This window comes from Anser cygnoides, chromosome 3 (assembly GCF_040182565.1).
Source record: "Anser cygnoides isolate HZ-2024a breed goose chromosome 3, Taihu_goose_T2T_genome, whole genome shotgun sequence".
In the NCBI taxonomy this organism is placed as follows: Eukaryota; Metazoa; Chordata; class Aves; order Anseriformes; family Anatidae; genus Anser; species Anser cygnoides.
The window spans coordinates 17,393,644-17,513,335 of NC_089875.1; the positions used below are offsets into that span (position 1 = coordinate 17,393,644).

Sequence of the window (119,692 nt, forward strand, 5' to 3'; positions counted from 1 at the left end):
GCTCTTCTGAAACAAACTGTAATGATACCATAAATAAAGAGTGGCACACAGGAGGGCTCAAATTGGATTTCAGCCTTAGTCGAGTGATAAAATGACAGTGCCTTTTAACTAGGATACAAGAAACCTTTCTGCAAGGGGTCCTCCAGAAATGAAATCCAATAAATGAACACAATTAAAAGAGAGGGAGAAAAGCAAGGGGCTGTGCAAGGACAGTTTTCCCAGGTAAACTGGAGACAAAAAGTGAATATGCAAAGTACCCGGTTATAAGAAAACACATATGAGCTCATCAATCACTTTAAACCATAATCCTCAAACAAAGACAAGTCTTTTTCTTACCTCTAAAAATAGAGCTGGATCTTTAACCATGTCAGAGCAGCAGATAATAGCCATCAAGAACCCACAGAGATCCAACTACCAGCATGAAGATTTTATTCCTTATGAGAAAAAGCACAATTTCAGCTTTCCAAACATAAATGGGAAACAGCATAGGGGAAATCATAGTTTGCTAAGGGGAATATTTTTTCTAGGTGGGATAATAATAGTCTTTTCAGGCTATGTCACATACATAATTGGTTCTCTTTTTTCATTAATGAATTTCTATCTCTGGCTCACTGAACTGGACCACATGAACAAAGGTGATCTAACAAAACATAATACACTTCACATTAGTAAAAATCATTCGTTTGTAAGGATGTATGGGAGAGGAGAAGCAGACCAGTGGAAGAAAGGCCTCCTCTCCATATATCCATAGAAATGAATGATTTTACTAATGTAAAGAGAAGTCTGCCGCTGTTAAGCCTTGTCAATGAGATTAGAAACAGGGCCCTGCTGTCTGCTCCTTAAAGTATATTATTTTTTGTTAGATCACCTTTGTTCATAACACGGTCATTGAAAATTTAATGTTCTTACATATATCACTGTCAGACTTTATTGCACATTCACGGAAGAAAGTAATTCCATCAAGTGATAGACTATGAAGGCTACTAAATATAGATTTATTGGAAATTCCTGTTGAAGGTAAGTGAATCCTTTCTGCCAGCTGGAATAGAGAGCTACAGTCAAGACATTTTCTTACCTGTCTTGATGTAGAAAAAATGATGACTGCTGAATTCTAAAATCAGATTATCACTGCAGTGCCTATAAGCTTACTTTTTAGTATCCAGTATTTGTCTTACCTCTCAAACAAAAGTGATTTTAGTCCCTAGACTAACCATTTGTTCAGAATCTACTGATTCTGAAGGCAAATCATTAGGGAAAAAAAAAATCCCCTTTGCAAAAAGGTCCAGTTTCTGTATGTTACATTCAGCACATAGTTCCCAAGCCCAAACCCGAGAGCTGGTGATCAGCAAGGTGATGTAGGGCATGTGAAGATGACTTCAGCTCTGTACCATAAGAGAATCTCCACCATGAAATGCAGCCTGGGCAGATGGGTGTGCCACAGGCTCACGGTCTGATTCCTTGGAAGGAAGGCATGCAACTGCCAACCAGAATAAGATCATCAGTAAGCCAATTTGCTTTGGTCTCTGTCTTTCACTGCAAACCAGAAAGACCACAGTGGGGCATGTGGAGGCTGCAGCAGACCTGCTGATGGGAGCTGGTGGTCAGAGAAAGGCTTGCTGCCACAGCCTGCATCACGATCTTCCTAGTGCCCCATCTTTTGTCAAAAAGGGCTGGGTCTATAGCCATATCCTCGCTGTGGATCAAGATGCCTGCTGCTGGATGTGTAGCTGTGGTTGTCTCTTTTACACACAACTCAGCACTCACTGAAGGCTGCTTTGGGCAGAGTTCACAATAGAGCCAGGATGGGCTGTGGTAGGTTTGAATCAAGCCAGTTGTAGAAAAAAAAAAAAAGGGTGCCTCAGCAATACCACACTCACAGATTTTGGTCTCAAAAATATATTAAGTCATCCACTCCTCCATTGATAATTACTTGTATCAGAATCATGAAACTGACCTTATACATTAATATGTATAAATAGGGAATTCATTTTAGAGCATTTAAAGCTTTCTCAGGAATGTGATTCTCTGCCTCTCCCCCGCAGTTTTTGCATCATGGTTATGCATGGCCCTTGTGTACTATTAGGTTTGATAAAGAAACCTGCGTCTTTTGACATGCAGAGGAAAAAGTTTTGGCTTACTGGGCTTTATTGATGGCATATATTATCAGGTCTGCTGTTTCATAGTTCTTATTATCTTCTATTTTCTAGTTTGAAAAAGCTGTAAAGTGGGATTTATTTTGCTTAACTTCTAAGATCTAAAATAATTAAGTTCTTTTTTTCACTCTATTTTCATCAGTGGTCAGGAATATTGTCTGAGTGAATCTATCTTAGATTTTTTCTGTTTGAGTTCAAATTAGGCCAGTTAACTAACAGCACATTGGTAAAGGGATGGGTGTAGTCTCCAAATAGTGATTCCAGACCAGTAATGCCAGTGGTTTATCCTAAGGCTCAACCTTGAATAACAAGTGTCCCCATCTAACCATATTACTAAAAGAATGAACTCTTTTAGTATTTCAGTTGTCTCCAAATGTCCGTTTATGGATCAGTGTACCTTTCATTCCATTTGTCCTATTTCATTCCTCTCCAATCTCTGTAGCTTTATCACGAGTTGTCTTTCTACAGGAATGGTAAATCCATCCCAAAGGCAGTACATTTATTTGAACCATGGCCACTACAGCAAAAGGATCCCCAAAAGCACTCAAGTCCTAGCACAGCTCACTGATTAAGCCTAACTGGTACCTTCCCAGCAAGGTTACAAGAGACAAGCCAGTTATGCTATCAAAGCTAAGGGGGACAACCTCTTCTGTTTAAAAGTCAGTATTCAGAGCATTTAAAGTGCCCCACTAATGTGGACCTGAGTCTCAAACAGACTGTGAAACTGTCCAAAGCATTCTGGCTTCTCGACAGTATGGAGCCATGTTGTAATTGCAGCTCTTTTAGTACGCCCAAGAATAGTATTTAGCCTGCAAGAAAAACAAGCATGCGAGGAGAGAACACCTTCCTCCTTGGAGATATTCAAAAGCCATTTGCATAAGGTCCTGGGCAACCCTCTCTAAGTGTCCCTGTTTGAGCAGGGGGATGGACCTCCAGAGGTGACTTCCAACATCAGGTATTCTGTTATTCTGTGATAGATAAGGGTACAGATGCAGATGGCTTAGATATCATATTGCCATCAGAGCTAGAATAGGATAAGAATAAATATCAATTTAGAATATAAATATCAATTTAGAATACAAAGCACAGCAGTCAGACTATATCAGTGTACCATTGTCTAGGCTAACCTGAGTTTGGATATCCAGGAAATGATATAAAACCCAAGCAAAGATCAGCTGGATTTTTTCCACCAACAAACAAGAAAAAGACTACATGGTAACCAGTAATAGATTTTTTTTTTTTTTAATGACTCTAAATAAGGCAAAAATAAGTCCAGGGAAGAACATTCACCTACCCTTGAGCCACTATTTTTATCCAGAGGTTCCTGTTTGCAGATACCCCTATTCATCTCAAGAATTTGCTGTCTTTTCTGCATAGCAGGTGAATATTAGTATTCTTTAGGATAATCTTTCCTTATTTGAAATATCCATTCAACCCTTTACATTTATTTTTCTTCTCGTTTAGCATCCCCAGCATAGGACTGAGCCATGTTGTGCAGTATGGCACCACTCATTACTTACTTTGTGCACTGCATAATTACATAATTACTGGTTACATATAATCCTTTCCATCTGTTACCACGACAGCGCAGTTGTCTTTAGAAGGCTTCCTTGAACTCTCGTACTTCCCGCACAATGGAGTCAAATAACAATTACTTCATTTAATGACATCTACTGTACACATGGAGACTACACCATTTCCGACAGCATCCAGTGAAGAGTTAAGCTCAGTGGATAGATAAAGATAGAGCCTAATGCTCATAGAGCATACAAATTGCACAGTGCGTGTGTAGGCCAACTAACTGAAAGGCTGTCTAGCCTGCCAGATTTCACATCCACTGGGTAGCTTGGGGGGACATGCAGTAGCCACCAAATCTGACTTACACCCCGTCAGTGTCAGCTCAGATCAGAGAACTGGCAAGAGCCTGGAAAGAATGTTGCTGCTATCTGATTCTGTCAAAAGGGGTTTTATTGTAGTGGTTTTATCTTGGGGAGATGTGATCTGAGAAAAACAGAAGATGCTTAGATGTACTTTCAAAGAGAAAGCGACAGACATATGTAAATGCCTGAAGGAAGGGGTAGGGGAAGGGGACAGGACATATGAGAGGCAAGAAGGATCAGAAGACTCACATAAGGGATAGGGATGCAGAAAAGGGTAATAAGAGGTTAAAAGCAGTGTGAGAGTAGGTAGCTAAGCAAGGTCGGAAGAAAAACAAAATAGCATCTTTTATGCTCTTTTTCCCTCAATCAGATGAGTTAAAGGATCATAGAATCATGACGGTTGGAAAAGACCTCCAAGATCATCTAGTCCAACTGTCCACCTACTACGAATATTGCCCATTAAACCATGCCCCTAAGTACCACATCTACCATTTCCCAGCTCCCCACACCTTCCTTTCAGGTAGTTGTAGAGAGCAATAAGGTCTCCCCTGAGCCTCCTCTTCTCCAGACTAAACAACCCCAGTGCCCTCAGCCGCTCCTCACAGGACTTGTGTTCCAGGCTCTTCACCAGCTTCATAGCCCTTCTTTGGACACACTCCAGGGCCTTGATGTCCTTCTTGTAGTGAGGGGCCCAAAGCTGAACACAGCACACAAGGTGAGGCCTCACCAGAGCCAAGTACAGGGGGACGATCACCTCCCTGGTCCTGCTGGCTACACTATTCCTGATATAAGCCAGGACACCGTTGCCCTTCTTGGCCACCTGGGCACACTGCCAGCTCATGCTCAGGAGAGCATCAACCAACACCTCTGGATCCTTTTCCTCCGCACAGCTTTCCAGCCACTCTGCCCCAAGCCTGTAGCGCTGCATGGGGTTGTTATGGCCAAAGTGCAGGACCTGGCACTAAGCCATGTTGAACCTCATCCCATTGGCCTCTGCCCATCTACCCATCCTGTCCAGGTCCCTCTGCAGGGCCTTCCTACTCTCCTGCAGATCGACACTTCCCCCCCCAGTTTGGTGTCACCTGCAAACTTACTGAGGGTGTACTCAATTCCCTCATCCAAATCATCAATAAAGATACTAAAGAGGATCAGCCCCAACACCGACCCCTGGGGAGCACCACTCATGACCACTCTGGGCCTGGCCATCCAGCCAGTTTTTAACCCAGCAAAGAGTTTACCTGCCCAGGCCATGGGCTGCCAGCTTCTCCAGGAGAATACTGTGGGAGACGGTATCAAAGGCCTTGCTCAAGTCTAGGTAGACTATGTCAACAGGCTTTCCCTCATCCACCAGGCAGGTTTCCTGGTCATAGAAGGAGATGAGGTTGGTCAGGCAGGATTTGCCTTTCATGTACCCATGCTGGCTGGGCCTGATCCCCTGGTTGTCCCGCACGTGCTGTGTGGTTACACTCAAGATGATCTGTTCCATAGCCTTCCCTGGAACCGAGGTCAGGCTGACAGTTATGTAGCTCCCCAGGTTCTCCTTACAACCCTTTTTATAGATGGGCATCATATTAGCAAGTCTCCAGTCATCTGGGACCTCTCCAGATGACCATGACCGCTGATAGATGATGGAAAGCAGCCCAGCAATCACATCCACCAACTCCCTCAGCACTCTCAGACTGATCCCATCTGGCCCCATGGATTTGTGACAGTCCAGGTGGAGCAGCAGGTCTCTAACTGTTTCCACCTGAACTGTGGGGGGTTTCTTCTGCTTCCTTTCCCAGACTTCCAGGTCAGGAGGCTGAGTACCCCAAGGATAACATATCTGACTAGTAAAGACAGATGTAAAGAAGGCATTAAGAACCTCAGCCTTTTCCTTATTCTTGGTAGTTATATACCACACCATGTCCAGTAAAGGATGGAGATTCTCCTTGACCCTCCTCTTACTGTCAATATACTTGTAAAGACATTTTTTTGTTCTCTTTTACCATAATGGCCAGATTGAGCTCATGCTGGGCTTTAGCCTTTCTTATTTTCTCCCTGCATGTGCCAGCAATTTCCTTGTACTCTCCCCGTGTTTTCTGTCCCTTCTTCCACTGGACATAAGCTCTCTTTTTCTCATGGAGACCCAGGAAAAGTTCCCTGTTCAGCCACACCAATCTTCTTCCCCACCAGCTCATCTTACAGCACACAAGGACAGCCTGCTCCTGCACCTTGAAGACTTCCTTCTTGAGGAGCATCCAGCCTTCCTGGACCCCTCTGCCCTTCAAGACTGACTCCCAAGGAACCCTCCCTACCAGCGTCCTGAAGAGTTCAAAGTCTGCCCTCCAGAAATCCAAGGTAGAAGCTTTACTGCCCGCCCCGCCCCCCCCCCCCCAACTTCACCAAGAATAGAGAACTCTACAATTTAATGGTCACTCAGCCCAAGACAACTCCTGACCACCACATCTCCCACCAGTCCTTCTCTGTTTAAGAACAGCAGGTCTAGCGGGGAACCCCCCCAGTAGTCTCACTAACCAGCTGAGTCAGGAAGCTGTCTTCCATTCACTCCAGGAACTTCCTAGACTGCTTTCTCAGGGCTGCATTGTATTTCCAGCATATGCCTGGGAAGTTGAAGTCCCCCACAAGAGAGAGCACTGGAGACTGTGTGACTTCCACCAGCTGCTTTTAGAATGCTCATCCATCTCTTTATCCTGGTTTGGCAGTCTATAACAGACCCCCACCAGGATGTCTGCCTTGTAGGCCTTCTCCCTGATCCTTATCCACCAGGGACTTGACATTATCATTCCCAGCCCTGAGCTCTACAGCATCGAAACATTCTCTAATATAGAGAGCCACACCACCACCTACCCCTTCTGAAGAGCTTATAGCCATCCATTGCAGCCCTCCAGTTGTGGGAGTGGTCCAACATTTCAGTGATGGCAACTGAGTTGTAATTTGCCTGCCCCACCATGGCTGCCAGCTCCTCCTGCTTGTTGCCAATGCTGCATGCATTGGTGTAGAGGCACTTCAGCTGAGATATTGGCCTCACCCTCACTCCTTACCTTCTTCAAAGGAAGGGGATACAAGAGCTGGGGGGGCTAATCTGCAGTCACAGAGAGCTGGCTGGCAAGCAGAGAAGCTGGACTGGACAAATGAGCCCACGTTTGTACACCACAAGGATGCCCAGCAGCACAGATAAGGGACATCTAAGTAAGGGGGGGGAGTCTAGCAATATAATGCCTAAATTTGGCTAGCTCATCACAGCAGTATGAGAGGTGTAGACAGCTGAGGAAAGTGCTAGTCAAGAACGAATCTATTTCATGGGCAGGGGGCTGGTGTGGTGGGAGGTCGGCAAGCTGTACCAAGTACTCAAAGAGTTACAATTACCTTCTTATAATAAAATAAGCAGGATTTTCAATACTGCACTGGATAAATTGGTTTGGGGGGGATCACGGCACCCATTTCACTGACTAAAGTATAAACAAAATAGGGTGGAAAACACTCAGAAATGACACATCCTTTATCCAAGCCACCATGTGAACTGAAAATGTGGTTGGCAATTACAGCCCCCTCTATAATCCTAACTCTTACAAATAATGCTTTTATTCCCACCAGAGAAAAGGAGGGATTGAACTGCAAAGTGAAGAGCTCAGGTTGGCTGATGGAACTTGCTAATTCTGGAAAAGCTCTGTCTTGAAAATCAGAAATTGGTAAATGAATGTAAATCCACATAAAACCTTAATTCCACTATGTCTGAATGAATGTCTGTGCATTCTCTTATATCTTTACTGCAACTCTGCTTTTGAACTGAGCTATCAGGAGCCAAAAGCTCTGGTCCTGTAGGCTACCACTTAACTTTCTGCACATACAGAGCAGCACAGCTGCTAAACTGCACAGCCCTCCTCCCCTGCTATAGCCCAGCAGCCTTTCGCATGAGAAGCCACTTACGAAAGCACATTCACCTATTATAATTACATCAGCAACCCATGATCACCTCCTACCAAACTGCTGGCAGTCCTTTGGCTAGAAAAGCTTGGTGGCCTTCGATTGACACAAGTCACACAGTGCAGCAGTGAAATAAGAAAAGGCATGCCAGATCTCTCCAGGGACACTGTGATATCTGTATTCGCACAGAGGTCAGGCAGAGGGCTGTGACTTTCCCAGATTGTTTCAAATCAGGCTGCTCTAACATATCTACCAGCTATGCAATGCAACTGCCTCTGACACTGAGAATGCAGCTGGTGTGTTGGCCACTGCCAGCTTCAGGGAAGCCAGCTCACTTTGGCATGTCTATGTGCCTTAATGCATTGCCACCTGCCTTGCTGAAATATGGAATTTGCAGAAGCAGACCTTCTGGGAGGACCCAGGCTGGCTGAGACATTGGCTGTGCAAGTGAAGGTTCTCTTTATTTGATCAAATTTGAAACCCACTGTAAAAGAGTGTAGTGAAAAGTTTTATTCACACATTAAGTTTTACGAGTTTGTAGTCTGTATAGGACATAATATATGAGGGAAAAGGAGTAGAGAAGGAAAAAGCAAGATAAATTATAATGAGTTCTGAAATGCAGTTAAATATATTACATACAAAGAAAGCCACTTGTGCCAAACTAACTTTCTGGGAACGGTCTTTTCCTGAAAGAGCACAGGCAGTTTTGATCACCTGCGTTGAGAGGGTTGAGATTTGTATTATTTCCAAATTAAATTAGGGAGAAGAGTCTAAGTGCAATTTGTATTGCAGAAGGAGGGACTGGTGGTGTGTTTTGATTTGAAAGCTGCGTGAAGCAGGGTAGGGAATTGCTGTTGGTGTGATGTGCACAGTGTGCAACACACCAGGGGTTGGTATCCCTGCAGAAAGAGTCCTTGTGCTGGCACAGTGCTATCAAGAGACTTGGTCCTGTCCCACTGCCCTGTGGACAGGCACAAAATACACCAGGTAGTTTTTACAATAGTCGCACATCACTTATTTCATGAGGATTTGAAGGGCCAAATACCTCCTTCCAGTGCTTTTGTGCATAAAGATCCTTGTTGCCTTATGAAACATTTTAAAAGCATGTCTATCCCCAGGATCACCCCTTTCTCTTCTTCAGATGTGCTGTGTGTTTTTTTGCGTTATGATGCACAGTATTGAGCACTGTCTGTCAGATCATGTTAAGCTAAAGCAGTGGCCTGCAGCAGAGACTCGGTGTGATTCCCAATAAATTGTCAGCAGAGTGGAAAGCAATAGCTGCCCATAATTTGAATTTCATGCCTGCTCCTCATGGAAATCCTATGTGACAGTTTGTTGTGCCTAAGAGCTAGCTCAAATAGATGCCTGTGTCCTTAGAAAGTCTGTCTACTGGTCTGTATTGCCCACACAACTTGCTGGTCACTCATCTCATGGCATAACATTGCTATATTGGCATCATGAATGCTTAAAACAAGAGGTTCATCAGTAGTTTAGAGTCCTGGATCCTGATTATAACAGCTGTGTAGAAACGGAAAACTGAAAACAACTGAAATTGAACTAACAACTGAAATTGAAATTAACTTGGCAAGAGAAAATAAAGAAATTTAGATGCTTTTATTCTGGCTCAAACAAGGAGTACACACACTGTCCTTCTGGGCTGCTGCTCTATTTTAGGCTTTCATGCTGCCCAAGAGAGTTTCTTGAGGCAGCTCTCTGCCTGGCCTTTCCTTAGGGTAAGTGCTTCTGCAGGAGACAACTTTGTCCCCTCCAGGTGTGCAGGAGTTGGCCCCTCACCTGTCCACGTTAGGAGTTCCTGAGCTAGGATGAAGGCATGGTCATGGCTAGGACCACACAGTCATGCTGTAAACATGCAAGATCAGAATCCCGCTGTTCACTCAAGAAATGAGATGAAGGCAATATAAAACTGTGTCACTTGATGGAAGGGAACACCGATGTGCTGTCACTCATCACAAAGAACAGCAGTCTTCACACCTGGTCGTCTGTTATCAAGGGGTTTCTTGTGGAAGAGTTTTTAAAAGGGGTTTGAAGGGAAATAATGAGGGGGTTACTGATTTTTTACAGGAAGTTTATTTAAGCGTGAAAGGCAACATGGAAGAAGACAGAGAAGTGTTTACAATGTTAATAAAGCAAAGGTATTGGAGGCTGCTGTTTGGGGCAGGCAGAAAGCGAGAGTCAATGTCTTACTGAGAGATAACACAGAAAGGTTATCAGAATGTGTCACTGAAAGTGAGGGCAAACAATGTGTATTTAGGGCTTAACAGAAAAGGGAGATCTGTAGAGAAGTACAAAATGAAGGGCACAGTCGAAGAGACTGATTAGAAGAATTCTCTTTGCAATGTCATTTGGGACTGATACATGCAAGTCATAAATAAAAGATAGTGCTTGACCAACTCAGGTACTTTGCATGGACATGTATGAAAGTAAGGGTCCTTCACTCTGGAAAAAGCTCTTATGAATTCTGTTCTCAGCATTTCACAGGACAGCTAAAAAGCCTCCAAGATACTCTGTTTTGTTCTCCAGAGCTTTGGAGCAGTATCTACCGAAGCTTTTACTTTTAACATCTGGATATCCTGTAGGCACATTTGCTACAAAAGATGGCTCATTCCAGCCAGGATTTGTAGTTACTGTGCCCACTCCAGACTGAATTCTTTCTAAGCCTGTTTTCACCTCTAGTGATCAATTATTTGAGAGAGAAAGCAAACCTCCATAACATCAAGAACGCCTTTCAAAGCATTCACACATTCTTCAAGCTTTGTGTGAACACTACCATAAATTTCATTCACAAGATAAATAATGAGAAACTACCTGAGTTGGCACATTCCCTCAGTTTTATTTTAAGAAAAATCCAGAATCTCAGATCTGAGATAGGTCTTCTAGATACAAATGCAACACTGCTGTTACTACTGTGATGACTGCTTCCACTACTAGTTGTAAGTAAAGAAAGAAACGTCATAATCTGTGATTCTATATGTATATAAAGGTGAGAATGAAGCTAAAAAAATGGCAATCTCTGATCTCTACTGCTGATACAAGGCAGAAAGTACATGCAAGCTCTTTACTTATAATAATAAGCAGACGGCAAGTAGCACCTCCACATTTTACCAGGGAATACAGAAGGTGTTTTTCTCTCACATTGCCAAGGAATCTGTTTATAATGCCTGGTAGAAGGCAGGTATTATCTGCTTGGGATGCCAGGGAACAGGTAAGTAGCATTTGCTCATCATGCCACCCAACTGCGGGTCAAATCTGACACCAAGCTGAGTGGTGCAGTTGATAGAACAAAAGGAACGGACGCCATCCAAAGGGACCTGGACAAGCTTGAGAATTGGGCCCACATGAACCTAATGATGTTCAACAAGTCCAAGAGCAAGGTGCTGCACCTGAGTGAGGGCGATCCCAAACATGAGTACAGGCTGGGAGAAGAACTCATTGAGAGCAGCCCTGCAGAGAAGGACTTGGGGGATCTGATGGACAAAAAGCTCGACATGAGCCAGCAGTGTGTGCTTGCAGCCCTGAAGGCCAACTGCGTCCCGGGCTGCATCAACAGAGACATGGCAAGCAGGTCGAGGGAGGGGATTGTCCCCTTCTGCTCTGCCCTCGTGAGGCCCCACTTGCAGTGCTGCGTCCAGGTCTGGGGCCCCCAGCACAAGAAGGGTGTGGACCTGTTAGAATGGGCCCAGAGGAGGGCCACAAAGATGATCAAGGGGCTGGAGCACCTCTCCTACAAAGAAAGGCTGACAGAGCTGGGGCTGTTCAGCCTAAAGAAGAGAAAACTCCAGGGTGACCTCATTGAGGCTTTTCAGTACTTAAAGGGGGCTTATAAAAAAGATGGAAAGTAACTCTTTTCTCAGATAATGACAGGATGAGGGGGAAAGGTTTTAAACTAAAAGAGGGGAGATTTAGATTAGAGGCTAGGAGGAAATTCTTCATTCATAGGGTGGTGAGACACTGGAACAGGTTGCCCAGAGAGGTTGTGGATGCCCCGTCCCTGGAGGTGTTCAAGACCAAGCTAGAAGAGGCCCTGAGCAACCTGATCTAGTGGGTGGCATCCCTGCCCATGGCAGGGGGTTGGAACTAGATGATCTTAGAGGTTCCTTCCAACCCAGGCCATTCTATGGTTCTATGATTCTATAAATTAACATTAGGGTTGCAGTTTAAAATTCTTTAAAAGGATGAAAAGAGAAGTTAATAGTTAAAAAATAAATAAAATACATTTTTGTCCCAACTTGTTAACCCCTAACAGTTCTATGACAATCCCTAACTCTCCTCAAGCTATTGCAAGTAACTAACTTTGTAACTTACTTTTGTAACAAACTCCTTCAGGCTCATCTTCTGCAAAGTTTTGTTCACCCCACCAGCACTAATGCACCCAAGAAGCTGAACAACTGGGTGATATGCCTGGAAGCAAAATACTGCAGTACTCTTACAGGGTAAGAGTGTGCTCAAGGCAGAAAAGTCAGCATGGTCTGGTCCCTCAGCACATCCTCATTTTATTCCCAGTTCTGACATATGAAAGCCCCAAATGTTAAGTCCATCTAGTGTCTTTATTCCTTTGTAGTAAAGTAAAATGCTTTAAGTGGCTTTCTGACAAGCTCATGCCCTTGGACAGAACATAGTTTTCCCCCTTACCCTCCTCAAAAAGCAGAAACCACGTGAGAAAACTTTAGACAAAATTATACTAACAGTTTGCAGAAACCACGTGAGAAAACTTTAGACAAAATTATACTAACAATTTTTGTGTTTTTGTGTTTTTTTTTTAACAAAATTGAATATTTAACTTTGCATCTGAAGCTCAAGGTCTAGGTTATTTCATTATAATCTATCTGGACCATTTCCCTTCACCAGCTTCCCAGGATGTCTTCTCAAAAAAAAGGATAAGACATTTCAGAGGACAGGGTGTTTACATGTAGGCCAAAAAGTAGATGCAGAAATAGCAGAGCAGTGTTTCAGCCAGTCAGACTTGGACTCCTAACAAAGCAGTAGACCCTTTTGGAGGGGACAGGAGGCTTCAATCAGTGATGACAGACAAAAGTGAAAGAATGAGGATTAATACCACTTCTCTTACAAGCTGACTCAAACCCAACGCAGAGAATCTATAGGAGTGCATCAAATTTCTGAGCCCCTAGAAGAACCACCCAGCAGAACTATTTACTACCACAAAAATAAACTCTCATGAACTCTCTCATTACTGCTTTATCAACGTGAAGACTAGAAGTAGTTTCCAGACCTGATACATTTGAGTATTGTATAAATCTTCAGTCTTTTAATTAAATGTTTTCCGAATTAGCAAAACTACAGCTATTGCAGGAGATGGTTAAAGCCCTGTTTTCAACTAGCTCAGGTCACCATCTTTTCAGGCCTATAAATCCAAACAAAAAGGATAGAGTGCTTAAATTTGATAAAACCTAAAAATACTTTAATTTCAACTAAATTTTCAGATTCTGAGACAGCTTCCTGCCTGACCTATTCTCACACCTCTGCCACAAGTCAAACCAAATCTGCATTTAATAAGTAAAGCCATGTTAAATTATACAGGTCTAGCCCATTCAATGTGAGGCTGAATATATTTGATAAAATCAAGAAGAAGCAGCATTAGCACATCATTTTTATGTAACATCAGTAGGCACAAGCTATGGTAGTGTGTGATTTACAGTGTAGCTGAACATTACCTATATTTGACAAGCATGCATTCAAATCCATCAGCTCAGATGAATTTCAGTGCTTTGCGAGGAACAACTCCATTTATTGTTCTTTTAATCTTTTAATATAGATGTTCTTCTAAAGTGAACTACACCAAGTGTTCTTGAATATGTTGCTTCCTCATGATTTTATAGGAATAATTATCCACTATGGAGTGCAAGTATTTCTGAAAGATGTTTTGATGTTTTAAGGTGCAGATTATAATTATGTGTTCCCAGCAGATTAGTGAGAAAACAGGTACTTCAGCCTGCCTTCCTTTCCCTTTGTCCCCTGCTTCCAGCCCCAATTCTCTAAATATGCACAGACACACTCGAATAGGCAGGAAACTAATCTTATTATAGTAGCAGGAGGTCTAGGGGCTTCTGATCTTTAAAGTTCTAAGATGCTGTTTAGGAACTATAAAGCAATATGTGAAGAGAATTCTAAGTTGAAGTAGGAGTAAAGACTCACAAAGGTATTTACAGTCCCTTTTAGGCTCTTCTGGGCAAGGATGGTGTATTGCTTTCCTTTTCAAGGTTTGCTCATTTGTTTTTCTGTATGTTATGCTGCACATTTCCGTAGCAACCTGAGCTCTTCCATGGTGACATTGCTGATCTCCCTTTAGCAGGGCTGCTAGCACTGGAGGATAGAAGAAAATCCTCAGCCTTCCTGCCCCCTTCATGCAATATCCTTCTCACTTTTTGCCTTTCTCAGGCATGAGTGAAGAGAAGAGGACACCAGAGTCTGTATCATGGGTCAAGTTCTGTGGCAGAATCACAGCATGGAAGAAGCACCCTCACTACTCACAGAATTACATCCCTCCTTATAACAATGCAGCCAAAAATATGCTTCCACATCTCCCTTATGCTGGAAGAAGAAAAAGCATAAAAACAACAAAACAAACGAAACAAATAAACAAACAAAAACACACGACAAATCCAAAGCGGAATAGAAATAAAATGCTGGCTTTGTGCATGCACTAAATTATTGATTTTTAAAATCATTCTTTGAGCGTTGCTTCTGTATTCAGCTTGAAATTCAGATAACCCAAGAATTTTTAAGCACACTCATTTATATTCTTAACACCTATTCATTGCAGCCATGTTGATTTCCCATGACACTTAATATTGGCTGCAACAAAGTTTCGTGCAAAAGGATCATTCTTCATGCAAGTACCCATTTATCCCCACAAGAAAAAATTTTAGCCTGCAAACAAGAGTATATGTGATTAATTATTTAGCAAATGCTATCTCCTAATCTCCCATTTAAGAAGTTTAAATTATCCAACTAGAAGGCAGAAACAATGCCACTTGAGGTAGCTGTTCTACTAGGCTAAGTTAACGTGAAACAGTGAAGATGAACTGCGTGAAATCAACACAAAAACTACAGGCAATTAACTCAGACTGGCAAAGATTTATAACTGATGAATACGTTCACAGAAAAGACCTCTCGTTTCAGCAGTATCATGGCTGCAAAATTCCAGGGATGTTGATATTATATACTTTGTTCCAGCAATATAGGCACAGCATACTCCTCAGCAAGCCTTGTTTGACAGAATATGATTGTCACCCACGCACTTCTACACCTATGTCCCCTGTGTTTGCACATGCATGACTCCAGCACTAACTGTTGCTGCCCCAAGTCTAAAATTAATGGGATTTTCTTCAAAATGATGGGATAGTCTTCAAAATGCATCCCAAATCGAGAGCCAGTCTTCATTAGTATTCCCATCCTATCCTCAATCTAATCAATCTCTCTGCATTGTAATTCAATAAATAAATAATTAAGGATGAAAATCCTCCACAGGCAATCCATAACATTGCTGTATGACTGTGCATAAGTGCCCAGTTATTACTGTGTGATAGTAACCACCTCTGAGCCTGAAAAATGAAACAGAGAAATTAGGTGCAGAACCATTTCGTAATCACATCCACAAGGCTGACGATATTTGGGTCTCAAAAACTGAGTTTTGATTTTTATTATTTCTGTTTTAGCAATAATTGCTTTCTGTTAGAATTACTGGTTGGATGTCATCCCAGTGTCTACCTCTAGTACCCTTTCAATTTATCAGATAACAATGTGTCTTTTAATGATGTTCACAAGTTCAGTCCAAACTCTTGTTGATAGTTACAAAAATTAAATGTTTCTCGGGAGCCCATCCATGCTTCGCAGGGTCTTTCCGAGAAGGCAACTCACCAATCACTTGATTAATTTCTTTGTTTCTAATAGAAATGTCCATTTCTTCCACTGGTTTTGATGAAAGTTTAGCAAAAGCCCATTGTTAAAAAAACAAAAGTGCTTACCTCCTGAATAGATATCTGAGACAGAGGGTCTCATAATATCTTCAGAACCACCAGCCAATTTCCTAAGGAACCTTAATCCCTCATCCGTCTTATTTCTTCAGTGAAGGGATGGTCACAGAATTTTGTGAGGGTTATAAATCCCCTTAGGATTGCCACCCTGTGCCACCTTGAGCAAAATATTGCAGTCAAGGTATTTTTCCCCCTTCTTCTAAGTTGCAGAAATGACCTTCCTGTGGAAGCAGCAAGAGGTGCTGTTAACCAGTGCCTGAGATCAATCGGCTGTGACAAGACTGACCTACTCCTCTAATTTGATAAAGGATGCTGGAGCACTGCTTAGACACTTGAATATTATTTTTGCAGATCTTAGAATAATTTAGCCTTTCTCCTCTCCTTTAAGACATATTTAACATATCTTCTGCGTAATGCCTCCAAAGCATCCCAACAGCAACTGCAGGGAGCTGTAGAAACTGGCCTGAGGCCATATCACCTTATGCCATGATTCTGCCCAATTTCAGGGAGCAAAGCTGTGAAATCACCCTGAAGACAAGCACCGGCACAGGAAGCAGCTCCCTTTGAGAAGCCGTGCCAAGTGCTGAACATTCCTGCATAAAGGGGATTGGAAACACCTACATATACACCCGCATAACTTCAGATCAGCAAAGGTTCCTTCCTTAAGTCATAGTCCCTAAGTTTTACTGTAAGTAAATTCCTCTTTTTGCTGAATCACATAAATAGGGAAAGTGGTCTGAAATGAAAATGTAAATGATTGTGCCCAGGTGTTGTATAAGTAACTGTTGTCATGGAAAACTCTCCAAAATGGAGTCCTGGAGTCTACCAGTGACTGGCCAACAGCCAGTCTTGTGGCAGACTTGTGGCATGACAATACAAGCTCAAGGCAGCTCAACATCTAGTTTCCAGACCTAGTGGTGGTAGAGGATCCCTGTCTCTGAAAAACTGTGTTACCTCTCCATCTCTGCCAAACAGTATTTCAGTGGGGCTGGCAGTGTAGGCACCACTGGGTGCCTAGCAAGGCACCAGAGTCATATTTGCAGAAGGCTGGAGCAGGTGCAGCTGCAGCCAAAGGCAATATGCTGGATAGTCTTGGATCACATCCCTGACGCCTCCTTGTGAGTATGCAACCAGAGATATTTTTGACCTCTATCCCTGTCTCATAGTTCCTGATCACTAAACTGAAGCTAATACTTCTCACAGTGAACAGTATAAGAGTAAGTACATTAATATTTGTGAAGCATTTGGATACTGTAGCAATGAACATCAAAGGAGAGCCCAGGAAGAAATTAATAATTGTCTTCTGAATATGCTTTGAATAGTGTGCGTAAATAATTCATGGAGCTGCACAGCGAACAATGAGGAAAACAGCACTACCGAATATCTGCTTGTTCCCTGAGCACCACATCTTCTGTGCACAGAAGGTGATGAGGTTGGAAAATAGTATGCAGACATGTACTGTGCTATTGTACACAAAAGCAATTTATTAGATTTGGACAGGTAACCTAATTCTCTAAATTTTCCTTTTGCAGGAAGGGGACTTATAAATGGAAAGATAAGCAGGTGAGAAGGAAGAAAATATAACGGGCACATAATCCAATCACATGTAAAACTGTTTGTGCCCATTCAAATCACAAGTATAGTTTTGCAGCACTCCATTTCCCTATAGTACAGAAGGGCTACGTTTGGTTCAGGTCCAACTTTCTGGTACAACTGAATATTACTTACTCCCCAAACTAGCAGAAATGAGGGGAGAAAAAAAAAAAAAAAAGTGATTCTAGAAAGATAAGTGCCAGGTCCTCTACTGCTGACAGAGAAGTTAGACATAGTCCAAAGATTTTTGGTAGAGCAATTCTGTACACAGAGGAAATGGTTCAATACAGGTGAAGATATTTCGCATTAACTTTCTAACTGGGTACAGCATCTATTTGTATTCATTTAAAAAAAATACTCTGTGCTTTGAAATGCCAACTTGTTGTATTTGATGACGAAATAATATAATTCTAATTATTTATTCTTCCTTAACTTGAGAAATTCTACTGAAAAATATATATCTATATATATTGCGGATTTGCTTTAATACCTTCCTATCAGATGCTTGACATATGTTGCAGAATGCAATTCAAACTATGTATTAGTGCAGGGGACAGACCTGAAGGAACAGGTGCTGGTGGCCTCTTCTGATTCATTAAAATCAGTGGAAGTATTGGGATGGATTTCAACAGGAACAGACAAACACATTCATAGAGGAGGGATGGCTTTATGCTAAAAGGACTCATAGACCCATGCTCTGTTTTTAGTCCTGAGACAGAGTCTCATTGCAATCCTGATTTAAGTCACTTAATCTGTGGAACTGTGACATTAATCTTGTGCTTTATAAACTCACCTGGCTCCTGCATAGATTGCTCTATGTGCTTTTACAAGACTTAACATGTTTCTGGCTATCAGTGATCACATTCAAATACACAGGCCAGAAAGAAAAAAAAAAAAAAATGCATCAAGAAAATTCAAATTCCATGAAGGTATGAGGAAAAAATATATTGCAGGAAGAAATGTCTATTGCAAATACCTGTCAAGAGATGCACTTAATTTTCCTTCTTTTGGACCTCTCTGCTTTCAAACTTTTCAACCTTTCTCATGCAGGACATTCTTTTGTGTGCCATTCCTGTTGGCCCAGGTCAGATACAGTGTTCACCATGTCTAATCTCCTACCTACCACGTTTTTGTACAGCAAGGCAACAGTACAACCCCAGAAGCACGGTGTGAGAAAAAACACACTCTGCATGTGCATGACAACCAGAAATGTCCAGCCTTGGATCAGTGTTACTGCTCTGAATGTTAGTATTGATGTCAATGAGAGGAACATGTAATACTGAAATTCTCATTCAACATACAAAGCCACAGCACCTTCCTGTTTTTCTATCTGTTTTTCTTCCTTTAATACCATTTGATTTTACTGCATTTATTCTCTGTTTCTCTTGCATGCAAGGTCCTGGCCATGTAAAACTTCCATTCTCTTGTGAGCCAACCCACTATAAGTCAAAGAACGTCCACAAATGGAGTACTGAAAAATGATCACATCCTTTAGTTCCCAGCATCAGAAGCAGTGGAGTTGTGTTAGCATGACACTTGGCCTATGCTTTGTTTTACTGACAAAGCATGAAATTATTCCCCCCCAGGTTACTTCAGATTCTCATGTTTTCCTGTACTCTCTGACTTTCCAGCTCTCAATTACTTAAATTCAATTTTATTAGGAAGGTAAAATTTTATGAAACCAGAACAGGCAACAGTTAATAAACCACCCAAATCCATTTAACAAAAACATAAGACTCACAAGTTGTCTTGGCAATAGCTTCAACCCCCTCCTCACAGCTGCATACAAAAAAAGTAGATAACTAAGCAGTTCCCTCCTTCCCTTCCTTCACTGAACCCCAGCTACGGGCACGATCCTGTTTAGGTGGAGTTTGACACTGGTGTCCTACACACCCTCCAGCATCACACACTCCTGGTACAGGTTGCTGGTTGCTACCCATCACACAACACAATATTCTTAGTTTTTTTCTCAAAGGTTCACAGCCCCTGGCTTGCCGTCCTACATGCCGTCAGACACATTTCTCTGCTAAAGTAAATGAGGCTCATCCAATTTTCACCAAAAAAAAAGATAGTTCCTAAACTATATTTATTTGTCGTTCTGTTTATGAGCAGTTTGAATTTAAATATTTTGCAAGCTAGGCAGTAGATATAATATCTATTATTTTGAGCAACCTACAACTATAAAGACCTTATTTTAAACTTAGAATGATAGCAGTCATTCTGTCAGAGTAAACTGTAGAAACAATGGCCATAGGGTGGTTAAATGGTTGTGTACTGAGTGCTGTTTTACTATAATAGCTACCATTAAACTGAAGTTTTATCTCCACCATTATTGATTTATTTTGCTGAACTTCCTAAATACAGCCCAGTTAAAATTTCAGTTCTAGAAGTGCGGTGGGTTTTGCTCATGCCAAAAGAAGAATAATTTCCACTTAGATCAGAGGCAACTGTATCAACCACGCCAGACTGCAAAGAGCCCACTAAAATAATGTTCAAGCTTTCAATTGCAGGTAAGGTACTGGGCAGGACTTAGCCCCCACGCCCAAGTTGATACAGAAATTTGGAGGGGTTGGTTTGCAAAGGCAGCTTTGGAAGTAGTCAGGGACAGGGCTGTGACTCTGAAGGAGCTCATTCAGCATTAATCGCCTGGCTGAGGAGCCAAGCCTGGCAATCTCCTAGCCAGGCTGACCAGAAACCTGAAAACACCACCCAGGATGACTGTCATGTGGGACACCTGGTAACGTCCAGAAGTTAACCCTGGGAAGTAGCTGGTAACTCTTCCAGCAAAGCCAGTACCATCTTCTAACAGACTCTACACCTTTGAGGAGGGGATCTTGGAGGTTCTTACAGATCTGGAGAAGGAGACCTCATAGCAGCCTTCTAGTGCTTAAAGAAGGCCTACAGGAAAGATGGGAAGGGACTCTGTCAGGGAATACAGTAATAGGACAAGGGGTAATTGTTTTAAACTAAAAGAGGATAGATTTAGACTAGATAAAAGGAAGAAATTCTTTACTATGAGAAATTCTTTACATGAGAGTGGTGAGGCACTGGACCAGGTTGCCCAGAGAAGTTGTGGATGCCCCACATTCCTGGAAGTGTTCAAGGCCAGGATGAATGGTGCTTTAGCAAGCTGTTCTAGTGGAAGGTGTCCCTGCCTATGGCAGGGGTGTTTAAACCAGGTGATCTTCAAGGTCCGTTCCAACCCGAACCATTCTATGATTCTGTGATATATTAGTTGGATTGGAAATGGATGTTGTGTTCCCAAATTCAGCAGATGTTTAACTCAGAAACTCAGAACCTCGTAAAAAAGGTTAGTTTGGGCTCTGGATTCTTAAGGCCTATCATGCCTCAGCTTTGCACAAACACAGATGAAGCAATTGAATGAAAGCAGGGGAAAGAGAAAATTGCCCAAATTTATCATAAGCCTTGTATTTATATAAATATTGAGGGGGATAGAGAGAGCCCTGCACTGTTCACCCATGAACATCTTACAAAAATTTGTCTCATTTAAACCATCTTAAATTTTCTGTTAATGGTGGCAAGGACAACAGTGTACCTACACAAACAGAAAAATTAATGAGGAAAAGGTCTAGCAGCAGGGTCCTTGGATGATAGATCTCTGCTACTGTTGTAAAAGCAAAAACGGTAGCTATGTAGGACAGAAGACTGCTTTGCTTTTGCTACTCTTTTCCAGTGCGGTGCCCTTTATATATGCAGACTGAGTGGAATGCATCATAAAAGGTGACATTTTATAACAGCAGTTTGTAAATTTTACAGAAGCTTACTGCCTGTAAATCACACAGCTTATTCCCTCACCGACTTTATTACTGCAAACCCAACCGTGGGTAAACTCCATGTCAGTTTACTTGAAATTTATCTTTTTTATTCAGACTGAACTAAGGTCCTTTAATATTCCTTTTCTTCTAATGATAAACCTATCCTGATGATCTTATTTCCTTTACAGACATTTTGAAGGACTCTAACGTATCTTGAAAAAGCAATTCCTGTTTTTGGTAGTTTCTATCTTGCTCCTATCTTCACATGCATTTCTGCTGTCAAAAGATGTTGTTTTCCCCTTATTTCAATTATGTGTATTTATTTTTATTCCAAATCCCCCCCAGGCACCTAACCCTTTTCAGATCTAAACTATTTCCCTTTGACTTGCCTTGATGTGCTTCGACTAGCTTCACAGCCAGACATCACAGACTGTTTTTTACAGGATCTGTGCACAGACCTGTTCTTTATTTGGTAACATCCACATTTATTTCATAGTGGAGCTACACAATTTATTCTTCCATCTGTGCAGAGGATATTTTCATGGTTAGTGTTTGCAGGCTTTGATGGAAACTGATGGCATGAATTCCTCATGCATCAGTGAGAATTTTGTGAATGAGGTGGTAAGTGAATTAACATATTTTACCAAAGAGCTTCATGGAGCAGAGTGCCCCAACAAATTAGTTTCTCTCTGTTTACAGCAGTTCTTATGTTCTGCTTATGGCCCTGTTCATACTCTATTTTCAGCCCTAATTGAAAACAAGCCTAGATTCTGCTCATACTCCTCTTTTCAAGTGTAGACAAGACCAAACTGTTTGGAAACCAATATGGAATGCTAGTTCTTCAGAATGGTTCTTAATGCAGTTGTTGGAAAGTTTGATCTTATTTTCCCTGGCAAGACAAAATTTGCACTCAGGTTAGAATTATTTCAAAGCACTTGCTTTAGGAGCTCAGAAAGATATTAGCTGTGAGAAGGTATTGATTGCAGTGGAAATTTGCCAACATGTAGCAGGATATGACACAACCCTTCTTCAAACTTAGCTGCTGACTCTGTGCCTGTTCTGAATTCATATCATTTTTAATAAGGCTGGTATGAAGTTTTACTAATCCTTGCACATATATCCTGATTTGTATGGAGTGTTTGGCACCAGAAGATGGCCAGTGGCAGAAGTCCCTCAAGATTCTGAAGAGCAGCTCACAGCCAAAGCCCCTTTTGGGGCTCATGAAACGTTTTAGTCCTTAGCTAAAGAATGCCAACAGTGTTCAGGAAGATTATGTTTTACTGCATGGATGAAACAATCTCCTCTTGTGGCTATTCTAGCCAATGACATGAAGCTAAAAATTAAATTCTGCAGTGCCTGATGGTCTTCTCACTTATTTCACCAGTTTGGGAATACTTTGACTGAAATAAACTTAGAGTTACATTTACTCAAAGAGGGGAAACAAAAAAAAAAAAAAAAGGAGCTTCAACATGTTTTGCTTTGTAGCTGCATAGCTCAATAGAAATTGGGCTCCAAGACAGCCCAGACAAGAATAATCATTTGTTTATATACTTGAGAGATCTGCTACAACTTTGGAGTACAACAGGTTAATACCTTAATGTGAGATTTCGGTATTTTAAAAGGCACTGTTAGTCCTACAGATGAAGGGAAATGCTTACTGGGATATTCTAAAATCCTGGAATTCAGAGGGTTTTTACACTAAAAGGTTGAGACATGCGTATTTTGGCTAGGTTAGTGTGGGAGTGACATTTTGCTCCATCATCCCATCCATTGACCAATAACCTCAATATCTTGAGAAAGTGTCTAGCAAACATGATGGGCTCCATTTATTTAGTCCTTATACACAAGGATGTCTGTCAGGCAGACATCTAGACATTCAAAATAGACAGTTTGTCCAATTAAGCATGGCACGCTGCTAAATGCTACAGCTCTAGCATGAAGACTTCCATATCCTTCAGAGGGAAACCTCTGGCCACATATACAGCTTTCCTTTCAGGTCCAGTGTTCCCTACTAAAAGGAAGCCAGCCCCATGGCAGCAGTCTGAACATACCACAGAAGACTTTGTAAACATACCCTAGGGTGTCCAACCTGCAGCCTTATGCTGCCATGGTGATCATGAAGGTGTTCAGATAATATTTACTGCTGATTATGAAATGGATATTTCATTTCCCAAAAGATTTCCCCAAGGTATCCACAAGCAAAATCCATGTACTTCATCTTGGGTCCTCAGAGATCAACATTTAAAGGCACTTAATTGCTGTATTTTAAACAGTCTACTCAGAGATTAAATATTGCATAGAAAAAATGGTTTCAATAAAATGGAGCACAAATCATGACAATTCCGAAACATAAATCTCTTTGTTACTTCTCAATACTGTTCTGTTGCTGCTGCTGCTAAACCTTTGCATGTTTTATTGAAGCTCTCTTTTTGGCTTTCTTTCTTTTGAAGTATGTAGAAAAGAGGTTGGGAGACACAGGTGGAGAGTGAGGACATTTTTTCAACTGTCTACATTGAGATAAGGAAAAAGTTTTGCTTCATAAAATCAGATTTTTGCAGGTCCTGGTTCCATATGTGAAACAGGAGGGGTTGGATCATTCAGAAAGGAATTCCTAAAGATATTCCCAAAGAATGAACATTTTGAGATTATCCTTTGTGTGTGTCCAGGGCATCTTTTTTATACATAATTTAATTAGCATTGAGTAATGACATTACATTTTATATCACTAATCACATATTATAATTACCTAATTACAAATTGTAAATATATGATTACATGAATTTGCACCAGAATTCATAATTACACTTAATTACACTAATTGCATCAATCTAAACTAATCAACCAGAGAACACCAGGAAAAGTCACGCAAACAAAGCCTACAGAGAATAACTTTTTGAGAGTGAGCCCACATTCCCAGAGACACAGCACTGCCTTATACCTGAAAAATAATTTAGAAGTACACCTGCATGGGCAATAATTTCTCTGACCTAAAGGTGATTTTATGTTCTCAAAAATCTGCTTCTGCTCTGCAGTGGAGCAAACACACCTTCAAAACTTGCTGGAAATTTTTGTTTTTTCATTTGTTGTTATTTTTGTTGTTGTTTGTTTACTTTTCCACATAAAAAGTCAAGGTGGGAACATGTGCTCCCAGTGAAGGAGTTGGTTTCAGAGGATTGCCAGCGTCCACCAGAAAATCAGATATGTTGGATGCTGGCTTCACTGAAAGCAACAGGTACTTCCCATTTCTCAAAAGTGAGCCCTAATGTCCCACTTCAGTAATGGGAGAGGATTTACCGCTGTTCTGTTCTGGGTTACAGGCTGAGGAGCCAATTCCTCTCAAGAGCACAGCCTTGGCCATGGGGTCAGGGCTTTCACCCAGCACCTTGGCCTTCTGGGGTCCATCTTGCAACCCTTGTCCTTAAGCACTATTTCTTGCAAATCAATACCAACACTTTCTAACTCTATTAAAGCAGATATTGCCATGTATGAGTATCATTTACTTTCTTTACTAATTAGTGGCCTATTTTTCTGTCAGATGCTTATCATGACTCCAGGGAAGGTTTCAATCAAGGAAACATATAAAACTTTTGATGTGCTTTCAGTAATTAAATCTCATCTTACATATTTATATACTTTTCCTTCCTTTGGGGAGCAATTGTGAGGAAACTGAGTGGAGTCCTGCTGATCAGAGAGAAGGACAGACAATTATGGAGTACTCCCTTCTTTCTGTCCCTTTTATCACTCTGGTATCTGTAATTAAAACTGTTGTACTGTAAATAAGGCTTTATACATCTCAAATGAAAAGGATCTGTTGCCAATAAAGCATACAGTGTATACAGTGTCATCATGAGGGAAACAAACAGAGAGATGAAGTGTATTTCCCTGTGGATGCACTCTTGTAAGTCCCATTAATACTCATAATTTAATGATGGGGTGGGTAAGCGTTCTACTCCAAGGCATTTAGAAGTGACATGACTCAGCCGGGGTGTAGTAGATGTGCTTTAAAATGTCGCATTCCTTCTCCAGTGCTCCATTTCCCAGGAAGATAATCTCTTTGGCAGTTTTTCTTATGTTCCTAATGGATTTGAAAAAATAGAAGAGCCTTTTCTCTGCGAGCAGCTGGAGGTGAGTATATGCCATTTGTCACAGGAGTCCTTTGCAAAATGTTCCCTTCTTCTGACCCAAGGCAGTGCTTCCCAAGGGTGTTGTGACCTTGGGAGTATCCTGAACGATGACTGTGGGACTGGGAGGTGTTAGAAAACCTCACATTCTGTACCCCCTATTTACTTTGATCTTTAACGGCCTTTGTCAGACTCTTAAAACTCAGTGAGTTGTACAGTGTTATCATTATTCTCAGCAATACAATTGTGCTCTCACATTCAATGAAAACATGAGGCAATAGCATGATGCCTGTTCATGCAGAAGCTCCTACCCTGAGAAGACTCAAGTCACGCAAAGCCGTTACATTAAATACTGTTCATGCTCAAACCCAGCAGTGCTCATCTACTGCCTTTCTAAAACAGCATCAGTCACAGAAAATATTTTCAATATAGCTAAAATTTATGGCAATGTTTCTATTCAAGTATGTAAAAGCTAGGCCATCCTGCAGTTGAATCTATGCATATGATCTCAGTCCACACCCTGTGTAACATACTATTTAAGCACCCAGCTACACATTATATTTTCCACAGAATTAAGCTCCTTGGAGGCTTTCAGCAGGGCACCAATGATTGAATGTTTGGTCTAGATCTGCAAAAGTACTTAATCTTCTGGAGTACAAAAACCGTGTCTTCAAAATCCCTTCTCTGATTCCACCTCACTTGGGAGATGTCTCAGGTTCTCAGGTCTTAATTATTCCACATCTGTCAGTAAATATCCTTAAGGATCTAGGCATGCTCCAAGGATGTTTGTCCTGATTATGCAGAATGGCTTTGCATATTCTTCATTCCTAGACCCCACTGAGATAAGCAAACTCATGGCTCTCCTGCCTGCTTTCCCCGAGGACTGCTAGAGCACGTTTATGGGATCGGACTCTTCACAAAAGAGAAACAGAAGAGCAGAGTGTTGATTCCCCTTTTATCTGAGAGCTCAGGACAAGGTACACAAGAACCACGTGTGGTTCCCTCTCCACCCAGAAAACATTCGAACTTCTCTCTCCCCTCTCATTCAAATACAGATCAAAGCAGAGGATGAAAGGGTACCAGCTGCAGCTGGGCTTGCCCTCTCTATTTCTTTGAAGCTGTTCCACTGGACATAACCTAATCCAATACCTACCAAATCAGACAAGAAGCAAGCACAAGTTTCCATCTGTCTTGCAGTTACACCTCCAAATGGGAGCAGCAGTGCTGGGTGTTACAATGTGTAAGCCTTTCCCTGTCTCTCCCTGGGTGAATTTTCACAAAACTTGAGTGAGGTGAAAGGATGTTATTTCACTTCACAAAGATGGGCAATGAGTCACAGAGATTAAATTATCTGGAGTGTCAATCAAATTCTAGTGCCTGGTTTTCTCCTCTGAGTGTTGCCCTGTTAATTACCTAACCTGTGTTATTTTAGGTCTGTCAAAACATCTTAAGCTAGGATTATGGAGGAGGTACTGGACAAAAAGAAGGAGACATTTCCAATGGCAATTTACCCCACTCGTCCTGGGATGGGGTGAACCTTCGCTCTTTGTCTGTTACCACGCACAACGCATCAAAGTGGGTTTACAACTATTGCTTTCAGTGGCTTTTCACATAAGTGAAAACATGATCTTTGCCTTCCCGTCACCTGATACTTTGTACAATGCTAGCTTAAAGACCTCCTGAGTTCTGCCTCGTAGATCAAACTGTTTTGTGAAGTCAGGAGTGAACTGGATGATTATGTTTCTGAAGAAATTGTTTCTGCAGTATTCTGTTCTCACAGTGTCACACTTAAATCTAGATAACTACAAAACAATTTTCATTTTAATATCTGTTCTTAAAAGAAATATTTTTATATACTGGGTCAAATGCAACTTCTCATTTTGATTTTAAGTTAGCATAAAAACTTTTTGCAAAAAAAAAGTTTTTTCTAAATAATTTGCTATTGTATGTTTAGAAATTGATACATTTCCACTGTTTTCTCAGGCTGCTTTGAAAAAAAAAATGAACAAAATGTAAAGAAATTTATCAAAAAAAAAATAGCACAGAAATGTCTCTAACTGTGCTGCTAATTGTGGTGAACCTTTTTACACTGTCTGCCACTCGCAGGTCTGGGAGTGATGATCTCAGATGTCTTTGCTCATTCGCTTCATTCTCTGACCAGTCTGCATGCTCTACTATTCCTGACAGAACCAATGATGGAAAACTAAGTGCTCAGATGAATCTCAGCAGCTGTTTCTGTGTACAGTGCTGTACCAGGCTGTTAATATTGTCATGAGATATGCAAAGTTATGTACATAGAGAAAACAACTTAAGGCGTACAAGGAAAACAACAGGATATTAGCTAACTCAACTTAGTGCTACTCTACAACCTTCTCTGAAAACATCAGCTCAGTCGTCAACAGGAATAAAAAATACTGGTGTAATATTTAGAATGATTAGGAAAGAAAATGAGAAAAAAAATGCACACATCATCACGCCAAATTATATTGCTTCATAGCATACCTTTATCTTGGGTATCATGCAGTTCTGCTATCCTCTTTTGTCCCCAAAGGAGGAAGCATCATGAACATAAAATCTCATGCTGTGTCCAAGTCAGGAATGGCTCCACAAAAGAGATGTGAAATAGCTCAGACTTTCATGCCTGGGAAAAACATGAAAGAGAGAACATGTACGGCGTGTTAAGTTTGGCAATCATGTTTGGCCATAGAGAAAGCCAATCTGGAAAGGTTAACAACTATTGTCCATAATCCAGAAACTAGAGGGCACCTAATAAAATTTTTCAACAGTGGGTTTAAAACACAGAGAAGGAAGTACTGTCTCCACACAACATATAATTAAAGCATAGAACTCATGGCTCAGATGTCACAAAAGCTCATGGTATAAATGGGTTTGACCAGACAAATCCATGGTAGAAATTTATCTGAAAGCATTACATCTGAGGACTGCGGAGCAGCCTATGCCTCTGGAGACATCTGTCCTACTGATTCCTGAAACTTGGATAGATACAGATTTATATTATTCCTCAAAACTTTTTTTTTTTAAGTATCTGCTCTTGGTGCTGGCAGAGGAAAGGCATGGACCAAACCAACCTTTGACTGGACACAGTGGGCCTTTTTTATGCTGAATAATGCTTTGTGCAGTACAGAAGACCCAGATGAGGTGTGCTCACACAGACACAGTAAAGCTGTGCTACCTCCACCCCTCCCTTCCTGGCGCTAGAGGACTCTTTGGGTCCTGGAACTGTGAAAATGATGGTATCAGTCATTCTGAAACAGAAAGTAATTGTCAGCTCCCCAGTGTAGCCAGATGATGACAGCAGGAGACAGGCACTTGAGTGGAAAATCTTAAAGCTGCTCCCATTTTCCTCGTGTCCAAAAGGGGGCATGAGAGGGGTGAGAGTGATAGAGACAGCACAGCAAAGGTCACATCCCAGAGGTATTGCGTCTCCACTGATGTGAAGGGCATCCCATAGTGGTGTTGAGCTACAATGTGGTTAAAGATGGTTTGAGAGACCTCTGGTTCCATGAACAGGCACATCTTCACATCCCCAGCCAGGCAATATGTGTCCATGGAGCTGGTCTTTCCAATCTCGGGGAGCTTTTATTCCTACAGCAAAGTCTAATTTTCTTTGTCACAACAAAGGCAGATGGCTTAATTTGCATCAACATGTAATAAACAATATGCCTTTCAGCAGAGCCAGGAGAGGAAGCACCTTAATTCTTCCCGGTGAGTGCTGAAAACCCTGGCAGCGAGGATGAAAGCAATGGGAATCAAGAAGTGCTCTCAGAACTTCATTCTATTAAACACAGATGTCTGTATGCATGACTCTCCATAACATGCAGAAAAAAAATGATTAGACTAAAAGTTAATAGGAGTATATGTGGTTCACTTTTCTGGCTCAGCCACAAAGCAGTCAATGGCAATTTCCATGGTTGAACAGTTTCCTTACAATCACAGCTGGGCAATTAAACTCCTGCCTGGCTAAGTTAGAAAACTGGGGAAGGAGGCAAAAGGTTTATACTGGGGAAAAGAGAACCCTTACTGCAGTTGATTTGGGTTAAGCCAGTATTTTTAAATTACATCAAGCCACATTTCTAAATGAAATGCTTTAAAAAGCTCAAAATTATTTTTTCTAGTTTTTTAAACAAATGCCCCCCCTGCATTTTCCTTTGCCCTATTTTTCAAATTCACTGTCTACTCATGAATAGTTGCAGTCTCCCTAATACTGTGGGTTTTGACCAATAAATTATTTTTTTCAAATATTTCATCTGAGTTCTTGCTAAATGTCTGTACTCTCAGTATTTCAGCATAGCTGGGTTGGGAATAGTAAGTCTATGCTATTATTCTTCATTTTAAATACAAAAATAATAATCTGCAAGTTACTATATTTTTTTAACCTATTGAAAAAAATGTGCCTCTGTACAGTGGCTTTGATCCAGAACTGAGCAAAACAAAGGGAATCCTTCCCTTGACTTTAATGGTTTTGGGACTAGGCTCTCATGCTTTAGGTGAAGAATAAGCAGAAGCTATTGTTTTGCCACTGTGATATAATTGTCTTTTTCTTCTATCAGGGTGCCCCAGAGCACCAAGTCAACAGAGCCAAGTGCACATCTTGCTCAGCACAGGATGAGTAATGTAGGTCTTCACCACGATTTTCTCCAGTCAAAGCAACACAGGCAAACAGATATTGTTATTATATGCAAAAATACCAAACCCCACATTATTAGTACGTTTTCAAGGCTGGAAAAGATAAAAAAAAAAAAAAAGACTTTTAACTTTTGATTTTTAAAAAACAATCTCTGAGCCACCACTCAGCCACAGAGAGAAGTAGAAATGCTTTGGGGACTGTCAGAGCACGAACAGTGTGAGAGAAAACCATGGTTTTCTTGTGGCTCAGGACTAGGGGGATAATGCTGCAGAAGTCAAAATGCAGCAATGTTTGGGAATGCAATAAAAATTTGCATTGGAGCACCAGGATCAAAGGGGGGTTTGTCCCTGCTGTTGGAAAATACTGATTCTAGGAACTATACAGGTATAAACCTGGACTTCAATGTCAGTAAGTCACACCCCTCCTTAAGTCTCCCACTAGACTGGGGCATATTATTATTTGCCAACTAAAACGCTCTAAATCAGTATAAATGTTAACCTAAGAAAAATGAATGTAAAAGAAACTTGGAAATGGGATGGTGAAAAGTAAATATAAAAGGTCTCATGTGGCTCAAGTAATCATAGAATCATTAAGGCTGGAAAAGATCTCCAAGATCATCTGGTCCAACCACCCTACTACCAATGTCACACAATAAACCATGTCCCTAAGCACCACGTCCAGCCGTTCCTTGAACACCCCCAGGGACAGTGACTCCACCAACTCCCTGCGCAACCCATTCCAATGCCTGACTGCTCTTTCTGAGAAGAAATGTCTCCTCATTTCTAACTTCAACCTCCCTTGGCGCAGCTTGAGACAATTCCCTCTAGTCCTGTCACTAGTTACCTGTGCGAGAAGAGGCCGACCCCCAGCTCCCCACAGCTTCCTTTCAGGAAGTTGTAGAGAGCAGTAAGGTCTCCCCTGAGCCTCCTCTTCTCCAGACTAAACAACCCCAGTGCCCTCAGCCGCTCCTCACAGGACTTGTGTTCCAGGCCCTTCAACAGCTTCGTAGCCCTTCTCTGGACACACTCCAGGGCCTTGACGTCCTTCTTGTAGTGAGGGACCCAAAGCTGAACACAGCACTCAAGGTGAGGCCTCACCAGAGCCAAGTACAGGGGGACGATCACCTCCCTGGTCCTGCTGGCTACACTATTCCTGATATAAGCCAGGATGCTGTTGGCCTTCTTGGCCACCTGGGCACACTGCCAGCTCATGTTCAGGTAAGCATCAATCAGCACCCCCAGATCCTTTTCCTTTGCACAGCTTTCCAGCCACTCTGCCCCAAGCCTGTAGCGTTGCATGGGGTTCTTGTGGCCAAAGTGCAGGACCCGGCACTAAGCCATGTTGAACCTCATCCCATTGGCCTCTGCCCATCTACCCATCCTGTCCAGGTCCCTCTGCAGGGCCTTCCTACCCTCCGGCAGATCGACACTTCCCCCCAAGTTGGTGTCACCTGCAAACTTACTGAGGATGCACTCAATTCCCTCATCCAAAACATCAACGACGTTATTAAAGAGAATGGGTCCCAACACCAACCCCTGGGGAACACCACAGTGACTGGTTGCCAGCTGGATTTCACTCCGTTCACCACCACTTTCTGGGTCTGGCCGTCCAGCCAGTTTTTAACCTAGCAAAGAGTGTACCTGCCCAAGCCATGAGCTGCCAGCTTCTCCAGGAGAATACTACGGGAGACGGTATCAAAGGCCTTTCTGAAATCTAGGTGGTCCACATCAACAGGCTTTCCCTCATTCACCAGGAGGGTCACCCACAGATTGTGGGTCCCCTGTAATGATTCTACAGCTCCCCAGGAAACTACCTGGAATTGTTATTGTACATCAGAGGAAAGATAGAGAAACTGTGCATAAAAGATGGGCTCATTAACAGTGGGATCAAACTGAAATCAAACCATGTTTAGGCTTTTAAGTTCAACTTTTTATGATTTTTTTTTAATTCAAAAATCCTCCAGAGATGGGTTTCTCAATGTTGGGCATAGTATATCAGGTTAGCTAGGAAACACTGAAGAAAGCTCTGTTCCTCTTCCTACTTCCTCCAGGATGTTGCAGTTCCATGAAAAGACTTGAAAAACTACAACCAAGGAGAAAAAAGGGGGGCGAGTGGGGGAACAAGACTGATTTATGAGTGAAATACTTTCCAGTACATCCATCAAGCACATCCATAGTAGCCTGTAAGACCTAGAGAGAGATGCTTCTATGTAACTCTGATAGGAAATCCCACTCAAAATGAGGAGAAACAGAGGGACAAGTATCGTAATGACACATGAGCAATCGAGAGCTTTATGTGGGGGCTAGAAACAAGCCAGATCCAGATGCGCTGAAACTTGTGAGGCACAGCATCTACAAGACAACTTCTCAGGCAGATCCTTGCAATTATTTTATTGCAAAGTAATTGCAAGAGCTTCAGGTCATATGTTAGGAGGAGGTCATGTGTTCGGAGGAGGTCATGTGTTCAGGCCATGTGTCAGGAAGAGACTTCTAACATGCAGAGTTTATGCGCACAGCCAGATTTCTTGCATTGTTTTCTGGAACATCAGTGATTGATCAATGTCTGAGACATTATTTTGGGCTACAGCCAAGTGATGAGATCACTCTTTGTCATTCCTTAAGATATAAGGATATCAAGTGATTGCAGGAAAGTCCTTTCCCTCTCTGCTTAAAACAAGCAACCCCCAAGCAGCACATTTTTCTCCTAGTATGACTGATTTCCTCCTGCAGCATGGCCCAAACAGGATGGAGGACAAACAGAACATGGGGACAACTTGCAAAGAGCAAAGGCTGAGACATCAGAAGGAGATGCCTGAGAGGGGCAACCAAATATCTGCAGTGCAGATGAATATCTACATTTTTGCCCAGGTCCTCAAAAGGAGAGAAAAAGACATTAACACAAAGAAGGAAAATGAAAAAGAGCTCTGTTAGGACTATTAAAACAACTATTAATACTTGATATTTCTGTAATACTATCTATTCAATCTTCAGTCTTATTGAAGTCTCAAACTCCTTTTGGAGCTCTTTGAAGGCGATAAGCACATGGGCACGGATGATCCCATTGATATAATATACTTTTGTAAAAGCTTTCAACAAAGTCCCTCTCCACAGATTTTTAAGGAAACTAAGCTGTGGTTACATAGGAATGAAGCACCTTGTTTGAATTAACACCTGATTAAGGGACAAGAAACAGATTAATAATAAACAGTCAGTTCATGGCTAGGAGAGAAGTCAGGAGGAGAGTTCTCAGGGGATCTGGGCTGCAAAATCTGTTGTCCCACACATTCATGAATGCTCTAGAAAAGGGGTGGAGGGAGGAAAGAACAGCAAAAGAAAATTAAAGAATTGGCATAGTTTTCTGAACTTCTGAAAAAACATAGTCAGGGTAGTAAGGATGAATAGTCTATGAAAAGTCTTTTCTGAAGCCCTGAAGACTGAGTGTTGGAGCAATAAAGTGGCAGATGAACTGCAGTGTAGACACGTGGGGTGAAGTATATGCCCCCCCCCCCCCAAAAAAAAAAAAAAAGAAAAAAAGCTAAAAACAACAAAAAAAACCAATCATAGCTCCACTCACAAAATGATGATGTCTGAGCTGAGCTTACCCCCCCAACCCCATCACCATTACTGTGGGGAGTAAGATATTGGGTTCATGGTAGACAGTTGGCCAAAACATATCTCAATGTTTATTAGAGGTAGATAAATTACTGCGAATATATAAATAATCAGGAAAGACTAAACTAGAGAAGGGAAGGGAAATTAATTTAAAATTCTACTTTTGATTTCTTAATGTGCTTTCAGTTTAAAACTTGCTTATTGCTTCCACTGTAACATGGCTTACCTAGCCTATATAAAACAGAGCACTTTCACGATTTGAGGAATGTGGGCCAGAAAAAAATAAGCAGGAAAAGATTGGAGATTGCAGGACAAATCCTGCACTGTCACACACAAGAGTGACTGCATTGAAATTAATGGGATTGTACTGGTGAAGCCATAAGAAAGAAAGCCAATCTGACATCTCTAAAAAACACTTTTTTTCTTCCAAAATACTAAAATATCCACATAGGGATGTAATCCCTATATCCCTACTGTATACCTGGGAGATGAAGAATAAACACACAAATGAAATATTGCAATCAGTTTTTTACTGTTAAACTAAAAGTGCTTAATCTATCTGTTCCTTGTATTCAATTTCTGCTCATGTAACAGTTTCAAATTTGGAACTGGGTACTCAAGAAAAAAAAAAATGCATGTATCATTATTGCTCATTTCAATTAGGCTGAAAGATTAGCTGTAATGTCTGCAAAAACCTGCTGTGGAATATCCTGATTCTTAACTCCACCCAGCAAAAGCCCTGCAGAGATTGCTCTGAAGTGCTTCCCATGGAGATCATGAGGTTTTACAGAGGATAAACACAGAGTTTGGCAAATAGATTTGAAATGACTGATTTACTCAGATTTCCATGTTTACTGGTTTGCCACTGCTATAATTTGTACTTGTTGTCATATCTCATCTGTCCACATTCTGCACATTTTGTAAGAGTTCTGGGAGGATTCATGTTTTGTAACTTTAGCACCACCACATGGTTGGCTGTGTTTTAAAATCCTGTTAAGAAACTGATTTTTTCCTTTTCTCTCTCTCTTTTTTTTTATACCTTTTCTTCTCTTTACAGGGTTTCTTTTTCACAGGCATTAAATAAATACTTGAAACCATTTCCCACTTGGAGCAGGTGCAAGATGAAATACCTCATTCCTCAGCAATCAAAATCTGAATTCTCTCTTAGGGCGGTAGGGTTCCCATTATTCCCTTGAAAGCCCCTAAAAGCAAATGCCATTCTGTGCCTGAATGTACTGGCCAAAAACATTTGTAATCGACAGCTAGAACATTCAGTTTCCTACTTCTTTGAATATTTCTTGTGGCACATTTTCAAAAAATGTGCTAATATTGTAATAAATAACAACTCTTCTCTTCAAAAGAAAAGAAGAAAGAAGCTGCCCATGCTGAGAGCAACAGTGGATGCCAAATGGAAGATATTCAGAGTTCATATCTCTGAACACACTGAAGAATTACCTTCCTAGTTTTTGCCAGGTACACATGTGCATAATGAGACAGGATGGGACATTTTAAGTATGACTTTCTCTCCCTCCAAGCATCCCAGGTGCTGCAGCCAGGTCCACGCACCTCATCCCATGCTCTCCCAACTGCTCACACAAAGGGCTAAAATGCAGGTACCACCTATTCTGCCTCAGGAAGGGCTTTACCATAAACAGGAGGATGCAGTCTAGCTGATGACTGCAAATTTTGCCATCAGGCATTAACCAGTGTATTTGACCCCCAAGAAAATGAACACACGGGTTTTCCTAACATGAACAAATATGATGGAGCTTTTTTCAATGTTCATGTTGGTGAGGCTATTTAACTGCTATACTATTTTTCTAGATATATGCCTGTAGCAGAGGAAAGTGTGTATGTCCCTGTCCTTGTTCATTAAATGGAAAGACTGAACAATCTGCTTTGAGTTAACTGATGAAAAAAATCTCAAATCAGTTGAATTCTGTTACATCTCAAACATCTAACAAAATTTTCAAAAGAAACCAGAACCTATACCAGGGAAATATTGGTATAGTCATCACCTAGGAAAATTTACAGAACAGATTTGCTTTAGGGAAAGAAACAAAGATAGATTTGACTTACATTCTGTCTCCTTTCAATAATTAAAAGTCATCTCAAGCTGCAGAGTAGACGCAAATGGCAAATTCAGTGTACCATTTATTTCCCAAGTTTATTCCTTGCTGGAATTTTCATTCCTGAGGAATTTTTATGTAACTTAGGCAAGATGGGCAACCACGCTACAGAATCCACCCTACAGCATGCAGGAGGACACCCTCAGCACTTAATCAACCAGAGTTTCAAGAGTAATGAAGTACATACCTCACCAATAAATAACCAACATGAATAACAGCAGTGTGAAGATGTACCACCCTTTACTATTTCAGTTATCAGAAACAGACATTTCTACCAATATTCCAAAGACCTAAAAGGCAGGTTTATGTATGTGCACATGTGGAAATCAAATCTAAAGTATTTTGGCATCACTAATGGATTGCCAAGAAGGTAAAATTAATAAACTCCATTTATTTGCATATGTAGTCTCTTGCACTATCTTGCCTTTGCAGCAATGCCTAAGACATGGTAGCATCTCACCCCATGTTATTTTTTAAATAAGGATTTCTGAAACAAGCATCATTCTGAGTGGTATTTACGGGTGTTAAGTGACATGGGGTACTCTAAATGTGGACAGGTTATCATCCTTTATATAAAAAAAAGGAGATAGCCTCATGGGTCAAGTGGAGCTACACCTTCAAAAGAAGAGACACTGACTGGAGTCTCGAGGTGGAAATAACCTGTAAAGTTTTGTTTACCACCCTGTTGTATTTATTTCTGTTACTTGATCCAAAATTAAAGTGTCAGTATCTGAGATCATCAGATAAAGACTGGGACCAAGGAACACACAAAGGAGAGTGAAATATGAAAAAAAAAATATTAATTGAGGTTGAGTTTTTTTTGTTTGTTTAATCAAAATGTATGAAAATGTACTACACCAATGTGTAATAAAAAACTAACCCCCATCTGGATTGGTGCGTCCAGACCCACAAAGTGCTATCGAAATCAAAGGAGTTAAGGCTGACAGAAAAGTCTGCCTGGAGGGATTCAAATTAAATATCAAGACCTTGTATTTTAAGATGACATCTCTCTGGAGAAAATTCCTTTTACCAAGGCCCATAAGAAGTAACAATGGTGTTTAGATCATGTTTTAGCATATCAGGTTAGCACAGGAGGTCATGTCTGCTGTTTCACGACCTGTATTTTTTTAATCCTGACTGAGCAGAGGTGAGAGGAAACTTGCATTTTATTCCATGCTGTAGTATTACAAGACTTAGGTAAAATCCCATTGTCTTTATTCTTTCTGCCGGCACAATTTGGGCAAATAAGGCAGCTTTCATTGACCTCCCATTTGTCACACAATATGCCTTCAGATTTCATTTGCTTGCTCTTTCCTCAGACTTTAATTTAGCATGTGTCCACCTATGTACACCTATTGTATACAAATACATATATATATATAATATCTACTAATATATATTGTATATATATTGTATGTATACGACCTATTGCATACACCAATGTAGACAAGGAGAGGCACTGGGGTCCAGGCAGGAGCCAAGTCCTTGGCTCAGATAAGGGGGCTCCAGAAGAGCTGGTGCCCTTGACACAACAAATTGCCAGCAGCTTGGAGCCCCTATTTCTGCTCTCTCTCATTTCAGACTCTTCAAGTCATTACAGACCCAGAGGAAACCACTCAGTGTTTCCACAACAAGTTCATGACCTGGTGCTGCATCAGTTTATGAAAAGACAACAAAGGCACCATCATAAGCTTTTACTGCGCTGGATAAGGCCTACCTGATACTCATCTTCTAGCCCATATTGAAGTAGTGCACTTCTCAAATAAACACAATTTTCCTTCTCATCTTTTGACATAAACCAAAAAAAAAAAAAAAAAAAAGGAGGAAAAGAAAATTGCCCATATTAAATGTTCCATAATTTTCTGCTTTGCTGAAAGCAGAAATGAGACCATCTGGACAATAACATGCAATATTTATGCCAAAGGTTTTACTAGTATCTAATGAAGAGTACAGGACTGAGTGCCTGTTTCAAGGACAGTGTTATCTCCAAGAAAATGAGCATGCCTACAAGTGCAGCATTTCTTTGGCTACAATATTCAGAAATAACAAGGAACCCTTCACATTTGATTTCTCGAATGTTGGAGGCAGGTTAAAGGGCTTTCCTCTTAGGTGACAGGGTGATAAAACACATGCTAAAAATACTGCTCCTCAAACATATTTCCTCACTTGCACTCCAAAAAAATTAGGTCCTCCCCTTCCAGAAGCTGGGCTTTCTGTCCCATTAAAAAAAAAAAAAAAAAAGAGAGAAAAAAAAAAGACTGCAATTGCACCTCTGCCTTTAGATCTGGACCATGGAACTGATGTTCATACCCATAAGCAAAGGCTGTCCACGTTGGTGCTCTGCTGCAGAAGAGGTCTTCTTTGTCCCCTTTCCTCCCAGCAAGGCCACAGAGGAGCTGCAAAGCCTTCTGCAGCCACCTAGCCTGGCCTAGAGTCCAAGACAACCACTTAGAAGCACTTACTCTAACATCTCTTTGACTTTCACAAAGTCTCCCAGAAGCTGTATATATATATATTCACTGTATAAACCTTGTTGAAGCACATAAATACCATCCCTATAACACATATAGTAAATGAGTCCATCAGGATACAGGCTGTGGGGAGTTGGAGGCTATTACTGGCATACAAAACCAGACACAACAGCAGCAAACCGCAGTAGCAACATCAAAAAGTAAGGAAAGAATAATTTCCAGAATATCAAAACATGCTCAGGTTAATTTCAAGACGGAGATTTGGAAAAAGAAAATATATATATATATATATATATAAACTAATGAATTTACCCTTTTCCACCAAATAGTATAGTGATTTTAATAGTGATTTAAATAAAACCCTATTGCACATTACTGGAACTATTATTTCTCTGCAAAGCTGCGCCATAAGATCAGCCTAAAAGCCATCTGCTTGATTGCTTGATTTTCCTTTCAGATCATTTATCAAAAGACATTTTTAATGTTTTTGTCTGACTAGTAAAAAATTTTGAATTTCAGCCAATCAGTGAACCCAACTGAGTAATAAAGTGTCAGTGCCAAGCATAATCCTTTCTCATGAAAAAAAAAAAAAAAAAGAAAGAAAGAAAGAAAAAAAAAAGCTTTAAAAGATAATAGCAGCTGAAAATAGAGCAAGGAAATGAAAGTTTCAGGATTAAACCCTAGGGGTATACCAGGAGTTGCGCAGCTGATCCAGATGTACCTCTCTACCTGGATAGCAGGCAATGCCTGGATAATGATAATTTTATTGTTGTCAACATATGTACACTGAGGTCCATCCTCAGCAGGCTATGCAAATATGGAAAAAATGATTCTTTCAGTTTATAACTTCCACAAAAGTGTAGAAGCAAACTGTATATGCCTTCTATTTCTTCTCTGTTTTGAAAAATTATATTCAAGTAGTAATTGGAATATCTGGCATATATTTTCCTTTTATGAATTACTACAGAAAAGCTTTGGGTAACTGCAGTACTGTATTTTGCAGCCCAGAGACCAATATAGCTGGATATTAGAGTTTTGTATTGTTTATCTGTCTAACAAGCATCAGCATTATCTTTAAATTCAGTGGAACAGGCTTTGAGTTCTCAAAATTAATCTTATCGTACTAGGGGCACGATACTGTGAATCAACAGAAAGATTAACATGCAGTTCTTCTGCACTGCTTTCCATGCAAGTCTCTAAAAGCCTACACATAAAAATTTAATTAATCCTCACAGTGCCCACATGAAGTAAATAGACATAATTAAACCAGTGCAAAACCTTATGCTTGAACCCAGATGCAAAAGGCACAGATACACATTCTTCTGCAGATTGAACGGGGAGCACTGAAGACGCTGCTGCAACTTGCAGTTCCTCCACTGATGAACATTGCTCCCCTGGCCAAAACATCCAGCTGGGGGACTGCGCTCACTTCTTATTTCCCTTGAAACAGCCTACAAGCGCTTATGGGCTCAGCCATCATGTCAACTTCCAGCTGGAGAGCAGCAAGGAACGACGTCTCCAATGACTTGTGCTGTCCAGAGACTATGTATCCTCTTGTGGTATAAAACAGCAATGATGCGGTTCAAAAAAGAGAAGAAACAGTGATTATTCTCGTATCAGCATCAGAAGTCCCACTGGATGCATTTCTCAGTGCACGTGACTAGGCTAACTCTGCACATTTTTCACCAACATTGAAAGAAAGGTGCATCAGCCAGATAAAAAGTCACTTTACTTTGACTAATCATATTTTACGCTCAAATAGGACCTTAAATCCCAAATGGTTCTGAAAAATTTAGCAAACCTGGCAAACTGTGCAGCAGGCCAAATCTTTTGCCACTTGGCAACGCAACAGTGAAATCAGGAGACCCAGAAAAGTTAAGCCAAATTTGTACAGGGGTAGCTATATCACAATATATGGACTTCATTCAGGTGCTGTTCAGCAACACACTACAACGTGCTGCCATGGTTTAAGACAAAAAGGGTGGAACAAAACCACACCAAACCACCACCATTTAGGCACACAATTCAATAAGCCTTTGGCTGTCATGCTTGGGTCACTTCTGCTCATCTGAGCAGCTTTAAGGTGAGAGACATGTACAGAAGTTTCTTCTTTTGCCAAGAGAAGAGAAACTAGCACCAGGCCTCTTGAAGGAACAGTTGTATGCAATTATTCAGATTCCACCTTAGAAAAAGATTTTTAGCTGAAATATTTTCCTGAAGAATACATTTTCTTCAGCATTAGTAAAAAAAAAAAAAAAAAATGCCCTGTGATATATTTTGTACCATTTGATTACCAGGTTTCTCACTCAGAGGCTGGGTAAGGTCTCTGAACTCTGAGGCAGTTCAGCCATCCAAGGACATTGGCACTGTGATTTTTCTCCTATCTGGCTGATTACCACTTTGTTTAGTGTAAATGTTAGTGGTGGAGACTGCCATGTTTGTTCAAAAAAAAAAATAGATGGTTGGTTGACATTGTAATTTCAGCCTTCAAGGATATTCTCTTGCATCCTTGCAGGCTTCGTAGGAATCGTAGTGTCCGTGGAAGATATTCCCTCTGACCTGAAAATTAATCTTTATAAAAAGCTACTCCCATGCATGCTGAGGATGAGCCAAGAGTTGATGAGAGAAGCTTTGAAACCAGGTGCTTCCTGGTGGGTGAGGAAGTGTGAATTTACTCCCAGGCAGTGGGGATAGGAACAAGGGATGGTTTTTATACGTTGCTTGAGTCAAGGTAATACATTTTAATATTAGTCAAAATACAAATCATTTATCTCATTTACCATATACCTTTAGAGAAAAAACAGTAGTTCAATGAGAGTTATGTACAGCCCTGCCAGTGTGAGCCTTGCACTCGTTTTGTACACTGCAAAAAAAAAAAAAAAAACAGCCTTTTATTAAGACTATTACATTTCTTAACTTGTTTTACTGTTCACTTCCTTGTTATTGTTTTAAATTCACAAGGGATAATTTTAAACTAATCTTCTCATCTTTTGCAGCAAAGCCTCATCAATAAACACTGAAAGGATGATTAAAATATCACTCCACATAGAACAAACTAAGTAAAAATTACTGTGGGGAGTGAATTACCTTAACAGAGTTGTAACACCACTGCCTTAATTTTGTGAAAGATTTATCATTGGGGAAGGAGGGGACAAATTCCTAGAGCTATAAGCAGGTATTATTCAAAATAACTTTTTTAAGCATATAAACAACATGCTTTGGTCTAATGCGTATTCATCCATGGTGAAGGAATAGCTCAGTGGAGAAAAATGGTATGAGCCTCATCAGCACATTAGGGTGATATATGCAAGTGTATGTAACACATGTATTCCCCTCTCCTGGCCAGCTGCTTGCTCCCCAGACGTTCAAAGAGCCTGGGAGATCTGCTTGCTGCTCACCTTTGACTCTCATTCATTTACACAGAGTTTAGGACATCAAGCCGCAGCGCTGTCCACAAAGGAAAAAGCTCTGGTGGTTAAGGCACAGGTGGGTTACTCCCATCACCCAAGCAGCAGTAGGGTGCAGGTACGGGCAAGGAAACCTGAGCATGCAATGAAGCTCATGCCAGTTATTGCAGTGGGGTGGGCTGGACTACCAGGACCAGATGAGTGTTTTATCCCCATCACATCTGCTTTGCAAGGCCTGAAACCAGAGCTGCCATGTGTATCAGCTGCAGAATAGGACTGTGGATCCAGAGCTTCACATGGGGCTTGGGTCTGTCTGTATTTGGATGGCAAGTTTCAGGCAGATGGACAGAGCTTAGCATGCCTGATGAATCACAATTTCAGGTTACCAGCACAAATAGCTCCCTCTCTTCGTACTTCTTAATTACATTTTAGTTAACAAGAGAAAACTTTACCCTAAATTGACAAACACTCTAATTAAAACAGACTTCTAAGTTGAATTTCAGTAGCTCTTTTCATGTTTTGTTCTGGTTTTGTTTGCTTGTTTGTATGTTTGTGTTTCTGGTGAGGGGGACTGCAAGCACAGGAATGGTGGCAGCAGAATTAAATGCAAAGCAACTAAGAAACTGCAAGAGGTGGCTGTCTTTTTTTCTCAGGTACATTTCTACTGTCTACAATCCAAATTTGGGTAACTACACAAGCTTAAAATGCAAATAATTAAGCTAGAAGGAGCACTGATATTTAAAATTTCCTCCCTTGGGAAGTCATGAAGCCTTCAACATGGCAGAAAAAAATGATCAAACCAGGCTTGCATTTATGTCCTCAAACCCAACCTGCTAGAAGGCAGTAGTACTGGCTCCCTTCATCCTTTCATCTCATTGGGTGCTTTGCCATCTCTGGAGCTGCTGTACCTGCTGTTGTCTCTGTATGGGAGTGCCCCATCCCTGCAGTCCCACCAAATCTAATGGGAGCTGCAGCATCTTGGATGTGTTAGGGTCAGCATGCCTTGCTTCCCTGGCTTTTACCAGCACTGCTCACTATTCAGCTGCCATGAGATGGGGTTGGCTTGTGAGTCAAGTCAAGCTTCTCAAAATATTTTCACACACACAAAAAAACAGAGGGCAGTTTTGTTCTAAATTACTCTTGTGCACGTGTTTTAAACTGAGTGGTTCCTGGTCTCATCTGCCATTAACAGTCTTGAGGTGTTTTCCCTCTAGCTACACAGAGAAGTTTGTAAGATGTCAGGCTTGGATTTTTACAATCTTGTGCACGTGTGTCTTTCTTTTCATTCCCATCCCAAAACTGTTCATTTATTCCCTTGAAACACTTCCAGTGTTGCTTCCCTAGTTATTTACCTTTTATGTGTATGATATCAGAAACCCTGTTTGTATGCTTTAAAATTAATTTTTGGCACTTGCAAAATTAAGCTTTATACTTTATGGATATTTATAATTCTTTAACCTAGATATAGATATATTTGAATTCTATTCTCAGCTAAATTCGTTAATGATGCCTCACATTTTTATGTTTCTTTCTGGTACTAACTAGGTGGCAAAGGAGAAAAACACAACATTTAGCAGTCCTTGGCTGATACAAAATAGCACAAGTTTACCATTACAGCCTGTTTGAATTAAATTGTTTTACCCATTCAGAGCTGATGCATACTTCTTAATTCTGCAAAACATAACATGTAGTCATCATTAAGAGAAAGCCAAAGGACCAATGTATTCCTGAGTCCTGCCAGCTGCTGTGTTCATCAACTGACCAAGTGGGTCTGGAAATAGCAGCTCTCCCTGCACAGGTCCTGCTTCCCACCCAGCTGCAGGGAAAGAGGAAAACCCTCGTCTCAGGAGACTGTCACCTCCTGGGCTTACACAGAGAAGTAAGCAGGCTGTTTGTCACAGGGCAGATCTCCAGGAGAACCAGGCATGGAGCCGTGGTGTCCAGCCCTTGTTGCTGTGCTCAAGCCCAGGGGCCTCTCTTGGCCTTCTCCTTGCAGTCCTCTGTTTCCAAAAATGTTCTAAACACTGCAGATGTGTCCGATATGCTCTTCTTTCACATTCTTTATGGGATTTCCCAGTTGATTCTTTTGTTGCTGCCCTCCCCATCCCTCTGCTCCACATGGATTTCCCTAAGAACCTTCTTATTTCTGATATATTGAATTTCTCCCATTCTCCTCTATGAAAACAGGCACATTATTTATTCATCAGTGTCTGCTGCTCATTACAAGATTATCCTTTCTATTTTACAGAACCCCCATTGTCTTGTTCACTTCTCGTTCTTTACTGGTCTTATTTTTACCTTTTGTCCAATTTTCATTTTACTTTGCATCTTTGCTGCTCTTATGCCTTCTTTAAGATGTCCCATTTTATTCTGTAATCTTTTCAGATCCCCTTTGAATTTAATCTTTCATAACTTCTGTGTCCTTCACTGCCCCTCTTCCTGCTGGAAACTCCCTGTTAGCTGCATCAGCCTTATTTTACTTTCACAGCAAAGTCCCACTCTCATGTCAGTACAATAGCAAAACTCCTATTGATTTCAGTGGAAATGGGGCTCTTGGAGTGTTTATGGCTCTGAACAACACACATAAACCCCATCTCGTGTGGGAGACAACGTAATTAAGCAATAAGGCATGACAGACCACATCGCACTGCTGATTAATGTGTGCACTGGGTGTGTAATAAACACGAGCCTCCAGCACACCTGAGGTGCACATTAATCAGCCCTATTGTACAACCTGATCATTATAAAATGAGTTCTTAAAACATTAAAATGTCCTATTTTTTAGTGGTAGCTGTCATTAACTGGAGTGGAGATCCTCCCTTGTGTCCACAGCTCCACAGGGCTGCAGTGACTTTTTCACAGTACTGTTCCTTAATGTTGCAGAAATAAAGCCAGGATCCCATATTTAGTTTAAAAGGACAATCTGCTTATTTATCTCTTTGCCTTTGTCACATTGAGGGGAATAACAAGGCACCATGGGGGTCAGAGACCCCTCTGCTACCAATCCTCTTTGTGATGATTATGACAAAGCACGGGAAGACATCCAAAGGATCCTCTACAGACAATTCACAATGATGTTATGAATGTTGGGAAACACCATGCAGCAACACCCTCAAAACACCTACCTGCAGACTGCACCCCTTTTCATTACCTATCCCCTCAATCTCCCATGTGTTTCCCTCCTCACAGGGCTCCTTGGGCTAAAAGACTTACTCATATAACCCACCAAAAATCTCCAGCCACTTCAGGCTGTTAAGACTCATGTGTGTGCTCCCAGGAACAATTCCTACCAACATATAGGTGTCCCCTCCACCTGCCTGCAGATGTAATAAACTCTGCTCTTAGGCACTGCAGCCAATCCCACTGCCCACAGTGGTCTGTATGGTGTGGCATCCTGAGTAGAATCATGGAATCATTAAGATTGGAAAAGACCTACAAGATCATCTAGTCCAAACGTCCACCTACCACCAATATCACCCACTAAACCATGCCTCTAAGCACCACGTCCAACCTTTCCTTAAACACCCCCAGGGACGGCGACTCCACCACCTCCATGGGTGACCTGTTCCAATGCCTGACTGCTCTTCCTGAGAAGAAATGTCTCCTCATTTCTCATTGTGTCACCTGCCACTATTTGAGGCCATTCCCTCGAGTCTTATCACTAAGTACCTATCACTGTGAGAAGAGAAGAGGCCGACCCCCAGCTCCCCACACCTTCCTTTCAAGTAGTTGTAGAGAGCAATGAGGTCTCCCCTGAGCCTCCTCTTCTCCAGACCAAACAACCCCGGCTCCCTCAGCTGCTCCTCAGAGGACTTGTGTTCCAGGCCCTTCACCAGCTTCGTAGCCCTGCCCTGGGCACACTCCAGGGCCTCGATGTCTTTAGCAGTTTGTATCAGAAGATGGTTGAAATACTTAGTAAATAAGGGTGTTTGTTCTCATATTTTGCTTCTCCTGATAGCCTAAGCCCTTTCACTTGTTGTGGCCACAAGAAACAGATCAGGTAGTAGCTGTTCACCTGCTTCACCTGAGAAGGGTCCTTTTTCATCCAGTTAGCATCCCTCTGTGATGTGCTGGAGTTCCTGCCTTACACTACTATCCAAATGGTAGTACTACTATCTATACACTACCATCCAAGCATCCTACCTACAGATGCTCTGGTAAACATGGTATGCATTCAAGAAGATGTACCAAGTGGGACCATACTGCAACTCAGAATTGATAGCTATGTTCAAACTCGATCACAGTGTTCTTAAGTCCAGTAAACTGGAAATCATAACCCTGTTGAACTGTATCAACTGTGTTTTGCACCAAGGATTGAGTGGGCTTTGTTGTGCATGACGAACCTCTGCAAGGTCTTGCATGCAGCCATGTGGGTATGGCCTCATGCCAGCACCCCTGTAACCTCACTTCATGTGCAATGCCAAGCACCGCATGCTCCTGCTGACATCTAGCCATTTCCCCAAACAGCTCTGAGCTCGTGCATAGCCTCAGGTTCATTCCCAAGCAGTTACCTTCACACTCGCAATTTAACATAATTTTCCTGTAGCTCTAACTTCCCAGATGTCTTTGATAGCCAGCCCTCCTGCAGCGATCTGCAGGGGGTTGTGGAGGAGGGAATCAAATAGCTGATGATGCTGAGACTGCAGGCTTAGCACCAGTTTCCAAAGCCATCCCAGCCCCCCCGGCCTGGTTGCACTCCACTATTCCTTACATCAGAACCTGTCCCAACACACTTCCACCTCTCACCACCTGGCAAGCAGTGGCTGAAACCCCTGCCCCCTCACACTACATTCTCTGATGTCCCCTATTAATTTCTTTATCATCCCTCCTCCTGTGGATCAGATTTGCAGCTTTAGGCTGCTTTCCAGTACAGAACGAAATAAATGAGAAACAAGTGATAACAACATAAGAAGAGAGTCTAGAAGTAGGTCTCACTCAAACTTCAGGACTGAAATTTTTGGTTGCCTGATCTTCCCCAACAGAGAGAGCAATTCTAAAGATCCACTCCTCCAAATTCCCCTCTTTACTAAAGAGTTTCTTTCTCCCCATTTACACTGAGAAGGACAGCTAGATGCTATGTTGTTTTCCAATTTAAGGCCCACACCAACATGTTCCAAAAGTGCTGGCATTTTCATTTTGTTCGGTTTAATGGAGGGTGACTCAAACTCTAAGCTGCTTGTTTTTTGAAATCAAATCCAATACATGGTGCTGCAGAGGATGAGACACACTGTAGCCCTTATACCAGGCATAGATTTAAAAGTATTAGTTTCCGTTCCAGAATAACTTGATCCCTGATCAGTTCTGATATAACTGCCCATTTCTGTTCTTAAGGGATCTACCACAAGCTTCAGAGATACAATAGCTTTCTACAATCCATCAGTTCCTTTTCTGCCATGTTGTAGCATGTCAGCACACTGGTAAAGTGGTAGGTGATGATGATTTTTCTTCTCGGTATTAATTGGCTTGCAAATCTGTATCATATTTATCCAAGCTGGATCCTAGAAGAATCCTAGGGGACTTATCTTTTTTTCCTCCACATGCATGCTGCAATGTTCTGGGGAAGCAGTGGAATATCAGATGTGGCCACCAGACATTTTATAGCTACATCAGAAGCATCCTCTTCTAGAAGAATAGGATGAGCTATTCAACCAGCAGCTGGGATCTAAACATTTAGATGTAAGAACTGAATTTAGAAATACAGAAGAAAATAAAAGTATGAAGTGTATTTCATACAGAACACAACTTGAAATTGCAGGTTTCTAGGACTCAGCAGAACTTTAGTAATTACTAAATTGTGTAGTCAGCTGCTAGCTTTGTAGCTGTGCAACATGAGAGGTGCAAAATTCACCACAATGTATATGGACAGCATAGTATTTAAAACATCTTTAGAGTCCCTGCTCTCAACACAAAGGGAGCTGCATGCCAGGCATGCCCAGGCTGCTGCTGCAAATCAGGACTCTAACAAAACCCCAGCGACACTTGATCAATGTAAATCAGAGGTCCGTCATCAAAATGGCAGCATAGGAGCAAATTAAGCTTGAGGCAAGTGACTTCAGGTAGGATTAGGTGAGAATGGATTAAAGGAGAAGTCCCACTGAAGAAGACAATTTCTGAGTGTCTCTTTCTACACCCTTTACCCATCTCATCTGAAATATTCAGACTTTTCTCTAAATATTCAGTTTTGTCTCTTTTTTTTAAAATATAAGTGAATCACTCTTTTTGCTGTGACTCTCTGCTCTCCAGCTACTAAGAAAATTTCAGAAGTTTTTGTAGTAAATAGCTTCCAGCAGAGAATGATTAGCATGAAGATTGATTGTGTGATTTTCCATAGTATATGGTAAATGTTTTCTGCAACTAAATAAGAAGAGCATGATCCTACTCTGTGGGAGGGCTGGTTTAACTGCTCAGAACATCCCAGGGAGAAAAAAAAAAGATGCCATTAAGAAACTAAAAAAAAAAGTATTAAATAGCATTTTCTCTTTCCATGGCAGAAGGTCAGAACAACCTAGCACTGTTACAGCAATACTTTTAAGTTAAACAACTATAATTACAGGTACAATATATTTCCACTTTTAATACTGAGAGAAAATACTATACTTGATATTATCACGCCTTTAGTACCAAACAGCCAGAGGTGGTTATCAGGTAGCCATCAGGTAGCCTGGCCCTCCATATTCATGGGACCACCTAGTCAGACTCCACCTAGGTCTCCATCTGACCTGTGGCAATGGTGAAGACAACTCTTCTAAAGATTTCAGTGCTGTACAGCCAAGTTCTGCTTCCAGGTTCACCAGAAGTGTGAGAGCTTCAACTTCTAAAAATGTAGATATCTTCAAATGTATAATTAGATGTTAATTTCATAACAGACCATAATCCTCGCACTCGCATTCTTTCACCAAAATTAACAAACACACTATTAGAAACCCTCAACATATGCCTGCTTAAAAATAAATAGAAAGATGGCTTCCATATTATAATTTTAAAAAATAACAGCATATTTCAAGATCTTTGCAGATGCAATCCCATCTTCTGTGATGGAACAAGCCTATTTCAGATGAAAGTGAACAGTGTACTTGTCCAGGACCCCACAGAAGTGTGCAAACTCACCACAGTGTCTGTGAGAAGAAAGAGACCAATCTGCCTTGGGACGCCAGTTCTCACAATCCACAGATAACATGATTTCAGGTATCCTACAAGCAGCACTGAATGGTTTGAGCTGCTTTTCTCCGCCACCAATACTGCAGCATTTTCAACAAGAGAAGTGGGGCAAAGCAGAGCCCTCTATAACTTAGCACTTTCAGAGCAGGGAAAAAGATAGGGACAAAGAGCCCTTAAACTTCTGTACCATCTCCCCATCATGGAAAAGGGAAGAGAAACAGGCTCCACAGACCTGGGAGAGGAGAGGAGATGGGATGTGGGCTGATGTTGGAATTTAAGACTGTCTGACAACAGGTAGCTCTTCATAAAATACTCCATGATTCAGTCTCATCTGGGACTTTGCAAGCACAGCTCCAGCCAGTGATGATGATGATACTATAACTTCCATCCACATGGGGAATTCACCAGCCCTTTCACAGGATGTGGACCATTCACAGTGGATAAAGAGTTGGCTTGAAGGTCGCACCCAGAGAATGGTGGTCAATGGCTCTGTGTCCAGGAGGGGGCCGGTGACAAGTGCTGTCCCTCAGGGGTCTGTCCTGGGACCAGTATTGTTTAATAGCTTTACCATTTATTAAAATAGCTGTATCATTTTGATTGATCTTTGAGGTCCCTTCCAACCCTGGCCATTCTATGATTCTATGATCCTCATGCATGAGGTAAGGGGGAAGAAGTCAATCTTGTACGTTCTCTACTTTAAAGTTGGGATGCTTAATCTCAGAAGCACATCTTTTTGCTTGGCCATGCAAACTTCAGCCCATGTTTATATGCACATAGTAGGAATAGTTTTTCAGTAAACAGATGAGAAGACAACAATGCTTGCTGACAAACCTTCAGCAGACAACTATATGCCTATAGACACACTACTACCTTGCTCTCACAGAGGGCTAACTTTGCAGTAAGCTTGACTTGTTACTGCAGGGAGGTATCTGCCTTGATTGTGGTTATATGAACTGAATCCCTTGACTCAAGATCCATACACAAGAAGGAGTGCCAGTTACTTAAAGCACAGGCAATCAATTACCTGAAAAGGTTATTAGAAGCCACAGTTTAATTAGCAAAAGTCAAACTGCAAAGAGTAGGATCAAGAGCAATTCAATCATTATTTTGGTCCCACTGACTTCCAGACACTTCCACATGTGCTACAAAACTAAAATTATAATCCATGCTGCAGAGACCCTATGGGAAATCCTGGGTACAATTTCCCTGCCCGATTTTTTGTTTGTCCTACTGTAACTGGTAGTGTCAATACACTAACATTCTCCTTTCTGCTTTAATTTGGGTTCAGAGCCTTCTTAAACTGATTTTATGCTTGCTTAAGAAATTGTGTTACTTCCAGCAAGAGGTGGCTTTTACTGAGAGCATTTCCCCCAATACCTTTTTAATCTTCCTACCCTTGACCTTTCAGTTCAAAATATTAAACAAATCACAAGCTATTACTTTTATTTATTAGGCTATTAAAAGCCAAACCCACCTTGTTCCAAAAGTTAAATTGGAGAAAAAGAGCCCAAAGCAAGGAGGACTGGATAATTATGGTACAAAAGACCAAACACAAATGAATTATTCTCATGACATTTTCCATTCTTGTTACCATCTTTGTAATGAAAGTGAGGTGTCAGAAACTTCATTTCTCATACCCAGACTTTATATGATTTCAGTTATGTGCTGCGTTACTTTGAGACTTTTGATATTTGGAAGTTGGGCCAGCTAGCCAACCCCCTAAATTTCTGATTACGGACTTCACATCTGTAGGAGAGGGATAGAAAGCCCAGATAATCAAAGCATACTTCTTAAGCAGAGCTGACAAAATGGTCAGGAAAGGGGGGGAAAATGGTACCTCAGCCCAGGCTTTCCCTTCCTTTCTTCTGGATGGAGATGGGCTGGACCAAACACAGAATCAAACAGTCCCCTAACATTTCTTGTGACTTTGGCTCTTCTGAGGGATGAGAGGGATGCTTTGAGCCCAGCACACTGTGGATGAGAGGAATAAGAGTCCAACGTTTACAGCATCTGAAACCAATTCAGATTCTTTTCAACAACCAGAACCAACACTGAAATATGTCCTCAACATGGAAAGGCTCTCCCAGGATCTTCCTGCTCCAAGTGTACTTCATGTACTTCAGTGACACAAAAATTCTCATGTATTCTCAGATACAGGTGGAATCACATACTTTCAGGAGCAAGAAATTTTGGAAAAGTAACACAATTGTAAGTTTCAGCAGAGCTGTTGGTATCTTAAATGAAGAAGCTATTAGGAGAAAAGGACAGTTTAGGATGATTTGTTTTCTAGAAAAAAAATCTCTTGCCATCAACTGTTTTGAACTTTAAGTGAGCCATGGGGAATTCAAAAGGACCTAGTGTATCAGTGTAATCTCAGAAACCGTTCCATATTCAACGTGGCCAAATAGCAGCATTTACTCACCTGCTTCTGCTCAACTGTTTCTACAGAAAGGCCTGTAGCACATTAACTTGAAAGGCTAAATTCTGAGCAATTGGACAAAAGATCAAAAAGTACATGCCAATGAGGAAGTAGAAGAAATTGTTCAGGTGCAAGCCAAATATATTTAAGTATTTGACTTACAAATTGTATTTGTAAGTCACATACTTAAAGAGTCAAAAGAAGGTTATAAAAAAGTATATTTGAGATATCTTTAACATATACTTTTCTTTGCACTGGAAGAACCGTGAACTTTCTTGTTCTGCAGCAGCCCAAGGTGATGAAGAACAGATGTAAGGGAAGTGGCGGGGTCCTTTACCCTTCCCCAGCAGAGGAAGGTTAGCTAATTTCCTGCTATGCCTTATGTTACAACACAAAATTTAAGCTCTTCTTTTGAAAAGGTTCTCATCACAAGGATTCTAGAGGAAGTTGTATGAGATTTGCTGTTATTGCTTGTGTTATTGCCACTGGACAAAGACATTAAAAGATGTAAGGAAAGGGCTGGTATGCTCACAGACAAGGAGCTTCCAAAAGATGCTTTCACCTGACCCTTGGCTGTATGTAATCAGTTGTTCTTAGGAGACATACTGACATTTCTATGTTTCTGAGTTTTATAGCCTACCTTCTGTAATAAGGTGAGGATGATGACCATTTGCTTCTAAAACAGTAACCTTGCTATTTCTTTCACACTACCCTGCTAAGCACACATGAGAGTGCTGGTCTTGGTCCCTGTTAATAATCGTAAAGAGATATCAAACATTTCCTAAGAATCAGGTTACAAAAATGTAGCTGAGACACATACAAGGACATAAAAATTCCAACAAGATAAAAGTATCCCTGTTTACATAGCAGTTTTGCTTCATTAGACTATGCTGTTTCATTATATTCAATGCCATTTAGCTTTGATGTTCATTTCAAGGCTGCTTATTTGTATGAAGGCAGAGGGAGAAACACAGTAAAAACTGTGTTGAATTCAATGTTGAAATGCAATAAAATATATATATTGTGTTCCAACTAAGAAAAAAAACGCTGTTGTTTGCTTACATATGTTACTATAACAATTATATCATAAAACCAGAGCAGAGTTCAGGTATTAGATACTAAATCCCACAAGAAAATAGACTCTTAATTGACACTGCTAAGAAACTATTCAAAATTGTGGAACAGAGAGATATTTCCCCCTATTTATGCATAATTTGTTAGGTGAAATTCACTACCATTTCAGGCTTTAAAGAAACCTCTTTTCTCAGGAATGAATTGCACTTGTCAGTACTAAGGCGTGCATCCATCTAGGGTCTTTTGCCAGTGGCAAAAATCCAGGGAACATGGGCTAGTACCTCTGAGGCAGAACAAACTACCTGCTACACCCTAAAATTGCCTACTTTCCTTAAATGCATTTCATCAAATTTCTTATATGCTGCAGCTTAAGCCCACTAAGGGTTTAATTTTTCTTTTTATTGTATGCTATTTTGCGCATCTTGCTATAGGGTTTCCCTGAAAGTGCATAAACTTATTTTAATTGTTCCCAGTGCTGACACCCATTTAATTAAATGGTAGTACTATAGGAAGATTTATTATACAGAAACAGACACTTTTTTAAAGCAGTAATGGAATATATAATAGATGTGTCACATTTTAAAAGCCTAATTAAATCTATTGTTTCTGCATGTCCTCAGCATGTCTCTCTCAAGTGTAAGATATAATTTTAAATAGCTGAGATGTTTATTTCAATGATCAGACAAGTCGGATCCACATTTAGGATGGTTGCTCCTGGCAAACTTAAAGGACTATTCAGTGAGTGTGTGGCATGGGATGTTCAGTATAACTCAGATAAGTGAAGGGAGTGAAAACAAAAGGATATGTTTTGCTCTCCATGGTTTTCATCTGATGTCCTTGAAAGTGCAAGTGAGCTGAGTCAGACTCAGGGAAGCAGGTGGAAATCCTGTCCCTTTCCCTCCTGAGAGGCACTGTTTTTGGTGTTGTTGTTTGTTTTGTTTTTCCCCAAATTTAGCCTGGCCTTTTTAAAGCCTTATAAATAAAAGTCTGGAGCTGGCTGGGACTCCACAACTTGCATAACAAGCTCTATGTGAGGCTCCCTCCTAGTTTCAGGGTTTTTGCTGTGGTTAAAAAAAAAAAAGTAATTATTAGGATGTAATTAGGTAGGATTTTTTTTTTTTTTTTAAATTCCCAGCATTAAGCCAACCCTGCTCCCAGAATGGAAGCTGCAAACACTTACAGGGGGGATTAGACTAGAGCCTAGCATTTTTTAATAGAAATTCCCCCTTTGCAAGCTTGAAATGGAAAACAGGTGACATATTTTACAGAAAACTTGGACTCCAGCAGGGAGGAAGGATTTCTGTCCATGAAGCCAAGCTCCTTTGCCTCAGCAGTGTTTCAGTAATGGACCAGACCACAGGCATAAGCTCAGAGCTGTTACTGCAGTGACCAGAACCATTTCCCTTCATCCCCTCCGCACTGTAAATACCATCATGGCTGATTTTAAAGGCAATCAAATAGTGTAAGTCCCTAAAAATGAGAATAATAAGAGGCACCAAGGGAGTCAAATTCCCTTAGAGATCACCGGAAATTATCAGAAGAAAATTCAGTACAAGCTAGATATCAAATGTAGTAACTCAGGAAAAAAATAGCCTTTTATGAAGAATCAGGAGCATAGTGGTTTAGTCTTTGCCACATATAGCCTTTTATAGTGAAGAATACATTGTAATTATTTAGTCTTAAATAAGTAATTACTTTTTTCCTTTTTCAATATTCTGAAAATAATTATATTACTTAAGGTTCATTAACTGTTTCCAGCAGAATAACCGGCTTTATTTAATTAGCCAGATGAAGCTTTTTAGTTACTTTCTTTCCATCACTGATTAAACATTAGTTTCAGAAGATTAGCAGCTATTTTCTTCCAGTCAATATGCTCTCTAGTTTATAATCTGTTCTGGAAAAAAAAATATACAGTAAATTAAACTAAAATGCTATGACTACTTAGAGAAGACATCAGTGAGAAAGAGAGCTTGCTGGAGTCTTTCATCTGCTAATACTGCCCTTTGCAGTAGAAATGGTAAAATGCTCAAAAGCAAAGTGAATACTGCTTGTAAGGGACTGAGTTCTCTTGCTACACCCTTTGTGATTGGACAAGAACTGTGCTCTGGAAATCCTCTTTGGGGCACCTGCATGAAATAAGTATAAACTTGATGTAATACATCAACTGTGTACTCCACTCACGCAGCTTTGCTGCCAAAACATATCACTTGACAGGTTGAAATATGAAGTATTACTCTCCCAATCCAATTCCAGCACATGAAAATGAACATCACATTAAGGGCATCAAACATTCAGGATTTATACTTTTTCTTGTATCTGACTTCAGGCAATTCCCGCAGCAGGGAATTCTACATGTTTTCTATACAGCAAGTGGAAAGTAAACCTTGCCTCTTGCGTAGTTTGGATGCCCCAAAGGGACCTAAAAAAAGTAAATCCTGTACATTAGATGATTTTTGCAGCACCCTTGGCAAGCATTCTGCTCTGCCCATCCCTGGGATCAAGGTGCTCACCTGTCCGGTGGTCAGAGAAGACAACCTGGGAAACAAGTCACCCTAGTGAAGATCACGCTAAGCTTTCTGCCACTGTAACTCCTAGGACTAACTTGAGACGGGCTCAGAGATGTGACAGCAGATAGTTTATGGCAGCCACCAGGCCTTGCAATGAGGCTGCCTGATGCATGGTGTCAGACTGCATGCAGGCCAGTAGGCTGGGAATATTTTTTATCTACAACTCACAGTTCTAGCCGCCCAGTCACCGCATTCATTTACCACCACTCCTCACAGAGAACCATCTAGCCTCCACCACGTCAAATATCTGGACAGCCAATAAATGAGTGACCAAGGGATGACAGCATAACTTTCATTGCATTAAGAAAATCATTCACTCTGTAGAAACAAAATTCAAATATACCAGCTCCCAGCTACTGTTTTATCTTTCTTAAATTTTAGCAAACAAAACCTCGATGCCTACAAAGCACGCAAACACAAGCATAAAATGTTACATTCCCCCTTACAGTAGAGAAAGAAATGGTATGTCAGCCTGCCTTGCCATTTAATTTTTGTGCCCTGTGCAAGTCATATTTGCCTGCAGCAGAAAAGCCAGAGCTTTCTCATCTGTCCCTGAAGCACATTCCCTTGGAAGCAAGCAGAACTAAGCTAATTCCTGCACCTACCACAAAACTCAAAATGATGCACTGCGGGTTTCGGGTAGTGGGTATTAGCAGGAGGTTCATGATGAGCGTATGGATTTTTAGTGAGGGCATGAATCTATTTCCCTATAGATAATAAACACCCAACATGAAAATCTAATTGATTGCAACCAAAAACTACAAACTTACTATAGATTGCAATTTTTTAATTATTTAGTTTTACCTATTCTGTGCTCAAAGCCTTCTTTTGCTCATATCATACAAACACAGATCTAAACTGTCAGTCATGTCAAAGATCTTTTTATGTTTGACAATATAAGATGACTACCGTAAACCACAGCTACACTTCTCAGGAGATCTTCTACAACTTGGATACAAGGAGTCAAGTTTTCAGGTAGACCTCTGCCTGTCTCCATTTTGACAATAATACATTCAACTTGCCAGAAAGCTGCAGATGTGTCAAATAGCCAAAAGCAGGGAGTAAAATTCTAACTACTGAATTTTCTGCTTCTGAGTTGTTACCCTGCTATTTTCTGAGCACAGGTATGCTACCTGTCATGGCCACCTCGGTCAGCCTTTGTCTCTTCTTGTGCACAGACAGACAAGGGCCAGCCCTGCCCATAGCACCCAAGTAAAATAACTCACTCCTAACACAGAATCAGTTATATACCTTCATATAAATACAGAAAACAAATGTGATGGGAATATCTCAACTGAATTTCTATACAGAGCCTGCACTACATAACAATCCCTGCAGCAGTGGAAACTGTTCTATAGGCAACTGATTTTGGACAGAGCCTTCTGTGGTTTTGTTTTTGTTTGTTTGTGTGTGTGTGTATTTACACAAATCAATACTCAACCAGCTGATAGTAAGAATTTGGGCATTATTTATCACAGCTGTCAACACGGTTGTTTGCATGATCTCCTCAAGCATTATATACATTTTTACTGTGGGTTAAATCTTTCCAGAATTAAACAAAACATGCCCATCTATTGTCTGGGTATTGAAAGAAGGATGAAAGGGAGACATCAAGCCATTTTTCTTTCTTTTTTACCTTCCTGTATAAACAGTTCCTAAGTCAGAGACAACGCGTAACAAAGGAAGGGCTCTATGCAGGTTTGTATAAAGGATGAGGGAAAAATGATAGCAGGTAGCACTTCAGTTCCTCTATTCCCAGAGCAAAATCAAAGCTCAAAGATAACTGCTAAATTCTGCCTGTGAAGCAAGGCTTCTCCTTTAAACACAATACATCTAAGGCAGACCATTGCAAGAACAATGCTATTGGGGTAGCTTCACTGCTTATTAGGAAAAGCAAATTTCAACATTTTAGTGACAACGTTGTATCTGGAAGAGCAATTAAAAACGTAAGTTCTTCAGAATTAAAGACGTGGGGATTTTATTTATTTATTTTATGATGTTGGTTGTGTTTTCCCTGTTCCTCAAAATCTGTCTTGCAACAAAGCCAGAGAATGAAGCCAACAACTGTGAGTCAGATACGGCATTGATATTAGACACTAACTTCACCGACTCCAGTGAGTTACTCCTCCTGCCACAATAAACTGACATCAAGAGCAAGCTCCATTCACCACTGTAGTTTTGCCAGTCAGTAAGAAGAGATCCTCATTAACTAAAGAGTCTCCTAATTAAGGAGTGCAGCTCAGATCTTTAGCCAGCATTAACTTGCAGTGGTTTATTGACTGTAATTATCTCCAAACCTCTAAAAATTTATTTTGAAACATTTGACAGCCACAGTTTCACAGATGTTCCTTTCCTCCTGCTCTGGACCTCTCTGTTCGCTCTGCCCTGGTTTTCTATATTTTGTTGACAGATCAGACCTCTGAAAACCATCACTTGCTTTGAAAGTCCCAGTCCACACTCATTGCCAGTGACATTTTTTTTCTCTTTTCAATTTAGCATTATACCCTTCCACAAAGGGGGTTACCACATGCAGCACCTCTCTGCCCCTGGGCAGAAGCAGCTCTCCTGCCACACCATATGAGGAGAAAGCACAAGCCCAATGCCACAGAGAGCCACACTGCAACTTCAGTGACTGGGAATATCACTAAGGCAGTCAGTGGAACACGTATGAATTTGCACAAGAACCACTGAAAATTAAGACATGATGTTTAAGATCTTTTGTGTGTGCAGCCCCAACAACATGGCATAAAGATCACCACTGGAGCCTTTGTGGGGAGCATACAAAAAGTGACAGAGGAGCTGGACATTCTTCTCTTTCAAGAAGAAGGATGTGTGACAACATATGAAAGCCACATTATTGTTTTTATATCAGCACCTAGAATATTCAAGCTGAGGCCAAGGCAACATTGTGGTAGCTTCTTTAAAGAACATGAGATTATAAATTCTAAACGGACGGTACAACGGAAGAATTACAATCTTCATTTGATGAAGAGAAAGAATTCAGATGACAGATTCAAAGATGACCACACTGAAGTGTCTGGCAGAGCCACACAACATGCTCAAGCAACCTGGGTCATCCGTGTTCACACCAAGATGAACCTCCCTCTCTTTCTTCAGCTAAGAGTCACTCTTCACTTATATAAAAGAACACAGCAAACAGAAACATCAGTTCCTGAAACATCCCATGAATGTATTCATATTATCTGGGAAGATAGTACTGTCACCTCAAAAAGATGATATATGTGCAAGAAGCGTATCTATATGATACAAAAGAGACCAGATTGCCTGCTAAGTTATGGAGATGACAGAGCAGCATAACGTTACTGTTGAGTCTAGAGAACCCATGTTTATGCTGTTTAGCTACTGGCAGCCATGGATCATAATGAATTATGGGGAAACAGGGATGCTATCCTACAGGGAAGAACTCCAGAGATATTGGAAAGAGTGGCAGTATACTGCAATGTTGCGCAAGAATGGTTGCTCAGAGTTTAGTTAAATATAGCCTTTTTCTTGTGGCTATCCAGAGACTTCACCAGCCATAACAGAGATAGGATTATAACCCACAGGCATTGCAAAACTTTGTGCTGAGGAGTCAAAGGAGAGAATCAGGTCAAAATGATCCCAACCAAAATCTAGTGATATGAAGGGAGGAGAAGGAAAAAAAAAAAAAAGAAAGAAGGAAAGAATAAAAAACCACCCACGTCTTCAGACAGCAGGAAGGCAACAGTCAGAGAGATGAGACCCAGCCACTGCAGCCTTTAGGAGACACAATGAGATGTAACAGAACAGGAAACAAGTAGTTTACTAGCAGAGAAACAAATGGACAATGTGCACATTCATCTGTTTGCATCTGCACATGCTCATTGTTGCCTTTCTGCTGCAAGTTTCCACTTCCCTTTATGAGTACAGCCAGAAAAAAAAAAAAAGATCGTAGCCATTCATTTTGATTTGGCCACCTAAGTAAAGTTTACTGCAGATTCCATACTGAAGCAGATGAGGGAAGTTCACATGATCTTTCACATTGTCGGACCAGTGGGAGCTGTAGACTGCAGCACACTGGCCATAATGGTCAGCTGGCCAAAGCTAGCATCTAGCAGCTCTGACCAGACTCCAAAGAGGGTATCTGCCTTTCCCCAAAGTAGTCTCTCTTGTCTATAAACTCTGTGTGGACCTTCCATCCTGAAAAACAGTCTGAGCAAGCTTGCAAAGAGAAGCAACTCCTACTACACGAGGCTTCAGACAACACAATCCCAGGCCACTTCTTGACAGATAAAAAGTTGATTTGATTTATACTGCTCCTCCTAATTCATAGACAAAACATAAGAGTCTGCCAGTGTGGAGTCAACTGATGATTCTCTGGGTCAAGTTCTGCTCAAAGCTATATGAAAACAGATTTGTACATTGATTTAATTGGTATTTACATTAGTGCAACTGAATGAAGAAATTATTCAGTCAACTCTGATCTGATTCTTACGCTATGAAAATCAAAAGAAAAAAAAGAAAAGAAACTGTTTAAATTGATGATGTTATGCAATAAGCAGCACTATAAAGTCTGAAGGTTAGTTTTACAGTCAGAATTTTACTCTTTTTACACACCATGAAATCTATTTATTTTGGAGATAAAACCAGATTTACAGGCTGAGGTTAAATGCATTCACTCAGAAGCCTATAGGCCAGATTCTTTGTTCTGGCTTTATCCCCTTTCCCCAGTGCCAGCCTGCTGCACCAAGGCAACAGCAGCAAGCATCACCCAGGGAATCCCCAGACTGCATGAGGAGCTGTGTCCCACCATCCCCCAGTGCCATCTGATGGGATGTGCTGGCCAAGCCTATAGTGCCACTACAGTATGGTGGCACCTCTAAACTTCAGAGAAATCTCATTACAATGATTTTAAGCTGGTACAATGAGGACAATCCCTTAGCTGTCCTAAGTTATTCTAGAAAATAAGCCTCCAGACAATGGGATGCTCACAGGTACTTATTAGGTACCTCTCCATCCTATCAAACACTAACCACTTCTGCTTCGTTTTGAGGCCCTTTGTTTCCTACATCGAGGTTATTTTTCAACTCTCTCTTTTATGTTAGTGACCTGCAAGCTCTGCATCTTTGCAAGTCAGCGATACCAGCTCTTAGCAGCAAACCGTTTCATTTTTAAGTGTGCACTTCCATACTTTCTCCAGTATATCCCCTATCCTAAAGGGGGAGTTCCCTATAAAAAACACCAAAAGCCACTATGTGGTCCACCTTGAAATCCCATCCTAAGACTTTTCCGCAAGGTGTGCAGAAGGACAAAAACAAGTCACAGATAGAGTTAAGCTGTTCTCACACACAGGCACTGACTCCCAAACGATCTCTTCTTTGCCTAACACCTCTGCCTATTATTCCCCTTCTGTACTTCCAAGTGCTCACCAAGATCTCTTTGTACAGTACCTTGGTACGCTAGGTCTGCAGCCCACACTGAATGTTCCTAGGCACAAGTGTAACATGGATCATAAAGAAATCATCAGCAAATCAAAGGAAAGCAAAAGGGAGGATGTTTTTCACCCACTTTCAGCAGACCCCTGCTTTCTCCACACTTCTGAATTTCTACTTGTACAATTAACATTCCTTGATTTCACTTTATTGTCATGGGGTATTTTTGTATTGGAAGTTGTTTATTAACCTGAAACTTTTTTTTCTGCTACATATTTACATTTAATCATCTAGCAAGCCTTATTACCTTGAGTACTAATAATAATCAACACATTACTAACATCACTTTAGTTTCAAGCTGTATGACTAGACATTGCAAATTAATTCTAAGTTAATGAGTTTCATTAGCTATGCAGATTTTTTTCAGCTTAAACCATTAAATCAGATTTAATTTGCTAAGACAATATTCATCACAAGTTTATGCAATCCATTCCTGCTTTCCAATAATTAAGGCATGTTAAACTGTGGAGTCCTTACAAAAAAATTAAAAAGACGGAACTGTAAAACTTTTGCCTTCATTTGCAACTTTTGTATTATGACAAGATCTTTCTTTGTAGTGAATTTTAGAATGGATTAAGATATATTTTAAGTTTTGATATAACATAAATATTGCCTTACAAGAAGATCACTGTGTTGAGATTTTTCTTACTAAAAGAGCAGTAAGACTAAAGCATAACGTATAAGTGTGGTCTCACTTGTGCCTTTGCTCCAAAGTTTTTCCGTTGAAAGTGTCAAGACTCAATTAAGAGAACAGAGGAGGTTAAGATGCAGAACTCTTTCTTAGTTATACATTTTGATACTACAGAACATTCAGATGTACACACAATATACCTTGCAAGTAATTACTACTGCAGACAAATATGCAGATTTGACTGTTCCTTTACATTTATTTGGGCAAATGTTTCATTTGCATCAGTAGATGTTTTGCCTGCACAAGAGCAAAAATACCATAGTCATTGAGTATGGATTTTGGATTTAAGAACTGGCCTACTGGGCAGGAAATTATTAGAGATTATCTAAACACTCGTTCTTAATCCAAAAAGCAAACTGGGAAGTTGAGAACGTAAGAATCAGGTGAACAAAAAGGCTACTCTGAAGACCTGAATGGACTGCAGCAGATACAGCTACTGAGGTTATCCTTGACGTATCATTTCTGTGCCTACAGGTTCAGAGCTGAGCATCAAAAGTACCAGCTCACCTAGAAATTGCTAGTTACCCTTGGAAAAGAAGAACGGACCAGTAATTGAATCATCAACACATGGACACCCAGTGTGCCTTTAGGCGTGTGACTCAGCTTCTAGGTGCTCTTCATTTCTGATAACACTGTCCTATTAAGAGGAATGCTTTAAGGACTGGAAAGTACTGAAAGTGGTAAATGTAAAAGTACTATATATAGCTTGCTATTGGCTTTTCCTCTGCTTATGCATTGGTTATGCTGGATTTAACCCAGCAGCATTGTAGAAACAGTAGATTCACACTAGGAAGATTTCTGTTTTCAGGAACACCTTGCTCTTCTAGTTATAAAAACGGAATCTTTACTGTAGGTCCGAGACCACTAATTTGAATAGCAACAGGATCACAGTTATATTTCAGAGAGTAAATGGTGCAATGGTGCAAGTTATAAGAAATTAGTCATTCATCTTTTATGCAATGTTTTCACATTTCTGCTCTATGCATTTCTCACTCTTTGAAAAGTCCAACGTATGTAATGACTGGCCCCAAGCTATAGTATTTGTATCTTATTATACAGCTTTAGTGTTGATAAATAGAGAAAGTACAGAGGAAATTAAGTACTGAATTTGGACCCAATTTTCATTTGGATGTAACTTTACTGTCATTGGACATCAAAAAATATTCTTCCATTTCAAATAAACCTATGGCTTGGGCTAGCAAATGCTATTTATTCCAGTAAGACGGAACCATGCTTAGCATTTTTCCATGTGCCTCCCAGCACTGATGACACTCAGACCATGACTTAAATACAAGCAATTACAACCTCTGGTCAACCCACAGATTTGACCATACTGCCATCCACGGTTGTCATCTACAGGAATGAGGATCTCACATGAAATGTCCTTTGGGAAATGTATCAGATCAGGAGTACCTTATCTGAATTTGAAAGGTGGCAGATAGGTCTTTACACATCCTTTACATACTTTGTATGTGGAATGAGCAAAATAACACTGCATTTGGGTCCCCTCTGATGAAGTACAGCTCTCCCATGAAATCCCAAGTGGACTGGAGAGCCTCAGACCTATCATCCTCTCAAAGCACATTATTTTCTGAGAATTCATATTTCTCTTCCAGCGTACAATTTCAGAAACAAGACTGAGCATTCCAAAACAATAAAAGATTTCTACTGATCTTTTTCATTCCCAAGCCTGCAAGCCATTTCTTGCAAGCCATCTGCCTCAACTTTGGCATGAGGACAACCTGGTTAGATGTGGATTGACACCAAGCTTGTTGCATAAAACAGTATTCTCTGAAAAAGTAACTGCTCAAAATGAAGTTTCCTTGGCCACCCACAATTCAAACAGCTTTCTTTTGCACATTTAAATTGCACTGTTATTCTTTCTAAGTAAATCATATCCAAAGAGTGATGTATAACTACCCCTGGGACAAGTTTTGCCATGCCACAGCTAGGTAAACTTAGAGTAACTGAAGTTAGAGAATGAACTGGGTTATAAAAGCTGTATTTGACTGCTCTGTCTGGGTAGAAGCAAGGGATAGAAGATGAGAGACACACCTATGTCATTTAGCAGCCTCAACAACTGTTTACTTAGCTGATCTTTGTAGGACAGTAGCCATTACTCCATAGACCCACACACACAAGTAGTTTTACTCACATCATTTGTCCTTTAAATTCAGTGGGATTAATATATCCAACTAACTTCAGTCCTATGAGAATGCTCAATGTGTTTTTAGGGAGATTGCTCATATCCATATCATCTCAGTAAATGAAAGATTTACAAGACATCAGGGATGAACAGAATAGGCGATCACTTCCTGTTGTTTGAATAGTCCTCTTTTAGTAAATACTCATAAATTTAAAATAGTTTAGAATCCAAATCACTCCTCTCCTTTAGTTTTGATTCATCACTAATTAAAATATTTGCATTTATTTCCATTCTGAGGTCCTTACTCTAGCAGAATGAAGGGCTCATGGATACATGAGGAGTATTGAATGTTTTCTCCTTTTACAATTCAGTATTTTTTTAAATGAAGATTTCAAAGCACACAAATCTTTTTTTTCTTTTTTTTTTTGTTAAGAGATTATTCAATATTTTTTTCCAGTTTCTCAGCTACTCTTTTAAACAACACACAGCTCAAAAATAATGAGGAAAGGTGTGGAAAGGGACTATCTTGACCTCTACATTGTATTTTTCACAAACAAGAGACGTGTTGAATGAATTTCATCTCTAGGGCTGCAGCAATTACATATGAACTCACAAGCAGTGCACTCTGTTCCTGTTTATTTTAAGCTAAAGCAACCAGAGAATATGATTAAAGCAACTGACTCCTCACAGTGGTATCACCTGGTCCCATATCCAGCAGACACACTAAGAAGTGCCCTCATTACAACAAAGAATGTTTAGGATCCTGTGGCCAGCCTGTCCTTAGGAAGGGGCATAGTACACCTGAGAAAGTGGTACCTGAAAAGGGTAAGTAGAGGAAGCACCAAGAAATGACTTTCTGATATTTCTCTCACTCATCCATATTCTCCTGCTTCATTTTTTCCTCTGGAAAATGCTCTCCTCTCTCTAGCAACCATATGCAGAGCCCAACATTTAATCTGAGCCAAGAAGGAGCAAGGTAGAGACGGGAGAGTTGAGCCAAAGGGTGCTTGATCTGGGCATGCAAAAACTGCTGGCTTGCTAAGCCTGAATCCTTTCCAGCTCCCCATCACAAAAAAAAAAATTACACTTCTATGCAAGGGTGAGCCGACAAGAAGCATGGCAGAGACTGCATTAGACCTACAGCTGGTGCTGTCTTTGGTTTCTGGGGAATGTGGCCAGAAGAAGCTAGCACCTAAAGGAGTAAGAAAGGAGGAGTCTGGAAACTGAGGAAAAAAAAACTCCTGTGGATGCCTGGATGACAAATATGTCAGGGTAGCAGTGCCCACTTGCAGTAGGCCTAGCAGTAAGCATATTGGAAAAGCCCTGCTGGATTCAGAGACTTGTTCTTCTGGGAATTTGAGCTGGCAGGGGCACAGAAGAAGCAATGGGACTGAAATGAGCTGAAACAGGCCAAGACAAACTCTGTTGGCATGAATGCAAAGATTGCGTTTGTGGGGGGAAACAGTAACTTCTTACATTCAGACGAAGCCAAGGGTCAAGGAGCACATCAGAGGAGGGACATCTCAGAGGTTGTACGTGGGAGAAGAAGGTCAGTGAACCATCTCAAATTTATATATATAAAAGTAGATGGTGAGTCCAAATCCAAATAAATAAGTAATCAGAAATGATTGGCCAAGATGCCATCTGTGGCCCTTCCCCAGTTCATTGGGCTTTGGTGACATGAGCCATTACCCAAGGATTCACTTTTATTCTTTTTATGCTGGTATTAAAAGAAGACGCTGGCACTGATAAGCCTGAAATAAAATGCTCATTTTGTCCAGTGTATGCTAAACTTAGTGGAACAACAAGCAAGAGCGCAGCCTGATGAGGAGTAGTCAATTGCCTTCTGACATCTGTGCCTGGCAGTGCATGGTGACTTTGTATGGCCCGAGCACCCTCTAGTGGCACCCACCGCCCCTCCAGCCTGGCTCACCACCGGCCCACTAAAACACCAACACAAAGCAGTTTGCCTCAGCTTTCTAACATATATCTAGTAAACACAAATGGAATGGTACATAGAAAGAGAGCGTTCCTTTAGGAGTGTCTGGTCAAGGACCTTTTCCAAGGCAAGAAGGGATAATAAGAAAGGGAGGCAGTGACAGGAACCAAGTCTGGTCACTCACACTGATTTACGAGAGCATGTGAGAACGTAGGACAGTTTATTTCAGAAGGGTTGTCTGATGGAGGACTTCTAAGGTGGTAAACAATCACAAGAAACAGACCTCCCAATCATACTAACTTCTGGGCTAACAAACTGCAGGCATCTCTTCCAAAAAGGATGGACCTTGCAGCTGATAAGATTGTGAATAGGGAGGGTGTAGGAACTAGAGTTCTGTAAAACCATAGGGATGTGCAAGGAGAAGGGGAAAGAGGAGGAACAAAGAGGGGGGATAGATAATAAAGAGAATAAAAGGGTCAGTCTCATGTAAAACAGGCCTGGGCAGTTCATTGTTCCAACCCCTGCATCTGATCACTGCAGTCTGCCTGGTCTTATATCTTTCTCTCATTAAATCCTTTTCCTAACTCTGTCTCTCTCTGCCTATTTGCACTTTCTCTCCTGTGTATACATGAGCTGCAAGGGTTAAGTGCCAGCTACTGGTGAGACCTGATGTGGGTGAGTGAACCTCAGTGCCAGCCACTGGAGTCTTGTTGGAGAAGGGCACCCCGGTCAGTGATGTCAGCTACTGGAGTGAGCAGGGTCCTTGCATCAGCTGCTGGAGCAAGCGAGTGTCATCTACTCCCTGCCACCCAGGTGGGAGCAGTGTTTATTTCCAAAACACCTACTGGGAGGGACTGGTGCAAGTGAGGACTCTGCACTGGGAGCTGGAGCAGGACCACAGGTCACAGCCATTAAGCCTGGTGACAGCTGTGGTGGAGGGGCTGGGGAGGGGGGCAGAGTATGTGTGTCTCTGGGACAGGTACTCAGCTTTGCTACCAGCTGAATCTGCAAACAGGACAGCATCAGCCGCGTTCCCCAGCCTAGGCAGAGACCCCAGGTCCCTGGAAATCAGGCTGGGCTCCAGCAGCCTGACAGGAGTGGTCCTGGGCTGAAGCAGCTGGAGGAGGTGGCTGTGCTTGCTCTTGTTGCTCTTTAACTCACTTAACAAATATTTTGGGAATAGCACCAATAACAAATCATTAAAGAGATTTTATGATAGTACTCTACAGCTATAGCAATCCTATACTGGCAAAGTTTTGCAATTGACTTCTATGGGCTGAGAATCAAAACCCTTTGGATACGCACACAACACCTACCCATCACGCCAGCTACCCACTAATTAGCGGAGGCAATTATGTGAGGGCACTTCATGGAAGGTAACCCTGGAGCAAGTGATGAAGCTATTATTTGGCATTAACCAAGAGGAAGGAAAGAAGGTCTGTACAAGGAGCTGTGAGTTCCAAGCGTGCAAACTCTGAGAAACTAAAGGAAAGAGTGAGGTCAGCTGGAGAAGAGAACGTAGAGATTTAGGAGGAAGGGTATTTTTTCACCCTTAGGTCAATAAATATCTGGAATTTTCATTTCAGACACACACAAAAATTGTGAAGAAGCGTTCCAGGCATAACTGTTTGAATATAGATCTCAAAAGGATGTTAACAATAATAAACACTAGAAATAACAATAATGCCACATCAGTGAAGAATTCTCAGCTAATCTGAGTCAGAAGTTATAGGGAGAAGGAAAAGGGGAAAAAAAAAAAAAACCAGACAAAAGTTCTAGCAACTTAAACCACAAAAGGAGAATTACCTTTTGCATTCCTTTCTGTACAGCTCAAGGCAACAGCTTGCAGGTGATCAAGCCCTAGCCAGGAGTTTTACTGCTCACCTGGAAGGTGATAGGCATGAATCCAAATCATCTTAGAGCAAGAAAGGCACCAGACTCAGGCTCCCTTCATTTTGTAAGCAGCAGCATTTTTTCTCTCTATGCAAACTCTTTAAAAAAAAAAAAAAAAAAAAAAGAGCAAGCTCATTAGAATTCCTTGCTTTTAAATGGTAGATGTAGAGATTTGCAACTCAGGATCCTGAATGGATGCAGCTGGTTGCCTCCAGCAAACACACTCTGGTGTGAACTGGGCTTCATATCCACACCAGTGCACCGAGTTCCTTGCTCTGGGTGGCTTTTTATTAAGTTTGTGTAATTTGTGATCACTTTTGCTGATTTTCCCCATGAGCTTTTCAAGAAGCTTACATGCCTAACTGTGGAGATAGGTGCTGCTGGGGAGATCAGGTAGCTAAAAGCTAAGCAGAGAAGTCTGATGTCTGCTCCAGCTCTTCATCATCAGGTGATACTATTGACCTTTGGGGGAGGAAAAAAAAAAAAAAACTCACAGCTGAACCCAAGAAAGACATGGAAGAATTGGGGTCAGACACCTCATGTGCCTTTCCCAGTCATTACACTAACTTTATTTATACCAGTGGGGCACTTACTGAAAAAAGAGGAGTAACCACAAATAAATTGGCAGTGCCTGTCACTTAGACCTTGATTCTGATCTCACTTCATGTTGGTGCAGATCAAGATGTCTTTCATTTTTCTAGTATTGGTGCCAGTAATCATTAAATGGGTTTACAGAATAATCTTTCTTCTCTAAGGCTACTAAGCACTGTATATGCAGGGGGATGATCTGGTTGTCAAGACGGTTGAAAACACTTGTTTTTTTGTATTTTGGCCTCACAGTGTAACACACACAGAGATCCTCCAAAAACATACAGCCTGCTCTAGCTCATTACCCGAACACTTGACAAATTCCATTGATTTGATGTTGAGTTGGGAAGAAAAGCTGTATATTTTGTAAGTCATGTCAGGACAAGTAGAAAACATTCCTACATGCTTTATCAGTATAAAAGCATTTTCTGACTGATGGCCAATTACACAGCGTCCTGCACCCTTGGAAAGAATCACCCTTGGAAATACTGACCTTGAAATAATGTAACCCTACTGGGTGTCAGCAGAAGAGGTAAGAAAGTGAACAAGCTGAGGATGGCTAACAATATTCTGTTTTGAAATGAACACTAAGATTTGGATTTATTTTTCCCTTATACATTTACATATATTTGTCTATCTGTCTGTCTCAAGAAATTCTACTTTAATGAAAATTCAGAGAAATGCATTAACCACTTTCCAATCCACTACGTAATTTTTACCCAAAAAAAAGGGTATTTTTCACTCCATAGTGTGGGCAGTTCTTATTTTTTTTTTTATCAACAGATTGTGAGCTGTCATTTTTGTATAATAAATCTGTATTAACTATTAAACTGATATTTAATTATTGAAATCACTGCAATCTCTTTAGCCTCTGTTATCAATCCCCACATTGTCAGAACCACACAAACTAGCTTGTATTATTTAGCAATAGAAACTAAATGCAATTGCAATCCCTTTTGAACATGAAAGTTCATGAAATACTTGGACTAAAATCTCAGGAGCATGCAGTATTCAAATATCATGGGAATGACGAAGTGGAATTTCTCAGTGGAATTTCACCAATTTGACCACATCTAGTATTAGAATCAAAAATACTCATTCTGATTAGGACCATTAAAAAGAGATCAAACGTGCCATAGATTTATTACCAGGCTGAGATGCCAAAGCACACAGTCAGTAGGAGCATACACGTAGACAGTGAACGAGGTTGAGTGCAAAGCTGCTTCTTACCTTATGAACTTCTGAAGTCATATTTTTATCTCATTTGCAGCAGTGTTAATCCAGAGTCAATCAAATTCAAATTTATGCCATTAGAAATGAGAGCAAAATTTGGCTCTTAAATTACAGCAGCTAAGCACAACAGATTTTGTTTCCCTTGGAGTGTGTTTAAGCTCCTGATACAGATACAGCTTTTATCTTTTTAATAATCCCTTCTTCCTGAATTCAAGCATCAAACATATTCAGAAGCGCAGGGCTTCCTTCATTCCTCGTGATGGCTTTCATGTTTTATAAAATAGTTTTTAAATCAGTGCTTAATGCATGCTAAAAGTGAGAGAAGAATCAGTAACAGGTCTGATTGTGAATGGCTGTATTACCCTCTTTTGACATTTAGAGACAACATAAACAGCCAAAAGATGAAAAAGAATGTGAAAGAAAGTCTGCAGAAGAGGGGCTCCAAAACCACCCTGTACTTGATTATTGAATTTATGATCCAACTGATGTATGGATTACTGGATCAAAAAACACTGGTTTTGTCATCCAGTGGATAAAGCTTACAACTTAAAATATTACAAACCTTATCCACCCTTTAAGTTTTAGCTTTATAATGCACATGTATAAGTCCATGGACTGCTTGTTCAGGTTTATCCCAATTCATGCACTCATCCTTGTGAACAAGGAGCCACACCTGCCTCATTTAAAACCTACAACTGTGTGTTCAGGTACAGTTAAAGATAAGTAAAACTCAATGAATGCATCGGCCAGAGAAGGAACACTATGGCCCAAGTGAGAATAATCCTATTCCCTAAACGCCACTAAACCTTTGCCCAGCACAACACTGCCAAACTGGGAAGAGAGAATCAATCATTAATTGGCTAAACAACAGAGACCAGCTTTCTATAAACAAAGTCTTCTATTAATCACTACTTAGGAGCATGGTTGTGGTCCAAATTCAGTTACTGTTTGCTGCTTTGTGGCTATACTGACATAATTTTTAATAATGCCACTACAAATGCATTTTGTTTTGGAGTTCTGGAGTTTTTCAAAAAAAAGTGAAATATTTGAAAGCATGATAAAAAATAGAATAACAGGAAGGAGCAGAAGGATGGTATTAAATTTGAAGCAGAGTTTGACTAAGCTGGCTGAACCATTGTCAGCTCTACTTTAACTGTAGTTAGAGAATAGTTTGGTATGTTGTGAAGTATATTAACAGGGCTACAAGAACTATTCTGTGATGTTTTGGACAAAGTAAAGTTAGTTCACTGAACAGTGCACAGAAGACCACTTCAGTTTTCCAGTACCATAGTGGGGAAAAAAATACGCAGAAAGAAGCAGTTCTTCTCTTTTATATGGTAATTCCGTGGGCAGTGAGAAGCACCTCAGAGCCAAGCACAAACTCATGCAAAACTGTACTGCCTGTTACCTCTAAACTATTCTTGCTAAGATATCTTCTCTCGGGACGAAGTATGCACTCATGAACAATGGAATATAAATTAGCATTGCATCATCATAAGTCTGTCTGCATAATAGAGTCTTAAGCCAAGAAAGCATAATTCATCATGACAGATATATGCAGCATCATACATTTCTAACCAAGTTCAGGCTGAAGAAATACTGGAGCATCTGTAGTGTGCTCTGCTCTTCAGGCAGAGAGCACAATCCACTGCAGTCTACATGCCCACTGTTATCTTCTGGAAACTAGAAAAGCATATGGTACAGCAGATGCTGCACTATCATTTCCCCCCCCAGACTCTGTTAAGGGCGTTCAACTAATTGTAGTGCCATAATTAGCTGTGTTCTGTATCTCAAAAGCATTTTTTTCTACACGAGTATTCCACTGGCACTGCTTCTCTGAGGAAATGTAAAAAGGCATGTTAAAGTTAGCAAATGGAGAAAGAGAGGAAAAGATAGTAAATTAGAAAAACTGGTCTAAATTGGATCTACAACTTCTGCAAGTTATGAGTTGCTTTGGAGCAAAGTGGGTCAGCAGGTCTGAGACCTACTGTGAGATGTCATATCTTGCAACAGTTCCTCGGAGCCAAATCTCTCAGTCCTTGCTCCATCAACCCGACATTTGAGATCAAGGGGAGATTGGGTGGAATAAGGACTGTGGGATTTTCCTATTTACATTTTTTGCCCACACAGCACAAACCTACAACCTCCAGCTGTTGCCCTCCTGGCTGTTATCACTTGTACGATTTCTGTGTGCAGAAGGGCTCACGCACACTTCTGCAAAGCGGCCTTGAGACAAGGATTCAGAAAAGCTCTCCAACATGTGTAAAGCTGTTCCTGGTTATGCCAGTGTTTGGGCAGAGGAATAACATCAACCATATCGTTATAATATCTTTAATTCCCTGGAACTTCAGTGAAACTTCAACACATCATCAAAGTTAAGCTCCTTCTTAATTACTGCCAGAACAAAGATGGTTCCCTGAACTGTGAAATATATCTAGTGACATTTGTTATGGCTATATAGCTGTGTATAACTATTTGTATGTGTAGTTACAGAGCTATATAAGTTTCATCCATACATGAACTGCTGCTATGCCTGCATCTGTGAATTTATGTGAACACCATGTGTATACACACCTAAGTTTATGCATAATGACTAATTAATTTTGTGTAGGCATTAACTCAAGGCTGGAGTCTCAGGGATGGGTATGCTTGGGGGCGGGGTGGGGGGGAGGATTTGCTTCTTACTACAATGTGTACAAGATTCCCTCTTACAGCTTAGGTAAATTAGTGGGCTGAATGCAGATCAGTGGGCTGAATAGAATTAAGGATGTATAATTGTTGCGGATTATTAAATGTTTTTTGCAGGTGATGTCAGGATATATACTCTGTACACACATGAGCATAAGGACGCATAAAAAAACAAGCTGATTTATAATTACATAGCTAATTGTGATGCTCTCCCGTTCTCTGACAAATTTGCTGGCAAGGCAAGGGAAGTCTCAGAGATAAAATGAATCTTGATCCAGTCCGACACCTGCGGCATGTGTCTGAGGGCAGACTGAACACTGCCCCACAACCACCACCGGCTAGGAAACATCCTTTACCCAAAACAGCTAGATCCAAGCTAGTTCAGTCCATACAAGCTGCCATCCCAACATGAACATTGGTGCTGCCGTGTCTCCCCAGGTGTGACACGTGCCCAGCACTGCCACCACTCCTGGCAGGCACAGCACTCCAATGCCACACACCGCTGCAGCACCCTCGTTAACAATATCCCTGAATACATCTGAGCATCAGAAAAATTCTGCAAACCACCAAATATTGGAGATAATGCAGGTCCTGCAGATCCTGCAGCACCTGCCAAGCAAAGAGGGATGGTAGGTGTCAAGGTGTCACCCAGCAGTGCAGCAGTGCTGCTCCACACACTCTTCCCAGCTTGGAGTAGAGGCAGCTTCGTGGACAGATGCACTATTTGGCAGTATGGAATTTGGTTCCTACTATCAAGTCTGAGTACAGATGATTCAGGAAGAAGAACCGGATTGGCAGGTAGCATCTTGAAAAGGCACCTTCTCACTTGTCCTCTGGCTATGTCCTTCCCAGATCGATGTATTTGTACAATTCACGTTTAAATAACAAAAGAATATACCCAGACTTTTCCTCACTGATTTCTCTTTCCATAGAAAACCAAGCTACAAGATCCCAGACATCCGCTAATGACAGCAGGAGCTCAGAGTGTCAGGAAAGGGTTAGCAGTACCATTTGGGAAGACCTCAAGGACCTTCACATGTGCAGGTCCTTACTCAACTCAGTCAGTCCCCTGCTTTCATAACTCCGCCACTTCCCTGGATTTCAAAGGTGATGGGGAGGTGGGGGAAGTAGGACAGGTCAATATAAAGGCACGTGCTAGCTGGAATTAGGTAGACCATCTGCCAGAATAACTCTGCTGCAGTGGTGGAGAAAAAGAGTATTCCAAGCACGGCAGAGTGAAGTGATGGAGTGCACTTCATAACCATCGTAAGGTCAGAATAAACCAGGTATCACTATCAACTAAAATGGAGTAGGTGACTCCGAAGAAGAAAAGGTTGAGCGGATGGTGGCACTCTCAAGAGGAACAGCAGAGCTGGGCTTTGTCACCCTACCCTGCCACCTAAAGTTTGGTTCTATTTCCCAGCCCAGGTGAACACAGGAGATGATGTTGGGGCAAGTCCAGGGGAACTGCTCAGTGCTTGCTAACCATATCCTGCCCCCAGCCCCCACTGAGAATACGGGGATACCCAGGACCTTGCACGTCTCACATGCCCCACTTTCTGTCTCACATTTTGAGCCCAAATGCCAGAACCTCTAGAAGTCTTTGTTATCCGATTCCGTGATTACAAAGCAACAATTCAAAGAATCGTCTCAGGCAAAACCCATGTCATGCTGGTTATTCCCTCCTTTATTCGTTGACCTTTCCTTGAAGGCACCCCGAGATAAGGGAGCTTTTGATGATGTTCCCAGACCCTTCTACTTGGTTTGCAAGTCCTTCTCTGGGGAGCAATTGTCATGTTTTGTGAGTTTCTCCATCACTTGCCATGAATAGGGTCCTGATTTCTCGCTATAGCTTCTACAAGCTATAGCAGCAGTAAAAAATAACAACAGCAATAGTGATAATTAGGTGAAAATAATTATTATTACAAATGAACAGACCTTTGCAGAGATACCTAGTCCTGGGCACGATTACTTCATCCACTCAGAGTGTGTAAGTGATCACAAAGCACCAAGTCACGCACCCTGAAATACCTCTCTTTGATCACTCGACGGGCAAATTACAAACCTTTATCAGTGATACAGCAACTGTGCATGGAGTCATAAGAGTGTTTCCAGAGACGCTGGTACCCCAGTCACTGCCACCCACTAACGAGGCTGCTGTATCTGCACACCAACCATTCACCCGGCTAAGGGGAGAGCACCGTGTTTTTCGGACACCAACTTTCGGAGCAGCTCATACCCTGACAAACGGGGGTCCCGGGCACCGCAGCCGAGCGGGAGCTGTCCGGGAAGACCCCGCTACGGACTCCAACCCGAAGCGAGCTCCCACCGGGCACCCGCACCCCGAAGCATCCCCCTCACGCCGCTCGCCCCCGGGCTGCGAGCCCGCCCCGGGGCGGGGACGGGAGGCTCGGGGGGGGGGGGGGGGGGTCCGGCGGCCGCGGGCTGCGGGCAGAGCGAGGCGCGGAGCGGGCACGGTGCGGCCGGCATGGTGCCCCCGCTGCTGCCCCCGCTGCTCCTGCTGCTGCTGCTGCTGCTGCCGCCCGGAGCGGCGGGGGGCCGCTGCCCGCACCGCTGCGCCTGCAGCCAGGCCGCCCTGCGCTGCCCCCCGCCGCCGCCCGGGGCGCGCCCCGCGCCCGCCCGCGCGTAAGTACCGCGGGGTGCGCGCAGGGGGGGCTCGCCCCGCACCGCCTCGCCTCGGGTCTGGGGCTAACCCGCGGGGTCTGAAGGCTGGAGGGGAGCCGGGGGTCTGCGTCCGGGGCGGTGCGGGTCTTTGGGCAGCCTGCAAAAGGTGCAGTGGCGGTGCAGTTGTCTGAACTTGCTGTATTTATCCTCCTCCTATGGCAAAAGCTGGCTTGCGTGTTCCAAAACCAGCCAGAAGAACTTTAAAGGAACTGGATTAAAAGGATGAAATCTGCTCTTAAACCTTCCTTCAGTTCTGTCTTCTTTGTCTTTTCCTTTTTTTTTCTTTTTTTTTTTCTTTTTCTTTTTTTTTTTTTCTTCACAAATCTGCCTGTCTTCTCGCAGCCTCTTCTCTCAAAGCTTGTGCAATTCAAAGGCCTCTGTGGTACAGCAGCAAAACCCTAGCGGCGCTCGCTTCTGCGATCCAACACACCATCAGCGCGTGTTGCAACTTTCTGAAGTCCGACTCACGGACAAGTCAGTGGCTAATCTATTCTCAGCCCTAGCAGTCAAAAAGCTGCCGTGAGCTCTGACAGCTCTTGGGCTCTCTGTGAAGAGGTCCGTAGCATCTTTCTGCCTAATGCACCCCTGGGAATTAGGGCAGAATTGTAACAGAAGGGAGTCACAGGGACCCCCTCGCCCCGCTCCGGCACCATGCTCCGAGCTCACAATCTAGCAGAGCAGACCAAATACATGATATTTGTAAGTATTTGAGCATTGTTGTACAGTTTACAAGCCCAATTGCGGCACTTATCTAAACAATCGTGGCGTCAAAATACGGGATTAGAGGAACAACAGATAAGATATTTGCTGTTTCTAGGATTCCTTGGTTGGATTTTTCTTATTGTGCCCCTTTTGGAAACAAAGCCATTGTTTTACATTTTCATCTGATTTGTTTGTAAATTTCATATGTTCTTGAAATTCCCCAGGGATGATGCTGTCCCTGATCTTCTCTTTCCTTTCTCCCTAGCTTGAGAATTGATATGCGCAAGAAATACTAATTTTTGTTACTTTAGAGCCATGTGAATCGTTCCTCCAAAGTCAGTTTTTAGAAACATCTCTGTCCTGAGTTTGTTTCCAACCCATTTCGCTGCGTTACTCTGGTGTCAGAGTAAGCAGAGCCCATGGGTGCTGGAGAAATTCTCCATACCTCTTGCAACAAGTACATTGCTTTCATGGCATTTGTAGCACACACGGAGTGGGCAAGGGATCAGTCACATCCAGGATCCCAGCTGCAGCAGAAGCAGATGAGGAGGGCAGTTTTTGCAGGGCTTTAGTGCATTCATTAGTATGCTGCACATCTGTCTGTAGTCACATCACAGCCCAGAGAGGTTATCAAAAGCTCTAAATGTGTGTGATTTTTCTCTTTCTTTTTTTTTGATTTACTCTTTTTCTTTTTTTTTTCTATCTGTCACTCCAAGAAGAAACCACATCCCCACCTCAGTGATCCAGGTTAAGACAGGTAACAGGTCTATGGCCACTTTCAGTTATATTTCACTCGGATCAACAGGGTGGATGATAGACAAAGATAATGGAAGAATTTTTCCCTTTAACCTTTACTATAACAACTTTGCAATTGTTTGCAGAGTATAACTATTAGGCTGGCTGCAGAAGCCAACTGTACAGTCAGATAAGAGTTCAACCACAATTCTGCTCAGTGCTCCTCTGAAAGAAATATTATATTCAGACATATAAAAAAAAAAAAAATCCTCTCTCTTTCAGTCTGCATTTGCAAACGTGTCTAGCTCCTGGAAATGCCCTTTATGTCCAGAAGGGTCTGGCAAAAGGGCCGGATCCCAGCCATCGGCTGCATGTCCTCCTGCTGCATCTGCTCCAGAAGTGCAAGAACGTCAAATGGGACACACTGTCATAGGGCACCCCTCCCCTCTGAGTTAAAATCCCCACCCCACAGTTTAACACTCCCACAGACCAAACACTCACTGCTTAGTAAGTTAATGGGACCCCAGCTAGAAAGTAAAACTCAGTGCGATGTAAATCCCTCCTGCTGCCTATGCCAGGAGTGAGACACCAAGCAAAAGTCACTCCCATGCCACCCACTGTCAGTAGGATGGATGTGACATCACAAATATAACGGGAGAAATCAGGGGCAAATGGTCACCTCACTTAGGTGTGGCCAACAGCTCTCCTGAAAGACTACGCTGTGCCAGCAGCAGCCCAGCACACAGTGAGCACCATTACGTATTTTATCATCTCTGCCTTTAAGCTCTCCAGCTGCTGTGGCTTCTGCTTCCATATCCCACTTCAGGCCACATTCAACCTAATTTATACTGAACCTGGAAATACACTACTGAATTTCCATTACTTTGATTTTTTTTTTACTTTTTTTTTTAATAGCATACAGTTTATCATACAATTACAAAACAATTTAAAAAAATTAAATAAATTCAGTCTCTAACCATATATGTGTACATGTATTCTGGCTCTTTTTTTTAGTTATTATTCCACCTCCTTTACTTTACTTTCACCTCTTACTTTGATTTTCATACTAGTATTTTCTTATCCACTTGGGTGTTGTTTTTCCCTCTCTTGCTTTTTTGTGGCATGTCTTTCCCAGCTTTGTCATTTTCCTAACTCTGTCTTTCCATACTATACCAGTATGTCCTTAGCTCTCTTCTTCCCCTGCCCAGCTCTGTACATGAGAGACAAAGCAAGAGGAAGTTACTTTTATCCCCTCCTAGTCACATTTGTACCTGGGTGCACCAGAGTAGTCATGGTATATCATAGAATCAGGAATGGTTTGGGTTGTGAGGGACCTTAAAGATCATCTAGTTCCAAGAATAGTGCTTGCAAGTGCTTGCAATAATTTTGGAAAAAAAATGCTGATCCCTGTTGTTCCAGCACAGTGCCTGGGGTGCCCATGTTCGTACTTTGGTGCCACTGTACCATAGAAACTAGACCTCAGAGAAGTCCTACTTGCTACTACGATCAGTCAAGAAAATAAACGCCAGTATATAACGCCACTATACCCAAGTAATTCAAGCCCTGATGCTGTAACAATCTGCTTTCAAATGTACTTTCGATATTTTTTTACAGCTCAAGCATATATCTTGTAAGGAAATTTCAACAGGTTTTATTTACCAGACCTGCCATGTCATATTATCACTGAAAGATTTTTAGAACGATTAGAGTGCCAAAAGGTTGCAGAATTACATGTTTTATATGTTTCTGAATTTATCATATTTTTCTCAAGCTCATGTTTTTAATTTGGGCATTAGGCAAACACTAGAGAAACTCCGTTATCCAGACACCTCTGTATGCCATGTTGGCTATAGCAGCTATGTGTCTGCTTAGTCTCAGCAGAAAAATAACCTTTAATACACCACTGAAACAAAACATACGTTTTCTTCATTTGAAGCTTCATGGTGCATCTACATCCTTTTGCTTGTTTAAGAAAGTCTAAATGGCCAGGCACCCAACCCCAGCTGTACGTTAATGGGCATTGGATACCGAATACCTTTCTGCCCCTTTGGAAACCTTGTTTCATAGTGAAGTTCACCTTGCTTTGCCGGACTGTGTTCTCCTGCATGCAGGGCTGCTGCATTAGAGCGAGTGGCACATGGTTATTATCAGGCACTTAATCCAAAGTTTTGGGGCAAAAGCTGAGTAAGTAGGCAGTTCTACCATGTCTTCACTGTGGACATACTTGGCTTTTTAAGGATCAACAGTGGAATTCAGTATCAGGAACAAAATGTCTTTGGTAGGAGATAATGTGTCACACATCACAACGTGGATAAGAGTACTCTTTGACTGTTCATGTGGTACATCCAGCTCATAGTTCCCATTTCAGGTAGATAGTGCCCAATCTACAGGGCTTTAAAAATCAATGTCAATGCTTTACATTGCCCCCAGAATCTGATAAAAATCCTGGGAAAATGGTGGGCTTTCAGTCTTATTTTCAATCAGTCAATACTCTCAATTCTTCTAAGTTCAAGGACACCACAGAATAAAATGTTTGTCACTCTTAGCAAGAATCTACCTTTGTGGCATTACAATTCTGGGTAATCCTACAAAACAGTGATGCAACCATATATCTGCCAACCCAGCTGCAGTAACATTCATACCTATTGCAATGAAAGCCTGTGCTCTTTATGTATTTATTTATTTATTTTTGATGTGCAGCTAAGCACTCTTTTCCAAAGGCCAGTGTCCGTAATGCAGGGATTTTCTTCAGCAGTGTGAGTGAGTTGGGCTTTGAATCCTCTTCAAAAGAACTGCAGGTGGTCATGTGGTGTTTGGGCACCTAGACCTCCCAAAGCTTCTCTTGGAGCTTGAGTCTATGTGGTAGTGCTGGAGTAGAAGTTTATCTTTTAGCAGATGAAAATTGCAGAGTCGAGTTGATTCTGTTATATCCCAGAATTAATAAAAAAGTATGACAGTGGGTTTATACCCGGGTATCTTTGGAACAGACCACTCCACAAGAATTTTCCAAAGAGCTCTTCAGTGGTACCTCTACATGTTTACAGCAGGGGAAACAGGTGGTTTGCTCTTTGTATGCCTCTCATCATCCCTACTGGTCCTGGTATTCCTATTAACAAGAAGGTAACCATCCTTATGAAAAATCCGCTCTAAATTTATGATTTCAGAACAACAACACAGGAAACAAATGCTGGATGGTATTTTAGGTACCAAGCAAGAAAAGGATTTGGTCAATCTATGCACAATTCCTGTAACTCCCAATGTCATTTGACAGTCTTACATGAATTCAGCCTGGCAATTTCAAACCTTACTGCCTAGAAAACCCAGGTTGATTTACAGACATGCTAGGCACTGCTCAATGCCTAAATGGTTGGCTGTCTCCCCACTCCCTTTTGTACACATTGACTGGATGAAAGTCCCAAGGATGAAATGCCTGTTGATTATCTGAAGTTGCAGTATTGTCAGCCACTGAATGCAAGAAGTGAGTATCCATGAATTGTTGTGTATTAACTACGAAAGAAACATACCAATTTTTCTTAAAAGTACAAAAGTTCATCCTTTAACAACACTCTTTCAAACTGGTGTTCATAAGTTGTATTAAAAATGGACGCAGCCCTCCTTTCAAAGGCTATGGAAGTCGGCTAGTAGCATGGGAAAGTTAGACATATAAAAGCTTTGTAAAACCCACTTTGTTCTTTCTTTCTGTCAAAAGCTTCCCAGCTCGGAGAGACAAATAACTGGTCACATCTGAGTATCACAATCTGAGTGCTATCAGAAAGAAATCAATATTTAATTCCTGCCAGTACCTGCCTGGGTTGCACTGTGTGCTATCAAAAACATCAGTCATGTTCAATAGCAGAGACTTCAGCATAGGAGATAAGGCCTTGCTTTATTCTGGGCTTCAGAAAGAATTAAACGTGCACCAAACAGTCAAAACTCTATTAGCCTAAATGCATGTACACAGTCCGGATTTTGGTGAGCAGCTAACGGATCTTCAAAATGTTTATAGAGTTTAGAAAGAGACATCATATATTTCCCTTTAACACAGGCAGGGTTTGAGATGCAAGCTACAAAGGTAAAGCAGTTAAGAAGAGAGTGAAAACATCTTACACCTTTTTGGTGAATTTAGGATACCTTTACTGACGTGGAACTATCTCTGTGCTACACCAGTATTTTGAAGATTAAGAGATATCTGATTATGAATTGCCTTCTTCCTTTGTTCTAGCTGTTTTGTGAGACCGTCAATGGGATGAGGTAATGTCAATGCAGTTGAGTTCACGGTTTCAGCTATCAAGGTGAACTCACAAGAATTTAAAATATATATATATTTATGTTCAAATACAGAATGGATTAAGTGCTGTCGTGCAGTTTAACTACAGTTAAAGTTACAGCTAAAGTGCTGGTTTATCCCACTTAAATTGAATTCCATAGCTGAGGTAGCTAAGCGAGGAACACTGGTGCCAAAGATTTTCTGCAGGCAGGGGGACAGGCACTGTAGGGGTTTTTGCTTTTTTTGTATGTGTAGACACTCACAAAAAGGTATGTTTTGTTTTCCAAGCAGCTCTAGCTGATGGTACAGCTATAAAGAGGTTCTTGCTGCCAAGGCTACAGACGAGCAATTTCTCAGCTTCTACTTTTTACTTCTTCCCAAAGGTGTTTTCCTGTTGGCTCAGCCTATCGATCCCTGCTGCAGGATTCTCTGCACACTTCTGTCCCTCAAGGGACAAATACATTTCTCAAGACATACGACTTAGCTTCAATTCTGATTTAAGCACAGCTCCTGCACACACACAACACAACCTGCCAGCATATGTCTACAGAGACCAGTATGGCCCAGTCCCAGTGGGGTCAAAAACATACATATTCTTACAACATTGCTATATGGTAGGGAAGCATTGTTATTCCCAGTTTACTGACAGGGAATCATGGTGTAAGAAAACTAAATGATTTGCCAAAGATCATATTGGACTATAGCAAGGAATTGGTGCCAGTCTCCGGAGTACATCTAGATTGGTAATCCCAAGACACAAATGTGTGTGACAGCCTGGCACTATAGTGAACTTTAAGTTCTTAAACATTTTTAACTGTCTTCATATAAAGGATTATGACAACAAAATTAGGAAATTTTTTTTTTTTTTGAGAAGCACAGGAACAGTTCAGTCAAAAAACCTTGACAGGGTGTTTTTAAGGATGGGAAACAAATGTCTCTGACTAGATATCTGTAATTAAAAAGCAAAAGAGAGCAAGTATCTGCACAGAGATAGTGTCTTGAAATATGTTAAATATTTTCCTATTGCTATTATCAGGGAGAGTGCGGTCATGGTGGTATAAATTGGCTGCTAAAAGGACTACAATTCAGATGTGGAGTAGGATGGTAAAATACAAATCTACCTCCCACAGCGTCATTAACATCTCAGTGAGAGTAATTAAAAAATTTAAAAAGGAAAGTGCACACTTGCTTTCAATCAGCAAATCATAGTGCTGCAATTTAAAATAAATACATAAAACACATCAGGCCCAATTTGGATCTTTTCTAGCACTTGCACATAGCCAGAGGCTTTCCGATGAATTCATGATGCCACACCACAACGTTACAGCAGTATTATGAAGAGAAAAGCATGGTCCAAAGAATGCAAACAAACACTGTTTCATAGAGGAAGCTTTACATTAAAGCCACATTTTTCTGAGGAAATAGCTCCAGATGGCCTCTAGTTTCATTTGACTGTGAATATAGAAGCCCATTTTCATAAGGCTATATTTTTTTTCTAAAAGTTTATGATTATTATCATAATTTGACCAAGCCAAATCTCAAATTTATGCTGTTAAGGAACTGACACAATAGCCCTCAAATTTGTTTAACTGAAATCAATGGTAAAGGGATCAAGCCCTAGAGGTACAAAGGACTGTAGGCAAAATAAAGTGACTTGAAGCTTTACTGTTTCTCTGCACAGTGTACAATCTGTAAACAAGGAAACCCCATGCCTTACAATCCTTTCCTCCCTCTTTTCTTTTTTTTTTTTTCAGATCGTTTACTCATCTACCTGTAAAAGTAATCCCATCACATGCATTTGAAGGACTTAGAGATGCCTTCATCATGTAAGTTCACAACATTTTCCATTGACTTTTCCTTAATGTCTTGCTAGAAGTTCTGTCATAAACCTCCATCACAAATAATGTCTTTTTACAATAATGTAAAAATGTGTTGCTAAAAACCACTTTTGGTGAAAAAAACTGCAGGGGAAGAATAAGCTATTTTTATAGGCCAATAATTTCCTATCAGCAGTATGTAAAAGGTTATTTGAAAAGGTATGCTTCTTAACAGTTGTTTAACATCACATAATAAAGCATTAATCATGTCAGAGAGAACTGGATTCAGTTTGATAACTGATGATAGGCACTTTTGATTTGTAGAGGAGATTTCTGTCATAAAATGTTAGTGCTGCAATGATAGCTATGGTATTCTGTGATTATACATTTATGAAATACTCAAATAAGATTTTTTTTGCTGTTACGCACTGCGAGGTAAGCAAGGCAGGGAATCAGTAGGACTGATCCTCTTCTTAGAAGTTACAGTTTACAAGCACTGTAACTTTGCACATGATGCTTCCCCTCCCTTGGCTTTGTATCTCTTTTATATCAAGGACTCCAAGCAGAAGGCTCGGCTGACTAGTCTCACCCTTATTTCTGTCATTATTGCAACCGAAAGATGGCAGGTTTGGGTCTCCATTACTTATTATTTTTTTATTTATCTGCATGGGGTGTTCACTGAAGGACAGCCGACGCCACACCAGTGCAATCCAGAACAGGGGAATGAACTCCCCCAGAATCTAAAAGCAGAAGCACAGGTAATGGTGCTTTCTATTCTAGGTGTGCTTTTTAGAATTATCTTCACCTATAAAAAGCACATAGTTTATCAGCTATTAAAATATACGTTAGATTTACATAATCTGTTATCCAGGAAACAGAGAAAATAGGAAACCCTTTCATGGTGCATTCCCGAAGGCAGACTAGAAGGATGAGGGTAATGCAAACACCTAAATAGACTCAGTTGGTCTGGTTTAGCTTTTAGTGCTCATTGGTTAAACAATTTTGGCCGAATTATACATTCCTGTGTTTCTGTAACTCTAGCAAGTAGAAAACAAACTAAACTATGTCCCTATCTATTCAACTACAATGAAATATTACAGTACAATCTAATGGCACTGTATTCTTGCATTCACTTACATCTGAACGATTAATGAGACCTTACCATTTTTAGATGGGAGATCAACTTAAATCTAAAAAGGTTCTCCTACCTTTATGATTTGATGCTAAATTTTCCCAAGCTGTATGCATAACCCATTCTTCATAAAGAATGTTTTGTTCACTGACATTTTTTGTTCCATAAGAGAATTTAATTGATTTCTTTGTGTCCTTTTAATACATCTCTCCAAATAAACAGCATAGAAATCAATGTATTTGTCTGATGTAAAGCTATAGAACACTTCATAATTTTATTGAGATTTAGTGTTACTTTGAAAAGTGCATATTTTTAAATTACAAATCTCTAAATCATCTATTCGGCAACTCATCACCAACTGCAAATCAGATGATAAATTATTATCACTGCTATAACTCTCTCAGACATATGTAAACGGGAAGCCAGTGGCAAGTAGGACAGATCTCATGGAAGGAGCATGGGATCTGGGGTTTCATGATTCAGACCCTGAACTTGAAAAATTTTTTTGTTTTAAGTATTGCAAGTAGTCACTGATCCCTCCCAGTCCATGAGCTAAGCCCCTGCGTCTCTTAGGATCAGGTGCTCACCAGGCCTCTTGTTTTACATCCATCTTCATTCATGAATAACCATTGCACTATCAAAAATATCAATCTCACTGAATTCTGATTATGGAAAAAAAATCATTAATATTTCTGTAAAAAATATATACATACTTAATATATGATTTCTTGTATACATTCCCCTTTTCTACTACAAATGGAAAAAAATGGTCTAAGGGTTTTTATAGCAACATCAATAAGAACTGTTTTCTTATAATTGCAATTCAAATAAGATAGTTTTCAGGTCTGTGATAATAATGAATCTGATTTTACAGACGTGTTTCAGTTGTTTAGAAAATATTTTTTGTTGTTGTTGACAGAGTATAATCTTAGGTTTAGTTTATGTGCCATACCAGTCAGTTCTGTCAAGAAAAAACATTTTGAAGACCTTTCTCCCACATATGCAGATGAATATATATATATAGAATATATTAATTATGTATTTAATATATAATTATATAATATATAATAATTATATATTTAACATATAATTAATACATAGAATATATATGCAGAATATAGTACTGGAAAGAAACAGCATTAGAGCTGAATTTGAGTAGCCTCCTAACACAAAGGAAAGGAAAACATCTTTGTGATGAAATTTGCAGATGCTTACATAGTTGAAGTTGAGAATATTAATAGAACCAGAGGAAAAGTCACAACATCTGTAAACAATACATGAAATAATCCAGCACATGTAATTTCTTTTGTTAACAAGAGATTCTAACCCTTGGTGATCTGAAGAAAAATGGGTTGAGGCAGGATTGCATGGGGCAGCCTTTCTCTCTGGCAATCCAAATGGCCTGCGGGAGCCAGCCCCAGAAAAGGGGCCCTCAGCACCCCAACCCTCCTCCTTCCTCCACGTGAGGGCATCTTCCAGGCTGCTCCCAGCACAGCTGCCTTTGGGCCAGTCATGTTGGGCATCACAGAGGCTTGCTGAGGTTTGCTTGGAGCCTCAGCCTTGCTGAGGCTTGCTTGGAGCCACCAAACACCCGTCAATAAAGAACTCTTGCCGATTCTCAGGGGTTGTGTGAGTGCTTCTTTCCCATCCGCTAGCCCTTGTGCAAGAGGTGGCAGCCCTTCTGCACAGAGCCTCGAGGAAGAGCACAAGAGAGGACCCAGCTTCCTTCGGGCCGCTGCGTTGGGGTGACAAGAGGAGTCCCCAAGGGCCACCATGCGCCTTTAGCATTTGTTAAAATAGTAGCGTGTAAGCGATTATAGGTGGCTAATTTCTTATATTAAAAGTGAGTTTCTATATCTGAGTAATTGGTAACGATAGACATGGAGAAGGCTTAGGTACTCAGCAACTTCTTTGCTTCCGTCTGCACTGGTAGACGGGCTTCCCAAGTCTTTCATTTCCCTGAACCCATTAGATGGAGGCTGGAGTATCAAAGTCCCACCCCCTGTAAGTGAAGAGCACATTCGAGACCACCAGATGAATCTAAACAGGTACAAGTCTGTGGGACCTGATGACATGAATACCAGGGTCCTGAGGGAACTGGCTGATGGAGTTCCCAAGCCTCTCTCCATCGTAGCTGAAAAGTCCTGGCAGTCAGGCGATGTCTGTGGTGAGTGGAAAAATGGAAACATCATGCCCCTACTCTTCAACAATTAAAGAACTGGACAAAGAGCACTACTCTTCAACAGTTAATTAGGACACATTCCTTCTTAGAAAGAGTGGTCAGGCATTGGGACAGGTTGCCCAGGGAAGTGGTGGAGTCACCGTCCCTGGGGGTGTTCAAGGAAAGGTTGGACGTGGTGCTTAGGGACATGGTGTAGTGGGTGACACTGGTGGTAGGGGAATGGTTGGATCAGACAATCTTGAAGATCTTTTCCAACCTTAATTTTTCTATGATTCTACGATATTAAATACATAATATATTGTATATATTATATATATACACAATAATATATATTTATTTATATATAATATAGATGAATCTTAATCTAGCAGGCATTCGGCAAGCATCAAAGAAGTGGATTTATTTTCCCTGTATCCAACATTGGTTATTCTTAACTACATGTATGGAACAGGGGCATTGGTATGTCAAAATTGTATAATGCCTATAAAAACAGTCATGTTGGTCTGTGTAATGATGGAAAAGAGGCACTTGCATTCAATTTTCATGTATGTAATGAAAATGGCACTTAAATCCAAAAATTATTCGTAAAGTGCACTGAATGCATATTCATGTATGTGTGTCTCTACATCTGTGGATTAGATGACCATGATCCTGATTTAATAGCAGTCTATGAAGCTCTGTGAACGTTATCTACATCTTTGTCCATGCAAATAAATTCACTAAGTGGAACCAATGGTAGGAGCGAAAGGCTTATAGGCTTGGGCTGACTACTGTGTTTGCATTAGTTCAGCCCTCAGTCACTACCTTACCTACAATTTGCTGAGGAAATGGAGATTGGCTGCCCTGCAGATTCTTATTCCAAATGGTTGGCATAACCTTTTGCCAAGACAGAATAATGCTTCTCTCTCTCAGACCCTACTGCCTAGGATTTTGGAGGTGAGGCATGGCGACTGCTGCAAAACAAGAATTGGGGCATGGCGGGGGGGGGGGGGGGGTGGTGTTGGTAAATAACCATATATAAAAGAAGCAAATATAAAGTGGAAACTTGATTTCTGGTATCTCTTCTGTTAATGTATTGCTTTGTGTCTGCCTTTTTCATTACAGCGAAATCTCTCAGAGTGACTCCCTAGAGAGAATAGAATCAAGCGCATTTGACAGCCTTCCTGCTTTGTCTGAAATGTAAGTCTCTGTGAAAAAAAGGCAGCCATGTTGTGATTTAGTATCATCAAGGAGTAAACAGTCTACAGAAAAGTATCCCTGGACCAAATCTTCCTATGTTCCTTCAGCTGGTGTTGGATGAGGTCTATGATGACAAATGTTTCCCTCCAAAGTACCATATAAAATAGTGAGCAGTCTGTAAGGTCTAGCCTTGGAGATCTAGATCATGCAAACTGATCCGTGTGTATGAAGTCCTGTTGCTTTCAGTGAACACAATGACAGGATGGGAGCGCTGTGTCTACTTCTACCAGCAGTGTCAAGCTTTCTAAGTGGAGAAATCATTCAAGAAAACAACAGAAGAGAAAAACACTTTCTTTTTGAAGATGCAGTTTTCAAAGCCCTACAGTATTTAAATATGTCTGCTTAGTATGCAGCTCTTCCTTTGAGCTCAGAAATATTACTCAAACGGAACATGTACTGATTTTAAGCTTGATGTCCCTAGCAGAGGCATCTGAGAGAGCGTGTGAGTTAAAGCAATGGCTAGGAGAGTGCTCCAAAATATTTAGTGACATTGGAAACTATACATTTGATTCAATATCTCATTACTGCCTTTTTGCCACAGCATGATCAGCAAGTGGCTTTAAAATGGTGCAGCTGAGTGAGGACAGATTTGTGTGGTTTTTTTCCGCTTATATGTGAATTCCATTGAAGCAAATTACTTGCTCACATGAGCAACAGACACAGATTTGTCCACCTCTTACTGTGTCTAATTTCCACTAGTATCAATAGGTATAGTTAAGAAATGAAAGATCTGACCTCATGCATTCACCTACAAGGTATGGATAGCTTGTCATTTACTTGGCTGCCAAAACAAGAAAGTTAAGTAAGACCATTAAGGAGCTACAGGAGACTAACAAGACAGTGTTTGAATCCTGAAGGAGACATTATCTTTTTCTGGCTACCTAACAGTTATAACCTGATTTTGTTATCAATACTGCTTCAAAACGTACTTGTAGCATATTTCTAGAAAGTTTGTTTGCAGCATGAGAATCTTCTGTCACAGTCTGCACGTGTCAGATTCTGACAAGGCCAATTACTAGCGAAATTCAAGTCCCTCCAGGTGTGTAACAATACAACACTGACATATATTTCCCTCATTACAGATTAATTCTGAACACGAAAAATCTGCTGCACATTGAGGACGGAGCATTCAGAAACCTTCCAAGGCTAAAATACTTGTAAGAAAGCATTCTGTTTCTTTTCTGCTTGAGTTCTTCTTTTTTTTTTTTTTGTGAAGGAATGGACAAACCACAGAAGGCAGTTTAAGGAAAAAAAATAAATTTTTCATGCCTTATGATACACCACAAGTTCGTACATCATATACAATAGCTTTAATGTGCAGTTAACTAATAGTGAGGTTAAATAAATGTAATAAAATAATTAGTGAAACGAACACAAGGTATAGCAGTAACAGACAAAACAACTGTAAAGTCTGCCAATTAGTTCTGCTAAGTGTATTTGTAAAGCAAAGTTTTCATTTAGAGATGACATCACACAAAAGGGGTAACTAAAATCTCTTCCTTGCACTTAATGTCAAGAGGTCTATGCTGCTTCTCCAGGATACTGCCTGAGAATGCTACACACAGTTTTTACAGATCTTAAAAACACAGTTGGAGCCTAATTAAAAATTACGATATTTGCCACTCATATTTTAATGCATTGTTAAGCTCATACCTGCAGGATTGGCTTCTCCTTGCATTTTGGCCTGGTAACCTTTTCCCCTGTAAATCATGCTTTTCTCTAGGAGCATTTGTAACACTGGAATAAGAGAATTTCCAGATCTGACACAGATCTTCTCATCAGAAGCTCATTTTATCTTGTAAGTGAAGACCCACCCTAGCCCAGCTGTGAGTCTTTCCATCTCGTTCCTGTATCACTGACAAATAACTTTTTTTTTTCCTCTCAAAGGGAGCTCTGTGATAACTTGCGTATGACAACCATACCGCAAAATGCTTTCCAGGGGATGAACAATGAATCACTGACACTGTGAGTAAAACAATGTTAGATCCAGTTCCTTCCGTGAGGATAATACAGCTGTTTGAGGAGAGTAACTCCGCTTTATAAGAGAGTAACTCCGCTTTATAAGAATCTTGAAATTAAGCCCCGTATGTCTGTATTGTCTTCACACCAAGACTTTCCTTTTAGCAAACTGGATTCAGTGCTACAGCTGCCTGCAAGACAGGTGAGTTTAATGCTGAGATGCTCCGTCCAAGGAAGGCAAAGAGCCACTGAAAGCCAAGGAGAAAAGTCATCTGCCAGCACAGCAGGAGCCATGTAGGGATTTTGCAGTACCCCGTCCTCACAAAAACTTCCACAATAAATGTAGAAATAGCCCAAATCACAGACTGTACTACTTTTCAGCAGGATGTGGCTGAAATTCAGGGCTGAGGAAGGCCCAGCAGAGCAATAGAGAGCAGCAGCAGGCTGCCTCCTTCACCTTGTAGCACAAACATCAGTCTGGAAGCAAATAACACCAACCTTTGCAGACCAGAGTGATATTTAAAACACAGCATAAATCCAAATGTGGAGCCGTGTCTTGTGACATGGGTGTGCTCCAAAACACCTGTGCAATTCTCCATGAATATTTGTTGCTGCAAATGAGCTGGAGCTTGCATGAGCAAGTACTGCAGCTGGCTGGCTTAAGCCCTTCATCAGGCTGATGTGCCAGCACAACAGTAATTTAAACACAAATGTGATGTATTGACCAATACCTTCAGAAAGTGTTAGAAGAACTAAGCATAAATGTGACCGAAGACAACTAACTACTACCTGATGTTAGAGATGAGCAATGGCTTAGTTGAGGGCATCATTTTATCTTATGGGCCGTTTTCCTGTTAGCAAGTTCACAAAATAACTCCAGCAAAATGATGATTCTGTTAATGGTGCAAGAAAACAAACATGCTAGAGATGGAGAAAGATGCTTCTTTTTTTTTTTTTACTGCAACCCTAAACTGTATTAAATGGAAGAGAGTCTACCTCACAGCCAGGAAAGAGCTAACAGTCATTTTTCTCTTGTTCTTTTGTGATAGGAGAAGAAAAGTATTACCTTATCAGCAGCTTTCTAATTGTAGATCTACACTTTAACTCCACCCCTTGTAATTAACTGCAATTAGCTGAAATAATTCCAATTGTTGCAGCATGGTCTAGTGAAGCACAAGTTATCTGTGCGTGTGTACATTTAGCTTGCAGTAATACTTTGCATTACAAATAGCTAATGTAGGCTTTCCAACTGTTAGTGTTTCATGAGGACAGGGAATCAATACTACACATGGTTGTGTTTTTTAAGGAAATCACTAATTTCAGCATCATGCCAAGACAGACTCCTCACATCAAATGTAGCCAGGCACGCTCTACACTTGCAGCTTTTCTTGGGAGCAGGTTCATAGCCCTAGTTTCTGCTCTTCCGAAAACAAGTTGAAAAAAGAACAAGAAAACTTTTGTAGAGATAAAGGATCCTCTATAAACAGCACCACATTTTGTATTAGGACTTAATATTAAAGAAAAAAAACCATACAAATTATTTTATACAAATGATACTGAAAAAATAAGTTAATATCACAAATGGCTTTTTCTCTGTGAAAACAGACCCACAGATTAGATCTCCTAATGAAGGAAAGTAGCCAGATTTTAGGTACAGCAGGGTCCAGCCATTTGGTACCTGGCCCCGGAGTGGGAATCAAAAACCCAGGGCTGGCAGCAAGTGTCCCTGTGCAGTGCAGAGAACAGTGAGGTTTCCACAGCACTGTTCTGGTCTGGCAGCACTACTTTAGGTAACTCGCTGACTGCTGGATGATGCATCACCCACCCCTGTTTCTCTGCAAAGCTCTCACTTGGGCTGCTGGAAGATTGGTCTGTCCATAGAGGATCCGCAATCCAGCAGTACCCTCTGGGCTTTACATGAGCTTTCCGGCTGACACTTCTCTGACTCTTGCAGCTTTGCATCTTTACCTACTTAAACCACAAAATCCAGGTCTTCTGCCTGTAGGTTGTTGTCTTTGTGCCAAGGGTTTACCTGGAATAATGTCTTGATTCTGGGTCTCATTCCAAGGTGGGTACCATGCTCCTTGCTCTTAAACACCTGAACAGGAAGGCACGTAGGGAACTTAAGCTTCAATTTTATGTTAATTTCAGAGCTAATGGCAGTCATGCCATAGTTACCTATATTCTTTATAAACCAGACCCTCTAATCCTTAAAATGAATACAGTGTTAAGTTTTGAAATCCGTAGTACAATAACATAATCTCATCTTTTCCCAAATATTTTTCCTTACACATTTTTCTTAATCTTCAGCAAACTGTATAAAAATGGATTTGAAGATATCCACAGCCATGCCTTCAATGGGACCAAGCTGAATCAACTGTGAGTATGTTTCCCCTCCTCGGCAATTTAAAGAGCCATAGAATTGTACAAGAACCCAAGTTGGAAGGGACCTCGGAGATCATCTTGTCCAACCTTTCATAGTAAAAGCAGGGCCTAGACAAGATTGTCTAACTCTTTGTCTAGCTGAACCTTAGAAGTTCAACTAAACCTTACTATTTTAGATAATAGTAGATTAGTAGATTATTAGATAATAGCTCAAATGCAGTCACAAGCTCTTCATTCGTCTTAACTGCCTGTCTTAAATTTCATGATACCCATTAGAAAAGTCAATATATCAGTGTCGTTGAGACTCAGTTGTCAATCCTGCGCCATTTACTGCTTTTCCTGAAACACTATCCCTTAAAAAGCTGCAGTTTCTATGAGAAAAACTCTTCTTTTTTTAAGTAAAATTTAATAAATTCCTAAATTTAGCAGCAGCAGTGGAAAGCTTGAACCTGTAGACCAGACTCAGGAAACTGCGTCTTACACCTGGAAATGTCAGTAGTTTTAAAATCAGTTGCACACACCCCGGTACTAGCCTCATGGTTTTGGCAATTTTTTTGTTTTATTTTTGTACACTGCTGCTGCAGTGAAGGAACCAGAATGGCTGTTCCTGGTTTAAGTCAGAAGAAATTGGAAATGATCAGAAGTAAGTGTAGATGCTAACAGTCTGATGGCATCAGTGGAGGGAAGGTTGGAGATATATGAATGCACAACCACCACTGTGACAGGAGGAAGGACTGAGAGGAAATAGATGAGAAGAAATAATGGAAATAGAAGTTATTTCAAAATACAGATGTAAAGACTTGATGCTTCATTCCACAGGATTCTGAAGGACAACAGAAACCTCAAACGGATACACAACGATGCCCTGAGAGGGGCCACGGGGCCAGATGTCCTGTAAGCATCAAACCCCTCCTTTATCTAGTTGCGTAGATGTCCCCCATTAACTGTGCTTTGCTAAGTGGACTACATACTTGATCTGATACCCTCTGTGTGTAAAATGGAAACATATCAATAAGACAGCATGAAATTGCAGGGCAGAAGACTCAGTCAGCACCACAACAAACACTTATCAGACAGTTTTAGCCTTGGCCTCTGCCCCATAGGGATTTGGGTGGCTTTAGTTATATTTGTGTCAGATCCTACTGATCCTCTCTCTGTGTGTCTATCCTGACATTACTAAGTAACTTGTATTTTGGTAGGATGTGTATGTTTTTACAATGTATTATTTTAGAATTTGGTTATAAAAGTGAATGAGTTGATCACATGCTATAAGCCATTGCTGAATAAAACATATCCTTCTCATGCTCTATTAGTCGAGTACATACTAGAGGGCTGCACTGGCTGAAGCAACATGCAATAACACCCAACAGGTGGCTCTGTAAATAGCTCTCTCCACATATGCCATTGCATTCCTCTTATTGGTGACTTGCAGTTCAGAGCTTTACTAGCATCACTCACGTAATTGTAGCTTTTTTTCCCTGTTTAATGGCCTTACTCTGACAGTGTTCAGTCATGTAACAGGCGTTTTCTCATGCAAGCAAGCAGCCCCTCTGAAGTTACTCTAAGCCAAACTACTGACGTTTGTCTTCGCAAGAATGGGAGACTCTTTTGTGTGTTTTGGTTATTAACCATTTAATTAAAACATCTAGAACAAGGCCTGACATGGTAGGTTTTGATTTCCAGCAGGATAAAGCCAGCCTCATGCCTGTCGGGGACTGCTGGGTTGCAGGGAAACACACTGCCGTATCACACCCTACATCTCTGAGATGGATATTGGGTGGCTTTGTGGATGTAGGCCTTCATGAAAAAACTGAGTCACTGCTATCTATCTTCACACTTTGGTGGCGCTTTTATCTGTATGAAAAGAAACAAGAGTGCTCTCTGTTTTGTAGGGATATTTCTTCAACGGCACTGGAGTCCCTGCCTAGTTACGGGCTCGAGGCCATTCAGGTCCTAAATGCAACATCATCATACTCACTGAAGAGGCTGCCAACTCTGGATAAGTTCAGCAGTCTTCTGGAAGCTGTTCTAACGTATCCCAGCCACTGCTGTGCTTTTCGAAACCTGAGGACAGAAAAGTAAGTCCAAATAGCACACTGTTCTGCAGGACTTCAGAAACTCCAAAATGGCAGTCCTGCTTTGTATAGCTGGCAGGGTTGGATTATCCTTGCTCCAGAGGCAAGGAAGCTGTGGAATGTAGCAAGGCCTCACTCCAAACAGCAGATCCCTAAGTCCAGGAGAGGCATTTCTACTCCTGTTATTGGAGAAATATGTTTCATCCATGATCTGCCAGCAGGGACATTACTCTAAGTCTGCTGAAAGCTTGTATTTTTCTTGATACCTCAGTAAAAAAAAGCCTTCTGGCAGTTGGAAGATACACTACCATCAAGAGCACTTTGTCCTAAAAAAAGAAAAAAGAAAAAAAAACCTGCAGCCTTTAGCTATGCAGTTTATTTAATGCAGGTACCAAGATGATCTTGTAGAAAAGGCAAGCTTTCAGTTTCTCACTGAAATAAGGACCTGACACAAGCCAGCAGAAAGAAGCTACACTCAGCTTAGTACCGGGCCTTTCAGATGACAGTAGACAGCATGGTTCTCCCTACTTCACTGCTGGAAACTGTGGCACAGAGAGCATTTCCCATCCACTAATTTGGCACAGTCAATTTGAGACAACTGGAGTTAAATTTTCAGCATTTTTGCTTCAAAGAAATCAACTCTCAGTTGGCTGTAGTCAGCCAAAGCAACTCCAAATGAGTTGAAGATGTGAGGATTCCACGATTCTCACCTATCCCCACATGAAGTCTGCAGTAAAGACGTACCGAGCAGCCCTTTGTGGTGTGCCTGATTAGCGTGACCTGCAGATGGTCACATCAGGGCTGCGTTGCAAGGACAGGAACTGAATCCAAATCTTCAGGGTAAAATTAGGGGTAATGCTATGCTTTCTCCTTATTTTAATAAGTGGTTTCCGCTTCTGCAAGAATAAAGCAAAGATCCTATAGTCAAGTGTTTCCATCGCTACCAAATGCTGATTCAGTCCCTGTGCAAGTCTCTCAGTGTGTTGTACGCAGAGGCAACTCTGGGACAAAAAATGTTTTATTCATTCTGACTTTAAAATTACCATTGCACATATGCGAAAAGGGACCAAAGTAAAGTTGCAAAGATAACTGTGTTTCTCATGTTTATTAATTTTCAGATGCTTGGCCTTGTAACATATCATCATGCTCTATAAAAATAGAGGTGCTCTAGGAAGTCACTTTCTTATATTCAGGGACTGTTTTCGTAAGTCAACTTTGAAAATTCAAACCTGCAAATCAGGAAACTAGGCTGTGCTCCTAACTGGCATCAAAAGTGTTCAGGTGACTGCTGATGTGTTACATATCTGCACAGCCTTGACCTCTGGAAAAACTCATACAAGCAACAGGCTATTATTTTCTATGTCGTCTGCAGCTATAAAGGAATGAGAGGCACATCTCTGTTTTCCTTGTTATTTACTGCTGACAGCAGGAGACCATAGAGACTGAGACCTTCCAGTTTAACCAGGGAAGACTCTTCTTGTGGTTATGTATTCTTAAGACTGTGCAATGCAGCCTGTTTCTGTCTCCTTCTAACCCCTTCCCTTGCCCTGAACTCTATATGCGTTCATCCTGTCTCATGCATTTTTACTACCCCTGCCCGTTCCTTCATATCCCATTCTTTACCACCTGTGGACTGCACTGTGTGAGCAGTGAGACATGGTGACAAGGTCTTAAGTATATCTGACCTCACAAACAGGTCCGCCTAAGTCACAGACATCAGGCAAATGAAGTCCTCACACCAAATATTCTTGGGATTTCTGGGCTGAATGGGGGAAAACACAACTGGCTATAACATATCTTCAAAAAATTGCAGGAAAAGCAACTTATTTGTAAGCATCACATTTGGACTAAGAATGGTATCTTAAAACATTATTTCTTTTGTTACATATAACACTTTCTGGAAGTTTCCACGTGCTTGATTCTCTTAAGGCTACACAGTAGAGTACTGGGCCCATAACTTTAAAAGCCTCAAAACCAGAGATTTTGCCAAGTATGTGGTCTCTCAGTTTGTTCTTTTCAAAGTAAGCTTCCAAGCATTTCTTAGCAGATGCACTTTAGAAGCAGCCTAACTGCTGCTGTTTGTACTGGTGGAGAAAGTGGCCCATTACCATACAGTATATCATAAGGCAAAACATTTCTGTTACTTACAGCTCGTGTTATTTCACTACAATGAGTAAATCATAAACAATAAACAAGCTGAAAGACCATCCCTTATACCCCCAATGAGTTATTGCCCACTGTCACAACATTTTAGACCTTCCCCTCCCTGCTTTCAGAGATCTGCATGAATGTCTCCACTGTGTGAGCCCAATTCCAGTTTACCTTACATGTCTATGAAGATCAATTGCAAGGAAGATGAGAATTAGGCCAAGATCCAGACTGAAACTCACCTTTCTTTTCCATCCTTGTTTCAGACAAAATTCCTTGCTTTCCATTTTTGACAACTTCTCCAAACAGTGTGAAAGCACAATGAGGAAACCAACTAGGGAAATATTGTAAGTACTGCTCTGCATACAGAAGCTGGAAATAGCAAATTCGGACCCTCCCCTCCTGCCACTCGTGTTTTTTCTAGAACAGCATGTTTTTTTCTTTCCAATTCAGTCACCCTTACAAGTTGCACAATGGTAATTTTACTATCATTAAACCAAAATTTGTGATTTTGATGTTCAAAAGGGTAAAAAAAAAAAAAAAAAAAAAAAAAAAAAAACATGATTTCATGGGCTTTACTCTCTCCAGCTTCTCTTCTAAATTCTTGAAAGGCCATCGAAACACTGATTAAATATTTAACAAAGTTAAGGGCCTACTTGGAGACTTTTCAGTCCCAGAGATAATTGTAGGGTTGTTTGATCCGAAGAAAAGCTGCCATTGTTAATACTTCTTGTCTATCTATAGAATAATTAGAAGATTGCACATCATCATTTGGGCCATAGATTTTCATGGTACAAAAAGAGTCCCTGAGTTAGAAGTTTGGGTAAGCCCATGCAATTTGTTTACCTCTTCTAAATGTGTCTTTCCATATCATCATAGTTCTGTATGACCAGCATCCAGTGGGACAGGGAGAAAGGCAAACATCAAAACTGTTGTGTTGGCTGTGTTGGATGTAATAAGCACTAAAAACAGTATTTCATGGACAAGTTTACTGACTGTGGAACTACCCATCCCTCTCCTGCTAAATGGGAGACCTTGGGACTTCTCTTTAGCCCTAACATGGGGTCAGATCATTGCAAAGTCTTGAAAAACAAAATGCCAACACATCCAATACAGCTGAAATGTGATTGATCCATGGGGATAGAGATTTCCTTGGACAGTATCTCATTTGCTGATTGGTGAGTCTTCCTACACTTGCTGTTGGGTTTTGTTCAGTCCTTTGTAAAGCCACAGCTGCAGCACGTTTACATGGACTCTCAGAGAATCACAATTATTTTTAATTAATAAGTAAATTCAAACATATTTCCCACTCTTCCAGTTTAAGCCAGGCAAGTAAAAGCAAGACATGGAGCATTTTTTCATGTAAGGAAAGAAGAGGTAGGATAACAAGATTGGGAACATATTTACCCAGCATGAATAGTTGAAAAGTGGCCCAGCTTCATTTGCCAGTTAAGACCCTGCTCCAGAAAAATAGTTTAACTTACAGGCTTCAGTAGATGCAGAAGTTTAAGCTTGAATCTAAGTTGTCCCAAACCTACGAATTTTACAAAGAGTTGTTCTCGGTGGAGATGCTTTCCAGGTCTCACATTGCAGACTGAGTGTTTGTCCACCGAACACTCATGGTTAGGATGACTGGGGAGTTGTGAAATCAATAGCTGTTCTGGCTGGGAATCAGAAGGAATGGTGCTTACTTTTAAAATTTACCTTCTTTGGAAGGCTTATCCCCACACTATTGATGACCTAGAGATTAGAGATCTGTTTTAAACACCTAAAGATGTTTATAGTTAGGCATTTTTCCAGTCTAGACTTCATATATTCCTAGCTATTGACATACTACTCTATCTTGTTAACCATGCAGAGCTGCTAATCCTCACTTTATAATACTGTCATCAAATTCCTCAACACTTCCAAAGCCATACATAGTCTCAGGACTTTGTTGAGTAAGTACATTTCCTAAGAGAGGCAAAGGAGCAGAACTAATATCCTTATGTTATTTTAGTTTGGTTCTTTAACTATCTGATAAAGCTTTATGCATCAAGCCTATAGTCCATCAATAGAAGTGCTCCTATCATTTGAACTGCACTCTACTGGCATCATGAGACAGATGGCTCAATTACAGGGCAATCAAGATAAAATACTTACAAACTGGTAAATTGTATAAGAAAGCATTCCTATGGATGTAACCATGACTTCTGTGGCTCTCCAAATATGCTACCTAAACTAAAGGCATCCTTACAGGGCTTCATTGTATGTAAATATCCTGTAGAAACAAGTCTAGGAAGTGTTTTAAAACAACTCATTTGTTGTATTTTTATAAAAGAGTGTGAGCAACATGTAACAAACAGTTCACTTCTATTTGGGGGGGTTGTTATTTTAATAGCTACAGAGATGACTCTTACAACACATCGCTGTGGTCAGCAGAAAAGAACATGTACGCGCTTGCAGCAGATGAAGAAACTTTTCCTTACAGCTACTCAGACATGTTTGATGATAGTGAAATGACCGGCTTTGAGTTTGAGTATGACTTTTGTCAGCCTAAGATACTGACGTGCACTCCAGAACCAGACGCGTTTAATCCCTGTGAAGACATCCTGGGGTACAGCTTCCTCAGGGTTCTCATCTGGTTCATAAACATCCTCGCCATTGCTGGCAATTTCACTGTGCTCCTCGTCCTCATAACCAGCCATTACAAGCTCACGGTTCCCCGCTTCCTCATGTGCAACCTCTCCTTTGCTGACTTTTGCATGGGACTCTACTTGCTGCTCATCGCTTCGGTCGATGCCCAGACAAGCGGCCAGTACTACAACCACGCCATAGACTGGCAAACCGGCAGCGGCTGCAGTACTGCTGGCTTCTTCACCGTCTTTGCGAGCGAGCTGTCCGTCTACACGCTGACGGTGATCACCATCGAGAGATGGCACACAATCACCTACGCCATGCAGCTGGACCGCAAGCTGCGGCTGCGGCACGCTGTGCCGATCATGCTTGGTGGCTGGGTATTCTCCATCCTGATTGCGGTGCTGCCGCTGCTGGGGGTCAGCAGCTACATGAAGGTCAGCATTTGTTTGCCCATGGATATCGAAACGGGTCTTTCCCAAGCCTACATACTCCTCATCTTGGTGCTCAATGTTGTAGCCTTCATTGTCATTTGTGCTTGTTACATCAAGATATACATAGCTGTCCAGAACCCGGAGCTGGTAGCTGCCAATAAAGATACCAAAGTTGCCAAGAGAATGGCCATACTCATCTTCACGGATTTCACCTGCATGGCCCCTATTTCCTTCTTTGCCATCTCCGCTGCCTTTAAGGTGCCTCTCATCACAGTGACAAACTCCAAGATCTTGTTGGTTTTATTTTACCCGGTCAACTCCTGCGCAAACCCGTTTCTGTACGCGATTTTCACCAAAGCGTTTCAAAGGGATTTCTTTCTGCTGATGAGCAAGCTTGGCTGCTGTAAGAGCCGAGCGGAGCTTTACCGGATGAACTATTTCTCTGCTTACGCCTCCAACTGCAAAAATGGCAGCTCAGCCGCAGGCCCCAGCAAGGCCTCACAAGCACTGCTGTTTCTGTCAGCACTAGAAAAGCCGTACAAGACACGGCGCCCTACAAAGAAAAGTCAACTGGAGCACCAGTAGATGCAGCACCTCACAGTGCTGGCTGCAATTATTTCAGTGACCAGGGATTTTCTTACAGTATCTTAAACATCTCACAATAAATAAAAACACAAGTCAATAATTCTTATGCAACAACGCTGTTCTGAGGTTCAAAGCGGTATTTTCCCTTTTCTTCTGCTGTAATGATAGGTATGGAAGGTGATTATTAGGTGAAACACTGCTTCAGGGGAACTGGGGGAGTCCAGTAGTCAAGGTGCTCTTGAAGTTAATGTGTACTGCAGTGACTGCAGTCTGCCTCCTTTCTTTCCAGATCTGCTTCCCTGTGGTACTTAAAGCCTGTCTGCTACCTTTTGTGCCTTCTTTTTCTACTACTATTAGCTATGCTGGCATTGTTGGGTTAAAGAAAGGGCACTAGACTAGATGCCTCCCTTCATTTCATCAACAGAAACTTCCAATTACACAGCCACATACACCCAGTTAAAGAACAGCATTCATCAAGCAGCGTTGTAAAGATGTCACCAAGGAGGAGTTGACCTGCTGAACCTCTGTTACTAGCAATTTCACAGATTACATTAGATCTCAGTTAGAGCTTGTAAGTCATTTACTTTAAAATAAAATAAAAAATAACCCATATGCAGCCATGCATGATCTGGAAATTGAAAGTGATGCAATAGCTGCAGAACACCAAGTACTGTATTTTGTATATCATACATGCACACATATGAATCACATAAACTGTGAAGGCCCCCTCTCAGCAGCAGGATAGCTGCTGCCTGCACAGGCAAATAGCTGCTGCTTGTTTTCTCTCCAGGGGCAATCTCATGGATTATTTACATCTGCCCCCCCTTCAGCGTCACTGGTGCCAGTGGCATTCAGGATGCTCTGGGGACTCCTCAGCACTCACATTCCAACCCCATTCCCAGCTGATAAATAGTTACTTTTCAGTGACTGTTTTTCCATTGAAATGTTTTTTCATTTTCCACCACGCATTGTCTGATGCTAAGGAGATCCAGATTTGTGGCTGCATTCCTAATTCGAATAAGAATCGAGCATTCCTTTGTTACTGCAGCATTACAAAGGGGCTTAGTTACGGGCTCCACAAGGAAAGCTCACAGTTCTGTGGACAGAAAGAGATGCAATAGCTGCAGAGGCTGCAGCTCAAGCCTCTTCTTGGGCTACTTACTCTTGACAGATTGGATTCACTTTCTCTAATAGGAGGAGTGTATTACAGTGTCAGCAAACCAATCTGGTAGCTTGAGACCTACATATGGCAGTTTGCTTCACAGAAGGTAAAGTAAATGTGTTTTATCTGGGCTTGTAATCAAAGTTTTAGTGTCTTAGATCACATTCTGTAGATGAGACCCACAATACCTGAAGGCAGATCCCCAGATGGTGTAATATGCACCTCCCCTGCAGTCAGCAGAAAAATGCAGCACCGTAAGGTCTGCGCTTACACCAGAACAGACCCAGTCCAACAGCTCTTGATGGCCACTGAAAGTGTAGACTGTGATGTGTAAGAAAATGTGTTTGTTATGATCACTTTAAACCCCTTACATTTTCTTTCAAGTCTGTGACAGCAACAGTATGAAAATCTGTGTTCCAAAGCGTACCTCTTGTTGCCACAACACAGCGCTGCAAATTAAATTTGCTTCACATCAGTGACAGTGATTCTTCGTGGTATTGAATGGTTTAGCACTAGCTTATAATTGCGTTAATTAGAAATAACATCTCTGACCCTCCCTTACCTTCAGCTTAATGCCATGATTTCAGTCAGTACAGCAGGTCTGTGCACAAGCATAACTGTACTCATGAGCAGTTGACATACAGGGGGAATAAAGCAAGATACAGAAGTGAAGGAGACTGTTACAACTCTGTTTAGCGATCAGTAGGAATTCCATGTGAGATACCTCTTTATATGTACCAGATGCTGAGCTTAGCAGATGAAGAAAGGGGCCTACTGCAGGATATTTACCTAAAAAAGGGACTGGAAAAAACAGTAGGGGAAAAAAAACATAGGACAAGGCAAAACAATGTCTTGAGTGGGCATCAGCTGATTTACTTAAATTGCACTTCAACAGGATGAAGGCTCACTTATATAAGTCAAATTTTTCAATACACAGAAATGAGCAAGCAACGCTTTAATAAAGATTTAGATTCACATACAAGCTACATGCTATTCTGTCTTATTGTTCTTGGTAAACTTCCCTTCTTTGTAGTGTAAAGTTTTAGACAGCCATTTACTGAAGTACCTTCAATGGCCATAACTGGTATTACACACTTCACCCTATCTGCAGCAAAGAGTTTGCTAAACTGTAAGTAGTGTCAATCAAAAGCATTAATATGATAAATTATTAAGATCAAAACCACTCCGATCTGATTACTCCTCAAGGCATGGACTAAAGTAATTAGCCAACTGAGCTTACATTTTAATAAGGAACAGTTTTTTCCAGTATAAAAATTCCTAACTTCTGGTATTTTTAGTTAGCTGTAAATATTTCATTCAAAGCTGTATGTCTTTGCCAATTTTCATTCAAGAACGCTGGAAACAAAGAGCAATTCTTACGTGGTTGGATGAAGGAAAATGGAAGCACACCCTTGTGCGGCAGTACAAGCAGCCCACACAGACAGGCTATAGCTCTGCACCGGGAAAACCACTGCAGACACTCCCAAGGAAGATCTGCAGAGCGGCTTAGCAGGAGTTAGAAAACTGGCGATGATACATATTTAGTAGCCATTTTCTCACATACGTCAAAGGTTGTGATAGCAACAGCAAAACCCTACTTTAATCCATAAAATTCATATATTTGATAACTCAGGAAGACACTAGATGGACTCCATATTAAGGTTTCTTCATATAAAGAATGTACCGGTTTAGAAAATGCAACTGAATGAAAATTAAGGGGATACTCAGTGGCATAGCTAAGCTGTCTTCAGTATCCCTTTTGATTCAGGTCAGCTTTAGCCAGAAATAACAGATATATATATATATATATACACACACACACAGTCAGCAAAGCTTCAGGATGAAAGATAGTCCTTTTTTATTTTAATAGCTCTTGGTACATGTGGTCCAGGAAAAGCAAAAGTGGATGAAAAAGCATCAACTCATAAATCTTAAAAGAAGTTTGGGAAGATAGTATTAAAAATATACTTTTAATTCCAGATGAGTAATTTATATAGTGAACATCATACGTGGACTGCACAGAGTTTGCATCAAGCTGTCAAAAAAACAAACAAAAAATCCCTTGCAAAAACATTAAAGTATGAGAAATGTTTCAAGAACTGAATACAAAAGCAGATTAGGGTAATAGATAGAACACATATAATAATTACAAATTGGGAAAGTTTAGATGAGATAGAAGAAAAAAATCATTTCCTACTCCAATGTTTATCCTGCACATCTCAGCACCCACTCACAGATGAACAGGCGCCATAAGGGTGCTGAGAGCTCTGATTCCTCACCTTCATGTAGAAGCAGTCTTTAACAACACAAGCAGAAAGGCACAGAAGAAGCAGCTGCCCATCTTTAAAACTGTCCTGTGCTGCACTACCTCTGCTTCCAGTCTTTTTCAGACCAGAGAAGAGAAGGCTCTGGGGAGGCCTCATAGTGGCCTTTCAGTACCTCAGCAGGACCTACAAGAAAGTCAGAGCGGGACTCTTTATCAGGGAGCGTAGTGATACAACAAAGGGTAATAGCTTTAAACTAAAAGAGGGTAGGTTTAGATTAGATAACATGAAGAAATTCTTTACTGTGAGGGTGGTAAGGCGCTGGACCAGGCTGCACAGAGAAATTGTTGACATCCCCTCCCTGCAAGTGTTCAAAGCGGGGTTGGATGGGCTTTGAGCAACCTAGTGGAAGGTGTCCCTGCCCGTGGCTGGGGCAGGGCAGAATTAGATTATTCTAATGATACCTGTGCTGCCAAGTTGAAGTTGGTACCGCAGGTCATAACCTATGCGTTCCTGTAGCATGAACGCTTCAGAGCCTGTAAAAGTACTGATATCTACAAGCATCTACCATGTGGGAAGAGCTACATTTCCTGCACATTCATGGGTCTGAAGTGTAGCATCAGTCCAGCCACAAGCCAGCTGAACAGGAACAAAGAAATTATATGCCATAACATTTAAACTATTCTGGATACACAACTCTTCGCATACCACCCGCAATATCCATAAAAAGACAAAAGAAATGCCACACTCAGGCCTTCTAGTTCAGTGTTCCTTCTTAGAAGAGTGGACAGTAGCAGGTAAGTCCAAAAGAACACGCAGTAAACTCAAAAGGTAGTTAAACACATACCGCCTGAAGGAATCATCTCAATGCTATCAGCACAAAGGTTTCTACCATGATGAACAATGGCTGGTTTTCTTCCCTTGTTCCCCACGTTCTCTCCAACTCTCTCCTTTACTTTCCTTCTCTTCTCAAGGGTTTGGCAGCCTCCCACAGAGTAGAGAGAACCAAAGCATGTCATGCTGTCTTCCTTCAGCAGATGCAGCCAGGAGAGAGGGTTGCCAGACCCCAGGAGACGCACCTGCCCCTGTAGTGGGATGATCCTCTGAGTCAGCCCTTTAACTTGTGATATTGCCCTTCAAGGAACAGAAGCTAATTAGGAGAAAGCTACAGCTATGAAGGGCGGGGGCCTGGACCTAAAACAATATAACTTCTTTTTGATCTCTATTTTTAGATGAAGAAACAAGAAGAAAATGCTCCAAACTGCTGGGAATGCAATTCCTATGGCAGGGTGAGCTATTGTCACAGGCGTGACTTCTACACATTTCTCTAAGCAAAGTTACATTTAGGAAAGACAAAAAAAACTCACTGCTAGAAATGTATACGAGATGACATTTTATTATTATGCACAATTTGTATCATTCACAGCCTACTGGTCTGTAGTCATAGAAGGCAGTGGATATGCACAGAACTGAAGTTAAATGACTTCACATTGACAGTGAAAATAAATCACATTCTAATGTTAAATCACACTATTCATTACATCTCAGCAGACGTAGAAGGTATAGAATAAACAATAATAGTTCTCATATATTGAGCTGAAGGGTCTTCTGCCCCCATTTCCTGACTTGCATATAAAGTGCCTACCTTTAAGCTGAAGCCAAAAAATAAACCAACACACAAGGTTAACAACAAAAAAGCAAGGGACAGGAAGGAAAGTAGGGAAAACTACACAACTGAAATAGCCACAAGTTTCAGACTTGTACAGATAAAGCTTTTTTCTTTTTTTTTTTTTTTTGGAACTCAGTCTTTGAAAATAAATATCACTTACAACTGTGTAGTTTTAGATTTCAAGTCATACTTCAGCTCTTATTTAAAAAAAAAAAAGAAACAAAACCAATGGAATTGAAGTTTACTTAAATACAGTCATTTGGTATTCCATGACTTCCTTCAATTGCTAACACAGTCAATGTTCTAGTCTTTACAGCTATTCACTCCAACAATGCTTCTTTAGCGGAAAAGTAATGAAATAATCAGAAAACAGCAAAGACAAATGAGCAGGTAACAATACAGTGTTTTAATTTGCATGTATTAAGAACACATTTTACATATTTTGCAAGTTCACAGTCTTTCTTTTAAATGACAAAATAGGAAGTCCAGTTGTTTCACGGACAGTAAGGGAATAAGGCCACAGTTCTAAAGTACATTCTTCGGTGAGGCTTCACCACTCTGCATCTCCAATGGCTTTTGCAAAAACATAGTCCTTACCCTCAAAGGACATCACTCCATCCTTTAAGTAGAACTTCCATTTGTTCTTACTTCGATGTATCTGATGAGAGAATTAAATCACCCGACCCCGCCCCCCCCCAAAAAAAAATTTAGACCATAATAAAAAAAGAACGTTTAAGCAAAGCTTGGTTTAAAAAACTTGTTTTTCCTTTAAAATTCTGATAGCTCAAAACATGCAAGACACTTTCCCTGAACGCAGCACAAATATTCAATAGAGGCAGCAGATTTCAGTTGTATATACCAGATTCTTTGGCCTCTCAAGGGAACAACTTCCTGAATCTTACTCTTGTCACATTCAAGTTTTCCCACCTCCCTTTAAAAACACCAATTACGTAAAACATCCCTCTTACGCCCTCACCCACATCCCCCGCAAGGCAAAGGTAGCTGTGTGAAACCTTATGCTGGCTGGAAAACAAGATAATAATGAAGCAATTTGATTACTGTACCACTCCGAAAATACACTGCACCTTGCAAATATGTATGGTTTAACTGAAATGCAGTCATTTCCTTTTCCCATACGCATGACAAAGCAATACTGCATACACAGGCATGTAAGGATAAGGCTAAAAACATGAAAACGTTGCTCAAAAGCAAATACTGCCATACAAAACAGTAAGAAAAATGTGCATATTATTTCTTAAGTCCTGCAAAACAACCTATACTACAGAAAGTTTATGTTTAATACTAAAAGAAGGAATCTTAAACATCTCTAACAATTCCTTGGGTTTTAAGCATCAGCCTATTTCCAGATTCAGGAAATAAGGGGAAAAGAATTAAAGACAATCATTTTGCCTTCAGCATTCTTTTATAGATAACTATATAATTTAACAGGTAACTATTTCCATCTACTTTCTACTAGATCTACTTGTTTTTATTAAATCTATGTAGAAAGGAGAAGTTACCAGCATTTCCCCCAGCTTCTCTAACTATCAATTTTCTGCAACATCTGATATTAAAATTTCCTACAGACATGTCCAGAATTGGACTTACTAGTTTTTAAAAGATTTTTTTTCAACTCATTACAGACAAAACTTGCTATAAATAGCAACATCCACTACCTGTAGCATCCATAACATCAAACTAAGTTATGATGCTTCAAAATTTGGTGCAACTTTTCAATACAATACACACTAGCTCAATTTCAGATGCATTTTCCACACACATCCCTGCAGCTACATTTTCCAAAATAACAAGCTTCAGAAACATTCAATCTGTTACACTTGAGTAAAGACAATTTTCTCAGCAGCCCACTGTTTCCTAAAGCACAGACCCCTTTAAGGCAGACCTAGTTGAACACACAAGAAAAATTATCACTAGTCTCTTCTGAAAGCATAAAAGCAAAGTCACTTTGTTTGGAAACTACTAGACATATTTTTCCACGTTTGCTTTCAAAATAAGATGCGCGCTTTGTTTTGTCAACTTTTAAGATATAAACATGCAAGTGCCCAAAACATACCTAGTACTTAATTTGATCTCTGAGAATTCAAAATAAGGTTAAGTTTTAAACATTAAAATAAAGCAGGACAAAATGGCCTTTAGTGACTGTTTGGCTTTTCAGTAACAGGAATTCTGGTAGTAAAGTCTTTCAGGAAGCACTTCAAAGACAAAAGATAGTACACACACACCTTTTCCTATTCCCTATTTCAGAAGTCTTAATTCATGGCCAAAGATGCATGTATACATCCATGAAGCTGTTCACATAACTTAAAAAAATTAAGGAAATGCATAAGCTTTTGCAGCTTTACAAGTCTTAATTTTGAAAGATTCAGCCCCTTACTCTTTTTCTTTATGAACCCTTCGATTGTCCTCATTTCAGAAAATAGCATACAAGTCTTCAGAGTACTGTCAGCTAAACACATCATTTAAACACTCAATTATTACAGCATTTGTTTTTCCTTAAAAGATACTGACAGCAGTCCAGATATGGATTTGCTGAAGATACTATTTATAATGATTAAGGGACAAAGATAACTACATACTGTACCTTGTCATACTGACAAACTATCACGTTATCTGTGTCAAACAAGTCTGGAACGTCCTGTTCACTGACATCATCATCAGAATTTAATGGGTCCTAGAGTTTAAAAATGCATTTAAGAAGTATTTTATACATTCTTGCAAAAATAGTGTTGAATAACTTGACATTAAACACAACCAGAACAATAAAGGTTAACACCAAAAAAATCAAGACTTAGAAGCTATGGTCCGCAAAGCTCACTTAGAATCATCTTTACATGCTTATGTTCTCAAAAACATCCCCCCAAAACAAACAATAAAAACAAACCACCACAAAAAAAAAAAAAAGGTCAAAATAAAGCAGAACTCCTAAATGCCAAAGCTGACCCCAGTAACTGGAATGCTCATCAACTGTCCAGACTCTAAGCTAATCCTCTTGTGAACATTAAGGACACAAAATTTCATCTGTTTTAAATAAAAAAAAAAATAAAATAAGAGTGCTACACTTCTATCGTGCTGTTCTCTGTCTAATCCCCTGTGGTTCTTCAGAAGGAATAATACAACTAGATTTGTATCCGGATCTTACTTAAAAGAACTCAATTCCACTGAGGTCAGGGTTTCACCATAGAATTTAATGCTGGTGATTAAATATTTTAAGTGATCCAATAAACAAATGATCTCATTCATTTGTTCGTGCTCCTCATAATGAGCCCTCTCATAATTCCTCAGTGGCATCTCCTCTTGAGAGAGACATGTAACCTAACTACGCTCTCTGCATTAAACTTAGCAGGAGCTGTTCTGGGTCCAACAGTTCAGTATTCAAGGTAGATACGGTATTGTAACGTGCTTCACAAGGCTTGAAAGTAAATTACCTCCTCAACAATATCTATTTGGGGCTCTTCATTATCACAGCTACTGCTGCTAGAATCCATGTTTGAAATACTGTCACCTTCTTCATCCTCTCCTTCATCCTCATCCTCCAGAATTTTTAGATCCTCTGATTCAATAATACCAATGAATTCATTCTCTTCTGTATCTTTTGTGTGTGGTATTTCTTCCTTGGGAGAAGCATCACCGGTTCCATCTAGCTGAATTATGCCTTCAATGTCACTGCAGATATCCTTCTCTGATCGTAAATTAGATTCCACCTGCTCAGTAGGTTCCAGCTGACAACAATAAAAAAGACCAGAGATGGCTTTTAAGTTAACGCCACATAGCTTTCATTGTTCAGTACAAAGCCTGAGATTTTTGTTTAATAAAGCAACAAGATTCACGGCACTTACTTAAGTGGGAGTTTCAAATCCTGGACTACTTGTAAACCCTGAGTATGTTTGAAAAATCTTGTTCTTACACCTACCTTAAATGGAATCCATGTCAAATATTCATTCCCTCAGTAATACAGAAATATATTTTCTTAGACTTTTCTTTAAACACTATTGTACTTGACTTCTTCAGAAAATGATGTTCAAACTGGCCTCTAGAATTTTCTTTAAAATAGAAATTCTAACTTAAAAACTATTCCTTATTTTTGAAGTAAAAAGATGAATCCATTTCTTTCCCTCAAATCAAAGTGCTTTGTTTAAATACAATATAAAAAGCTGAGAATAAATACCTCAGTACTTCAAGTATTTCATAAAAGCATTAGAATTCCAAAACAGAAAGTTCACAGGAGCATAAAAGAGCTTTAAGCTTTCAGTGATCTTAGGTTTCTCATTAAATCTTTATTGGAGCACTACATTCACATCCACGTACACTTTCTAATTCAAGAAAGTTAACACTTTTTTGATCTTCCATTCTTCCTACAGACAGTCGTCATCATTCTGCCCAAGTGTAGATGAGCAACATAAGATGCTTTCTACTTACAGTCATTTTCCATTACTGTTATTAAATTTGTATTTAATAAATTTGCCTCGATATCATATAAGCACTACAATTCAAAATCAGCACACCAGCCTCAAGTTATATTTGCAAACAATTTCTGGAACATAGATTTGATGAAGTCAGAACAGAGGCTTGTTCAATAAAATCATTTTTAAGTTTTCCACAGAGCTCTAGCTGAATTCTAGCTTGTCAGGACTTTCTTCCTAAGGAAATATGTTTCTTTCCAGCAGATTTTCACTTATGGAATCTGACTTTTCATACTCAGTATGGGCTGTCAATATAAGTTAATTGCTCTTCACATGTTATGAGTTAAAATTAATCCCTGTTGACAATCCAAAAGCAATTTTACAACTGGCCAGTATCCACACACAGATTCAGCATCAAAATGACATGGTAGTTCTCAAAGCATCATTCATGCTTGCTCAGAGGCAAAAACCAATTATCTCAAAAAATAGTCTATAAGTCTGTGAATGCACTGTATCTATCCAACGCACCGACAGCGTTTTTCAGATTGACATTGTATTCAATACAAATATTTCAACAACATTTGCAACCAAAATTTTAAATATAAAAATAAGCAGTCAGCTAAATGCTCTTCAAAACAAGCTCAAGAATGAACCTTAAAATGATGATTTTTATCATCATTCATAGGTACTACTTACAGACATCTTTGATCACATCTCTTAAAAACTTGTTCTTCAAACAACCATCTACAACAGCTGTATTTTCACCAGATAAGAAATAAAAATGTCCTACCTTGTCAGTGGGAGCAATGGTGTCCTCATCTTTCAAACCAGTGTTATCATCCAAACCTTTGCCCATGATAATCATCTCAATGATATCATCAGACACCTGCTGTTGTAGCGCTTCCTGAGGCTCAGTGTCTAACTGCCCCTCCACGTCCAGCAGCACACTGCTTGAGTTGTTTGCCTCAACAAATTCAGAAGGAGAAAACACTTCAGAGGGTTCTGAATTAAGCACAGGTGTATGAAGACTGCCGTGCTGGGATTTCTCTGTAGATTCTTCATGCTGATTCAGCACTGCATTAGGTTCAATTTGCTGCTGACTCTCCGTAGGCTGCTGAACCAACGCAGTACCGGTAGAGTCCTCTAGGTGTTTATTTTCCGTGGCACTCGGTTGAACTGCCACGGTCTGTTGGACAGCAGTCTTCTGAGTTTGCAACATGTCGGCAGTTGGCTGGACAGAGGGTACCTTCACCGGTGCAACACTGGCCACATTGGCGTGCAGAATTGAAGGTTGCCCAACCGACTGAAATATCTGCTGAATAGGAAATTGCAGAATATTTGCACCTCCTCGGCCCTGTGTAACCACGACAGGAACATTTACCTTATAAAGCTGCCCTACAAAGAGAAAGATGAAAAGCTGCTTCAGTGAGTTGAACTACAGATCCATCTAGGCCAGCGTCCTGTTACCAGTAACAGCCAAGAGGAAATAATCAGGCAAACTACGGAGAAAAAGGATGTTTACAAAGTAGTACTTTCCCAAGCACACTTTCAGCCAGTTAGGAGTAAGAAAAAACCTTGCTTTAAATTTGTTAACGTGTCATTTCAGAAACAAAGGAGTACAAGATGAAACAGTAAACTGTTCCCCATCTCCATGGACAGTTCTTTCTTTTAAGGGCATCCCCCCTATAATACGGATACAGTCTTAAACATAAGACTCCTAGTTTATCTGTCTTCTCCTTGTACAAAGAGAACTCCAAATACTGAATCCTTAATTATTATCATCAGTGTTAGAATTAAGATGCCAGAGCTAGTTTGCCAAACTAATTTAATTATTCTTTTCTCCACACATTTGCTTACACATGCAGTCATTGATATCAGCCTACAGCATTCAAAACCTTAGAAGTTATACCCAAAATAGACATCTAGGACATTACTGCTTAAAAAAGAACAGCTGTTTAAGGAAAAAGTGAATCTATGACTGAAATAAGCCATCCATTCATCAAACTCCAACGAATACGAGCAAGTTTTTGTACGGCCAATTTCATCAGCAAAAGAGGGTGAGCAAAAAGGGTGATGGGTGGTTACATTTTATTTGAATATAAAATCAACTTGATTCTGAAGCACCAGAATGTCTTTGTCAGTTTAAAACATGGAAAGACTACCCCTCATACAGGGCAAGGAGATATCTGTGCCTGGACCGACAAAGGTACACATTTGCCAGCAGCTGTAAAACAAAAAAAAATGGCATTCCCTGGCAGCCCACATTAACTAATGTTGCAAGTGTACACAAGTGACACACCAACTAATCAATGTAATTACTTCCTCCATGCAGTAATTACACACTACAAAGGAAAAGGACAAGTGGCTCCACCCACCTATACTTCACATTTGTTTTATCTACTGCACTTAGAACTATCTTTCAATATTCACATACAGTCAATGAATGCACTGTAATGTGTTACGTCTCCTCTTTAATCTTACCAGATGTTGTCTGTAGTGTCATTCCAGCTGGTACGTGTATAGGATAAGCAATACCCGAAGGGAGAGTAAGAGTTGCACCTGGTCGTGAAGCACCCTAGATACACAAGAACTTTGTTAAGTACCAGTGCATACCTTATTCTCTTAGGGCCCTAAATGTCACATTTAACATACCCAGAAAGAGGCCCCTTTGCGATCATCTCTACTGAAGAGTTGCTTCAGACTTTTGATGTATAGGCAGATAAAGAGTATTTTGTAATTGCAAGGATGATGATTGGCCCCAAGTGCTTTATATTCTCCAGTTATCACATCCTCTTTTCATTAAGAACTTTCCTGTAGCCCCTCAAAGAGCACACCATCCAAAATGATACTCTTCCACTCAAAGCCACTTTCACCTAAGCTTATGCATTATTCCACACAGTACAGACTCCTTGCCTAGGCCTATGAGGACACTTCACATCATTCTTTTTTTCTCCTGGAAAGAAAAGAGTTGAATATAAGATGCCCTTTCAAACTAGCTATTCCTGGGAAACCCAAATTTAAAGTTGGGGAACTTGCATGTTACACAAATACCTTCCCAATATTATGTTTCAGCTTGGCAAGGTAGTTGGCTGGAGGCTCAGGAGGCACTCAACAGATGCATCAAGCTCTTATAATACATCCTTCTCCCCCACACCCAACTCCACTATACCAACAGCTCAGAACCTATCACTCCAAAAACACTCACTTTCATCTGGATGATTTCTATGCCTCACAGATAACGCTGCTTCCAACTTCATTAGTGCTGGCATTTCCCAACCACACATTATTTTAACATCCAGTAATAAAAATAAAAATGATGCCTACATGTACATTTCCACTTCTTCCAACCTCTGGGCTAAGTTCATGCAGCCACATTTTCCAACACTCTTCTGGCTGCACTGCTTGCAAAACCAACTGCTTTTTTTTTTTTCCTCTGCTCACACAGCAGTAACAGAGTTTGAGCACTCCTTCTGTGAACTCTTAGCTTTTGTATGGTTTTCATCAAATAATAAAAAAAAAAAAAACAATCAAACACACAGTTTCCTCAGCTGTGGATTCTCCCTCAGCAGACTCCTGGTCCCTTGCCTACTATACCATGTTCTACCGATATAACTGTCAGGAGAAATGCTAGCTTTTTCAGTCCCTAAATATTGTCCTAAAGCACCCATACACCAAAAAGAAAAAAATAAAATAAAAAGAAAAGAAACCCTTAATATTTGCATCCCCTCAAGCCTGTGAAAAACTGACAAACTTAATCATTTTAAAATTGAGAATAATCAAAATGGAAATAAGAATTCACTGCAGCTACCTACCAGGCCTGCTGCCGTGAAATGCTGTAAACCTCTGCCAGCTGGGATGACTAAGGAAGCTATTTTAAAAAAATTACAAAAACATGTGCATCTCAGAAACAGTTGATCATTCAGTAATTTACAGCATGCAGTCCTGAAACTAAAGCAATCTTAATTTCAGCTCAGACTCATTAGATCAACAATACATAAGCACATCTAGATAAGGCTACTGAATATACTTCCTTTTATGTTGCTTCAAAGCTTATGCTGTACTCAGGACAGGGGTTATACCCTGAATTTATAAAACTTGCATTCTGTTAAAAGTTGGTCTTTGAGTTTTTGTTGTTTTAAATATTTATCTATTTGATCTGCTTAATAAGTTGTACTGTAAAATCTAAGCATGCCATTTCTATTTATTAATATGACTACAAACACATGTAAAATGCACTGCCTTGTCAACAAGAGGAAAATGTTTAAGCGGTTTTCCACTCTAGCGTAAGTCCAATGGTGATAATAGCAGGAACTGTAGGATGGGTTTTCAAAAGCATTACATACTTCATTGAGGGAAGACGAACCAAACAGAAAGCTTTTGCAAGCTTCAAGAAGAAAAGAATTTAGGTAGCCCTAACTACTTTGAAAACCTCTTGCCATAGGACAATTCAAATCCTATTAGAAACAAAAATAAGAAGTTAGGTGGCTTTAAGAGAGTCTGGTATGTCTTAGCATCAGCTGCCCTTCCAAAAGTTAGGAATAACAAGGTAAATAAAGTTCATTAAATAAAAAGCTTCCAATAGCAAACAAGCCCCAAAATAAATCCCCTTTAATTGCATGGAATAAGGTGAAACATCTGTCTCCAAAAACAGTCCAAATATGAAGACTGTAAAAACAGTAAGTAGATGAAAAGGTACCTGCCCATCCTTTAAATGTTCTCCATCAGCATATACACTATGACATAGATTTTCATTAAATCATCACGTACGATATTTTTTTTTCTTCATGGGGAAGTTCCTCATGTCCTTTCACACTCAGAGAAGCCTCAGTTGAGCGTTACATTCTACCATAACATTAGCACAGTGGTCCGCTGGACTTAACTGAGAAGAATATGTCCTGATATTAGCCTGTATGAAAGTCAAATAATTCTGTGCACCGTGAATACTGCTTTTAGGAGTACTGAAAGACAGACCAAAAAACCCTCCCAACACTTGCACTCTTCTGTTTGAACAAGGGCTTGAATTTTAAGAAATGCTGAACCAGGTTCAACTCCACCATGACAGCAGAGCTCCAGGGCACAAACACGTCGTATAACCCTCAGCACACATCATGCCACACATTAAGTGTGAAGTGAAATGCTTAACACTTTTGATGAATTTGCAATTGAAGGGTTACTCTTCTGGACTACATACAAGAAGACTAAAACTCTCTTCACGTTTCCCTGCTGAAAATAAATGGCAGATCAAGTGCATCTAGACATACCTGCATTAGTTTATCAAAGTTTAATTTGTCCTTTACTGGTCAAATTTTGCTTTCAGATACGTACTGTTCCCCATCATGCTAGATATATACACAAGCATTGCAAAACAAGATCATTCCAGCAGCTTCAGGTCTTCCAAAAGATTCTTGAAACACTGAGCTATTCTTAAACTGCATTTGCAACATCTGACCTGATGAAGCCTGCAAAACACGATGAAAAGTGTGTGGCAACTGCAAGGTCAACTGTGAAGAATGGTGGCTATGTCTGAAGAAGCCTTCTGTTGCTTTAGACTGCATCACCTTGGTTTCCCAAAGCTGCAGAGAGAATATTAAGGTCAACAGACATTAACTTTAAAATCAAACCACATATGATAATCCAAATATGATAAAAAATAAGATAAAACCAAACATGATAATCAGGTATTCCCAGCTCTTCCAAGGGTAAACCGGTTCTATCCAATAAGCCTGGCTACACTCACTACTAGATTTTGACTTCCAGAAGCCAATACAACATTCACAGAACACTTGTAATTCTAAGTTAGGGCTAAAGTTTACATGTTCTACAGGGCCAAGAAAGAGACAGGTATGTCATCTCCAAAGATAAATATGTACATTTACATATACATACAATTTTTATTAATGGAAGGGAAGCCAACAAACCTGCTTCAAGTCTTTCAAAACCTGTTCATCTACACCCTCTTCAGCAAAGAGTTCCCGAACACCTTCAATCACATCTTCAATAACAGACTTGTAGAGTTTAAGCTGTATGTAAATTTAAAAAATTAAACATTTTCAAGTTAATATGAACATTAAGTCACTTGAAATGATAACATACAAGTCTAATGTGGCTGCAAACTGAACTGAACTGTTACAAACTGAACACCACAGACCAATCAGTGTTAATACACTAAATACTCTGTCAAATGCAAAGGTCTGTGAATCTACCAGGTACATAAGTCCAGTCATTCCCTTAAATCTGTAGAACTAATAAGACATTCCTGGAAAAAAAATACTGGAATTGAGCCTCAAATTAATGGCTTCTGTGGGCTACAGAAATGCTTAAGAAATCCTAGAAATGTTAGAAAAAGCAATTGCTGTGGTGTGTTTTCAAACCTATCATGTTTGGAGTGCCAGTTTAAAATTGACATTTACTGCTCAGTATCATTCTAGTACCCAGCATCATAGCCTCTATTGTGAGGAGCAACCAACAGTACAAGCTACTAAAAATGAGATGTGCCAGTTTTATCAGAAGCATAACATAAGCAACCTGCAAAAAAAAAAAATCCCTTTGTGACAATAGTCTGATGCTGTATAGTAGTTTAGGTGTGGAAATTTTAATGCCACATTATATATACGCATACATAATTAATCATATTACAACAGGACACACAACATTTTATTAGTTCATCCATGTAAGTAGATCCTAGTTCTCCATTCAGATCCAGACAACAGATACAACCACATACCAGCTTCAAGATTTATCCATTCAGATCGAAAGGGAGGATAACAAGCTTTTGGCAATTTAAGGCTTACTGACCATGACTATCATCACCACCACAACAGCCTGCTAATAAAAGGTGAAAGATGAAATTTAAGATTTTTAGGAAACCTTGGAAGCTAGGACACCAGGATTTTAACTTTCATTTTTCTAATTTAACAAATAAATGTTTTACTACCATACAGTTATTCTACACTGCAGGAAATAACCATTCTTTTCAAAGTTACTAAGTAGTAACATGTTATGCTTTTTGTGAAACGCAATCAGAACAATTTTAGCTACTCTAAAACGACCTTATGTGTGACTTCTTATGGGAGCTTAGAGATCTCCAGGATCTTCCCCTGCCCATTTCGGGACTGTGGGAACAGGGAAAAAAGGAGACTTGTCCCACTACAAAAAGATGCTGACTAGCCTGTATGTCAAATGCTTGGCCTTCACTTTTAGTGCAGAAGAGCAGAACTTAAACCACTTTGCTTTCAACAGGCCTATTCCTCTCCCCAGGATGGCCAAGAAACTTCGCATTATGCACAGCTGTATAGCAAGGACGAGTATTTATTACACTATATATTAGGTTAAAAACTCTACGAAACAACCGTAAAATGCAAACTCGACTTCTAAATTAGCAAAGAACAGAGTCAGGAGCACGGACCCCAAGGGCAGCCCCTCCTCGCCCCCGGCCGGAAGCCACCATTTCCCTGGCCCCTGGCCCCTGGCCCCTGGCCCCTGGCCCGGCCTGGCCTGGCCTGCCCCGTCCCGTCCCGTCCCCCTGCTCGGAGCCGCCGCCAGGCCCCGGCCCCCGCTGCGAGCCCTCACCACGGGGCTGCCGTGAGCCATGGCGGCGGCTGCCCGCGGCCCGCCCGCACGCCTTAAGGCGCCGTTGCCATGGCGGCGCGGCCTGGGGGCGGTGGGCCCGGGCCGTAGGCGGGCCGCGGGGGCGCTGCCAAGGCATGGCGCGGGGTTGGGGGCCTGGGGCTAAATTGCGGTTCTGTGAGGCTGTGCCACTTGCCAGTTGTTTATCAGGCCTCTTGGGAGGGTGGGTGGGGAGGGTTTTGTGGGTTTTCCAGTGCTCTTGGCTCATAATGTTGATAGTCTCACAGTAATACAGTGTGGGAGAAGGTACTGAGGGATGCTCAGAGCAATCATAGAATCATGGAATCGTTACGGTTGGAAAAGACCTACAAGATCATCTGTCTGGCTGATCATCTGATGGTTGTATCATCCTACTACCAATGTCACCCACTAAAGCATGTCCCTAAGCACCACATCCAACCTTTCCTTAAACACCCCCAGGGATGGTGACTCCACCACCTCCATAGGCAACGCATTCCAATGCCTGACTGTTCTTTCTGAGAAGACATGTCTCCTCATTTCCAACCTGAACCTCCCCTGGTGCAACTTGAGGCTATTCCCTCTAGTCCTATTACTAGTTACCAGTGAGAAGAGGCCAACCCCCAGCTCCCCACACCTTCCTTTCAGGCAGTTGTAGAGAGCAATAAGGTCTCCCCCAAGCCTCCTCTTCTCCAGGCTGAACAACCCCAGTGCCCTCAGCCGCTCCCCATAGGACTTGTGTTCCAGACCCCTCACCAGCTTCGTAGCCCTTCTCTGGACATGCTCCAGGGCCTTGATGTCCTTCTTGTATTGAGGGGCCCAAAACTGAACACAGTACTTGAGGTGCGGCCTTACCAGAACAGAATACAAGGGTTGCTTCCACTTACCTAAAGAAACACATTGTGTTTTGCTAACGTGTAGAGAAGGAAAATTAAATGAATCCCTAAGACAATTATTAATACAGAGGAAGAGTCATACATTTTATTATTATTTATTTGTTTTTTATTGAAGATGAAGTTGTTGGAAGGTTATCATGCCATGGAACCTGTGAAAAATCACTTGGAAATGTAAAACCTCTTGTTTCCATCACATTTAAAACCAGTCTCCTTATACTCAACCTTGCACTGCCAGTGTCAGTCCCAGCCTGCTGCGTTTCCAAGCCATAGGGCCTCAGCAGAGAGTGAATGACAAAGCAGAGAGCAGAGAGTGAATGACAAACATCCACCTGGAGGCACAGGACAAGTCCAAGTGGGCCACAAACCTGTCAAAAAACAGTCTCCTTGATGATCCAGGCAGGCAGGTTAATTCCCCCTGAAACGTACATAACGCTTTTGTTTTATTTCTTTGAAATACTTAGTAGGTTTCCACAAAAATTCTTCAACTGGAAATTTCCCTTTTTCAGAAAGTACAGATTCTGTGGGCAATATTCAGATTGTAATATTGGTGGTCTCTGAGTAATGTGCAACTAAGAGCTCTAAAGGAACTATACGTCTAGTAGGAACTTGGTGATCTCAAGAGAAAAGGTGATGTGGACCAATAGCTGAAGCACCAACACAAAAGCACCACAGAGACTATGGCTTTTGTCTAAACCCTCTTTGGTGGCCTAGAGCAGCTCACCTTGCTGCTCTTTCTCTCAATTTCCTTGCCTGCAAAAAGTGATGCTATTGTAAAATTGCTCCATAGCCTGATGAAACATGTTATAGAAAAGCTACATACTTATTATTCAGAGCACAAACTGGTGAAGAAAGTGTATGCAAAACCCCATGCTTGCCCCTGCTCCCATTGTGCTCCCTTTTTCCTCCTTGTGCCTGAAACACACTGTGGATGGCCACACTGGGACACAGCTGAGTATTGGTTACTAAACCCAAGTTTCTTCTTTCAGCTCCGGAGGCCGAAGAGGGACGAGGCCCTGTGCAAAGTACAAGGCAACTGAGGCACCCAGTTTGGACCCTGAGCACTAGCACAACCTGAAGCAGTCTGAAACCTCAGGTTTTGTACATGGAGGAAATGAGGCTTTGTCCTGAGAACAGAAAGGAAGAGAACTACAGTTGCCCCTGTAATGCAAAAATATACCTAGGAAAGCTGGTTGGAAAAGCATATTACCTTGCTGTAAAACTGGGAAGTCATTCTTACCTCATAAACAGGGAGATAGCTGAAGCTTCCAGTTAAGTAGCAGCAATCTGGTACATCTACACAAATTATTGCTTACATTTGCAGCAATCTGCTCATATGTTAATACAGAGATTTACCAATTTAGCAGTTACTCATCTGGAAAAATGTTCTTTATTATCATATATGTAGGAGAATATATATTCTGGCCTTTATACGCATTCCATCTATGCATACATCAGTGTTTTTCTCCTGATTCTCAGAACCTAGAAGTATCTTTTTTTCTTTTTCCTTTCTTTTTCTATTTTTAGGTTGCTATGTAGATACAGTGCTGTCTGACTTGTGAAGAGAAGACTCACCCTTTAAGCGTTAGATTTTAAGGCTAGCTTACACAACCTGAAGAATGAAAAGATTTTAATGAAAATACTGACAGACCCTTAATTTTATAGCTAGACTAACACCTACAACTACAGCAAAAAAAAGGAAGCAACATCCATAATCATATTGTAAGTTGTATTTTTGCAAGTGAGACAAAGAACAAATGCAATTTGCTATTGAAGTAATTTTGCTCTGCAACAAAAATATTTAATGACACTGTCTAGATCTTGAATTAAGTAACAATTACATATTCAGCTGTTCTGTGTGCCCTGCATCACCACAAGAAAAAGGCAAGTCATGTTGCTTTGCTCATAGAGTAATTTAAATAATAGTATGTATTTTTAAAGTGCATCATTCATTTGAAACTATCTGGGATAGTGCATAACAGGAGATTCATTATTCTTCTTCCTGTCTGATCAGTCCTGTTGTGTTAAAAGAAATAGCAGGAAGAACTTTCAGCCTTTAGGATCTCACTGGGCACTGAAGGTTGCAGATGGTGATCCTGCAGCTGACTGCAACTTATTCATGAGACAGATAAACCTGACACATAGCCATCTATCTGCCAGCCTACTGTACAGCAATTTTAGAAAGGTAGAAAAATGCAGAAAGAACATACATAAATGAGTTTCCCACTATCTATGACCCCTCATTTATCAGGGAGTTACAAACTTCCTTGACATTGGAAAAATTTGTATGCCTAACTTCAAAAAGAGAGGGAGTTTGGGCAGCTTGATACCAAAGGATTTCTCAGCTATCTCAGCTAGAGGTCAGGTTACTTTGGGTGTGTCAGCATGGACATTTCCTTCAGTCTCAGTTCAGCTTCCAATCCAGGTCTCCCCATTGCAGTTTCTTTAACAGCTCACAAGTGTTTTAGAAGTCAGGTTATCAAAAACATTAGTATGCTATTCAGACACTCTTGATTTTTCAGGGTTTTGTCAGCACTTGGGGCAGTGCTGCTTAAGGGCACCTCAAGCATTCATTTACTGGACAGGTTTTAATTTGTAATTATTTATACTCCTCTTGGTACATGATGTCTGGAGAAGATTTATTTTTGGATGATGAACCTTTATTAATCATTTTAAAAAAATACCATTTTCAAATGCCTTACCTCTAGAAACAGAGAGCCCTCAGCCAACTCAGATGCTTGGTAGTGAATGCCCTCTCCTGTTAAAATCTAGTATTGCTGCTGTAGAGGAACATAAATAACCACAGGTCTACACAAGTCTTTCTTAAGACATTATTTTACAACTACCATCTTGCCCTTCTTACCAAGTAAATGTAATCACTCTTAGAAGGAAGTGGTTGCAGGATCTGGGCAGTCCCTATGCAAATGCCTCGACGTGGTCAGACCTATAAATTCATTTTAAAGCTACTCTCTGTAACACACTGCCTTTGTTTTCAGCGGTTGATTCTTATATATATGGCACTGTAGTATCATAACCAATTTTATAAATAATGTGATTTTGTTACAAGCTCCATCATTTCTTTTGGAGTTCTCAGACAGGTAACACTGGGACACGTTTAAAAAATGGACCTCTCCCATTTATCA

General features: G+C 40.8%; 2 protein-coding genes and 1 long non-coding RNA gene across 12 annotated transcripts; 1 reads left to right on the plus strand and 2 right to left on the minus strand.

Moving 5' to 3' along the window:
• Positions 1-219: 219 nt before the first annotated feature.
• On the minus strand, positions 220-67,167 carry LOC106043152 (uncharacterized). Its single transcript, XR_007168876.2, has 3 exons — positions 67,000-67,167; positions 27,965-28,103; positions 220-434 (listed from the first exon to the last, which is right to left on the minus strand). It is a non-coding gene; the product is annotated as an uncharacterized lncRNA (long non-coding RNA).
• Positions 67,168-74,022: 6,855 nt separating this feature from the next.
• LOC106043135 (lutropin-choriogonadotropic hormone receptor) lies at positions 74,023-100,197 on the plus strand. Of its 2 annotated transcripts, XM_048078485.2 has the most exons (11): positions 74,024-74,241; positions 81,739-81,810; positions 86,220-86,294; positions 87,437-87,511; positions 88,078-88,152; positions 88,242-88,319; positions 90,624-90,692; positions 91,518-91,592; positions 92,591-92,776; positions 95,188-95,268; positions 97,302-100,197. In XM_048078485.2, the coding sequence occupies exons 1-11, from the start codon at positions 74,084-74,086 to the stop codon at positions 98,554-98,556; spliced, it is 2,199 nt and encodes a 732-aa protein (XP_047934442.2). In that variant the 5' UTR covers positions 74,024-74,083; the 3' UTR covers positions 98,557-100,197. The 2 variants fall into 2 exon arrangements, with proteins under 2 accessions (XP_066849667.1, XP_047934442.2); XM_066993566.1 differs by lacking the exon at positions 95,188-95,268 and having other exon boundaries at positions 74,023-74,241.
• A 3,161-nt stretch (positions 100,198-103,358) lies between these two features.
• GTF2A1L (general transcription factor IIA subunit 1 like) lies at positions 103,359-115,770 on the minus strand. 9 transcript variants are annotated; one of them, XM_048078434.2, is made up of 10 exons: positions 115,642-115,659; positions 114,797-114,897; positions 113,991-114,092; positions 113,522-113,645; positions 111,885-111,940; positions 110,554-110,647; positions 108,863-109,467; positions 107,098-107,391; positions 106,254-106,343; positions 103,359-104,309 (listed from the first exon to the last, which is right to left on the minus strand). In XM_048078434.2, exons 4-10 carry the CDS (start codon positions 113,625-113,627, stop codon positions 104,202-104,204), a joined length of 1,353 nt encoding a protein of 450 aa, XP_047934391.2. In that variant the 5' UTR covers positions 113,628-113,645; positions 113,991-114,092; positions 114,797-114,897; positions 115,642-115,659; the 3' UTR covers positions 103,359-104,201. The 9 variants fall into 9 exon arrangements, with proteins under 9 accessions (XP_047934391.2, XP_047934389.2, XP_066849668.1 ...); XM_048078432.2 differs by lacking the exon at positions 114,797-114,897 and having other exon boundaries at positions 115,642-115,770; XM_066993567.1 differs by lacking the exons at positions 114,797-114,897; positions 115,642-115,659 and adding an exon at positions 115,478-115,562.
• Between the last annotated feature and the right edge of the window lie 3,922 nt (positions 115,771-119,692).

Excerpts from the sequence above, each read along its gene's own strand:
- LOC106043135 (XM_048078485.2), top strand. The coding sequence starts at position 74,084 with ATGGTGCCCCCGCTGCTGCCCCCGCTGCTCCTGCTGCTGCTGCTGCTG. Across the intron at positions 81,811-86,219 it reads CTTAGAGATGCCTTCATCAT|CGAAATCTCTCAGAGTGACT; the intron begins GTAAGTTCACAA and ends TTTTCATTACAG. Across the intron at positions 86,295-87,436 it reads CTTCCTGCTTTGTCTGAAAT|ATTAATTCTGAACACGAAAA; the intron begins GTAAGTCTCTGT and ends CCCTCATTACAG.
- GTF2A1L (XM_066993567.1), bottom strand. The coding sequence starts at position 115,519 with ATGGTGGCTTCCGGCCGGGGGCGAGGAGGGGCTGCCCTTGGG. Across the intron at positions 107,392-108,862 it reads CCATTGCTCCCACTGACAAG|CTGGAACCTACTGAGCAGGT; the intron begins GTAGGACATTTT and ends TATTGTTGTCAG. Across the intron at positions 104,310-106,253 it reads TAGTTTGTCAGTATGACAAG|ATACATCGAAGTAAGAACAA; the intron begins GTACAGTATGTA and ends TTCTCTCATCAG.